Source organism: Elgaria multicarinata, chromosome 2, assembly GCF_023053635.1.
Source record: "Elgaria multicarinata webbii isolate HBS135686 ecotype San Diego chromosome 2, rElgMul1.1.pri, whole genome shotgun sequence".
Taxonomy (NCBI): Eukaryota; Metazoa; Chordata; class Lepidosauria; order Squamata; family Anguidae; genus Elgaria; species Elgaria multicarinata.
The window spans coordinates 166786711-166930889 of NC_086172.1; the positions used below are offsets into that span (position 1 = coordinate 166786711).

Here is a 144179-nt window from a genome sequence, read left to right on the forward strand (position 1 = left end):
GCGAAAGGTCTCATCATATGCTATTCCTTTAACCAGTGAAGAGAATTAAAGAAATATCGCCACCTGTTGGCAGTAAAAAACCCACCCAGTGGTCTTTTAGCGTTGCTCAATTCATGCTAAGTCACGAGTTTCATGAAGCTGTGGAGATTACGAGACAATGTCATTAGGACATTTGTTTGGCCCTTTTCTCTAAATGGTGTGAATTCTTACGTGTTTTACTGAGCGTCTCTGTTTGCAAAACGGAAGGAGGTCATTAAACGCTAAGGGGTGCCTCTAATTATTAGTGATCCTATTAATTTTAATTTAGTCATGATTAACTTTACGTGTGAATTAAATCATTTTTTCCTCTGTGGGAGAGAAAGACAAGAAGGAACATGTTGGGAATTAGCAAGCAGAGAATTACAAACTGAGATCAAAAGTTAGCGGCTTCTCACTCGCTCACTCGCTCTCTGCAAGCTAGCAAGAAAAGCTTTCAATGGTGCTAAATGTCCCATTCCTCAGAAGCAAGAGACAATCAAGATGTAAGCATGTTTTGAAAGTTGTGTAAGCTACTCTTTGCATTCCAGACTGGAATGTGCCTTATCTCCTTCTAGGCAATAATCTGTTTCATATCATAAACACACATCTATTCCATTTTTGTGGTGGGAAACCCAGATGATATTCTTCAGAATAGATTTTTTGTTGTTATTGCATGGAGTTAACACCCATTATTTGTCACTGGGAAAAAATGTGATTCTCATTCCCGGAGCTACCCAGTCCTCTAACAATGTGCTTGGGTTGGATCCTGATTTAGTAATTTGTTAAGATTGTAACATTATTATTAGATTGTAAGCCTATGCGGCAGGGTCTTGCTATTTACTGTGTTATCTGTACAGCACCATGTACATTGATGGTGCTATATAAATAAATAATAATAATAATTGTTAAGTCGCATTGATTTCAGTGGGTCTAAAATCCCATTGATTTCAATGGGTCTACTTTTAAGTATGTCTAAACTTGAACCCAGTGTTTTATGAGCTCCCAAAAGCCATTGTGTTGCATCGTGGACCTAAAGGTTCTAACACACACACGTACACACACACTCACCATGTAAGTCCTGTTTGCCTAATCCCTGGTTTAGAAGATACAGCAGCACATTGAACTCTCTGACAAGCATTTTGTTAGGATTGTATTAATACCTTATGAAAATAATTCCTTAATTAATTAATTAATTAATTACATTTATATACTGCCCCACAGCCGAAGCTCTCTGGGCAGTTCACAAAAGCTAAAAACAGTAAACATTAAAAATATACAAAATTTAAAAACCATCAGAGACATAAAAACAACAGTATAAAAACAGCAGCAGACCTTGTGTCAGACCTGGGTTTATTCTTAGTGCTGACCATATTCTGTTCTGTTCAAATCTTAATTCTTTCATCATTCTTCATTGCTGTCTTAAGATCTTCAACTAAATCTTCTCTTAGAAAAATATATAGGTATATAGTTAGATACTCTGATCCAAATTAAATTCAGGGTACATAGCTACTTAGTAGTAAGGAACACTCATCACTCCTACTCAGTGCATGGCAATTTAATATTTCCTCTTTGTCGAAGCAATAGAGGGTTGAATCATATTTGCTATCCCACCTACTCGAGCCTGAGGCTGTCTTTCTTAACAAGCTAGCTAGGACTCCTTTTCTATTAATGTGCAGTGATGGTTTATCTAAACCTTTTAAAAGAGCCATCCAAACCTTCCCCTCCAGATGTGTCAGAGTACAACTCCCATTACCCCCATCTGCCTTGGAGGAGGATGGGAGTTGTGGCACTCAACTGAGGAAGGATGAACTAGACAAACAGGGCATCAGATGGTAAAACTAGGGTGACCATATGAAAAGGAGGACAGGGCTCCTGTATCTTTAACAGTTGCATAGAAAAGGGAATTTCAGAAGGTGTCATTTGTATATATGGAGAACCTGGTGAAATTCCCTCTTCATCACAACAGTTAAAGTGCAGGAGCTATACTGGAGTGACCAGATTTTAAAGAGGGCAGGGCACCTGCAGCTTTAACTGTTGTGATGAAGAGGAAATTTCACCAGGTTCTCCATATATACAAATGACACCTGCTGAAATTCCCTTTTCAATACAACTGTAAAAGATACAGGAGCCCTGTCCTCCTTTTCATATGGTCACCCTAGGTAAAACAGTTCTTGATTACAACATTTCAGCAGATGAGGAACGGCATGACTGAGAGCTCTCACCCATGGAGAGAAAACCATCCTCCATTATCTCACTGACATCAACTTTTCTGTGTGGAGAGAGCATTGCTTTCCCACCACGCTAGGAGCAGTTTTTCCCCACCTAATGAGCTGTTTGAATGAAAAGACTCTTAAGGAAATGACCATCACAAAGTGACCAACTGAAACAGCAATTAAAATGAGCAAGGGGCTGGAGCAATTCCCCTATGAGGGAAGGTTACAGCAGCTGGGATTGTTTAGCTTGGGGAAAAGGGCAAGATATGATAGAGGTGAACAGAATTATGCATGGTGTGGAGAAGGTGGCTAGGGAGACATTTTTCTCCCTCTCTCATAATATACAACCAGGGGCCGTCCCCTGAAGCTGACTGATGAGCATTGATGGTGTGTGTAAGCGCTTTTCCTTTTCACACTCAGGTAGCTTCAAATGTTCTCAAAACAAAAGCCATTTAAGCTTTGAACATGGATGGAATGTTCAGGCAAGCTAATCGTCCTCAGCTCCTGCAAAAGCTGGGGGAAAGGCAGTACTATTAGCCTGCAGTTTCTTCATGGATTACGGGTTTTTATCGGTTACCAGGGCCAGCCCTACCATTTGGCAGAGTGAGGCACCTGCCTCAGGTAGCAGATGCTAGGGGATAGCAGTGGCAGCCTCCTGGTTGTTCTTCTTGAACTCTCCAGCTGTTTGCTTCTGCTGCAGAATAGAGTGATGGATGTTACAAAATGACCCTGTTCAGACAACACACTAAGCCATGGTTAGATGCTAATCCTTTTGCGGCAAGTGGTTAGTAAACATAGTTAAACCATGATTATGTAGCCACTATGGTTAGAAATGGTTCACATGACATGCTAAGCCATAATGGTTAGCTCAAAACACTTAACCATCATGGTTTAGTGTGTCATCTGAACAGGGTCAACCTGTCCTGGGCTCCCTAAACTAGCCTGTTGTTTCTGCTTTGGTGGAAGGCTTTATCCTGCTGCCAGTGAAGTAAGTTTCAATGATCAATCCAGTCAGCTTCTGTAAGAGGACTGTGGAGAGTCTACCTTTTTGTAATTTATCTCAGGCAGCAAAATGTCTTTACCTAACCTGTCTTTAACTGCTCATTTTAAAGAGGCTGCTTATTAAAACCCACTGATTAAAAACACCTTTACTCAAGAAGAAGGTAGACATGATAACCATCTGTTCCGGGACAGGGTGGGGTGGACAATGTAGCAGCAAGAATACACCCCATTAGCAGAGACTTGGATAGTTTTGCCAATTTCTCACTATCTGTTTTTTTAATCAAAGACCTAAATGATTTTCATCCAGAGATCAAATTGCCTAGTAACCAAGATTATTATTATTTTTTACCTTTGTCTATTTGCTTAATAGGCTCTTTGGTCCAGCATACTGCCTCTTTACACACATCATACCAAGTATAGCTGGACAGAGTAGAGACCACATAGCTGCATTCAGGCTGGACGAAAGGTCCCAGAAGCTCTGTGGAAACCAAAGTTGTAATTAAAAATAGCCCCAGAATCAAGCAATTGGCAGCAACAATTGAGATGCATTAGCCCCCACAAAGCCGCTGTGGTGAAAAGCTTATGATGTTGGACTAAGACAGGGAAGATTCATGTGCAACTTTCCATGTAACTTATTGGGTGGTTTGGGGCCTATCACAGCTGGGTTCATACAACACGCTGAGCCACACTTAGTGATTGAGTATGGGTTGATTTGAATGATAGCTTGATTGATTGTGTTGTCCATACTCAAGATATTTTCTGCAGGGTGGCTTGTTAACCATCCAGGGTGGCTTGTTAACAACCCTGAACAGTCCAACAGCAAACCATGGGTTCTCAAGGTGGCAAGTTTGAGAAAAATAAGCCACACTGCATGGTTAACAAGCCACCCTGCTGAAAATGTTGTGGGTTCAGATATCACGCTAACTCATGGTTCAACAAATAACCCACGATTCAAAACAACCCACACTCAACCACTGAGTGTTGGTTAGTGTGTTGTGTGAACCCAGCTGCCTAACCTAATTCACAAGGTTATTGTGGGGATAAAATAAGGAAAGCATGTAGGCCACCATGAAGTCCTTACCAAAAAAAAAAAGTGGAATAAAGATATAGTAAAACACCTTGGCTTTGTAATTGCTTGAGCTTCCTTAGTTCCACCACACTAGCTTTGTGATCCTAACTAGATGGAGGAGTGCTAGACTAAATAGATAAGTGGAGTGCTGTGTGTCAGGAAAACACAGGTTCATATTCACAGCCGTGAAGGCCCTTTCTACACCATATGGGTGTAGAGGGAGGAGGGGCGATCCTGGACTTACCTCCTTCTGGGATCGTCCCCCATGTCCACATGGCCAGTGCGATGTCTGGGATGGGAGGAGGGACGTTGCGCGAGTGAAGGCAGCCATTTTTTAAAAAAAGGTACAGAAAGGTAAGTGTGGGGGAAGCCCCAATCCCTCTCCCCCCCACCCCCAATTCCTCCCAACCCGGCTCCTTCCCTCTACTGCTTCCCACTTCTCGCGGGGAGGAGAGCAGAAACCGGAATGGGCGGCTGCACACCTCCCATGGACTCAGGATGATCCTGAGACTGCAAGAAGAATCAGACTTTCCCTGGGAGTACTTATCCCTGGGAAAACCCATTCTCATCCCTCTTTCCTCCCGGGAGTCCCTGTGCGTCATTTGGATGCACAGGGACTCGGCCGTGACCAGCCCGCATTTTCGGGCTGGTGTAGAAAGGCTGAAGTGTGGTGGGCACTTCCCTGATTGGAATGAGGAAAGCCCAGGACAGTGACTCACATAGGGAGACAATGGGATGGACTGTCACCATCTTAGCCTAACCTACCTTATAGATGCTGGGCAGAGGAGATGCAGAAAAATCTCAAGTAACACTGCATGAAGCTTCTCGGTGAACAAAAATATGTGAACCAAAATAAAATAAGGTTGCAACATGATCCTAGGTTGAAGTTGATGATGTCAATGGAGCTAGTAGTTAAAAGTAATCTTAGCTGTCCCCATGCCTTCTCCCATATGAACCAGGGATGGGGTGTGAATTTCAGGGCAGACCAGCTACAACACCCATAGCCCTACTCCTAGAGTGGTAGGAGTAGGGCACAAGAATTTGTTTTCCCCTCCCATTAACTCCAGTGGGAAGAAAATTACTACTCCAACCCTACTTTTGGGCAAATGGCACGAGTGTCAGGCAACTGAGGGCCCTTGGATTCTGTAGATACACAGCTTTCTTTGATACGCCCACAGAATGCCCCATCCAAACATAGCTAATTGTGGAATGTTCAACATAAATTAGCCACACATATTTTGTTAGAAAGTATCTCATGCTCAAGAATTTGGGCTGGCATTCCCCCCAGCCCCACTTTCAGGGCTCTTTTCATTCATGGTGATTTAATTCATTTCTTTTTCAAGAGCCACACTTTCATCAACGCTGTTTGAACACACAATTCTCTATGCATCCCACTGCGCCTAGCTTGACTACTGTTTTTTTTTAAAAAAAAAAATGCTGGTGATCTTTTAACCTTCTTACGGTAAATTGAGAAGATGAACCGTTTCTAAAGCATTTGGATTATGATTCCAATTCCCCCAGATGTCCATTTTTAATTCATTAACATAGGGATGGACAACTTGTGGCCTTCCAGATGTTTTGGCCTACACTGGTCAGGGATGATGGAAGTTGTGGCCTCCTACATGTTTTGGCCTACACACTGCACACCTCTGCTTTAGCAAAACAAATAATGTCTTTCAAGGACCCCTCTCTGTTGTCTCCAACTCCCTTCACTTTTGGGGTATCGGGCTTTCTTCTACACCCCAAGCTCAATACCAGACGACCCCTTTTATACGTGTGTTTGGTTTACACATACGTAATGTGTGCACATCCATGTAAATGGAAGTATACATCATGATGCTTAGTTCACCTCATCTTTCCTTCTCCCATATAATCCAGAAGGAACGTTACAGAGTAATCTTATCTTTGGGGAGCAGGGAGGAATTTCGTGGCAAAGGAGCACCCATAGCCCTGCTGGCTGCCAGAGTGGCCTGGGGCAGAGATACCAAGATTTTATTTTCCTTCCTCTTGAATTCAATAGGAAATTATTACCCAAAACCTAATTTCAGGCAATCTTTATGTGTTAGGGAAATGAAGAGCTTTAGATCCTCACACAGAGGAGGGCCAGGATCTCTTCTCGATCCTCCCAGAGTGCAGGACATGGAATAATGGGCTGAAGTTACAGGAAGCCAGATTCCGGCTGGACATCAGGAAAAACTTCCTGACTGTTAGAGCAGTATGACAATGGTACCAATTACCTAGGGAGGTCGTGGGCTCTCCCACACTAGAGACATCCAAGAGACATCTGGACAGCCATCTGTCAGATATGCTTTAAGGTAGGTTCCTGCAATGAGCAGGGGGTTGGACTCGATGGCTTTGTAGGCCCCTTCCAACTCTACTATTCCATGATTCCTGATGCACACACCCCCACCAGCTATTTGCACTAGCAAAGCTTCCCACAGGTGTACTGGAGGAGCAGAGGTGATGGGGACACCAGCAGTCCAGGGATCACCATGCCCATCAGGAGGGGCTTGGCTCTGTATTGCATGCAGAAGTTCCCAGGTTCAAACCCTCCAGGTAGGGCTAGGAAAGAATCCTACTCAAACCTCTGGAGAGCTGCTGCCAGTCAATGTTGACAATATAAGGCAGCATCTTGTTTCCACGACCTCCCTCTCCACTGACGGAGCTCTTGCACGCACCACCTCCTAAGGACATAAATGCCATGCTGGATTAGACCAAGAGTCCATCTCATCCAGCACCGTTCACACAGTGGCCAACCAGCTTTTGACCAGGAACCCATAAGCAGCACACAGGTGAACAGTACCATCCTGCCCATGTTCCCCAGCAACTGGCATCTCAGTGAGCTCTTGACCATTAGCGTGTGTGTGTGTGTGTGTGTGTGTGTGTGTGTGTGTATATATATATATATATATATATATATATATATATATATATAAATAAATATGCGAGATGGAAGATGACAATCAAGACATTTCTCAGGCCAAACAATGGTTTATTTCAGTTTCTCAGTGACATTTCAGCCATCAAAAAAATAAACTCTAACACATATGGATGGAAGACTTTCTACAAGTGTTACTAAGTGGGAATTTCTCTTTTGACTCCAGGTTTTCTTTTGATTGGAGCGCCTCCTTTTCATGTGTGTATTATATTCATCCAATAAGTTAGGAAGAAGCATGGGGTGAGGGCAGGGGAGGGGGCGCTGGGATGTTAAAGTGCTTTTCATTTCTGACTTGGGATGAGGTTGTCAATGCTCTGGCCCTTTTCAAGGCGTTTCTCCATTTCAATCAGCAGCTTCACTCCGTCAATGACCATCTGTACCAGCTCCACCTCAGAGAAGCCGAGGCGGTCAGCATTAGAGACGTCAAATACTCCTCCCACTGCAGCAGTGTCCACACCACCTAAAAACAAAACAAAATGGAAGGCAGGAGTCAAATTGAGAGGCAGGAGCCTCCACATCAGGCTTACTGGGACAGCTGTGTGGTAAAGTAGACAGACTGCTGGCCTGGATAAGGGAGGCCTGGGATCAAATCTTGGCTCAACCACAAGGGTTATTGGCCAAGTCATTTTCTCTTGAGATAATCCTCCTCACAGGTTTAGGGAGGCAGGACCATGTAAACTTCCCTCAGCTCCTTGGAGGAAGAAGGGAAGCATTCAAAAGGAACAAAACAAAAATATCTGATTTGCTCAAGTGTCACCTTAACTCAGGGGTGGGCAACCTAAGACTTCAGCCTACAGCTCCCTTCAGCCCTAGATCACATAGCCCAAACTTCCCCAATTCTGCACCCTCCAGATGTGTTGGGACTGCAACTCCCACAATTCCCCAGCCAGCCTGACCAATGACCAGGATGGCTGGAGGATTTATGGGAGCTATAGTCCAAAACATCGTGAGGACCACAACTTGTCCATCCCTGCCTTAACTGAAACATGAACCAAATTTGAGGTGGTGAGGGGAGGGCTCCCTGAAGACGAAATGTCCAAGAATCCCAAGTCAAAAAGTATTTCTGTTCAGACCATGCAGAAACTCTCCTGGGGTGGAAGACACAAATACGTGCTTTATTCCTCTGTGCTTAACAGCCTGACAATATTGGCTGTACTGCCTAAGTCAGTAGTTATACCACATTTGCCCACCGCCTGAATAAGAACTCCTCCCTATCTTGGGCGCTATCTGGAGCCAACAGCAAGAAGGTATATCTGGTCTGCTTTTCTTGAAACCTTTGTATAACTCTCCCCCACCTTTTTTTTTTTTTAAATGAACAATACACATGATGGAAAATTACGACAATCCTATATATGTAATGTATGGGGTTTTCTTTTCTTTTTCACGATGTATTTTCTGTTATGTTTTGTTGATATTCACAATAAAAAGAAAGAAGACCACCCAAAGCCTAGTTCAGATGAAAGGTGGAGGCTTGTGCTTGAATGTTTCTCCATTTAAAAGATCCCTGCCTATGGCAAGGTAGGTGTTGGAAGTCGCTCATTATGACAGCCCCCACAGCCCTAGTCTGAGATCTCTTGGAGCAGCCCTTCCCCGCATCCCACCACCGCAACATATACGCTATGATGGGACAAGGGAAAGGCCTTTCTCTGTTGTCGTACCCTGACTGTGGAATGTCCTCCCTTGGAGGCCCAACTGGCACCAACACTGATTTCATTTCAACGCCAAGTAAAAACATGGCTTTTTAACAAAGCTTTTGATGGTTAAATTCCCTAAGATGGCACATTGTTTTAACTGTTTTAATTGTTTTACTGCTTTTAAATTATATATTGTTTTAACTTGGTTTATGATTTAATTTGTTTTTAGCTGTGCATATTTATTGTTTTATACTGTATGCTTTTATCTGTACGCCGCTCTGAGATCTTAATGAGATAGGGCGGGATATAAATGTTTTAAATAAATAATAAATAAATAGTCCCAAGAAGAGTGTCCAAAAATGCAGGCATCATATCAACAAACCAGTTCCAGCACTTCTCATCTCCCCCAGGAGCAGGTTGTTTGAAAAGCTAATGCATCATAATTGCCCAATTAAAACATAAGAAGAGCCCTGCTGGATCAGACCAAGGGTCCATCTAGTCCAGCGTTCTGTTTACATGGTGGCCAACCAGCCATCTGTTGACCAGAAACCCACAAGCAAGACATGATGCAACAGCACCCTCCCACCCATTTCCCCAGCAACTGGTGTACATAGTCCTACTGCCTCTGATACTGGATTGAGATCATAGTCATCAGGGCTATTAGCCATTGATAACCTTCTCTTCCAATCCCCTTATAAAGCCATCCAAATTCAAGAATAAGCCATCCCAAAATACTTTGCATTCCAACAGAGAGAGCTACAACACTATACTGTTGGTGGGAAAACACGTTTGGGGAATAGATGGTTGCTGGAAAACAACTGTACAAACCAGCTATGGTGAGGATTGCAGCTAAGCTTGGAGGGAACTCGGAAGCCTGATGATGTGGCAGATGATGTCATCATCCCTGCCAATCAAAAAATCCTGGCACCTGTGAGCCTTGGTTCCATTACACCATTCGTCACAAAAGACGGATGTTCATTTTAACTTCTCCCCAATATCTTAAGAACATCAGAAGAGCCCTGCTGGATCAGACCAAGGGTCCATCTAGTCAGCACTCTGTGTTCACACAGTGGCCAACCAACTGTCGACCAGGGAACATTTTTTTGTGTATCATGGAACAACACTTTTAGGGAACAGATAAGGCCTTTTGCTTTTGTTTCTTTTTATGCTGGGTTTTTAAATGCCTGCTGAAATTGGTTTATTTTGAATGGTTCCCATTGTACTTCTACAATTCAGTCGGGAACTCCAAGCATCCCAGTTGAAGACTGGGGCTAGTCAATATTAAAAATGAAAAATAAAGAACAAACTGAAGACCCCACATTTCCATTTCTCACCTGTGCCACGTTTCTGCAGCCTCAGCCTCTTGAGGACTTCGCCGAATTTCTCGTGTTTGCCAAGGTTGGGCAGCTTAACGTGGACTCCTGCACGCAGACCCGTGCCCAAGTTGGATGGGCAGGTCAGGATATAGCCGAGGTGGGGGTTCCACATAAATTCATAGGATTTGGATTTGAAGAGTGTTTCGATCTACACAGAAAGACAAGCCACTGTGAAGACCCTATTCCTTTCTCAAGATGGAAGACCGTTGCAGTTATTAATTGTACAAAGGCAGTTTAGCCCCATCTCTGCCCAAAAGACGTTCAGTGGAGGAGCAGCTAATGCCCACATTGCAGGATCATAAGAGTAGCCAGGTTGAATCAGGCCAGAGGCCTGTGTAGTCCAGCATTCTGCCCCCACCGTGGCCAATCAGATGCCTGTGGGAAGCCCACAAGTAAGACATGAGCACAACAGCACCCTCCTGCCCATGTTCCCCAGCAACTGGTATTGAGGCATGCTGCCTCTGATACCGGATATAACATATAGCCATCATGACAAGCAGCCATCGACAGAGCAATCTTCCATAAATTTGTCTAACCCTCTTTTGAAACCACGCAAAGTTGGTGGCCATCACTACAACCTGTGGCTGCAAATGCCATAGTCCAACTATGCGCTGTGTGAAGAAGTCCTTCCTTTTATCTGAATCTCCCGCCCTTCAGCTTTGTGAGATGACCCCACTGGATTTTAGTATTATGGGAGATCAGGATGTCTGGCAAGGTTTTCCACTCAACGCAGTTTCCCACCTTGGAAAGCTCTTTACTCCCTTTAATGCAGTTTGATGGGGGAGCGGCAGCTATAAGAGGCCGGTGTGTGATTTTCACAATTTAACAGATGGGGTAAAAAGCTGCTGATTTTACCTCCAACGGAGGGCTATAGCTAACCCCCTTGCATCCTAAGTGAAAAAGGAGTCAGAACCTTGATTCTCCCCAGTCCTATCAGGAAGTCGTGCAGCAGGCGTGGCTTCCTCTGATACTTGACAGACCCTGTTATGTGGCGCAACTGCTAGAAGAGGCAGCAGCCAAATGCGGGTGTGCTTAATACAGGATCTAAAGGCATGGAAGGAATCTCTACACATGAATCCTTTTCAAAACTCCTTGTGGATGCCCCTTCGGGCCCTTGAGCAAATCACCCTCCACAGGTGCCTCTCCCAGCTCAACAGCATTGTGGTCTTCCTCATTCTTGCTACCCCCTGCTTGATTGACAGGAGAGAGCCAGTGAGCAAGCAGACAGGAGCATCTGCTGCCCCTCCTTCTCCCCACCACGATTGTCTGGGCCAGAGCGAGAGGCCGTTGAATGAGCAGGGTGCAAGCGGTCTTTATCAGCGGGGCCCTGCTACGGTGTAGGAAGGAGCCCAGCTAGGCTGCCCTGATGTCAGGTTACTGTAGACATGAATGCGACTTCTGAAGCCGCGCACAGCTGCCTGCAAGGGCGTTTTGCATCTGCAGCCCAACCAACAGGGTTAGAGGAATGTTGCTGAAGCAGGCAGAGCTGTTAGCATCCCGATTCCAATCAGGAACTTCAGAGACAAAAGTCTCCCTTAAAGGTGCGCACGAGCCACTGTCGCTGCTCCCCGGATCTCTGTTCCTCCAAATCCAAAGAGGGAGGAAGCTCCAGGGCTGGCAGATGGGACAGTGGCGTTGGGAGGGATCTGCAAACGCACTGCGCCACCACCTCTTGCCTGGAGTGGGAATTCAAAGCCACGCTGACACATTTATTTATTTTAGAGCCGACACTTAAGTCAGCACTTTGGGCTTGAGCATTGCGGAGAAGGCTGCACCAATTCAATCCCTTAAGGAGGACTGCATCCATTTGCCTCCGCCACCAGTCATATTTACCTGCGTTAGCCCAGTACAGAAGCGGGCAAAGACTTCCTTCATGTTTCCACCTTTCTGCATGGAGATAACTCTAAGGTGGTCTTCCTCATTGATCCACACAAGGAAGGTCTTGTTGTCATTATGCCTGGGAAGACAAGCCAGCAAAGCGGGTGAGCGCACGCCACAGTTCTTTCACCCAAGCCGCAGACCTAGTCAAAGCTAGCCCATACTTTGATCTAGATTATACGTGGGCACCAAACATTAGTTTCTGCTTTAGAAATGCCTTCCACAAGTACCGACTGAACTCGTACACAAGTTACTCAACTGTGGCCCCATTGAAGGTTACTCAACTGTGGCCCCATTGAAGGCAATCACAACTACCCCAAGCAGCTTGGAGCTTTCTGCTTTGAACGGAATATCGTGCATACCACAAGCGCACCAATTGGCCATAAACTGATTTGCAGCATGTTTTGATGGCTATAAAGAGACCAATGTGAGGAATGTCGTTATTCCCTCACCTAGGACAGTTAGTCAGTCCAGGGGCTGCTTGATCCCAAACTAAAACCAATTCCTTTCTCATGCCAGCTTCCTGGTTTTAAGATGCAAACCATTTTTATGCTGAAGCTGTTTTATGGACACTGGTTTTAGTGAACAGGCAGATGGAAAGGACAGGTTATGATAAAATGGGGGTGGGTAAATTCCTGGAGGAGAAGGCTATCCATGGCTACTAGCCCTGATGGTTATGTATCCGAGGCAGTAAGCCTGTATGCAGCAGTTGTTGGGGAACATGGGTGGGAGGGTGTTGTTGCACCATATCCTGCTTAGTTGCTCCCTGGCTGATGGCTAGTTGGCCACTGTGTGAACAGAGTGCTGGACTATATGGACCCTTGGTCTGATCCAGCATGGCACTTCATATGTTCTTATGATACAGTATGTACCATGCACTGCTACAAGCACACTGGAAAATTACAAGTACTGCATTTATAGCCCCCCTTTTCTCTCTCTCTGAACTCAAAGCACCATGCACAAGGTTCCCAGGAGGTCCCCCACCCTAGCACTAAACAGGACCAGATCTACGTAGCTGTATCTAAGGAGCTGCAGGGACAGGGGGTAGTGGTGGAGCACATGCTTGGCATGCTGAAGCGCCCAGGTGAAACCCACAGCATCTCCAGGTAGGGCTGGGAAGATCCTGGAGAGCCACTGCCCGCCAGCATCAACCATACTGGGCAAGATGGGCCAATGTTCTAAGGCAGGTTCTCATGTGCCCAGCTGCACCGTGGCCCCTCATGTGCTCTAGAACCCAAGTACTATTGAGTCCTCATTGGTTCAGGCTCTGGGAGAGCAGCACTACTTAAGAAGATGTCATTGCTAACGGGTATATTATGTGGCATGGCTGAAAATGTAGAGAACCTCCCCACCCCACCCCGACTTCCCATTCTCCATCAACTTCATTTTAAGCTAAGCACTTTGCAAGCTGCCCCTTTGCTTAGCTGTCCTGCAGGACCCCGGAGCAGACCTGCTGCTTTGTTGGCGACACAGGAGAGCCAATGTTTTAAGTCAAGAAGTTCATTTCTTGGGTCCTGCTGAAGCTGGGCCTTCCCATTTAGGTTCCTGATGCTCAGCTACCATGAACAGTACTATCCATTTTGTTGGTCCTTGATGGGGTCATGTGATTAACTGCCTTGCTAGAGATGTTGGTTTCAGAAGTGCATTGGAAGGTTACATCAGAAAACTAAAAGCTTCCAAGATAAATGGTTAGGGGTAGTTACGAATGTGCAGGACAGAGTCTGTTTTCTTAAGATACCTACATTTTAATAATAATAATAATAATAATAATAATAATAATAATAATAGTGAAATGTGCCACTTTCTGTGTCTTAATAAAAGTTCTGAAACATGGAGTGCATCTCTTTCGGCTCCAAAAATGGCTTTTTCGATTTTTAGCTGTAAGTGCTCAAAGCCAGGAGGGATAGTGGATAGCATGCTGGATCTGAACCTGGCATTTGCATTTGGTAGCTACCTGACTTGGTAGCCTTGGCAAGTGACCATTTCTCTGCCTAATCAACTTCAAAGTTATTTCACAGATAAAAATACTATAGGTGTGAAGATCAAATGAAATAGCCATTTGTATGCCACTTTTGAGGCCTTACACCCAACTAAATTCTCCAAGAGGTAGCACAGGGCTATTTACAGTTCAGTCCTCTTGCCCACGGCTGCCATAACTCATACTACTGATAGCCACCAGACACTGTATAGAACACAAAGGAAGACAGTCTGTGTCCATATAGGCCACCACAGGAGGAGAACGTCAATATCATAATCCAGGCTACTGGAAGAATTATGCAACTTGGGTTTAGTTTGCATAGCTGGAATTAATTTTAATCACAGAACTGGCATTCGATAGCACCAGATTTAGCTTTTTCCAATTCTCCCCAGAATGCACTCTGGTTGTGGTTTAGAGCTCTTGGTTGCTTCTCATTGCCTTGATTCCAGGGTAACTCATGGCCCTCCAGATGCTTTGCCCTCCAGCTCTAGCTAACATAACCACTGATGAGGTATGATGTGAGTTGTAGGCCAAAACATGTGAAGGGCCATGTGATGTCAAACCTTGCTTTATTCCTTTTGAGGCAAAACTCTGGAAGGTTCTGCCAATCTTACTAGAAGATATAGATCTTTGAGAAGGGGGAATGCCAGGGTTAATTGGGCAACTGCCATTTAATAGGCTGCAAGAATTGGGCTGTCAAATGAACTGTGGAGATACAACTAGGTTGAATCCTGTTTTTTTCCTGAGATAAAGGCAAACACCATCCTGGGAGCTATTATAACAATTCCAAGTCAGTTTAGTGGAATAGAGTTTTCCCACCACTGTTCTTCTGAGCCCACACCTAGTTACAGAAGGCCTGTTAGAATATGTTGATTAACTGAAACGGGTTTCCCAATGTGCCAGTACCTTATGTATCATATTAGATTGGTTAAGTGAAAGATCTTACTCTGAAGTATTTCAGAAGATCAGGAGATAACGGGCAGTATTCAATCGGCCCCTGAGCCCCTGCTGATGGTGTTGTGCCAGTGGGACCCGGTGCTTGATCAGTGGGGAGTTAGCGCTTCAAAAATGAACCCTGGAAACGCTCTTTTCTGAACTGGAACTGCTTCAAAAGAGGTCCATTCTGCAATCTCTGTTAGTCTGCCCTGTTTGGGAGACCAGCATTTCTGCTCATTTGGGGTGAATTTAACAACTGCTAGCTCCCCGTTGTGCTAGCAGTGGGCCCCACTGGTGCACAGACAGCATGGGATACAACCCTGGGTCTACAAGACAGCCCTTCTATCTTTGACAATGCTTTTGAGGGTGATTACTGAACTAGAGCAGCCATACCAAGATGTCCTGGTGCCTAAAGAGCATTTCTGTGCATACAGCATTTTCCCAGCTCAGGTATCAGTGTTGAATGGCAATCTTTAGAGGGGGATATTGTTTGGCAGCAGATGTCCTGAGACTCATAACTTCAAGTGTTAAGCGCATTTCAGCCAGAGCTTCATAGCTTCTCACATCTACTGAAGCTACTCTTCATCAAGACCAACATCTACCTATATTAGGGCGGTGTTTTAAGTCACACCTGCTGCTCGTCAAATCATCATTCAGGTCTCCCTGGAGGAAATGGAAACAACTTCACCATTTCTACTGGGCGTCACTCACCAGATACCGCGGCCATCGGGCCAGTCTCGTGCCATGCCAGAGGCCAAGAGGAGAGGAGAAACAGGCTTGTCAAACAGGAAGTGGTCATCAATGAGCTGCTGCTGTTCGTCATCTGTCATGTTCTTCAGGGCATAGTACTTTCCATTGAGGTCTCCTTCCAGGTTAGCCAAAGCTGGAAGAAAGAAGACAGAGAGGCTTGCAGGATGCGTGCGTCTGTGTTTGTTGTTGTTAAGAGTCAAATCAACCCACAGATCTTAACACGACTACAAGCAAGGTTCTTATTCTGACTTACAGTTCGGTAGGCCAAGACAGCAACAAAATTAAACTTAGCTAGGGAATCTGAGGGTGTTGAAAAACAAAACAAAATGCTGTGGGTTTTAAAAAAACAAAAAAACTATTCCAGCAGAGCAACTAGCTGGCCATTTTCCAAGAGGTCAAGAGATGGTGGAGGGGGGGAAGGCAAGCTTAACTCTGCTCATCAGCTCGCCCTTTGAGTTGCTCCATGCGTCAATGTGAAGTTGCTGGAACCTAATAAATAGTGCTTGTATTCTGCTGTCAGGTACGTGTTCCAGAACTGGGGGAGGCGAGTTGCTTCATACCAAGCCAAGGTTGATATACGGGCATGTGAAATTCCCACAGCCCAACTTCCTGTTCCAGGTGTGCCTTGGCAGGCCCTGTGTTTGCCTCTATTGTGAGGTAAACGTCCTCTTTCACACTGAAAAGTGGAGGTAAAAGCACGTGCCTTGGACTATGAGGTGTACCGATTCCCAGTTTTCTAGCTCATGCGAAGGATCTCAACTGGGTACATCATGAGAGAACCATATCAGTCACAAGCATCTCAGTTAAAATAAAATTGGTGTCATGGATTTAAGACCAGTGATTCACCCGTTTTACATTCTTCATTGCCTATTTGATTATCAGGGTATCGCAGGACTGGCTCAAAACATTCTGCTGCCTGAAATAAAGGACAAGATGACAACCCTCTCCCATTTTACGTATAGAAGTAAAACAGACTGACAGTTGAATCTTACTTCAACACTGGGATGGAAGAGCACCTTCCACTACACCTGGGTGTAGCAGGCTGGTTGAGGTAGCACAGAGCACCCCACCCACCCCATCTCCCAACATATTACTGCTGTTCCCTGACCCAAAACATCTTCCGCCTCAGGCAGTCACCACACTCTACTTCATAGTAGGGCTGGCCCCGGGTTAGTTTGAGCGCTGAGGCCAAGTTCGGCTTCTTTGCACCATGCACTTCTAAGCAGCAAGCTGTGTTGAACTTTACCTTCCACAGAAAGCTTTTCAATAGCACGTCTCTCTCCTCTGCTACAATGAGGGGGAAGGCAGAAGCCACGAACACTCCTGCCAGTTCGGACACGTGAACTTAGGACGTAGTTGGGGTCCAGATCATCACCGCCCTACAAGACAGGGAAAAAAAATACCTTAAATAGTTTCATCACAACAGCAGAAGACCTATCATCAAGTCCTGCCTAGAATTACATGCTCACTTAGTGCTCAGCAATTTAATGAGCACAGCCAAGCATTATTTGGTATGAATACAAGGCATCCTGTTAAGCTTTTGTAGTGAGGCTTTAATGGCTTCCCTCACAGCCTTTAATTATGAAATGCTGGGTGTACAATTCCCAGCCAGCAGAACACAAGTTCTCAGCTGCCTCCATCTGCTATGGTCATTTACAATAAAAAGAAAGAAAAGAATTCCTGGTAGCAGTTTAGTGCTGTTTTATACTTTCACTTCAGATGTGTGTGTTTTAAAAAAGTCCAACTCCTAAATAACAGTGCTGGTCCTGTGGAAGTCCTGCGGAAGGAAGAATCTTAGAGCAACTTTTGTTCCAAGCCTTATAGATAATAAAGGAAGAATGAAATGCCCCCAGAGACAGGAAGGTGCATTGTTATGGCTGATCTTCGTACTAGAGATGGGCCATGAGCAGCAAAGACAAGAGTTGCTCTAGGACCAAGAGACAGCTCCTGGGAATGTCTTGCTTCATGCTCATAGGATAAATTGTTCTGAGGTAGGGTGACCATATGAAAAGGACATGGCTCCTGTATCTTTAACAGCTGCATAGAAAAGGGCATTTCAGCAGGTGTCATTTGTATGCATGCAGCGCCTGATGAAATTCCCTCTTCATCACAACAGTTAAAGCTGCAGGAGCTATACTAGAGTGACCAGATTTAAAAGAGGGCAGGGCACCTGCAGCTTTAGCTGTTGTGACAAAGAGGAAATTTCACCAGGTTCTCCATATATACAAATAGCACCTGCTGAAATTTCTTTTTCGATACAACTGTTAAAGATACAGGAGCCCTGTCCTCCTTTTCATATGGTCACCCTATCTGAGGTGCGTTTTGTCCATCAGGTCAGGCCAGCTAGCCACCCTGGGGAGTCGCTGCCACTTCATTTATGCAGCTCTGACTTCAATGAAAAGCAGAGAAAGTGCCTTCCCCCCCCCCCCTCAACCCTGTCCAAATGCAGCTTGGAGTACTGGCCATAGCAGATGGAGGCAGCTGAGAATTTCTTTTGCAGCCATCAGCAATATGGCGCCCCATCAGTCTTGGCTCCTCAGGATGCTCTCTGTGTGTGTGTTAAGAGACTGGACAAGGTAACTCCCATACGTTCTTTGAGGCCCTATCTATTCTATGTGAATGCTCATTACTGGTTTATTATATTCCATTAAGGTGACCATATGAAAATAAGGACAGGGCTCCTGTATCTTTAACAGCTGCATAGAAAAGGGCATTTCAGCAGGTGTCATTTGTATGCATGCAGCGCCTGATGAAATTCCCTCTTCATCACAACAGTTAAAGCTGCAGGAGCTATACTAGAGTGACCAGATTTAAAAGAGGGCAGGGCACCTGCAGCTTTAGCTGTTGTGACAAAGAGGAAATTTCACCAGGTTCTCCATATATACAAATAGCACCTGCTGAAATTCCTTTTTCGATACAACTGTTAAAGATACAGGAGCCCTGTCCTCCTTTTCATATGGTCACCCTATCTGAGGTGCGTTTTGTCCATCAGGTCAGGCCAGCTAGCCACCCTGGGGAGTCGCTGCCACTTCATTTATGCAGCTCTGACTTCAATGAAAAGAAGAGAAAGTGCCTTCCCCCCCCCCCCCCTCAACCCTGTCCAAATGCAGCTTGGAGTACTGGCCATAGCAGATGGAGGCAGCTGAGAATTTCTTTTGCAACCATCAGCAATATGGCGCCCCATCAGTCTTGGCTCCTCAGGATGCTCTCTGTGTGTGTGTTAAGAGACTGGACAAGGTAACTCCCATACGTTCTTTGAGGCCCTATCTATTCTATGTGAATGCTCATTACTGGTTTATTATATTCCATTAAGGTGACCATATGAAAATAAGGACAGGGCTTCTGTATCTTTAACAGTTGCATAGAAAAGGGAATTTCAGCAGGTGTCATTTGTATATGTGGAGAACCTGGTGAAATTCCCTCTGCATCACAACAGTTAAAGCTGCAGGTGCCCTGCCCTCTTTTAAATCTGGTCACTCTAGTATAACTCCTGCACCTTTAACCGTTGTGATGAAGAGGGAATTTCACCAGGTTCTCCATATATACAAATGACACCTGCTGAAATTCCCTTTTCCGTGCAACTATTAAAGATACTGGAGCCCTGTCCTCCTTTTCATATGGTCACCCTAATTCCATTCTTCAAGAGAGTTCCTCATTACAAGCTTCACCTTTAGGAGTGGGGGTGCAGAGAGAAGAAAAGGACCTTATATTGCACTGGCAACTGTCCAGTAGAAGGAAGTGTGTAATATTGCATGAATACCATTCCACTGGTGCCATGTGCACATGTGAGAGGAAAATATCTAACCCAGAGTCCCCAATGTGGCATTCGTGGGCACCATATGACCCACAGGGACTTCCAATGGTGCCCAGCTCTCCCCTCCCTGCCTCCTTAAAAATAAATTTCTCTTTCTAGCCTTGCTCTTTCTCTCTCCCTACCCCATGCACCTCTTTAGTTCAATTTTGACTAGCCAGCCCCTCATGGCAGCCATTATGTGACTAACCACATCCACCATGGGAGCCATTTTGTGGAGGTGCGCACAGCAGTTTCTCAAATGTGTTCATGCAGCCAAAGATCCCTGATCTGAGCAGAACCATTTAAAGGAGCAATACTCCTGAGCATTCACATGAAGTGGCAATCTCCACATTGGGAATGAACCCTAAGAGCAAGGCCTTACCAAGGCTCAAGATTTATATCTGCACCCATGTCTAAGCAACCACTATTACAACATATTGTCCAGGATGGCCTCCTTTAAGAAGTTCAGTCTTCTTATCCTATGGCAGAGGAGATACAGAATCATGGGGTGTCAAGAGTGAAGGGGCCTCATAAAGCTGATGGCTATAGAACAGCTAACTTTGGCTAGTGATCCAACTTGTATTTTGAGGAAAGGAAGGCATTTACTGGCGATCCTGTTCCAGACCCAGGGGTGAGTGATGGGGAGAAACCTGCGGCTACCATAACAGCCTACAGCTGGCAGGCTATTTGGTGGGTAAAAGCATCACTTCAACATTCCCCTGCGGCAGCAGAACTAATCATCTTAGTCAACCGCAACCATGCTAAGGTCAATCTAGGGATGTCTTCAGGGCTGGGCAGAGGGGGGGCAGTGGGGGCCTGTTGGCATGGGCTTACGATTTTGAGGGGGCCTACTCTGAGTCCCCCTGGGCAAAGTTGCTTGATTTTTCTGTTGTTGATGATGAATTTGCCCAAAGAAAAGCACGTAAAGCATTTCTGGATGTGAAGAAGTGATGTCTTATATACATCTTGAATAAAAGTGCTTGCCACTACCTTTTTTTATATAAATCGTTCTTGTTCATATGTATTTAGAACTGATTAAAAATACTTAATGAGCAGTTTGAAATGGGGTCTACATTTCCTATCTGGCCCAGGCCTATTACCAGCTTTGCCCGGCCCTGAATGTCTTTAAGTAAGCAAAAACGATGCTAAATAGAAAGACCATCTGGCAGATACATCGGATATAAACCATGTTAAGAGAGATGGTGGGTGGGCACAGACCCGCGCACAACCAAGAGGGCAAGTTAACATATTATTCTGCTAAATATTGGCTTGTTTTAAGAGGTTTCACTACCTGCAAGTTTTCAGGATTCAAGTCCGTCTTGTGCAGGTCCGTAGGCTTGTACCCTCCATGTCGGTCCTCAATAATTTTGTCAAGGATGTCCTTAAACACTACATATGTGTCCTCGTCTCCAGCTGCGCATCCTACTGTCATAATGTAGGGGTGACCTATAGAGGTTAACAAGCCAGAAGAGCTGAGTTGGGATGGTGCTCCAGTAGAGTTGGGACGACCCTCAAGATTCCAGCCCCTTGCATTCCTGCTCCCAACTCCTCAGGAAGACGAACACCACCGAATTTTGCATCCCATTCGTTTTACGAGGTATAAACAAAGCATAACTGGCTGTGACATAAAAGGCCAATCCAATTAAGATTTTACACTTTGCATACAAGTTTGAGAAACCATCTGGTAGGCTGAGTTATTAAAAGGTATGTACTCTCGGTTTAGGAGAAGGGTCTAGATCTCTGTATGGATTACTTCAAACTGATGCAATCAGAAAAACTGAAGTTCTGTAGTTACAATTCATTGGTTTATTCATATTGCAAAGAGACCCAAGTGCTTGGCCGCTATTGCTTGCATACAGTGCAAACATTAAAATTCTGCACCCAAGCCGTCCAAATTTTGCAGTTAGTACACGTTAATGCAAATTAGAAAGGGAAAACTTTGTTTTTGCATAATTCATTCTGCAATATATACTTTTGCATAATTTAATCAGGCAAGCGCAAGGAGCTAAGGCAGGGTCCTGACCTCCACCCTCACACCACCTCCAGAAGCTTATTCAGGGATCTCTGGCTTCTAAGGTTTCAGCAGGCATTGCGATAAGGGCTAATTTATTCCTTTATTTCTTTAAGCTAGCCAAACTCTTAATTTGATACTACAACCTGTGCTTCACAGAGTCATGGCATACCCACGGCCCTACTGCTCTGGTTGTACCTTCTCTCCAAGGACTAACTTCCATCAGGGTTACACATGAGTTGCCCAGAACGGATTTAGAACCATAATGGCTCAACTGCATCTACTGGAAAATGAAAGTATTGACGGGCCACGGGTGCAGACGGGAGGTAGCCATGTTGATCATAAGAAAAATACCAAAATCCATATTGGTGTAATACCTTTCTTAGGCCAACAAAAAGATCCCCAAAATGTGCAAACTTCCAAGATCTCCAGATCTCTTCATCAGGCAAGTTGTTGATGGCTTCAACAAACTTTATTTATTTTTTACAGGATCTAAAATTGTCTCCAGTTTAGTTAACATAAAAGACTGCCCAGTTCTTCTCTGTCATCCACTGGTAAAAAGGGATCTGTGTACGTCACCCGGGATGGAAAGATGTCTGAGGAACAGCTGGATTTTATATTTCCAAAATAGAGGGTTCCATCAGGTTTCCCTTTCTTGCTCCCAGCGGCCTTAAGCTGTGGGTCCAACCTCGCAACCGCCACGTGACCTGCAGAACCTAATTTGAATGTCCGCAGACCTCCTGCTCCCCCACTTCAGCTTGCTAATCTGAACACACAGGCTGAAAGTGCAGACACTGCGGCTTAACCATCAAGCCAGGATCCTCACCCACCCACCCCACTCCCAAGCCTGCTTTTTGTAACATCTTGCCCAATGAAGAAATCTGAAGATATTGAAAGTTGGCACTTTTTCTTTCTTTTCTTTTTGGCGATCTTTTTGTTGACCTAATAAAAGGTATTTCACCAACATGTTTTTTGCAAGTTAGAAATCTCTAGAATGTGATGCAATCATTCTGGCTCCAGGTCAGAAGTCTGTCCCATCTGACCACAGATGAGTGGGGATTGGGATCCATCAGCTGTAGATTCCTATACAGGACCTTTGTTGTGCCAATAAAAGGCTATTTAGCCTAGCATCCAGTGGCTGGCCAGTTGTCGGAGAAACGTACATGCAGGGCATCAAGACAACAGCTTTCTCCAAAATGCCTGGTACTCAAAGGTATAATATATTTCATTTTCATTGGAATCCAGAAAGCAGGACACAAGAGCAATCGCCTTCTCCTGCCATTTCCCCCACAGCTAACTGATATTCAGAGGCATATTGGCTCCTAGCCTGGAGGTAGCCAACATGACATTGGTAATATCTTTCATCAATTCCCTTTTTAAAGTCAATAAAATGGTGTTCTTCACCAAATGTGGTTAGTAGTATTAGGGAGTGGTTTCCATGTTAGGAAGTGGAGAAAATCCAACAAGAATTAAGAAGTTCCATCATATGTTATGGTTAGATTCAACTAGCAGCCATTTCGTTTTGGTTTGGGTTTCTTATTCTAACCATCTTGCATTTCTGTAGCCACAAATGTGACATCTCTCTCTCTCTCTCTCTCTCTCTCTCTCACACACACACACACACACTGCACCAATATCAGCTGAAGCAAAAGCCACTGTTATTCTCAGCTGGTTCACAGAGAAGCATCTGAAGGCTTTTTTTCTTTTTACCAGGATTATCAACCCCAGTCTGAATGAGATCATCCACGGTGTAGCCACTCGAAGTGACTCTCCCTCTCAGTTTCTGGTACAATTCCAGGGTTAGAACCTTGGCCATGTGGTTGTTGTGGGCGCTCAGGTCTGGATATTCCTCATCAGGAGGCAGTTTCTGGTTATTAATGGGGGCCATTTTGATCTTGCTAGAGAGTGACAAAACACAAACACTGCAGGGTTAAGATAGACAGCAAAACATCACCAAGATCTGCTCCCCCTTTTATTTGCCAAAGAAGTGCTGCAGAAGATATATCCAAGTTTTAGAAAGGGAAATTAGAACCCCGCTTCAATTTTGGCTTTTTTTTTTTTAAGATGCTCGCATTGTGCATCAAATTGAATATTTAGCAGAGCAGTTACATAGGGGCTTTTGTGGCAACTGGCCATGCCATACATCAATCCAACCTTCCCCTCCAGATGTGTTGGACTACAATGCCTATCATTGCTGGGGATGATGGGCGTTGTAGTCAAACACCTCTGGGGAGCTGCATTTCAGGGAAGTCTTTGCTGGATTAAATGGTTTGCAATCCTCAACAAATAAAGCCGTCACTCTGGCTAAGACAAAGGGGTTTGCTTCCTTCTTCAGGGTTTTTTTTTGGGGGTGGTTGGCTTTTAAGTCGCTAGGCCTTCTGGAAGCCTCAAGGAGCTCTTTCTGATGCCATTTTCAAAGCAGCACTTCCTCGTTATCGAAGAGAGAACAGATCCGGATCAAAAAAGGCACCAAAGTCCTTTACCTGGGTTATCAACCCCCGTCTGAATCAAATCGTCCACAGAAAATCCGCTAGAAGTCAGTTTATCCCTCAACTTGGCATACAACTCCAAGGTCAGCACTTTAGCCATGTGATTGTTGTGGGTGCTCAAGTCGGGATACTCATCCTCTGCATCAAAGTTCTTCTTCAAGAGGTTGTGGCTGTTTGAGAATGGCATGGTGGGCAGCTGACTGTGGGCAGCTAAGGGAGAAGAAGAAAAAGAAGAAAGGGGAGCACCCCGTCACCTTGCCTCCTCTGGGGTTATTAACTCAGCAGCCGGCCTCCGGAAGGAAGATGGGCCCGCGGTGGAAGGTCACCTTGCCACTCGCCCTACCTGCCCATGCAAAGACTTTGCCTGCGCCGCACCTGCCCTTGTGGACTCTCGCCAGGCACGTGGCAAACATGGCTCAGCTCCTCCTCCCGGCGCAGGTGGCGGCCCCCTGCGCATCCAGCAGGAAGCCGCGCTAAGAGACTTGCCCAAGGTCAAGGCGAGCAGCAGTGGCAGCGCCAGGAATAGAAAGCCCGACAGCCGCCCGGCTTCCTCGACCAGAGCCTGGCCAAGGAGCGCCTGCCTCCCTTCCTTCCCTTGGTCCCCGGGGGGTCACCTTCAAGGCGAGCGAGCAGACATTTTGCTGCCAGGGAAAAGGGGAAGGGCTGGGGAGGGAGAGGCTGCTCGAGGCCTTCTTCGCGGCAAGCCGGGGGAGCCGTCGTGGGTCGTCCCCCGCCCCGCTTCCTCCGCTTGCGAGCTGCTCCGGCTGCCGCCGGGCTTGCAAAGCCGAGCGGGCTGCGACGCGAACCGGAGGAGCCGCCCCGCCCTTCGGCTCCAGCGCCGCCTCGCTCGCGCGCCCCAGGCACCGGCTCTCGGCTGCCTGTCGCAAGAGCAGAGGAGCCGGTTCGGAAGGCGGCTTCTTTGGCACGAACAGCCCGGGAGGAAGGGCAGGAGCGAGGGCGGGAAGCCGCTGCCTACGCCGCGTCGCTCCCGTGGCACCGGCGACCGAGAGCTTTCGCAGCCCAGCAGGTGGAGAGAGAGTGGCGGGGCGGACGGGCGGGCGCCGCGCCCTGGAGCGAGCAGGGGCGCTGGCGGGAGCGCACGGGGCGTTACGCGCCGAGGCTGGTGCCGCGGAAGCGGAGGCTGCAGCTCGCTCCTTCGGCCTCGCTCCAGCCAGGGGTCCGGGGGTGGGCGAGGAAAAGCCTGGCTTCGGGGGAGATGTCGGGACGGAGGAGGAAGAGGAAGGCGACCAGGGAAACGGCAGATTCCTACAGCTTCTGGTTCCTCGCCCTCCCGCTCCAGGACGGCGGCTTTTGCCCAGCAGCGCAGACCCACATCTTTGCGCACATCTTTGCCCCCCCCCTTCAAAAATTATCTATCTGTCTATGGATCTATCTCGCAGCCTAACCCATCCTACCACTAAAGGTGCTCCTGCTACTGATTCCTTCCCCACTGCCTTTCTTATCAGCCTGGCTGGAAGGGACGAATTGAAAACGAAAGAACCCCATTATATAACGAACTTCTGCGCTGGGGAGGAAAGGTATGCAAATACTCTGCTAAATATCAATTCAAGACCAGGTCATCTGGATGGAGGAGACCCAAAGCCGGGACAAAACCAAGGTACCCACGGGCAAAACAAAACAAAAATTCCCAAAAATAATAATAATAATAAAACGAGGAATAAAATTGAAGCATCTCCCTGGTATATTTGACGCATCCATGTTCTGTGCCGTATCCCTCTTCCTCCCGCAAGCAGAAACAAGCGAAAAACGGGATTTAGCGTAAAAATAAGCATCCCCGCCGCCGTAAAGTGCTTAAAAACGCACACACACACAAAAAGAAAGTTATCCTTCTCCCTCGATTTTTCGTTCCCACCCCCCTCCCCAAAAGATAGGGATAATCCCGACCCAAGTGTACGAGGCTAACTGGAGCCTCATTCCGGGGTAAGGAGAGCTACGGTGCAAAATGCCCCCCCCCGCTCCGCACCCCAGGACTTACCGCGGGTTGCGGAGAAGGCAAACGCACAAGGCAAACGCGATCTGCCTCTTTACAACCTCGCTGCTCGCCCAGAAAGACCTGCCAGGAATGGGACTCTAACCCCACCTTCACATCACTTTTATATACACCCATCCCAGGCTGCCTATTGGCTAGTATTTATATTCCATTCATTCCATTGGCGACTTGCTTCCACTGGAGGTGGTGGTGGAGGGTGGATGAGACGTCTTCGGGCCATTCTTTGCCCATTGTTGCTCCCCAGTTTGCTGCCGGGTGTCTTAGTCGAGGGCGCGGGGGGGGGGGGGTGACTGAGCCCCGGACTCGAATTCTCTGACCTGGATGAAAAGATATTCTGCAAAAGATCTTCTTCCTTTGTTTTAAACTGAACAATTTTAATTGGCTGTGTTTGATCTTCTTTCTTTTTTTGTTTCAATCCTATGTGCATGGTTCCGGAATCTATTTTAGATACGGAGCAGTATATTATTATTATTATTAATAATAATAATAATAATAATAATAATTAATAGAGAGTTATGGGGGAGGGGAGACTGGCTGGGGATATATGATGTTACATAGGATGCAACCCTATGCAGGCTTTTTCCTTGGGAGGCGAGGGGCACCCAAGCAAAGGCAACTAAAGAAAGTAGTAGCAAGTGAGTAAAAACCCCTTGGATGGCACAGGGCTCCTTTCTAAGTAAACATGTACAGGATCAAGCTACCCGCGCCTTCTAATGCCACAAATATAGGTTGGGTTCCTAACAGTGTATCTTGGATCACCAGGTATATGGCTATTTGTGTCCAGCTTTTCTTATTCATGGTGCCTGGCTTTTTTTGAGAACTTGAGGTGGATTGCGAAAAAGAAGCTGGAATAAAAAGAAAAGATTTAAGGAACTGCAGCTAGCAGGGCCAAAGAGTCATGTGAGTGATTAGCGGCCTTTTCTGGGTAAACGTCATAGAAGTTATCATCAAGAGAGCGTTGGGCTGCAATTTCTACAGCTTTGTCTAGGAATTGACCCTCTGCTAATAGAGGCTATTATTACTACTACTATTATTAATTACTATTAATAGAGGCTATACTCCAGTGCCAGTGAAGTGGTGAATCCGCTCCAGGTTCCAGTCAGAATTCTAAAGGAGCTATCCAAGGTGCTCCTTTAGAGTTCTGACTGCTTCTGACTAAAACCCGGAGCGGATTCACTGCCACACTGAAACCGGAGTTGCCAGCCTCTGCCCAGCATTTGCAGGCCAACCTTAGGCATGTTTACTTGGGAGTAAGTGCCGCTGATTCCAATGATTTCCCCCATATGTATAGGACAGCAGCTTTCATGCCACAAGGAATTTTCCCTGCAGGCTCCCCAATTTTGTGCCCTCTAGATGGTTGAACTCTATATCCTATCATCACCAGCCAGCATGGGAGTTGTAGTCCAATATATCTGTAAGGTACAAGGTTGGGGAAAGGCTGCAGGCCAGCCTTATAGTTTCGGGGAATAATGATGCTTTTATAAGTGGCAAAAGTACATTTTCTTGGGGTTCTCTTCCAGCTAATGACAACTCCTATGTCTTTAAGGGTTTGAACAGAAAGTGAAATACCACCAGATGCAGCAAGACAGAGTTTCCTGTATCTTTGGGTAGGGGTAGCTTTTTTCAGCAGGTGCAGCTGCAAAAGGCCTAGGCAGAGACTAATTTTTAACAGGGCCCATATTGTGAAGGACCTTGCAAGAGCGCCTACATCATTGACCCCCCCTCCCCAGCTGGAGATGCAAAAAAAGGATTCTTTTTAACTCCTTCCAAGCCATGTGAAAAGTAGACAAAATTGTGACAAGAGTTCTTCCTTTGCCTGCTACTCTGGTAGAATTCTTTTTGCTGTTCATGCCATGAAAGTGGAATCAAAGAACCCCTTTGCCTGGTCAATGCATGCAAGTGGAAAAGTAGACTGCACCTTCTCAGATTGCAGGTGGTAATGGGTGAGGGGAGCTAACATTTTTATTTTTGCTCTTGTGTGTAGAAAAATGTTCCTGTAAGTAGAAAAGTAGCACCTCAGAGAGCAGGCAAGAATAAACCCTTCTCACTGGTATGCTACATGTTTTAATGCAGGGAGATATGTTCAAGTTTCTGAAATGTGAAGGAGAGGGTTTTTTTCTTTCTTTGCTATTTCTTTCTACTGCTATTCAACCGCCTCATCCTATTGCATGTGTAAACCAAATCTCAGAATGAGTCGCCAGGGTGTACAATTTTTTTTATTTAAAGCATTTCTATTTTGCCTTTCTGAAATGTTCAAGGTGACAAGGGAAAAGAAATACGATAGGTTAAAAATACAAGCAGGATATGATATCACTAAGGCTGCAAGTCTGTACCCATTTACATGCGAGCAAGCTCCTTTGAACTCAGTGGGAGTTACTTCTGAATAGACATGTATACAATTGTGCAGTACATTATTATTTAAAAGAAGAAAGAGCAAACAGACCAGAAAGATATTTAAAAAAACCAAGAACAACAGCAATAGCCTATCAAACAAAGTTCACTTAAATCACCATCTTACTAAAAGAAAAGTCTTCATAATGTGGTGAAAACCAAAGAGTTTTTGCTGGTAGGAACAGGAAACAGGGCCTTTTCTGTGGCAGCACCCCAGTTAGGAATTGCACACACACACACACACACACACACACACACACAGGAGGTGAGACTAGCACTAGTCCTAATGATGCAGTGCAACCCTTTTTATTCCATTGGATTTTAACATATGACTGAAGTTTTTAACCCTGCTCCTTTTGATTTTAAGGATTTAGTTTATTTTTTTTGTTCCTTGGTGGTATGTTACTTTTGCTCTTTAATGCAAACAGTTATGGTGGGTGAAAAGCTGCATACATTTATAATTAAGTGCAAGGTGGATCTCTCTGGGTGCATCCACTGAAAAGACCCCGTCAAAATAATTTTTATGCCAGTCTGGCCTGGTGCCTTCCAGATGTTTGGGTCTTCAGCTTCCATCAGTCCCAGCCACCATGGCTATTAGTTAGGAATCCTGGGATTTGTAGTTCAAAACACCAGGTTGAGGGAAGGCTGCCTTATGCACAGGAGAACACAGCTGGGTTGCATTGGCATGAGATGGGGGGTTCTTGGGAGTAGGGGCCCCTTCCCCAACTTTATGGCCTCCAGGTGCTTCGGACTCCATCACCCATCATTTTTCACCACTGGCCATCTAGCTAGGGCTGATGGGACTTCAAGAGCACCAGAATGGGAAAGATTCTGCTGGGAGCCAGGGGGAAAACATCTGAAGCTGTGCCTTTAATAGCAGTTTGATCTGCAGGAACTAGAAGACCAAATTACCATGTTTATCTTGATGCTACAAAAAGCGTGGCCTGCTAAGTCCCGCAGATAATGCTGTTCTTAAGGCAGAGCTAGAGAGAGGCCCCTTTAAGAAAAGATGGCAGCCATGTTTTGCAGGCTAGATTGTGCCCCCAGCCACCCATTGCCAAGAGCCCAATGTGGTGTAGTGGCTAGAGTGTTGGACTGGGAGCTAGGAGATCTGGGTTCTAGCCCTCACGCAGCCAGGAAGCTCACAGGGGCCTTTGGGCCAGTCACTGACCCTCAGCCTAACCTACCTCACAGGACTGTTGTGAAGAAAAAAATGGAGGAGGAGGAGGAGGATCATATATGTCACTTTGGGTTTCACGGCAGAAAGGCAGGATGTAAATGTAAGAAATGCATAAATAAAATCCTTCCCCAGTCTGGTGCCTTCCAGCTAAATTGGACTGCAATGCCCATCATTTCTAGCCAGCATGGCTGAATGATGAGAGTTACAATCTAATGCTTCCAGAGGGCATCAGGTTGGGGAAGGCTGATATGGTGGGTAGAGTGCTGGACTCCTTTTTGAAAATTGTTTTACTATGTTTCATCAAGGTTAAAACAGACACAACGCTTTGACCCTCCTCCTTACTATTGCAACACGTAACCATTACATAATTGTTCATCCCAATTCATATAAATACGAGACACACACACACAAACAGGCCAGACAAAACAAAAAAAATGTGCCATTTCCCCTATCACCACCAAACAGGGACCTTTGATAGCTGCAGAAATTCAACAGGTTCAGCTTTGCTCCTCATTGCACTTCAATGCAGGGCGAAGTTGCATCTTGGTGAATTTTTAACAACATAGTAAGAGCCCTCCTGGATCAGACTAAGTGCCCATCTAGCCCAGTACTCTGGTTCACACAGTGGCCAACCAGCTGTTGACCAGGGAACTACAAGCAGGACACTTCCTGCCCATGTTCCCCAGCAACTGGTGTATGTAGTCTTACTGCCTCTGATTTTTGCCTGCCTTGTGGTCATGAAGGGCATATAAAGTTTGTTGGGGAAGTAGAAAAAGGTGGTAGCCCTATTTACTTTGAAGCCCAACTCTAGAGTAGTTTCATAGCTGAACTTAGGGTGACTATATGAAAAGGAGGACAGGGCTCCTGTATCTTTAACATTTGTATAGACAGGGGAATTTCAGCAGGTGTCATTTGTAGATATGGGGAACCTGGTGAAATTTCCTCTTCATCACGACAGTTAAAGCTGCAGGAGCTATACTAGAGTGACCAGATTTAAAAGAGGGCAGGGCACCTGCAGCTTTAACTGTTGTGATGAAGAGGGAATTTCACCAGGTTCTCCATATATACAAATGACACCTGCTGAAATTCCTTTTTCGATACAACTGTTAAAGATACAGGAGCCCTGTCCTCCTTTTCATATGGTTACCCTAGCAGAATCTTATGTTCTAAAACACTGTGCAGCTCTATTAATTTGAATAGGTACATGTTTGTAGAACTGGTTCTTTGTCCATGGTTTACACATGGCAAGATGCTTTTGTCAACTGTTCCAGTTAATTGCTTCCTCCTTCTAGTTGCACCTAATGTTACACCGAAACTCAAGCCTGATGAGATTGCAGATACGTTTTCTGTTGAACTAGGAACAACAGGATCCACTATCAAGCTCACTGCATGACCTTGGGCTCTTCACTATCATCTCTGCCTAGTCTACCTCAAAAGATCGTTGTGAGGCTAACATGGGAGGGAGACCTACATCTACCCACCCTGAGTTCCTTGGAGGGAGGATGAAATAAAAATGCCAAATAAATCTTTATGCCAGCCTTTCTCCAAAGTGGCACTCTCCAGATGTGCTAGACTACAGCTTCTATCATCCCCAGTCAATGCTGGTTTCGAATGATGGGGAGGGCACCAGATTGGGGAAAGTTGCTTTGAAATTGTATTTATTTGCCAGTTTTGCTCTCTACTAAATTATACTATTAAGAGTGCAATCCTATGCATGTTTAGACAGAAAAAAAGTCCTACAAATTGTAGGACTTTTTTTCTGTCTAAACACACATAGGATTGTATCCTAAGGGTCCTAACTGAAAGGTGTATTAAGGTCCAAACTAGAGAATAATTGCTGAATGCTCAAAGGCACTCAGTCTACACACAGTGAACAGAAGCCACCTTTTAAGAAAAAAGAGCAGAAACTAGCACTAAATGCAGCTGAATATATATGATCCCAAATAAAGATCCCCCAATTATAAGGATAGGCAGAACAGTGTTCCCCATTAGTGCAGCCCCATGCTGGAAAAAGACCCCATGGTTAAGTTTCACCCCATAGTGCAACAGCTAAGCTGTGTGTAATTTTCTGAATTATGCTGTGTGTGTGTTTGTGTGTGTGTATGTATTCTCCCAGGCATTTTAGCTTTTCAGTTTGTTTTTATCTGGCATTGTATTTTAAATTTTTGCATCACTGCTATCTTCTGTTTGGTTATTTGTATTTTTATATTGCACTTCCAAACTTTTGAACTTTTTTGTTGTATTTTATCGCCTGTGTTTTATTGTCTTGTATTTTATGGTTTTAATTGTTGTGAACCGCCCAGAGAGCTTCGGCTAGTGGGCCATATAAAAATGTAATAAATTTATTAAAAATGCATATGTGTCCACCACCCACCAATCCAACCCTGCATGCAGCCCTTGGGTAGGGTGACCATGTGAAAAGGAGTACAGGTCTCCTATACCTTTAACAGTTGTATTGAAAAGGGAATTTCAGCAGGTGTCATTTGTATGCATGCAGAACCCGGTGAAATTGAGTTGGAAGGGGCCTATAAGGCCATTGAGTCCAACCCCCTGCTCATTGCAGGAATCCACTTTAAAGCATCCCTGACAGATGGTTCTCCAGCTGCCTCTTGAAGGCCTCTAGTGTGGGAGAGCCCACGACCTCCCTAGGTCACTGGTTCTATTGTCGTACTGCTCTATGGTCAGGAAGTTTTTCCTGATGTCCAGCCAGAATTTGGCTTCCTGTAACTAGAGCCCATGATTCAGTGTCCTGCACTCTGGGATGATCAAGAAGAGATCTTGGCCCTCCTCTGTGTGACAACCTTTCAAGAGTGCAATTATCTCTTCCCTCAGTCTTCTCTTCTCCAGGCTAAACATGCCCAGTTGTTTCAGTCTCTCCTCATAGGGCTTTGTTTCCAGACCCCTGGTCATCCTCGTTGCCCTCCTCTGAACACACTCCAGTTTGTCTGCATCTTTCTAGAAGTGTGGTGCCCAGAACTGGACACAGTATTCAAGATGAAGCCGAACCAGTACCAAATAGAGAGGAACCAGTGCCTCTTGCGATTTGGAAGCAATACTTCTATTAATACAGCCCAAAATATCATTTGCTTTTTTTGCAGCCACATCACACTGTTGGCTCATATACAGCTTCTGATCAACAATTCCAAGGTGCTTCTCATTTGTAGTATTGCTGAGCCAAGTATCCCCCATCTTGTAACTGTGCATTTGGTTTCATAGAATCATAGAATCATAGAATAGCAGAGTTGGAAGGGGCCTACAAGGCCATCGAGTCCAACCCCCTGCTCAATGCAGGAATCCACCCTAAAGCATCCCTGACAGATGGTAGTCCAGCTGCCTCTTGAAGGCCTCTAGTGTGGGAGAGCCCACAACCTCCCTAGGGAACTGATTCCATTGTCGTACTGCTCTAACAGTCAGGAAGTTTTTCCTGATGTCCAGGTGGAATCTGGCTTCCTTTAACTTGAGCCTGTTTTTCCGTGTCCTGCACTCTGGGAGGATCGAGAAGAGATTCTGGCCCTCCTCTGTGTGACAACCTTTTAAGTATTTGAAGAGTGCTATCATGTCTCCCATCAATCTTCTCTTCTCCAGGCTAAACATGCCCAGTTCTTTCAGTCTCTCTTCATAGCGCTTTGTTTCCAGACCCCTGATCATCCTGGTTGCCCTCTTCTGAACATGCTCCAGCTTGTCTGCGTCCTTCTTGAATTGTGGAGCCCAGAACTGGACGCAATACTCTAGATGAGGCCTAACCAGGGACGAATAGAGAGGAACCAGTACCTCACATGATTTGGGAGCTATACTTCTATTAATACAGCCCAAAATAGCATTGGCCTTTCTTGCAGCCATATCGCACTTTTGCTCATATTCAGCTTGCAATCTACAACAATTCCAAGATCCTTCTCGTTTGTAGTATTGCTGAGCCAAGTATCCCCCATCTTGTAACTGTGCCTTTGGTTTCTATTTCCTAAATGTAGAACTTGGCATTTATCCCTATTAAATTTCATCCTGTTGTTTTCAGCCCAGCACTCCAGCCTATCAAGATCACTTTGAAGTTTGTTTCTGTCTTCCAGGGTATAAGCTATCCCACCCAATTTTGTGTCATCTGCAAATTTGATAAGTGTTCCCTGCACCTCCTCGTCCAAATCGTTAATAAATTTTTTGAAGAGCACTGGGCCCAGGTCCGAGACGTGCAGTACCCCACTTGTTACCTACCCCAGTTTGAAAAGGTACTGTTGATAAGCACTCTTTGAGTCCAATTCTGTAGCCAACTGTGGATCCACCTAATAGTTGTTCCATCTAACCCACTTTTAGCTAGTTTGTTAATCAGAATATCATGGGGCACTTTGTCAAAAGCTCTGCTGAAGTCTACATTGAGCTTTATTACACCAGCGTTATACTGTACAATCACTGCGAATTGCATGCAAAGGACTATGAAGTTTTCCAGTTTATAATCTGCTTTTACTGTGAAGTACCCCCATGCCTCCTGCTTTAATTGTGCTGTAAAAGCAAAAGACTCACCGTATTTTGATACTATTTTTCGAGCATATCATCCGAGTGGCCACTGGAGCACAGGAGCAGGATTTGAAGAAAAAATAAACAAATGCTTACATCTGTGTAAGCTTTAAAGATAAAGGCATCAAAATTGGCACAGTAATATATATTAAGGAGAGCTTTAAGCATACCAAATTTGAATTGGATTGGGTCATCCGTTGATTTTTTATGATTTTTTTTTACATTTCCCCCCCCTTAAACCCATTTCCTGGTATGCAAAGGATCTTGCCACCCGGTAGCAACAACAACAACAATGCCGACAGCTTAGCACTGTAGGGATAATTCAAGGGAAACAGGTACATGGGATGAAGCTATTATATCCACAGCATTCCTACAGTCCACAAGGGAGGTTACCCAATCAAAAAATGAGATCAGATTAGTCTGACAGGATTTGTTCTTGACAAATCGATGCCAGCTTCTAGTAATCACTGCATTGTTTTCAAGATGCTTACAGATTGACCTCTTTATAATCTGCTCCAGAATTTTCCCAGGGATGGATGTCACACTGACTGGTCTGTAGTTCCCAGATTCCTCCTTTTTGCCCTTTTTGAAGATAGGGACAACGTTAGCCTTCCTCCAGTCGTCCGGAACCTCACCTGTTTTCCACGATTTCACAAAGATAATAGACAATTGTTCTAAGAATTCTTCTGCTAGCTCCTTTATTACTTTAAGATACAGTTCATTGGGCCCTGGAGATTTGAACTCATTCAAAGAAATTAGGTATTCCTTGACTATTTGTTTATCAATCTCAAACTGCAATCCTGCCCCTTCAGCTTGTATTTCACTTTTTCCAGGGGAGTCATAGACCCGCTTTTGGGAGAAGACTGAGGAAAAGTAGGAATTGAGCACTTCGGCTTTTACTTTGCCACCTGTTATCAATTTGCCATCCTCATTAAGCAGCTGAACCACCATTTCTTTCTTCTATCTTTTACTATTCACGTATCTGAAGAAAGCCTTTTTATTGCTTTTAGCATCCCTTGCTAGTCTCAGCTCATTCTCAGCTTTAGCCTTCCTGATGCCATTTCGGCACTTCTGTGCTACCTGTCTGTATTCTTCTTTTGTGGCCTGGCATTCCTTCCACTTCCTATATGTATCCTTTTTTTGTTTACAGGTCACCTCTAAGCATTTTGTGGAGCCACGTTGGTTTCTTCTGTTGTCTTCTATCTTTTCTCCTTGTTGTAATTGTTTGTAATTGTGCCTTTAAAATTTCCTTTTTTAAAAAAAAAACTCCCACCCATCTTGGACTCCTTTTCTCATCAGGGGCACTTGCCATGGGACCTTACTTATTATTATTTATTTATTTATTTATTTATTTATTTATATAGCACCATCAATGTACATGGTGCTGTACAGAGTAAAACAGTAAATAGCAAGACCCTGCCGCATAGGCTTACATTCTAATAAAATCATAATAAAACAATAAGGAGGGGAAGAGAATGCATAGTTCTGAGTTTATTAAAATCAGCTTTCCCAAAATCCACACTACGTGTATGGCTACACTTAGCTTTTGCTTCCTTTAAATGCCTGTGGGAAGTCCACAAGCAGAACATGAGTGAAGTCGTGCTCTCAGGACAGGCGTCAAGGGTAGGCATGGTTGGGCCTGGCTCAACTCCAGCAGGGGCCCAGTGACAAGAGCCCCCTGGAGTTGCTGTTCCTCCTCACCATGGCAACCTGCTTGGTCACTTGCTTCTCGCTCTGGCCCAGACAATGGTGGTGGTGAGGAGGAGATGCCATGGCCTACTTGCTCCCTGGGCTCTGTGTTGGTCAATCAATCAAGCGGCAGCAATGATGAGAAAGAGGAGGAGGAGCAATACCATGGTGATGAGAAAGTAGACCCACAGAGGGAGGGGCCCACTGAGGATGTTTTACCCATTGGCTCTCCAAAACCTGGAGTTGGTAACTCCCAAGTCTCTGCTACTGGAAGCAATATGTAACCACCATGCCACTAGTACAGAGCAGGCTCTAATTTCTTCCTTCCGCTCTTACGTCATCCAAAGAGATGCAAACGTTCCCATTGCCTCATTAGCACTGCTCCAGCTGAGATAATTCCTTTTAATTCCAGCCTTAAATGTCCCACTGGGTTATCGTAGGTGATGTTCAGCTTATTCTCGAATAAAGCATCATGGTCAAAGCACCATTGCTCCACAATCTTTCCTTTTCTCTTTTTCATTATTACTAGCAGTTATCGTTAACGAAAACAAACACTTGTCCTTGCTTCTGTGTCTTTATGGGCAGAATTCTAGGCATGTTTAGACAGAAAAAATGTCCTATGAAGGAGCCAGAGGGGGAAAGTTACAGCGGCACCTCTGCATTTAAGATCTTAATCACAGCCAGACATTCAAAAGGTGAAGCTGTTCCTAGCAAGGAGATGAAACAACAGGAAAGCTGCCCTTGTTTGAATGTCAGCTCTTTAAGGTACAGGAGCTTTGCCAGGAAAAAACGTGGCAACCTTCAGGTTGCTAAGGCCCTGGGGTCATCAGATGCCTCACAGATAAGGCTGGTGTCTTGTTTAATTTATGCCTTACTTAGGGTGACCATATGAAAAGGAGGACAGGGCCCCAGTATCTTTAATAGCAGGAGCCCTGACCTCTTTTGTATCTGGTTACTCTACAAAAGAGGGCAGGGCTCTTGCAGCTTTAACTGTTGTGATGAAGAGGGAATTTCACCAAGTGCTGATACATACACATGACACCTGCTGAAATTCTCTTTTCAACACAACTGTTAAAGATACAGGAGCCCGGTCCTCCTTTTCATATGGTCACCCTACCTTACTGCTATTAAAGCGAAGGGATTCTGCCAGCTAAGGGCAGTAGCCCTATCATTCTAATACTTCGCACAGCATCTTAAAAACACTAGAGCTCTATCCACAGTCAGTAGTGCAGTTAGGTAATTTTAGATTCTGTATTTAATGAGAGGAGCGGTTATTTAGGTCAGGGATGGTGAACTTCCATTTCTTGGGCAAGAAGTTCCCTGTCCAGCCTGCAGAGGCGTTGGCTCCTGCCTAATTCTTCTCCAAGTCCCACTCACTAGATACTATCTAGGGAGAGGGGTCAGGGAAGGGAATCCCCCTGTTATCTCCTCTCATTGAATGGAGATAACGAAGGGATTTCCCTTACTCAGTGCACTGCTTCTCCTCCCAAATGTTTTGTCCACTGTGTATCCTCCCCAACAGTAATGTACAGTCTTATAGGGGAGCACTTTAGATGGTAAGGCATATTATGGGGGCCTCCCTGCACATTCTGCACCCCAGCTCTCTGCCCAAACTCCTGCTCAGACACCATCACTGTGACCCAAGCAAAAACTGGCGACTTTGCAACAGCATTATTGAGAACATGGGCATGAAGTTTTCCAGTTTATAATCTGCTTTTACTGTGAAGTACCCCCATGCCTCCTGCTTTAATTGTGCTGTAAAAGCAAAAGACTCACCGTATTTTGATACTATTTTAGTATCATTGTCGCACTGTTAGAGCAGTGCGACAATGGAATCAGTTACCTAGGGAGGTTGTGGGCTCTCCCACCCTAGAGGCCTTCAAGAGGCAGCTGGACAACCAACTGTCAGGGATGCTTTAGGGTGGATTCCTGCATTGAGCAGGGGGTTGGACTCGTTGGCCTTGTAGGCCCCTTCCAGCTCTGCTATTCTATGATTCTGTTCACACAGTGGCCAACTAGCCAACCACAGGAAATCCACAAACAGGACACAAAGTGGCCAATAGCATCCTCCCACCCATGTTCCCCAGCAAATGGTGCACATAGGCATACTGCCTCTGATACTGGAAGTGGCATATAGCCATCAGGACTAGTTCATTGCCTTATCCTCCAGGAATTTGTCTAGCCGTCTTTTAAAGCTATCCAAATTGGAGGCCATCACTACATCTTATGGAAAATGAGAGTATAGGTGTCCAGTTTGCTCTGCAACTCAGTTCTGTACAGTTAGGCATGCTTAACCTCATTGATTTCCAATATCATTTGGGCCATTAGATCCTCCTGGACCATTTCGGAAGCCTAAGAATTATTTCCATTAGCACTTATTTACTACACACCATTTATAATGAAGCCACTGGGGAAAGGAAGAGCAGGGGCCCCTGAGTAACTTTAGCGCTTCTTCCCCCATCTTTGTAGCAATTATCCGAAGTCTCCGTATTTGGTTGCAAACTTGTTTTCTGCTCTATAATTCAGGCCCATCTGCTGTATAATTCAACAGGACGCTTGCACAGTCTGCTGAGGCTGTATCTAATGCTACCTTCTCCTGCCCCAGACTTGTTACTAGCATACTGCAGGGGTGGGGGTGGAAGGGTCCCACCTCTGCAAAGGTCTGAGACAAAGTGGCCAAAATTTCCTTGTGTTTGAGACACAGAACTCTAATGCATAACAATTATAATTAATTCACAGGGGAAGCTGATGTAAGAGAGAGAGAGATAATAAAAATGTTGAAGAGCACTGGGCCCAGGACTGAGCCCTGCAGTACCCCACTCGTTGCCTCTCCCCAGTTTGAGAAGGTTCCATTGATAAGTACTCTTTGAGTCCGATTCTGTAGCCAACTGTGAATCCACCTAATAGTTGTTCCATCTAGCCCACTTTTAGCTAGTTTGTTAATCAGAATGTCATGTGGTACTTTGTCAAAAGCTTTGCTGAAGTCAAGATATATGACGTCTATAGCATTCCCACGGTCCACAAGGGAGGTTACCTTATCAAAAAATGAGATCAAATTTGTCTGACAGGACTTGTTCTTGACAAATCCATGTTGGCTTCTAGTGATCACCACATTGATTTCAAGGTGTTTACAGATTGACTTCTTTATAATCTGCTCCAGAATTTTCCCAGGGATGGATGTCAGACTGACTGGTCTGTAGTTCCCAGGTTCCTCCTTTTTGCCCTTTTTGAAGATAGGGACAACGTTAGCCCTCCTCCAGTCGTCCAGCACCTCACCCGTCTTCCATGATTTTGCAAAGATAATAGACAAAAGTTCTGAGAGTTCTCCGCTAGCTCCTTCATTACTCTAGGATGCAGTTCATCGGGCCCTGGAGATTTGAACTCATTCAAGGAAATTAGGTGTTCTTTGACCATTTGTTTATCAATCTCAAACTGTAATCCTGCCGGACGAGACGGCCTCTTGGTCTGATCTAGCATGGCTCTTATGTTTTTGAGTTCATTCATAGAATGGGGCCAACCTAAACATGACACACCAAATCCATGAACAGGAACAAATTCAGCTGTTTTCAAATTATTTATAGAAACATAGGAAGGTGCCTTTACCAAGTCGGACATCTAATTCAAAATTGACTACACTGACTGGCAGCAACTCTCTAGGCCTGAGAGAAGGGTAACTGCAACAAGAGAAAGTTGTTTGGTATTTTGGGCTTAGAGGTTGAGGGAGGAGTAGAGAATAGGATAGATATAATAAAAAAATAGAAACAAACGCCAGTGCTTTATTGAACACACACAAATACATCTCATCTATTGTTTTAAAGTGTTATTAATATTTTAATATTTTATTTTCATCAACATACAGAGTGGCATCTATCCTAGGATGACCTCATAGAAAGGAGGACTGGGCTCCTGTAACTTTAACAGTTGTGTAGAAAAGGGAATTTCAGTAGGTGTCATTTGTAGGCATGCAGCACCCGGTGAAATTCCCTCTTCATCACAACAGTTAAAAGCTGCAGGAGCCCTGCCCTCTTTTGTATCTGGTCACGCTAGTTATAGCTAGGGCAGGCTATTCCTGACAAGGTACAGGACTCGTGTGCAGCTGTACCACCTCAGATTCCATGTAGAGGGCCATTTATTTGAGAATGCCTCCACATCAAAAATTAAATCCCATCTGAAATGCATACATACCGCTCTATTTGTGCAAGCTAGTTTTACAGAGTCATCGTATTCATATCCACTCAGAAGCAATTCCCATTGTATTCAGTGGAACTTCATGCTAGGAAAAGTGAGCATAGAGACAAGGAAGTAAACCCCACTGAACACAAAGTGACTTACTTTAGAGTAAACTGCCTCTTTATTTCTAACCCTTGACCTAAAACCAGCTGCCCAAATCACACAGGGTTCTAAAACATGACAATAGGCATGTTAGCACAATTCCTCCAAATTCATGCATGTCTGAGTTTAAAAAAACCAGACACTTCCTAGTTGCAACTTAACAAGCCTGTCTTTCAAAAAGAAAAGAGATTTGAGAATCCCATTTTTGTTTAAATGTTAATTTTATTAAAACAAGCCTTACGGGTGCCCCTTTGTTTTTATCAATACTCAACCATCAGTGCCAGACTACAAAAGGATAAGAAAATAAAAAATGCAGACATATACAAACGGGAAAAGGTAGTCATGTTAGATACATGGAGAATAAACAGAGTGGTGTAGGTAACACGACAAGTTAAGACACAAGAATGGTGTGCAAGATTGCAGCTTACTCTTTTGCATATTGAAAGATTTCATAATATTCCTGTTGCAACATACTACTTTCTGAACTGAAGGGTTTGTTTGTATTCATGTTTTGCATTGACTCCTAAATTGTTTATGTATGATGGTAAGTGGAACAATGGCCCTTAAAAGAAGCCATGGATCATTGTAGTACTTGGGATCTTGCAATATTTAGACCCTGGAATGCTTGAGCAAGCCCTCAGTTGTCTCAACTAATCTTGCCCCTGATACGGTGTCCTCTCAGTGACCTTTACAACCAAATTCTTTCAGACAGATGATTGCTTTCCACTCACATGTGAACGAACAGAGGCTGTTTTCCTGAGTGTGGAGATTATGGTCTTAAACCACTAGGCTTAGAAAATAATATAATTAGAGAGACATCTTTGTTACTTGCATTTCCTGCAGGATATTATCATCATCATCACGCTGTTAAGTCCAGGGAAGTGGGCTGCATCTCCCTCAGTTTAAAAGCTACGAAATCGGAATGGGGACGCTGACATGTTTCATTGGCTGAACTCTTATTGGATTACGAAATTTTGGAGTCCAAGAAATACTATGAGGTTCCATGCAGGCCAAAATGGCGACTTGCAGTTGAACATTTTCCTCATTCTTCTAAAACTGCAAATGTTTATGTAACTAGTCTTGAACACAGCCAAGAGGATTAATTGTTCCTTCCCAAGCATAATCAGTATAGGGTTGCCAACTTCTTCTTTAACTGGCTCTCTTATGCTTTTAACAGCAATTTGACATGCTGGAATTTAGTAAGAGGTGCTTTTGCTAGCACAGAGGTAATTATTTACCTGAATAATTCCTGCATATCCAGGATGTTGTTAAAAGTGAAAGAAGCAGTTCTATTTACAACCAATCCAAAAACATGGCAACTGGAGTTGCCAGCTTTTCAGCTGTCCTCTGTAGATGTGCCTTTAGCAGTGGTTTGATATGTAGGAATGAACAGATACAAACAATGAAGACGTCATCACCTGTTAATTGTTGTGGAACAAGCCACTGCACAGTTATAAGGGCCAGTTGAAAAGCTGGCAACTGTTGGCAATCCTGTTGCATTTTAACTTTATGTGTCGCTGCCAGATCTTTTTAATTTTGGTTTGTACTTTTCTACTGTAGTTTTAAACTTTTTCATGTTATATTGTGTTTTAGGATGTACTTTGTGGTTTTAATTGTTGTGAACTGCCCAGAGAGCTATAGAAATATAAGAACATAAGGAGTGCCACGCTGGATCAGACCAAGGGTCCATCTAGTCCAGCACTCTGTTCACACAGTGGCCAAGCAGCCATCGTTGTGGAAAAAGAGGGAAAGAGCACCACAAAAAGGCAGTGAGAAAGAGAGGCGACTAGCTCCGGTGCTATGAAATGTCAAAAGAGGTTTCTTTATTTTTCTTATCCGAAATATAAAAAACTTTCATCCAAACTTGTACAACGCTCAACATTTCAGATCTGGAGATCCTTCGTCAGGAGCTATAAGACATTCAAGTAATATATATATAAAATCATATTACATTGTAAACAAGTTCATCCAACTTAAAATTAAATAAAAAGAAACAACACTCATAGTCTAATACAATATATGGACCTCTACACTAAGTTTTTACTGGACTAACCTACTCATGATATAATCAACTCGACCGTTTGTATTAGAGGAAACGCTCACAACTTATTGTGTTTGTAGTTATTTACATGCAAGAGTGGTTATTTATATTAACTCTGCACTCTCCTCCACTCCCTAAATCTGTTCCCGGCTACATAGTCATAAATAACTTCTTTTATTTATCTTTACTTCTCATCTTCATTATAGTCTGTTATGTTTTAGGATAACATCGGCCAGGGATGAAGAAGCAGGACCTAGTGCAACAGCACCCTCCCACCCATGTTCCCCAGCAACTAGTGCACACAGGCTTACTGCCTCGAATACTGGAGATAGCACACAACCATCAGGGCTAGTAGCCATGGATAGCCTTTGCCTCCAGGAATTTATCCAACCCTTTTAATTATATATAATTAAATTATTTATTTAATAATTTAATAAACAATAATTAAATTACATGCCTATAGCCTAATTAAATAAATAAATAATGAATAAAACGATGAGGCTATATGGCAGCGATGCAGCCACCCCGCTCATGCCTTCAGTAGGAAGAGGGAAGGAGAGGCGGGATGCGAAATTGCATCACCTCTTATGGAAGAAGCAGGAAGAGAAAACCGCGCTGCGTGAAAGCCGAGGCAGAGCCAAGCGCTGCTCTCTGGCTCAGAGCCGGCGGAGCAGCGAGGCCGGGGCGGCGTCAGCAGGCTGCGACGGGGGAGGAAGTAGCCGAGCCACGTGTCTGCACGAGCCAGAGAGGAGCTGTGCCCGGGCCCTGATCCTACGCGCCTTCCATGCAGGCACCCGGGAAGGTAAGGGAAAGGGGTGGGGTTAGACATCTCCTCCTTACTGATCAAGGGCGTTGGGCGGTGAAGCACACCCGGAGTAAACTGCACTGAAGTGAGTTTGCTGTCCTTTGCACGCTTCCTTGGGACTGGGAGCAGGCCCCATTGGGCAAAGTGGGCGTTTACTTCTGAGTAAAGACGCACAAGGATCATGACGATGACGCTTGAATAGAATGATATATTGCTTAGTATAATTAAGCGATTTACAAGAGAATTTAAATACATTAACGTGCATTGTATAATACATTAAATTACAATTAAAATATGTCATGATGGGGTGAAGGTGCCAGTGGAGGCTGGTGGCTCTGATGTCAGTGGGGCAGTGCAGCCACTCCGGGTTTTAGTCAGAACTCTAAAGGAGCTCTCTGGGGTGTTTTTCTTTGCACCTTGGATAGTTTTGACTGAAACCCGGTGCGGATGCACTGCCCCACTGACATCAGAGCCACCAGCCTCCACTGGTTGGTGAACTCTTCAATGGTGGCCAGGTGCAGAAGAGGGCAGGGTGCCTTCCCCTTTAAGAATGGCCTAGAAAAGGGGATTTTAGCGGGTGTTGCTTGTCATGCAAGCTACACCTACCGACGTTTTCTTGTCTACACAACTTTCTAAGGTGCACAAGCCTCCAGCTCCTTTGTACATGGCCTCCCTGAGCTGCTTTCTAAGTGTGTTGCTATCAGTTCCTTGATGTGGTGGACTTCAGGCCGTGAAAACTCATGCCATAATAAATCTGTAGGACTTCAAGGTGCCGCATTGCTTTTCCTACTCTAGACAGATCCGGTTATCCCTCTGCCAATCCTCCTTCCCTTGCTCCATGTAATTTCCATAACACAGAGGAATGCTCTTAACAATTTCTAGAGAGAGTAGCCATGATAGTCTTGCAAGACTTTTTGCTGTTCTCGTTATTTCACTCCACAGCTGGCATCTCCTTTTCTTTTTAACCGGCCCTTCTGTGTTTCTTTTTAACACTAGTCTGGTATCCAAAAATCTACCAGGTGATTTCCCCCCTCCCCTCCCACTTGTTTCTGTGCCAGGAAAAGCTTCAGGTGTTATATTTCTGTGATCCAGGTGCTCTTAATGGCACAGGAGCCAAGACATAAAAAAAAAAAGTTGGCAATGATGTCATATGCTAGCAGTCCATGGCAAAAACAAGCCTTTGTGCTACCTTCTAGGTGCTTTGTCCTCATATGTATTGTCTCACTCTGATTTTTAAATTCCTGTTGGCATGTAAATAGAGAATGAAAGTTAATCAGAGTGCAGGTTCACAGCACTCAATTGGCTTTTTGGAATTAACTGCACTTGGCCCTCAGTTACATTCTAATAGTGCATGTGACAGGGACATAAACGAGGGGGAGGGTCCTTGAGGACTTGCAGTGTGTGCAGTATAGATCCTGAGTAATGTTTTATTTCAGCATTCCTTTCAGAACAGTTCTTGAGATAAAAGATCTAATGATGGTAGTGCAGGAGAGTACAAAGGGCTTTTACTCAACACTTAATAGTGCATGTTTACTAAGATGTAAGCCCCACTGAGTTTATTTAATGTGGGTTTCTCCCAGGAAAATGCATATAGGTTTACAGCCTTGTTACTACTTAATATAGCCATCCCCAACTTGTGTTGGACTGCAAATCCCATAATTCCTAGCCTGCATGGCCAGTCTGCATGCTGGCTGGGAATTAATGGGAGAACCAGTGTGGTGTAGTGGCTAGAGTGTTGGGCTGGGAGTCGGGCAATCCGGGTTCTAGTCTCTACTGAGTCATGGAAGCTCACTGGGTGACTTTGGGCCAGTCACTGACTCTGAGCCCAACCTACCTCATAAGGTTGTCATTGTAAGAATAAAATGGAGAGGAAGGGGACTGTGTATGCCGATTTATTTATTTATTATTGCCTTTATATCCCGCCTTTTTTCCTGCAAGGAACCCAAGGCAGCATACATAATCCTCCTCCTCTCCACTTTATCCTCACAACAACAATCCTGTGAGGAGGGTTAGGCTGAGAGTCTGTGACTGACCCAAAGTCACCGAGTGGGTTTCCATGGCTGAGTGGGGACTAGAACTCGGATCTCCCGACTCCCAGTCTGACACTCTAGCCACTACACCACACTGGCTCTCGCCTTGGGTTCCCTGGAGGAAAAAAGGTGTATATATATGCAATAAATAAATAAATATATCTGATGAATGCCACGTTGGGTGAAGCCTGATTTAATATCTTGGTCAAAATTCAAGACTGCCCTTATTTGGAGTAGGTGTAAAAATTTCTAGGGCCCAACTTCCAGTTAGGCTCAATGGCCCTGTGTAAATAGCAACAACAACAATTCTAATTTCAATTTTTTAAGCACTAATATTTGGCTTAAGAAATGTTGTTGCCCTTTTGAGACATTCTACAGTGTGGTCTTTTGTCAAGCCTATGTAAGCTGCTAGTTTTATAACCCCTTTGGTGCTTAGAATGCTTTTCTGTCCAATTCTCGTTTGTGTGTGTGTATGCATGCTTCTCCTCAGCCCACCTGATCCAAGAGAGTAGTGGATGGTTTATGTATCCCCTCAGAGCATCATATCCCTGTAGGAGAAGTGGGCTTCAACAGCCCCTGTCTCATTAGGGTCTCTGCTCTTGCCACTTAGCAGATGTGTAGGATCAGAGATACCTTAGGAATCTTCTATTTCCTAGGGCACCATTTCCCTCCAGATTTTTGGACAACACTTTCCATCAGACCCAGCCAAAAAGGCCAGTGGTCAGGGATGTTGGGAACTGTAGTCCAAAACATCTGAAGGTCACTGAGTTGGGAAAAGTTGTCTGACAGTCCAATCCTATGCATGTTTAGACAGAAAAGAAGTCCTATAGTTCCCAACATGCTGGCTGGAAGGATGCTGGCAGCTGTAGGACTTCTTTTCTGTCTAAATATGCATAGGATTGCACCTTTAGAGTATTACCCTATTTCTTCGATTCTAAGACACACTTTTTTCCCCATATAAACATCTCTAAAAATGGGGTGCGTCTTAGAATCGCGGGTGTGTCCTAGGTTTTTTCCTGTTGGTGGTACTGAAATTAGTGTGTGTCTTACAATCAATGGCATCTTACAATCGAAGAAATACGGTATATTGGACCTATATGGCTTGGGTCCAGGTTATCTGAAAGGCCGTATTCTCCCATAGGAGCCTGCCCATGCTCTGAGATCTTCTGGAAGGCCTTCCTCTCAGTCCCACCAACATCCCAGGCACGCCTGATGGGTACGTGGGAGAGGGCCTTCTCAGTGGCTGCTCCAAGGCTCTGGAACTCCCTTCCCAGGGAGGTTAGACTGGCTCCCTCTTTGTTACACTTTTGATGGCAGGCAAAACCTTTTTTGTTCCGGTAGGCTTTTGGAAATACTCTGGACCTGCCATTGGATTTTTAAAAAAAATGTTACTGCTTTTTAATTTTTTTAAAAAAAATGTTTTTAATTTTACCGTGGATTTAATTCTATTTTAACTTTTGTAAGATTATTATTTATTTATTTATTTATTTATATAGCACCATCAGTATACATGGTGCTGTACAGAGTTTATAAATTTTAATTAAAATATTTATACATTTTAATTGTATATGTTTTAATCCTGTAAACTGCCTTGAGTCCCAGTACTGGGAAAAAGGCGGGATATAAATAAATAGATGTAATAATTATAATAATGATGATGATGAGTGATCATAAGGGATTGATTTTCCAAGGTTGGTACTTCTGGCAGTCCTGTGCATTTCCTCATATTGGAATTGCAAGGACAAAGAAGGAGAGCTAGGATTTAATGCGGTATGCATCCTGAAATAGCCTTTGGACTTTCCCAGATAATACAACCACATCCCCAGTGCTAGAGCCTACTGAATGCTGTTGGCCGGTTCACCCAATGACAAAATGTAGGTGAAGAACTGAGATTTGTGCAGCTCTGTGCCACCAAATAGCACTTGGAGCACTCAAGTTTTTGCGTCTAAACCCACAGGGAAACAGTCCCCCTGAGAGGCGTTCCAATGCCATCTTTGTAGTCAAAAGACTGGTTTGGCCTGTACGCTAATCACTCCCTCTGAACGCGAATTTAGGTGTTGAGTGCTGACAGAAATTCCTGGAACAATGACGTTTTCAGGAGGTGTTGGAAGGAGGAAAGAATATTAGGAGGAAAGAATATTTGATAACATTTTGCTCATTTTATGTTCCTATTGTTGTATCTTGTCTGACTTGGAGCCCTCCAGATGATTTGGGTTTTAACTCACATTGGCCATGCTGGAGTTGTAGTCCAAAAGATTTGGAGGGCACCCAGTTGGGGAAGACAAAAGGAGATTATAGTCTAAGGGGCACAGCAACAATCAAGGAAAAGGAGAATAACAAGGGTTCATAGAATCATAGAATAGTAGAGTTGGAAGGGGCCTATAAGGCCATTAAGTCCAAACCCCTGCTCAATGCAGGAATCTGCCTTAAAGCATCCCTGACAATTGGCTGTCCAGCTGCCTCTTGAAGGCCTCTAATGTGGGAGAGCCCACGACCTCCCTTGGTCATTGGTTCCATTGTCATACTACTCTAACAGTCAGGAAGTTTTTCCTGATGTCCAGCTGGAATCTGGCTTCCTGTAACTTGAATGTAAGCCAAAGTAATTGTTGATTTAAATCAGAGGTGGTCATCATCAGCCCCCTTGGAACCCACTGGGGCTGTCGCCTGCCCCCTTTGCTGGCATTGCTGCCAAGTTTAATATCACAGCGATTTTGCAAGGCATCCAGGGAATACAGCCTTTGTTTCCTTGAAAGATCGCTATGTGTTTTTGACACGGTGGTGGGAAATTCAGCAATGGCAGCACCTCCCCCACCCCTGCCAAAACAGCCGTGTGGAGCCACATGCAACCTGCGTTTCTATACTGCCACATGGCCGAAGCTCTCTGGGGAGTTCACAAAAATTAAACCATAAAGTGCAACTTAAATATAAAATTTAAACCACAATATAAGACTACAATATGATATATAAATGCAACCAGAATAAAACCGAGCAGCAATGCACAGATTTAAAATAAAGATTTAAAACAGCAAAGTTAAATGACTGGGATGTTAAAAAGTTAAAATGCTGGGAAAATAAAAAGGTTGTAAAGAGTATAACATAGGTGCTAGGCGAACCTTCCTAGCGAGCTTATTCCACAGCTAGGGTGCCACAGCAGAAAAGGCCCTCCTTTTAAGCTTCCTCTCAGTTGGGGATGAGGATTAAGGCGTTAAAGTCAAAGGTATGAGGACAGCTTAGAACAGAGGGAGGTGGCAAAAAGTAAGTGTTCTAGGCAGGAATAGCCGACCTAAGACGGGGTGGTCAGATTCTGACATGGGCTTTCTCTTCCCTTAGCTGTAACTGAGCTGCCAACTGCAAGCTTATCGTGATGAGTTTTCTTGAATATGGAGACACGATAAAAGAAGGGGACACGGCCATCGTCTTCTTAGGCCACGAGTCAATGTTTCCGGTGAAGGTCCAACATGGCGGCAAAACTCAGACTAAGTATGGCGTTATTCGACACTCCACTGACCTCATCGGCAAGCAGTATGGCTCCAAGGTGACCTGCAGCAAAGGCGGCTGGGTCTATGTTCTTCATCCAACCCCAGAGCTGTGGACTCTAAACCTCCCCCACCGGACACAGATCCTGTACTCAACTGACATCTCTCTAATCACCATGATGCTGGAGCTGAAGCCAGGATGCATTGTGTGTGAATCAGGTAATGGACTCTGAGGGTGGTTGTTGTTGTTATCAGTTTCCATGGCTTGTTCTTTAAAAGCAGGTCACCCCTGATCTAAAAGAAAGTAATGCATAAACATCATCTCCCCTTTGCCCCCCTCCCGCTTCACCAGGTAGATGATATTGGCTGCATTTCTATGTAATGCCAACCTATGGTTTATGTTAACCATGGTTCGTCGCTTTAGCCATGAATTGATGAGCAGACAAAATGAGGCTTGTTTTCCCTATTTCTGGTTTGTTTCTGGGGCATCTGTTTTGGCGGCCTTCAGAGTAGTTTCATTTTCATGCTGCTCCTGCAGGCAGCAGAACAAACAACCCAGGGATAAGCCATGGCTTGCAGTTCAGACATCATGACAAGCCATGGCCTGTAGTTTGGTTATTTTAGATTGTTTTCCCTTCTAACAAGCCATGCTGCCTGGGTTCGGATGACACGACAAGCCATGCCTGGGTGGGTAATTAGAGAAATGGCACACATCGCAGCTTAGACAAACCGGCCCATTGTGTCCAAACCCATCCTCACAAACAGACCATGGTTTGTTAGCTAGCTACAAACCACAAATAAAGTCTTACTTGAAGTCAGATTTCCACAAACCACATCATGGCTTAGCATTAGAAGCAAACCAGACCATATTTCCTTCTATTGGGTTGGAATCATTGACCATGATCGTGTGAATCCATGCATTGTGTTGCTGGCTTGTTTTCTGTGATCTGGGGCATATCCACAGGGGTGGACCCCCAACTCCTCCTCTTCCCCTTCCGACATTTCCTCTTCACTGCTGCAGTGCACAAATTGTCATTTTAAACGTCTAAATGTTTTAATATTGGAATATGTTTAATATACTTTTAACTTTTGTATATCTCTATAGGTTTTTAATGTATATGTTTTAAATTTTGTAATGCTGCTTTGAAGCCCAGCATTGGGCAAAAGGCAGGATGAATAATAATAATAATAATAATAATAATAATAATAATAATAATAATAATAATAATTCCATCTTCCACATAAGAAGATGGAAATTGCCATGGAGGATATCTCAGGACAGCCCTGTGAAAAATGGTCCAATACAGGCTGAGGTACCTTGCGTGGGGCTCAGATGTGCTGACATAGAAAAGGAGGGAGAGTTTGTGTATATAGAAAGCCTATTTTAATTCTTTCTTATTTAAAGTATTTATGTGCCATCCCATAATCACAGTCTTGGGGAGGCTTGCAACAAAAGTAAAATCAAATATATAAATATATAAAATATAGACTAAATCATTAAAATCCCATGAAAACTATAGCTCAGATAAAATCAATTTTAAGCACAATCCTATGCATGTTTAAGCAGAAAAAAGTCCTACAACTGGCTACAGCTTGCTGGGAATTATAGGGCTTTTTTTCTGTCTTAAGTGTGCGTGGGAATTCCAGCTTTAAAGCAGGGACTGTTTAAAAAAGGCCTGCCGAAATGACACCAAGGCATAGAATAAAGTGTGTTAGCTGGTGTGTGTGTGTTAGTTTTAATACCCTGTCTCATTTCCAAGACCCTTGGTGGGTAATTAAACAAAAAACACGTAAAAGCACCCCATAGAACAGAATAACATGTCAGCTAAATCCAAACTGTCGCTTCCCTTTCTCAACTTGATCCTGAATCCCAAATGCCAGCCCCAAAAGGTGCGCAAGCTTGATCTTTGGCAGGTCAGCTGTGGGAAGGAGTTCCCTAGTGGTGTGGGGAGCGGTGGCCACCGAGAACATCTCTCTCCATGCTCTTTCTGTCTGATGGGATGGTGTCCCTCCGTTGCCTCCTGCATGTTCTCACTGTAGCATAAGTGAATGCCTGTGACTCTCAAGTGAAAGCAATATTGTTATGATTGCATAAGTCTTGGCAGGCTCCTGGCATGACCGTGTCTTTCTTGGACTGCTGAAATGCCATCTGTCATCCTGTTTCCTTACTCGGCAGGATGTTTCTCCCCCTCTGTGTGGGAATACTTGTAGTGCTGGTATAACAGTTCAGGAACTGAATACTCTCTGATGTGCTGGATTCGGAAGCTAGAAAATGCCAGGCATGCTCCAATTTCCTTAGCCCCTTTGTGTAAGATTAGGATTGGAAATTCAAGATGGCAGCTTCAGACCCATGGGTTATAAAGAGGTGCTCATTTGGTGAGTAAGATTCCTGTTCAGTTGACCAAGCACGAAGCATTTGTGAATAGAGAGAAAACTGTTCCTCTTTCTTTCTTTCCTTCCTTCCTTCCTTCCTTCCTTCCTTCCTTCCTTCCAAGTTGTCTGTGTACCACAAAGGCCTAACAAAGGTATAGAATCATAGAATAGTGGAGTTGTAAGGGGCCAGTTAGGCCATCAAGTCCAATCCCCTGCTCAGTGCAGGAATCCACTTCAAAGCATACCTGACAGATGGTTGTTTAGCTGCATCTTGAATGCCTTTAGGGTGGGAGAGCCCACGACCTCCCTAAGTCATTGGTTCCATTGTGATACTGCTCTAACAGTCAGGAAGTTTTCCCTGATGTCCTGCCAGAATCTGGCTTCCTGTAACTTGAGCCCATTATTCTGTGTCCCGCACTCTGGGAGGATCGAGGAGAGATCCTGACCCTCCTCTGTGTAACAACCTTTCAAGCATTTGAAGAGTGCTATCATGTCTCCCCTCAGCTTTCTCTTCTCCAGGCTAAACATGCCCAGTTCTTTCTGTCTCTCCTCATAGGGCTTTGTTTCCAGACCCCTGATCATCCTCACTGCCCTCCTTTGAACCCCGTAGGCATTTTTTGCGTAGTGCCAGTATCTCTTGTAGACTTCTTTGCAAACAGGGTTGAGCATTTGACTGATCAAAAAAGGACTTGGCTAGTTGACCAGTCTGTAGTATCCTCTAGTCTGTAGTATCCTCTGAGGGATGTGTATTGTGCAACTCAGGTTTTTTTTTACCTTGAAAAAGAGTGAGTGGAGTCTGCAACAGTGCCCTTGAGAAAAGGTTTTTATAATCTGAGTTACGTCAGGCTTTGAATAAACAACATCATGATCTTCCAACTAGTAGTGCTTTTGTATTCAGGCACTGGGAGAGTTTCCTTCTTCAGTCCGTATGGCCTCTAGATTGACAACATGGAGGCAAAACCAGGATGTATAAGAAAGGGCAGCTGCAGCGTTTGAAATGGCTTGGACTTGGCCACTTTGGGAGCAGAGGTTGGAGGGGTGAACTTTCCTCCCTATCCTTCCAGCAAAAGTATTTACGGACCAAATATTTGCTAGACAAGAGATCTTCATATTTGTGTCAATCAGGTTAAGTCAGTATTTATTTATTGCATTTATATCCCGCCTTTTTTCCTCAAAGGAACCCAAGGCAGCGTACATACTCATCTTCTTGATTTTATCCTCACAACAGAAACTCCATGAGGTAGGTTGTGCTGGTAGTCAGTGACTGGCCAGGAGTCTCCCAGTGAACTTCCATGGCCGAGGGGGAACTAGAACCTGGATCTTCCAACTCCCAGTCCAACACTCTAACCACTAGACTATACTGGCTCTCATTGCAAGGGAGTTCCTGGTGAGCACAACAGAGAGGGCCTTTTCAGTGGTGCCGCCCGCCCCCCCAGCCACCCCTCTGCAATAAGATTCCAGTCTTCTTTGCAGCTCTTCAGGAAGGCTCTGAAGGCCCACTTGTTTTTGCTAGCCTTTTCAAAGTCTGTGGGCTGCAAGTTTTATCGGTGTTGCTTGTTTTTCTGGTGTTATTTCAGTATTTTATTGGATATCTATTTATTGTTTTTCTCTTTGTTTTTGGCATACATTATTTTTTACCTTGTAGGTTGCCTTGAGAGGTTTTTACCCTTAAAAGTGGACTAAAAACCTTTAAAAAAAAAGAGTAAATTTACTGACCAAGTATTTCCTAAGCCCATGGCAAAGGGGAAATGTTTGTATGTTTATCACTCAGGATAACTCAATATCACAAGTTTTCTGTGCATGGAACCCAGGGTTTGGCTTCATGATGAAATTTATTGGCCAACTTGACGGGCAGGATTTTTAATCATATGCCACTGAGCCTTGTCAATTTTGCATTTGTTTTAAAATGCTTTTTCTGTATTGCTCTAGCTTGTTTTACGTGTCTTGTATTGTGTTTGAAATCACTCAACTACATATTGTGAAGCGAAGGCAGGCAGTTTGCTCAGTGAAAAGAATCACATTGGAAATACGCACATGCCCTGTGGGAGGTAACTAATTAACATTTTCAGTAGGATGTAATATAATTCTGCTAACATTTTTTGCATACGTGGTGGATGCCAAGCCACAGCTGAAGGGACACATTGTCGTAGTTTCAGGTGGTCAGATTGTTAACCTTGAAAGTGCTGGATTTCGAAGGTGAAAAGCCTTGGGGAACTCTTGAGGTGGTCATGGAAATCTGGGGGTGGCATCTGGAGATGTGCCAGTGGGAGAAATTCGGGCAGTGGCAGCGTTCCATGAACAGTTGTGTAAGAGCTAGTGGAAGACCACGTATGAGCTTGTGCAACACCTTGAGCTAGCATGCATCCTGACACCTGGTTTAAGAGATTGTGCAATGCCTTACCCAGATTAAAGCACTCCTCAATTCCCTTCTCTTATGCAACCATCTTGCACTAAGTTGGAAAAACCCTTCTGCGTGGGAAAGATGCCTTCTTCTCATGGGAGGGCACCTGTGGGTCCAACCCTGTGCAATTTGAAGAACCTGATTTTTATGCGTCCTTTTACCCTGTTACTTTTGATCCTTGGACCTGTGCAGTGTGGGTGGCTTAACAGTGCCACCCTATGCAGGTATGATGGCTCAGGTAAGTCCCACAGAGGTCACTAGGGTGTACTCCCAGGTCAGCGTGTATGCTATATAGAAGTAAGTAAACCACATAAAGCATTTACAACGGGGTGATGGTGGTACCCAACGGGGCTGCTGCTCTGCCATGGATTGCGCTGCGTCAGCAGGATCCACTGCCTATGTAATGGCGAGTTAGTGCTTCGTAAAGGAACCCCGAAAACGAGGGGAAACAGGACAGGTCAGCAGAGCTCTGGCCCTTCAGGAACAGGTCTTTGTGGCTCTTCATACGGTCCAAGCAGGTTCATACTAGTGCAGATGGTCCTTCAAATAACCTGGTCCAAGTTAACTAGGGTTTTAAAGGTGATCAGCAATGGAAATTAGTCCGGAAAGCACACTTACGGCAACTGGTACATCTGGTAGAAAATCGGTGTTGTAGGTTCCGATCACTCACTCCCCAGCAAGCAACTAGGGAGCTGCATTCTGCACCAGCCAAAATTTCCGACCCATCTTTAAAGGCAGCCCTACATACAACTTATTATAGTAGTGAGGTCTGGATGTACCCAGGGCATGGATGACTGAAGCAAGGCCTGATTTCTCCAGATAGAGATGCAACCAGCAAATTAGCTGAAGCTGTTAAAAGGCTCTGCTGGTGTTGGATGCCACCTGTGATTCCATGGATGACACTGAATCAAGCAGAATCCTCAGGTTGTTTTCTTGGTCCGTCCGGAGGTGTGCAGTGCCATCCAACACTGCTCTCACTTCTGTCCAAGCTCCCAGGTTCCCCCCAACCACACCGGTCTTCCAACTTACCTGGGTTAAGCCTCCTCTTCCTTGCCCTCATCCATCCAAAAATTGCCTCCAGACACCTGATCAGCACAGTGGAAGCTGATGGCTCCAATGCCAATGACGTGGTGAATCCACGCCAAGTTTCAGTCGGAACCCTAAAGGAGCTTTCCAAGATGCTGCATCCTGTCCCCCAAAATAGCTTTGGCATCTTGGATATCTCCTTTAGAGTTCTGGCTGGAGTCTGAACATAAGAAGAGCCCTGCTGGATCAGACCAAGGGTCCATCTAGTCCAGCACACTGTTCACACAGTGGCCAACCAGCCGTCAGCCAGGGATCAACAAGCAGGACATGGTGCAACAGAATCTGGGGCAGATTCATTGCCCCACTGATATCGGAACCACTAACCTCCACTGGTTCAAGGTTTCCATAGCCTCTTTTGGACCACTTAGTGGACCTGAAAGATACATGCCATCTGTATATTTATTTATTTTATTTGAACGATGAAACTATTGAGGACATGTTAACCCCCATTCCTGGATGATATCTCTCAGTGGCTTCATAACTGTTTTATGGTAGAGGGCTGGATTTGACCCCCTTTTTCTCTTTCTCTCTCCATGCTGGAAGGATGTCTGGAGTTCCATGCCTCCTTCTGGCACGGAGAGAGACACGGCTGGGGCCCGGAGGAGAAGCTGCTCCTCTTGGTACCATGGAGTCCCTGGCTTTGCACAGCTCCCGGCGTCCCGCAAGGCTACTCGGCCCACACTAGGAAGAGCAGCTGCTCTTGCCCGCATGGGCAAGTCTGTCTGGGGCTTATACCCTGCCTCCTGGAAGAAGCCCAAGAGGCTCTACAAGCCAGATTGGGGTGCCCTGCAGGCTGAAGCTGGCCCAAGAATGGGAGTTTCTGCACCCCCTGATGTAGAAGTTAAAAAGCAAAGGGAACAAGATAGAGCCCGGAGGCACGCAAAGCCCAATGGGGCGGAACACTTACAAAAGGTCTCTTAATAGAAGGCAGGTAATGGATAAGATGGGGAAGAGTGAAAGAAAGGCACAAGGAAAGAGGAGACTGACGATCGTATATGTGTTTATGCAGAAGTAAGTCTCAGTATGTTCATGGGGTTTACCGTCATGTAGGTGCGTGTAGGATTGCAGCCTCCAAGATCAAGAACGGGACAGGAAGAGGTAATAATTCAAATCTGAAGAATGACCAGCAAGATGTTTAGGTCTGACCCCGAACACAGCGACGGAAAGAATCAAGCAGAGTAGTGAACCTCTGAGAAGGTGATAAGAGCGGCAAGATCAAGATCAATATGGACCTCAGGAAGTATTAGTATTGATAATAGCAACTGCCAGAAAGGAAGAAAGAGTTTGAGAGCACCAAAACAAGAAAAATAAGAATTAGGGTTAGAGAGGAATAAATCAGAGGTGAATATTAAAAGGAGAGAAGAGATGTAGGGAGAAGGGGAGAAACAAGGAAGGAAAGGAAGAGACTGAAAATGGCAGAGGAGGGGAAAAACCAGAAGATGAATGTTCTGGCCGGTAGAACGGTGTGTACGAAAAAGAAAAAAGGAATGTCTAAAAGAGAGGGCATAGTAAGAACTAAGTTGAAGAATCCATGTGAAGCTGCAAGATTGAGGAGAAAGGTGGATTTATTAATAGAAGGATGACAATTTATTTAACTGCCCAGAATGAGTAAAGGTAGAAATAAGATTTGGATGGGGTGAAATGAAAGCGGTAGAGTCAGAACTGGCAGGGAGGAGGCATTGCCAGTTCATAGAATCATAGAATAGGAGTGCTGGAAGGGGCATCTAAGGCCATCAAGTCCAACCCCCTGCTTAATGCGGGAATCCACCTTAAAGCATCTCTGACAGATGGTTGTCCAGCTGCCTCTTGAAGACCAGTAGGGTGGGAGAGCCCACGACCTCCTTAGGTCATTGGTTCCATTGTCGTACTGCTCTAACAGTCAGGAAGGTTTTCCTGATGTCCAGCCGTAATCTGGCTTCCTGTGACTTGAGCCCATTATTCCGTGTCCTGCACTCTGAGATGATCGAGAAGAGGTCCTGGCCCTCCTCTGTGTGACAACCTTTCAAGTTGAAAAGAATAGGAATAATAGGAATAAAAAGAAAAGGCAGAAAATACCCAAAATTGAAAAGGCAAAAGCCATTTGGGGAAAATACAAGAGGTGATGGGAGAGAAGGAAGAAACTGTTTCACTCACCCAAGGTCAGTCAGCACAGACAAAAGGAATAGAAATGCAAGGATGTTTATATTTGTCATGGAAGACCAGTGGGGAGAAGGACCAGAGCGCAGCAAAACGCCAAGTTAGCGGCAAAACTTTGGACAGAGCCCTTACAGCCCTCCCAAAAGAGATGTGTGTGTTGCTGAGCAGGTGGAATTGCTCCTGCCCATGATGGCTGATGCGTCACCCATTGCTCTTCCTGGAAAAAAAGCAACCAAGCCCAAGCTCTGGAAATAGGCCTCTAGAGGAAGACGGCAGCTGGGATTGTGCAGGTGTATTCCCTCCAGCTCGTGGTGGCAGATGAGTCACGATTGCCAGATGCGGTGGTTTTTATTTGCATGTGCAGAACGTTAGGGGGTTATTAAATATTTAGATCTGCCTGGCTGTAGCCGAGCTGCTTGCGAACAGGAACTATAAGGCGGATCCACGGCGTGTGGTCTGCGGACAGCATTTGTATGCAGAGCTGATTCCTGGAGTAGCAGCAGAGGCAGCTCAGGACAGTTTCTCATAACAACGGTGTAGAGCAACCTAGATTTTTCTCTCTCATTTGCACGCCGAGCACATGCATGATTAATGCGTCCTAGTTGAGCTAAAGGGCGGACGTCCTTTTCAAAGAGATTTTAATCAGGGCAACCCGAGTGAACAACCGCCGGGTTTCCTTGCCGTTTTAGGTAGCGCATCTGGCGTTGACAGGACTCTGGAATTTGAGCCAAACTTGCCCCCTAATCGACGGCATCCTATTGGGTCTCTGCGCCTTTCATTCTGGAGTTGGCTGGGCGCGCCAGGCGGCAATAGTCACAATCCAGCTATAATTCAGGAGGCCCCGTGAACTCAGTGTGCTGCAGAAATTGAGGAAGGAAAGGTTTTGTGCCTTCTTTTTGCTCTGCGTTGTGCTCAGTTGGAAGGGCAGTGGCTCAGTGGTAGAGATCGCCTGTTTTGCATGCAGGAGGTCTCAGATTCAATCCTTGACATCACTAGGTAACGGTTGGGAAAATTCCTGCCTGAAACCTTGGAGAGCCACTGCCAGTCAGTGTAGACAGTACTGGACGAGATGGACCAATGGTCCCAACTTGGTATAAGACAGCATCCTATGTTCTTGTCTGATACCTTTTGTTGGAAAAGGCTGGTGGGTAAAAGTTCCTGTATCCCCCCTTCCCTGAAAGAAATATTATTTACCTGTGCAGGGACTTAGGGATGCAAGGACCTGAACAGCTCCATGTCTCAGAGGTTGACTAAACAAGGGGTGCCAGAGGAAGCTGAGGAAAGTATAGTGGAAAATATTTTGCTGGACATTGTTAGCTTGAGCTGTTCTCTCCCTCCATCCTCCACCACAGGAACATAGGAAGGGAGCCTTATACCAGGTGAGACAATTTGTCCATCTAGCCCAGTTCTGTCAGGTTTGACTAGCAGTGACCCTGCAGGGTCTTGGGCAAACCTCTTTCACATTAGCAGCTACCTGATCCTTAAAAAACAAAACTGGAGCTGCCAACAGTGGGGGCTAATGGCTCTGATGTCAGTGGGGCAGTGAGTCCACTCCAGGTTTCAGTCAGTACCACTCCAGATTTCAGTTCAGCACCTTGGATAGCTCCTTTAGAGTTCTAACTGAAACCTGGAGCGGACTCACTACGTCACTGACATTGGAGCCACCAGACTCCACTGGATGCCAGGGATTGAACTTCGGCCCTTCTGTGTGAAGTGAGTGCTCTGGTAGTGAAACACGGCCCTTCTCAGAGTTCCCGAAAACTCTGGGCAGGGAGAAGATGCTGTGGGTGCTCTGTTCTCCAGATATGTTATCTCAATCATCATTACGTCATCTTGATGATATAGTTGAGTATTATTCATTGCAAAGAGGAGGAGGCTGAGATTGATTTGACTTGCCTGAGGCCCTCGGATGAGTTCCTGGCAGAGGTCAACTTTGAACCAGGGTTTTGCTGCTTCACGATATATTTGTTTCCTGTTCCTGCTTCACAATATATTTCCTCCATTTCCCTTCCATTCCTCAGTTGTCATAGAATCATAGAATAGTAGAATTGGAAGGGGCCTATAAGGCCATCAAGTCCAACCCCCAGCTCAATGCAGGAATCCACCTCAAAGCATACCTGACAGATGGTTGTCCAGCTGCCTCTTGAATGCCTCTAGCGTCTTTTGCACGTTGTATGCTAGACTATAAACTCCTTGGGGCAGGGACCTGCCCTCTCATGCCTAGTAAAGTGCTGTGCATATTTATTTATTTGTCCTACTTATATGCCACTTATTATAATACTATCTCCAAGTGGTTGTGTGGCTTCCAGACATAATGATGTGATGTGAAATATTTCCTTTTAGGTATTTATTTCGGAGGTAGTCAAAGCTATATTCAGGCAAGATCTGCTCCTGTATTCTGAATAAGGAACTCTGAATGAACTTGAGTGAGTCTCGTGCAGCCCAGGAAGGGATGGAGTCCAGTCACGTCCTTCTGATTTTTCAGAGCCTCTTGATTTGTGCACAAATAAATTGCAGTCTGAAATAAGTCGTAGCTGTGTCAAGAAGCCTAGTGTGGATTAGAACATGTAAGAACATTAGAAGCGTTCTGCTGGATCAGTCCAAGGGTCCATCTAGTCCAGCACTCTCTTCACACAGTGGCCAACCTGACATTGGCCAGAGACCAACAAAGCAGGACATGGTGCAACGGCACCCTCCCACCCATGTTCCCCAGCAACTGGTGCACCCAGGCTTACTGCCTTGAATTCTGGAGATAGCGCACGCAGGACAATATTAAGTTAGCTGATGGTGTGTGTCTGTGACAGACAGACAGCGCTCCTGCTAGGCCTCATTATCTCAGGTGTCTTTCAGGGAATATTAATATGTACAAAGTTGTGCACTTCAAATGTTTTGTTCTCGTTACAATGGGAGCATTGGCAAGAACAAGGGGAAGTCTTGGTCGGAGGCAGGGCTGCCTTAAAAACATCTGCCAAAAAAGAACATTAGTGGCATAAAAAGGATTATGGGTAAATTCTCAATTTTCCACATGGCAATCACAGGTTGGACAGTGTGGCATGAAGGCCGCATGTGCCTCTAAGGTTTTTGTGGTTTTCCAGCCTTTCTCCCTACTCCTCATAAATCTTGACAATTTCACTAGAGCTGTGCACTGTTTCGTTTCAGAGCCCATTTTGGACCACCACCCCTGGTTTCGTTTTGGATCCAAATCTGAAGAAAAATTTAGACCTCTGAAACGTTATTCGGACGCCATTTTTTTCCATTGACATGCATTGTCTGAAAGAAATGCCTGTAACTACTTTATTTTTAATGAAAGAACAATGAAATTTGGTGAGCTTACAGATACCTTGGCGATGCTTATGCGTGTCCAATTTTAGACAGATCTGTCCTTTGGTTTTCTTGCAATGAATTTTTAAAAATGTGAGTTCCAGTCATTTCAAAGTGCTATAACTTCCTCATTTTTCAAGAAACACACATCTAACTTTGCATCGTGATAGAACCTAAGCAGGGCTTGATGCATGACAATTTTGAAGCACAATTGCACAACTGCTGATTTTTAGGATTATTTTTAATATTTTACCCTCAAACCATCCCCCCATTTACAAAAATGCATTTATCTCCGTCACTTTTAAAGGTAAAGACACGTAACTTGGCAACGTGATTGATTCTAAATATCTTAGGCATGGCAATTTTGAAGTACATGGCTTCATCCACTGACTTTTAGGATTTTTTTTTTAAGTTTGAGGTTTTAAAGTTATTTTTAAATACGCTGTCATTTTTCAAGATACACACCTGCAACTTTGCAACGTGATAGAACCTAAATAGGGCTTGATGCTTGGCAATTTTGAAGCACATAGGTTCATCCGCTGATTTTTAGTGATTTTTTAAAGGTTTTACCATTCCCCCTTTACAAAAATGCATTCATCTCCGTCATTTTTAAAGGTAAAGACATTTAACTAGGCACCATGCTAGCCTCTAAATAGGGTCATAGGCACCCCAAGTTTGAAGCATATTGGTTCATCCCCTGATTTTTAGTGAATTTCCACAACTCAAACCTCATTGAGGACTTGTATCTTGAGAAGTAGTTCCCGCCCCCCAAAAATAAATAAAATTACAGATACAGACCTGAAAATTAGCACCATAGTAGGTCATCAGAAGGGCTTGATGCATGGGAATTTTGAAGCACATAGGTCCATCCGCTGATTTTTAGTGATTTTTAAGGGTTTTAGCCAAGCTGAGAAAGCTCCGTGTTTATTGGCAGCCATGATTGACAAGTTCTTACCTAAATTGGCAGGAGGAAGTACAGGCTGTCCTTACTATTGCCTGTGTTCCTTTGAAGTAGTTAACACTCCTGTTGAGACTCATCAGGAGTGTTAACCACTTCAAAGGAACGCAGGCAATACTAAAGGGCAGCACCCTTTTGTTGCGGTTGTTTTGTTATTTGTCCTTGTGTTCAGTTTCTAGTGCTCGTAAATACAAAGAACCTGAAAGGGTAGTGTGCCAAATACAGGGCAAGTTAAAGCAATTGAAATGCTTTCAAATCCCGCAGCATGGAAGACCACCTCGGGATTGGGTTCACACATGATTTTAAACCAGAGGTTCTGCCCCAAGAGCTATATCAGATGTCTGCTGGGGTGAAGTGGGCTGCACATACGCGCGCATGCGCACCCCTCAAGGACACCAGCAGCCACAGTGCTTAGTCTTGCAGCAACAGTATTTGCCCCTTTTTCACAGCATGAAGTTGTTGAAACCCCCTGCCCAGCTTACCCCCCCCCAACCTGATCGCCCAACAAAACCACTCTAGGAATGGGCTCTATGTTTCCTGACATAGAAGACTCATTCCTTGAGCATCCACAGAGCGTCCTAGAAAACCAGCAGGAACTTTCAAGCACTGCTTCCTAGGACACTCTACGAAGGAGTCTTCTATGGCAGGAACCATAGAGCCGGTTCCTAGAGCATTTTTTCCCCTCCTCACCCCCCACCCCTTTTTGTTTGGTGGTGGCAGATGCTGGGACTTAGGGGCTGCCTGCACCCCCATGGGCTGCACTTTCTGCATCCCTTTTTTAAACAGTGGGTGTTAACACTAGAAGAGAAGGTTTCACTCCAGGTGCACCTAAAGTAGTGGGTGAAAGATAGTCTCTGCAGTAGCTCTTCTCCAGGCTACTTTAATTTGTAGCATCCTGTATTAAGGGGCATTGATCTTGTTGGCTTGACCTTTTTAAGGGAAGGGCCCAGGCTCAGAGGTAGAGCCCTTGTTTTGCATGCAGACAATCCCAAATTCAATTTCCAGCATCCCCAGGAGGGACTCCAGCAACATAGAGGTCATTGTGCCTTTGCTGGGGCCATAGCTGAGTGGTAGAATAGCTGTTCCACATGCAAAAGGTCCCAAGTTCAATCCCCGGCTTCTCCAGGTAGGGCTAGGAAAGAATCCCGCCTAAAATCCTGGAGAGCAGCTGCCAGTCAGTGTCAACAATACTGGGCTAGATGGGCCCATGGTCTGAGTCAGTATAAGGCAGCTTCCTATGTTGCTATAATCCTAAGGGTACTCACCTGCTCTAAGCCCTTTTGGGGTGTGTGTGTCAAAATGTATAGATGGGGGTGGGTTTTTTTGTAATACCTTCTCTGTGTCTAATCCCCATCCACCGTTGCTTCCCCTCCATTGACACACACCTCATTCACATGCCTCACTTGCACATACATGCCTTTTCCACACGTGCTCAGATTCCAACTCAGGTTGCTCAGATTCTTGCTCTCATAGTTCTGCTCCAATTCTCTGCACCAGCCTGCTGCCTTTTTTCAAACTGTATACTGAGAAGTTGAGATGTTCTTAAACATTCCGTAATGCAGCAACTGAGGCAGTGGTCATGGTAGAGAGCTCATAACAATAAATGGCAGCCAGAGAGCTCTTTCAGCCAATAACTAGGGAGGTTTCAAAAACTACCACTTGTGTTTACCTATGTTCCCCCGTCTTCTTTTGAAGGTTCTCTGAAGATGTTTAGATTGTCGAGCCAATATTTTTCAGCAATCTGTGTGTTCTGTGCTTTAATTCGATACCTCTTGGTTGTTGTTTTCACTTTTAAGTGCCCTAACAGATGGTCAGAAATGGACTTTGTGCAATACATGTGAGACTGGTCAGCCCATCTGTTCTGAGACAGTAGGGCTGCTCAAATGAACGCAGCCCCAAACCTCCACAACGTTGAGAGGCAGACCTGGAACACACCTGCCAGCCGCACACCCCGCCAGGTCTGCATTTGGTGGGAACAGGAAGGGGACCCTATGCTCTTCCCCACTCAGTGTGGAATGGCTTTCATTGAACAGCCGTAATATCCAGTGTCACATGCATTCCCAGCAGAGGCCTATTTGTATCTTGCCTTGAAAATCTGTGAAGATGGAAGGTGTAACAGACTAGAGAAATGCTCCTGTCCATCCTTCGCTGGAGAGGCTGGGTGGCTGTCCCTCAAGGATGCTGCAGTTACATCCTGCAATCGAGGACTAAATGACCTCCAGTGTCCCTTCCAGCTCCATGATCTAACTGGCTTAGCATTCATCTCACTCTCTCATAATACTAGAGACACAGAATCATCCCATGAAACTGATTGGTGGGAGATTCAGAACAGATAAAAGGAAGGACTTCTTTATCATTATCATAAGATATAGTGATTCATTATCATTATAGTGATGGCCACCAATTTGGATGGCTTTAAAAGGGGGGTTGGATAAATCCCTGGAGGAGAAGGCTATCCATGGCTACTAGCCCTGATGGTGGTGTGCTATCTCCAGTATTCGAGGCAATAAGCTTGTGTGCACCAGTTGCTGGGGAACATGGGTGGGAGGGTGCTGTTGCACTATGTCCTGCTTGTTCATCCCTGGCCGGTGGCTGGTTGGCCACTGTTTGAACAGAGTGCTGGACTAGATGGACCCTTGGTCTGATCCAGCATTGCTCTTCTTCTGTTCTTATGCAGATTATTGTATTACACATAGTATTATTTATCTAGCCTTAGACAAATTCACAGAGGTTCTGTCTATCAATGGCTATTTGCCATTATAGCTAATGGAACCTCCATGTTCTTGAGCTGTATACCTCCAGATGCCAAACAGGGCAGGTCTGATCCCTTCTAGCTTGTGGGATTCCCAGAGGTTTGTGCCCTTCTTACTGTCTCAGATGCAACCCTATTTTCCCCTCTTCTTTTTTATAATCTATTTTCAAGGCAGCTTTTTGGTGGGGATTTAGCTAATCCCCTGCTGCTACCGCAGGGGTTTGTCCTGTTGGTAAGAACCACGAGTGCCTGGCATTAAAAGAAAGAAAGAAAGCATGGTCAGATTCCGGGCTTGGCATCAACAGGGTTTGTGATTAATCCCACCAGTCAGGCAATGCACCAGGGCCAATTTTAATGGGGGTTCCTAGAAAGGCAAGGAGAGCGGTGCCTTCCCCTGTGGTTTCGGAGCAGATTTTAAAAGGCAGGTGATTAAAAATGTAGAAGGAATAGAGAGTGGGAGGAAATTCAATATGTGTGCCAAGCTGCTGCCTTTGCTTCTCTCCACCCCCACTGTGTTGACATCTTTTCTGTTTGCTTCTGGAGATGAATGGGAAGAGACCCAGAGTGAGGCCAGTGTTCACCCTCTGGGAGGCAAAAGTCATTACACTCCCCGGGATGCTAAAAGTCCCCAGTCACACAATTGTGGCTTCTGGCAAGAGAGGCTTCTGCGCAGGGTCCTGGTCTCCTGAACTGTCAGTGCTGTTGTCACGCCATGCAATCGATAGGTAGTATTACCCTTCGCCGGTTGCGTGCCGGTGAAATTACAGAAGCCTTGCGGTTACCCTAGTAGAGCAGAAATGAGGCATGGAGGGTTGAAATTCATGTGTGCAACCCATGTGTGCGTCACACGATGCTGGAGCAGCAAGGTGCTTTGGGCTGTTGCAAAGAGGCACTGGGTTTTGGAGGTATGGAAAAGTGGGGGGGGTTGGAGGGGGAAGAGGTGACGCATTATCTCAGAGGCAAAGATGGAGGTATATCGGCTGCATATTTGATTCTGATTTTGCTTGTCAGTGGGAAGACAGGGGTGATATGAAATGTACTAAGCAGGGTTGGTGTCAAAGGTAGGCATGATTGGGCACCTGACAAGGGCCCACAATGCAGCAGGGGCCCACTGACAAGAGATCGTTGGAGATACTCCACCTCTTTGTTATTGCAACTTGCTTCTTCACTCTGCATCTCCCTTTGGCCCAGGCAATGGTGGTGATGAAAAGGAGGAGCAGTAGATGCTGCTGCCTGTTGGCTACCTGGTTCTCTGCCTATGAAGCAAGCGTTAGCAGTCACGAAAACAAGGATGAGGAGCAATAGCAGCTGATGACAATGGCGGAGTAGGTAGTGAGAGGGAAGGGCCATTGAGGGTGTCTTGCAAATCTTTTCTGCTGTTGTTTTTTAAGCTTGAGTGGCCATTGCCCACACACTTTCAAATGTATCTTTCTATCCATAAGGATAGAAACTTCCTCTCTCTTTTTTTAAAGGGTTATCAGGAAGCTGGATTCTGAATCCCAGACTTCCCCAACCTGATGTTCTCCAAATATTTCAAACTACAACTCCCAGGATTCTAAACCATTGGCTATGCTGGCAGGGGCTGATGGGAGATGAAATTTAAAACATTGTAAGGCATCAGATTGGGGAAGGCCGGTGCATCCTATGTCACAGTTTAGGCTTTCTTCTACGCCCCCATGAGATTGTTGCATGCATGCACGTGGTCCTTAGTTCGTTTTCTCAATAATATCTATGGGCCTTCCCGTTTAATGACAGCTATTCAAATCAAACTCAATCTGGCTTAATCCATAAGAACATAGGAAGCTGCCTTATGTTACATCATACTACTTATCTGTCTATCTCAGAAGTCTCTAGACTAACTGGCAGTAGCTTTCCAGGGACTTGGCCAGAGGTCTTTTTCGTCATCTATCACCTGAAACTTTTGATGGGAGGTGCCAAGGATTCATCCTGCTGCCTGCCAAGCTTGTGCTCTTTCATGGAGTTATTGGCTCTCTCCTACGAAGAAGGTTCACCTCTCCTTCTTTCCTTCCTTCCTTGATCCCATCTCAGGCTTCTAAACAAGTCTACAAAGGTCAGCAGTCTGTTCAATAAACATGTAGACAGGGGAGATCCGGTGGACATTATTTACTAGAACTTCCCAAAGGCTTTTGATAAAGTCCCCCACCAAAGACTCCTGAACAAACTTAGCAGTCATGGAATAAGAGGAGAGGTCCTCTTATGGATCAGTAACTGGTTAGAGAACAGAAAGCAGAGAGTAGGAATAAATGGTCAATTCTCCTGATGGAGGGAAGAAAATAGTGGGGTCCCGCAGGGATCAGTATTGAGACCAATTCTTTTCAGCTTGTTCATAAATGATCTGGAATTAGGAGTGAGCAGTGAAATACCCAAGTTTGCCGATGACACCAAATTATTTAGGGTTGTTAAAACACAAAGGGATTGTGAAGAGCTCCAAAGGGATCTCTCCAAGCTGGGAGAGTGGGCGTCCAAATGGCAGATGTGGTTCAGTGTAAGCCAGTGTAAGGTGATGAACGTTGGGGCAGAAAATCCCATCTTCAAGTATAACCTGATGGGATCTGAGCTGGCAGTGACTGAACAAGAGAGAGATCTTGGAGTTGTGGTGGAGAGCTCGATGAAAATGTTCACCCAGTGTGCAGCCGCTGTAAAGAAGGCAAACTCCATGTTAGGCATTATAAGAAAAGGATTTGAGAATAAAACTGCTAGTAACATACTGCCTTTATACAAATCTATGGTGCAACCACACTTAGACTACTGTGTACAGTTCTGGTCACCACACCTAAAAAAGGATATTATAGAGCTGGTAAAAGTGCAGAAAAGGGCAACGAAAATGATTAAGAGGCTAGAGCATCTCCCCTAAGAGGGAAGGTTACAACAGCTGGGATTGTTTAGCTTGGAAAAAAGGAGGCAAAGAAGAGACATGACAGACATGTACAAAATTATGCACGGTGTGGAGAATGTGGATAGGGAGACATTTTTCTCCCTCTCTCTCAAAATGCTAGAACCCAGTGGGGTCATCCCGTGAAGCTGATTGGTGTGAGGTTCAGGACCGATAAAAGGAAGAACTTCTTCACACAGCGCAGAATTAAATTGCAGAATTCCCTACCACAAGATGTAGTGATGGCCACCAATTTGGATGGCTTTAAAAGGGGGTTGGATAAATTCCTGGAGGAGAAGGCTATCCATGGCTACTAGCCCTGATGGTTATGTGCTACCTCCAGTATCTGAGGCAGTAAATCTATATACACCAGTTGCTGGGAACATGGGTGGGAGGGTGCTGTTGCACCATGTCCTGCTTTGTTGGTCCCTGGTCAGCAACTGGTTGCCCACTGTGTGAACAGAGTGCTGGACTAGATAGACCCTTGGTCTGATCCAGCATGGCTCTTCTTATGTTCTTAAAGGTCGACAGTCTGTTCTTACTACTCATTTTTTCCTAATGCATACCCATGTAAGCTATGATACACCAATGGCTGTGCCCCTTTTCATCATGAAACTCCTTTGCTGAGGGAACTGCATTGGCTGCCTATTGGTTACCAGGCCAAGTTTAAGGTTTTGACACTAGCGTACAAAGCCCTAAACAACTTGGGACCAGGATACCTGAGAGAGCACCTTCTTCCTTACCAACCTGCCCAATCACTGAGGTCATCCAAGGGCGTGCTCCTGGTGGTTCCAGATAAACCTATGGCCCAATTCAAGTCCACCATGAGAAGAGCCTTTAGTGTGGTGGCCCCTTCTCTTTGGAACTCACTGCCCCTGGAAGTCAGGCAGGTGTTAGCACTGTGCTGCTTCTGGCACCTCCTGAAAACTGCTCTTTTCCAGGAGGAAAAGTGACCAGCCACCATTTTTATTGGTATTCTGTTTTAAATTGAATTATTTTAATTTGCTGTTTTAATTTTTTTATCTTCTTACTGTTTTATTCCTATGTTACCACTCCTGAATCTATTTTAGATATGGAGCGATATATAAATATTGTAAATAAATAAGTAAAATGTGTCATTTTTCCATTATCATTTCTTCCACCCCTGGGATCAGTGTGTGTGTGTGTGTGTGTGTGTGTGTGTGTGTGTGTCAGTGTCATCCTTTCCCACATAAAAGAGATGGAAGAAAATGATGGAGAGAAGTCAGATGCGGGTGCTAGGGTGAGATAATAAGGTGACATGCCAAGACATGTTTTGGACTACAACTCCCATCAGCTCCAATCAGCATGGCCAGTTATCAGGGGTGATGGGAGCGGTAGTCCAAAACATCTGCAGGACACTATGTTGGGAAAGGCTGTGAGACCCATCCTGACCACTGGAAGTCTTTCCTATTCCTTTTTTTTTTAATTTTGTGGGTAGTCTTCACCTAACACTGATTACTTATTGATAGATTTTTCATAGTGTCCAAAAACCTGTTTCTTCAAATAAGAGAGTGAGTGAGAATGAACTAGAGTCTGTTAAGATATCTGCCAGATACCAGTTCCATCTTGAACATACATAGCCACTCTGTAAGCAACCAACCAATGGGTTGCCTGCATCTCTTCTGTAACCAAAGTCTTTCAGATACCTTCTTGTTCTAACATCTAGTACTGGAGATCAGTTATTTGCAATAGCAGCACAACTGTTGATTGCCAAGCAAATTGCTTCTATTGGCAGTGAACCAGGATGCTGGACAGTACACATTCCTCTGGACCAGGTCGTCACTTGGCTAGTTCGAGATCTGGCTGCAAACTCTCTTTTCATCCCTGTTCGGTTGGAACTTCACAACACACAAAGCACTGCAACCAAAAGCCTGGATAGCCGCTCTGTAACAGAAGGTGACCTCCCACGAGGCAGATGGTCCAAACAGCCTCTTGACTTAGTTCATTTCCCTATTAGTGAATTAAGGGATGAACAGATTCTACCAGTGCCGGTATGAAATTGGTCAGATCCCCAGTGATGATAGAGCCAGTGTGGTTGGTGGATGTGATCAGAATGTTTTGATTAAGACTCGGGAGACCCAAACTCACATCCCTGCTCAGTTCTGAAGCTTGCTGGGTAACCTTGGACCAGGCGCCATCTCTTACAGGGGTGTTGTGAGGGTAAAAGGAAGGAAGAGAGATGCTGTAGTGTAGTTGTTAGAGTGTTGAATTGTGACTGGAGAGACCCGGGTTCAAGTCCCTAATCGGCCAGAAGCTCACTGGGTGACTTTGGGCCAGGCACCAGACTCTCAGCCCAACCTACCTCACAGGGTTGTTGTGTGGGTAAAAGGAAGAGAAGGATCATATATGCCACCTTGGGCTCCTTCATGGAACAGTGGGATATAAATGTAATCGATATATAAGGAATCATCTATGCCATCTTGATGGAGGAAGGGTGGGATAAATAAAATCATAATCATATAATTCCAGTTTTGGGGGGAGAGTGCCCTTGCTTGCCTAGACAAAATGGCACCAGTCGCACACGAAAGAGGGAAGGTATTGGCACACTCCTCACCTTGGATAGCTCCTTTGGGGTTCTGACTGAAACCCATAGCGGATTCATCACCCCACTGACATCGGAACCATTAGGTTCCCCTGAGAGAAGACTGAGCATGCTCAGTGTCAATGGAATGTCAATTGACTGGGGAGGTGGAATAGAATGGGGTGTGTGGAATCCTGGACAGGAAGTACATCTTGATGCATGTCCCCCTTGTAATGATCAAGTTTATTTCAAAGTTGCCTACACCTACCAATAATAGAGGTCAGGTGTCAGTGTACTTGCCCATGCAATCTGCTCCAGCTGTGGCCGTGCAAATCCTGGAGGAGAAGGCTATTAACAGCTACTAGACCTGATGGCTGTGTGCTACTTCCAGTATCGGAGGCAGTAAATCTATATACAGCAGTTGCTGGGGAACATGGGCAGGAGGGTGCTGTTGCACACATGCCATACTTATGGATTCCTGGTCAAGAGCTGCTTGGCCACTGTGTGAAAAGAATGCTGTACTAGATGTACCCTTGGTCTGATCCAGCATGGCTCTTCTTATGTTCTTAAGAGATGGCTCTCTCAGTGGCTATTTCCCCACCCCTCCTTCTTCCTAGGTACTGGAAGTGGTTCCCTGTCTCATGCTATCATCAGGACAATCGCTCCAACAGGGCACCTGTATACAGTGGAATTCCACCAGCAGAGAGCTGAGAAAGCCATTGTGGAGTTCCAGGAACACAAGGTCGGTCACTTGGTGACGGTGAAGAACCAGGATGTCTGCAAAAACGGGTTTGGTGTCACCAACGTTGCAGACGCGGTGTTCCTGGACATTCCGTCGCCATGGGAAGCAATCGGGCATGCAGAGGTAGCGCTAAAACGTGAAGGTATGTGACCTGTTCCAAGATTTATCTGTAAACAGATGTGTTGGCCATGCTGGCTGGCAATGGTGGAAGGCGCCATTTTGAGGAAGGTTCATCTGGGGCCTCAGATTGGGGGAATGTGTACCAAAACAAGTTCTCAAAGTCTTCAGTCAGAAATTCTAAATAATGTGACTGGATTGGATTATACATTGGATAGTGTGAAATAGCCTTTTTATTCATCCAGCTATACTTTGTGAACTGGTGGGGGTGGGGGTGTTTTAAAAATTCCTACATTGAAAAATGATGCAAATGTGAAATCTCCTTTGGAGGTTTTGTAATCCTGGCAAAGACTGAAGTGATCAGGAGTGGGGAGAAGTACAGGGGTCCCCAAATGTTTTGGGTCAGTGACCACATTTGGAAATGTTAGAAATTAAGGGTGGCAACAGTTACAGCATCTCTCACATGACTGTAGCTTTCAGGTATTTAAAAATAACAAAGCAGAAAAAGAGCATATCCCAATGACTCGTGATTGTTGTTGTATACAGTGGAAATTTCTGCTCTAGCATACATATCACCAATTTAAAATTGGCAATTGGAGAATTACTACAAACTTTATTGCTTCTATCTGACGCCAACCATAACCTAGAGATACAAAATCAAAGCCTTCAATATTTACAGAGGTAAACAGACAAATGGTAACCATAACTTCAATATCCCAGAACTGTATAAAAATAAAATAAACTCATGCTGGATTTTATAAGGCTTATAACAAAGTATTTAAATCTCAGAGCTTCCATACAAATAATTAAAATATATATATTATCAGGTAAGAAGCTCGAAAGCACAAGTCGTATAAACTAATGGGATCTGAGCTGGCGGTGACTGAACAAGAAACAGATCTTGGGATTGTGGTAGACAGCTCGATGAAAATTATTTTTTAAAAAAAATCTGAAGAAATAAAATAAATATCAAGAAGAATAGGGAGCCTGACGGACGTCAAGAGAAGTGTCTATGGGCACGTCGGTGCCCACAGGCACCACATTGGGGACCCAGGGGTCAGGGAAATGTCTGGTAGGAGAGGCAACCATTTAACTTGGGGCAGGACAAGGAAGGCTGGCAGCCTGTGGGGTGGGCTTGTATTTATTTACTGCATTTTTATCCTGCAGCATGTATGGCTCTCTCCCTGATCAATGTATCCACTCAACAACCTTGTGGGGTTCTTAAATTGAAAGAGAGAGAGAGAGAGAGAGAGAGACTGGCTGAAGGCTAAGAGTAGGTTTTGTGACTAGAGCTCCGGCTATTGGGCGGTATAGAAATGTAATAAATGAATAAATAAATAAATAAATAGGGATTTAAACCTGGGTCTCCCTGATCCTTATTTATTTATTTATTTATTACATTTCTATATCGCCCAATAGCTGGAGCTCTAGTCACAAAACCTACTCTTAGCCTTCAGCCAGTCTAAATAGGGATTTAAACCTGGGTCTCCCTGATCCTAGAGCCTCCTGTGGCGCAGAGCGGTAAAGCAGCAGTTTCTGCAGCTGAAACTCTCCCCACAGCCTGAGTTCGATCCCAGCGGAAGCTGGTTTCAGGCAGCCGGCTCGGGTCGACTCAGCCTTCCATCCTTCCGAGGTCGGTAAAATGAGTACTCAGTTAGCTGGGGGAAAGATAATAACGGCCGGGGAAGGCAACGGCAAACCACCCCACTATAAGGCCTGCCAAGAAAACGACAGCGAAAGCTGGCGTCCCTCCAAGAGTCAGTAATGACTCAGTGCTTGCATGAGAGGTTCCTTTCCTTTCCTCCCTGATAGCAGCGTGACCTCTGCATCTTACAGATATAGTTGATTGTATTTGCAATTATAACAAAACACGCACGCGCACACATATACACACACACACACACACACACATACACACATACAGATGGAGGGAACTACAAACGGCAGCAGCAATAGCAGGAACGTCACAATGATAAAAAAACACCATCTATTTACAATAGTTTTCCGTTACAACATTGGTTAAAATAAAGCAAAAAAGGGCTGCACACTTCTGTTTCAACTATATGCATTAATTAAAAGCAGTCTATATTATCTATCTAAATAAGCCCCCAGACAAAATTACTGTAAAGCGTATGTTCAAATGCAGCAAGAGCAGTACGATAATAAGTGACGGATGTTTATAGTTTCAAGGTTGGAGTATAAGTCTCCAATGCTTCTGTGACTACAGCGGAAAGCTCCATTGCTTTACTTCTCATTTCAGCTCTGGACTCTTGGTATACGCTATGCAAAGGTCCATAATGGCATTGATCCTGCTCAGAGAGAATTGTGTGCATCTCACTTTATCCGGTTACGATCAAGGTGTATAAGGGTGGAAAAGAGGCCGCTTCCTGTTAAGCTGAAATGTATGTACTCGGCACAATATAATTTCCCCCAAAAGACAACCCAGATTCTGATGCAAGGAAAAAATGTACCACCTCTGAAATCATGCAAAATTGCATAATTCTGCTCAGAGTACTTAAGAAGAAGTCAGGGACTAAACAAGACAATGTAATTCTACCCCCTGCAGTAATCTACTCAGCCCTTCCCTCACCATCTCCTATTTCCCTAGACATTGCCCTCCATGTATTCAGCCTTTTAAAAAATAACTTTAAGGACTAGAATCTTGCTGAGTTATATTAAATGAAAGCTAAGAGTCTTGGAGTTCTTCACCAAATATTAAATTCCGCATTTGCAAAGTACACACAGCTCTACTTCAAGCACTCTGTAGCAACTAGTGAATGCTTACACACACACACACACACACACACACACACACACACACACGCACACGCCCTGCCCATACTGACGGGGGGGGGGGGGGGAAGGAATTGCTGATGGAGAAGAAGGGGGAAGGGAGAATCCTTCTCACTTCACATAATACTTTTGCTAGGCTGGGAGAAAAGAACTCTGCTTCCCCGCTCCGTCTCCATTCAGCTGTTGTCTGAGCACACACGAGAGCAAATGCCTGCCTGTGTGAGTAGGTGTACTTGGCTTTTTGTGTCGTGCATGTGCAGTGATCTGAAAGGCAGCTTGTTGACTTGCATTCTTTGGTGCAGTTTCCCAGACCAATGTATATAAATCACCCACAACATCGATTTCTTAGTAATATTTTACATCCCATTGCCAATACGGTTACATTAGAACCAAGCTAATTTTTTCTTCTTGGCTCAGCAATAGTGCAAGCGAGAAGGATCTTGGGATTGTTGTAAGTCACAAGCTGAGCATGAGCCAACAGTGATGTGGTGGCAAAAAAAGCAAATGCTATTTTGGGCTGAATTAATAGAAGTATTAATTCCAAATTGTGCAAGGTACTGGTTCCCCTCTATTCGGCACTGGTGAGGTCTCATCTTGAGTACCGTGACCAGTTCTGGGCACCACACTGTTCTGGATGAAGAGGAGGGCAACGAGGATAATCAAGGGTCTGGAAGCAAAGCCCTATGAGGAGAGACTGAAAGAACTGGACATATTTAGCCTTCAGAAGAGAAGACTGAGGGGAGAAATGATAGCACTCTTCAACTACTTGAATGGTTGTCACACAGAGGAGGGCCAGGATCTCTTCTCGATCCTCCCAGAGTGCAGGACACGGAATAATGGGCTCAAGTTAAAGGAAGCCAGATTCTGGCTGGACATCAGGAATAATACTATTAGAGCAGTACGACAATGGAACCTGTTACCTAGGGATGTTGTGGTCTCTCCCACACCAGAGGCATTCAAGAGGCAGCTGGACAACCATTTGTCAGGAATGCTTTAGGGTGGATTCCTGCATTGAGCAGGGGGTTGGACTCGATGGCCTTATAGGCCCCTTCCAACTCTACTATTCTATGATTCTATGATAGTGGGGAATGAGTTGCAGTGGAGGCTGGTGGCTCCAATTTTCAGTGGGGCAGTGCATCCGCTCCGGGTTTTACTCAGAACCAGGCAGAACTCTAAGGAATTGGCTGGCAGAGGAGGAGGGGAGAGAAAAGGGGGTTGCCTTCTGTGAAATTGGTTTCTATTGGAGCTAAAAATGGAGGATTCAAAGGAATTGTTTAGGGGCTCAGCGTGCACCTCTGCCTTAGACACAGTCTTTTGGGCGGTTACTTATCCTTTGTGTCTAGCCACTCCTGCCATGGCAGCCATTTCTTGGTGATAACTAGGGCAGTTTCTCAAATGGCCAAAAGTGTCCATGGGCACAGAAAGGTTTCCACCACTGATCTATATATTACAGTGGGGGTGGCACAATTTGCTTTGACTGCAAAGAAAATCCTGACATAATGAATAAAAGATCATGGGGCGACTTGTGCTTTTGATCCTCTTACCTGATAATATTTTTTTTCAATTATTTGTATGGAGGTTCTGAGATTTAAATATTTTGTTATAAGCCTCATAAAATAGAGCGTGAGTTTATTTTGTTTTTATACAGTTCTGGGATATTGAAGTTATGGTTACCATTTGTCTGTTTACCTCTGTAAATATTGAAGGCTTTGATTTTATATCTCTAGATTATGGTTGGCATCGGATAGAAGCAATAAAGTTTGTAGTAATTCTCCAATTGCCAATTTTAAATTGGTGATATGTATGCTAGAGCAGAAATTTCCACTGTATACAACAACAGTCACGAGTCCTTGGGATATGTTCTTTTCTGCTTTGTTGTTTTTAAATACGTGAAAACTGCAGTGATGTGAAAGATGCTGTAACTGTTGCCTAGACATAAATGGGAAGTGCTTCTGAGCAGATATGCGTACGATTGTGCTGAAAGAAATTGAGCTACAAACTGAGTTCCCAGTTCGAATCTCACTCTGCCATGATCCTACTAGATGGATTTAGGCACGCCAATCTCTCTCAGCCTCAGTTCCCCTTTCAGTGACATGGGAGGGGGGGATAATATTAACTTACCTTGCAAGCCTGTTATAAGGATCCTAAATGGATCGTGCATGTTTTATTATTTATAAAACAGTTCTGTACCACCTTACAGCTGTAAAAATAGCTCCCCAGGTTGGTTTACAATAATAAAAGATCAATGCAATTAAAAACAGCATTCACGATACAATAAAACAGATAAACAAAGCCATAACTAGATGAAATGAATACACATTAAAGCCAGACCAAACAAGAATATCTTAAACTGCCCACTTAAAAGACCGGAGCGAAAGAGCCAATCTAACCACCCTTGGGAAGGAATTCCACAATTGGGGTGCTCCCACCGAAAAGGCCCTGTCCGTCCTGTGTTCCCACCAATTACATCTACCTTGATGGCGGAATGCACAGCAGGGTCTCAGTAGATGACTGCAATTGGCAAGCAGGTTCATGTAGGAGGACTCACGTGTATAATTTTTGTTTTTGTTTTTATTGCCAAGTTGTGAACAGGGAAAGTGTCGTGCAGATTGATATTTTTTTTTACTCCTGCCTCCATCTGTATTTGTGTAGAATGGCTTTTCCCTAACCTGTTGCCCTCCAGATCTTTTGGACTACAACTTCTGGCATTTCTGACCATTGGCCATTCTGGGGCTGATGGGAGTTGAAGTCGAGAACATCTGGAGTTCTATGCATTAGGGAAGGTTGCTGTAGAGAGTAATGTTGCTGTATGTTTTGAGCTCTTAACGTTAAGTGGTGCAACTCTTGTATTCCAACGTTAAGCCCGTTGTTGCTAAGATCCATTAAGACTTAAAGAGGTGCGGTGGGTGGGGAGAGAAGAGAACTTCAGGTTTTGCAGCAAGAGACTAGAGATCAGAGAAGAGAAAAACAATTTTCTCCCACTGTTTTTTTCTTTGATTGCCACAGTAGCTGGCATGTGCAGAACATAAAAAGCTCTCAAACTTCTGTCAAGCATATTCTAGCTGAGCTACAATTGTGTGGGAAGACATAGTAACATAACTTGATGAGAGTAAATGCTCTCTGACATTTCGTCGAGAGGGTGTTTGCGTAAGAAATATACTTCTTTTTTTAAATAAAAGAAATCCTCCCTGTATCGGAAATTGAATGGAACACAGGAACTATCTCTTGGGGAGTTTTGGCTCTAGTCAAGAACAAACGCCTATTCATACCCACGGAGCATTCATCCCTTGACGACAATACCATCAAGTGATGGGTGATTTGCATGTGCAAATGGGCCAGTACAGATACAATACCACTGATAGATCTTTCACATCTTGCATTGCCTTAGATGTACTAGTTTGGATCCATATTGCTGTGTGTGGAAGGAAAATGGCCACTCAAGCTGTTCTGCAAATTTATTTATTTATTTAAAACATTTATATCCTGCCCTATATCATTAAGATCTCAGAGCAGCGTACAGATAAAAACATACAGTATAAAACAATAAATATGCACAGTTAAAAACAAATTAAACCATGATCCAAATGCACTAAGCAGGGATGTTCCACAAATGCCTTAAGCAGTTCCCTAAGCAAGGATGAGGGAGAAGTTAATTCGATTTGCATTTTAACCCAAACTTACCTAATTTATACTTCCTGACCCAATACGCCAGGTAGGACTCAATTATTCTTTGATGTTTGCACTTTTCTGCATTTTGTGATGTAGTTCTCTAAACAGAAAATGTAAACAAAAATATCTATATTGGGGGAGTCGTCTACCCAAAACATGTGTATGTTAGTGAGAACAAAGTACAAATACGCATAACGTGAAATTGTTTACAAAAATGTACTTTAATATATTAGTCAAAGTTGCACACAAAAATACATATATTTGAAGAAATGTGTAAAAAAAAAGAAAGCCAAATTGCAAAAACAAAACCCTGCAAACAGTTGCGGAAACTGGTTGAAATGAACTGAAGGTTGGAAAAATGAAAAGCATAAGTTAAAACTGAAATGTAGGGTGTGAATCCCTAGCTCTTAAGAGATATGGGGTTTTTTTGGTAGTCTTGTGTTTACGCTTGCTCAATAGATTCTATAACACATTGTGCAATAGATTGTGCTATATCATTTTTATCATGCTCCCCTCTAGCCTCAGGTATAAAATAACCCTTCTATGGAGTGGAAGTCATCATCTACATTCAGCAGGGCAGGGCACTTTTGGATCCCACCCAATTCTTCTCAGTACAGTTGATTCCCCACATTTAACTAACTTTAATCAAGTACAGACAAATTTAAAAAAGAATGCATAAGTTAGGAGCAATGGTTACATGACCTTTCCCTCCCACGTGATTTTTCCATGTCAAATTGGGAATGGGAATTTAATGCTATCAGATGCTCCTGATTCAAATCATGCTTACATAAAGCAGACACAGATAACCTGGTGCCCTCCCGATGTTTTGGACTACAACTCCCATCAGCCCAATCCAGAATAATCAGGAGTTATGGGAATTGTAGCATGAACGTCTGTAGGGCATTAGGTTGCCTTCCCTTGACAGGAAGCATTGCTTCCATCTCAACAGTCTCATAGGCTGCAATGCTGTACATCCCTTAGCTGGGGCTAAGTCCCATTGAACTTAACACAGCTTGCATTGGAGAAGACTTGTCAAGGGTTGTAACTCCTGTTTTGTTTTACTGATGAATGTATTTGGGAATCCTTGCTGTTCCCACGGCAAGGCAAGCTTTGACTCAGAAACTGGGAGGCTTGTTGACTTTTGATCTGGAATCATTTGGGCAAAAAGTCATGTTCCAAGATTCCCGAGTGATAGAAGAGCATTCCCATAGTCCCATGGGTGCTGCAACATTGGGTGTGTTCAAGCTTAGTCAGGGTTGCAGTTCAAGCGAAATTCCTATGTTTCCAGTAAAGCTCGCAGAAAGTGTTTGTAGAATCATGGTTGGCGTACTCTAATGAATAAACACCTCAGAGATTAGGACCTGTCCCCGACAGTTTAGGATCATGTGATTTCCCATCCCCATGCCTTTTTTTTTTCTTGGAAAGATAATGCTATCAGGATTTGGTTCTGCCACCACTGGCCAAAAGATACCAACGGAAGAGTTTCCAACACTTATCAGAACCCATAAATGCAGTTAGGGCCAAAGTACACGGAACAGACCATTAAAGGGGTAATTGCATGTAACATGAACATCTTTTAGTTTGATATGGCAACTGTGCCTTTATGTGCCTGAAATCTCAGAGCTGCTTCAAACATGGTGAAAATGCTTCGGAGATGTGGAAGCTTCCATTGTGGGTACGATTTCCACATGCCTTGGTTGTGTGTTTTGGACAAGATGGCGAAATGGGGGAAATGCAAAGCAACACTGTGGTTCTGAAGCGCTGAATAGAATACACCTTCTCCCCACACATGTCCAGTAGTGTGGGAATCGCATGCTACGATTCCCACGCTGCAGGGCAGTGCTCGAATTATCGTGTCTGTGTGTGTGTGTGTGTGTGTGTGTGTGAGAGAGAGAGAGAGAGAGGGAGAGGGCACATTCAGAAGGACCCAGTTACCTTACTTTTTAAGGTCACACGGGCCCTCCTGAATCTGATCAAGGGCTAACTAGTCTTCCTGTTTCCACAGTGGTTGATCACATCCAAAATGAAACCCACAAACTTGCACCAACCCCCATAGGTACTATTTTTAGATGTCAATGGCGAGGGTAGGGTCATAATTTGGCTCAAATTTGGGGTAGTCAGAGTGGGGCTTGTGGATTTCATTAAGAGTTCCCTTCCCCCTCTACCTAATGGTAGGACCAGCCCTGAGCATGGGAGGAGGGGGCACTCTACCTTGTAGAGTGACATTGAGAAGTCGGGGGCAAAGCTGCTTGCCCTGTGCCCCTAAGCTAGCTTTCTGCCTGTGGAGAACACTGAACCATTGCCTAGGGTAACCCTATGGACAGGAGGACAGGGCTCCCGTGTCTTTAACAGTTGTATAGAAAAGGGAATTTCAGCGGGTGTCACTTATATGCATGCAGCACCTGTTGAAATTCCCTCTTCATCACAACAGTTAAAGCTGCAGGAGTCCTGCCTAGCATGACCAGATACAAAAGAGGGCAGGGCTCCTACAGCTTTAACTGTTGTGATGAAGAGGGAATTTCTCCAGGTGCTGCATGCATACAAATGACACCTGCTGAAATGCCCTTTTCTATGCAACTGTTAAAGATATTGGAGCCCTGTCCTCCTTTCCATATGGTCGCTCTACCATTGCCAGTATTGAAGTAAGATTCAGCTCTCAGTTTAATAATAATAATAATTCTTACCTGCCTCTCTGTCTGGATCAAGGTGGGGAACATTAATAAGTATAAAATACATAAAATACTGATTACACTGTTAAAACATCCCTAAAAGCATACTAAAATTCCACAGGATAGTACATGGAATTGTGACTGGGAGGAGGGGGCATTCTTTGCCTGAGGTAGGAAAATGTCTTGGGCTGGCCCTGCCCCACCTCTTCCTTGGTAATTCAAACAATGCTTGAAGGAGGCAGTCATGTGGGTCAAGGGTGGCCCATGGTATTTTGCTGCCTGGGGTGTAGTAGCAAACAGCCTTTCCCCCACCCAAGTCAAAGTGCATACTCAAAGCCGGTCCAGTTATTTTTGTCACCTGAGGCAGGAAATCGCACAAATGTCTCCCTTTGGCAATTCAACCAAAAACTCAGAAATGCATTAAATGACATTACTTTCATGATACCCAAAATTCGCTGCCTGAAGCGGCCACCTCACTCTGCCTAATGGTAGGGCCGGCCCTGATGGGGGCATTTCCTGTTTGGAACTCCATCCCTCAGGAGGGTGCCAATCAGCTGGGAAAGATCCATGTGATTGGCTCTGCCCACATGGTCATATGAGTCATGCATGTGCCCCATGTGTCATGTGATCCCACCACACAAAAGCAGTCACTTCCCTATTGCACAGTGGGCAAACAATTAATTCACACAGTGCGGTGTGATGCCCTTCCCCTTACTTCAATGTTCCAGTCCAGTGGCTGTAATGCTTATCTGATTTCTCAGATGAATGAACCTGTACCGTGTTGCGTTATTATAGGCTGAATAATTCAGTAGCTCTAGCTGAGCATTTCCATGGCTAAATGCTTTCCTGGTGGTTCTCTGGAAAAACCCATTGCATGTTGGGGAATTTGAGATGTGTTGCATAAACATTGGCAACGTGCTCAGCAGTGAGGGCTGGATTGACAGTACCTTGTAGACTAGAAGGCCAAAGTTATCTTTTGTACATTTGATCTGCATAACATTTGTGTGTGTTTTTAAAAAATAACACGCAAGATGCTAAAGTATAGTCAGTGAGCATTTGTACTTATTCTACAATGTTCTTTGAGCCAAATTGGACTCCATTTGTGCAATTAGCAATTGCATGGGTGGCTGTTAAAGAGTAAATGCAAGGCATGCCCCCCCTCAGAGGGGGAGTAAAGGGTTAAAGCCCCTTACCCCCTCATCAGAGACCTAATCTAGGTCAGCCCTTGCTCAATGCCTGCTGTGTCCCTTAAAAAGCCAATTGATGCAATTGCCAGTTATATGAACGGCCTCTCATCGCGTTTGGACCCAATTCTGAAACTGCAGTTCCTCAAATGTTTAAATGCTGAGGCAGTCGCTCAGTAAACTTACTCTGGGGATTTAAGACGGGGTGGGCCACCTCCAGGGGTTGGGAGTCCGCAGTTGCCCTTCTTGCAACCCAACTGGGCCCTAAAATTGCTGCCAAAATTTAGCAGTGAGGCAGCGGCAAAAAGCAGCCATTTTACTTCAGAACAAGGTGTAAGTGAGAGCACATCAGGGAGGCTTCCAGAGCATTTGATGCCCCAGCCACGGCCCAGCTGCTGCTCATTGGGGCCACTTCCTCATGAGGAGAGTCTTACTCACAAATAACCCTTTTATTCATGAGGAATCTTGTTATTTTAGGTGGGCACTTATTCACCTGAGGCCAAGCTAAGCCTGCACTTTTAGGTGTCTCAGATTGGTCTAAGTGTCTCTGAATCAGAAGGGGGAGTTATGTGATGTTACACATCTGCCCATACGGAGTTTATACGTGTAACTGTGTACTCTTGTTATAGATCTAGGATTGGGTAAGTATAACTTGAGAGAAAATGGTGGATTTGCACGTATGAGCTGATTGGCTGAAAGAATGAGAAGGAGTGGGTGAAGTGTGTGGGTGTGCTATATAAACCAAGTGCTGTGCGTGTGTAAGGGAGACAGGAAAGAGATGAGCTGTTTGTTTTTAAAATTTTAAAAACTTTTTTTATTGTGAATATCAACACACAGAACAGAAAATACATCATGAAAACGGAAAACACACACACCATACATTGTGTATATAAAATTATCATTTCCATCGTATGTACCATTCCAAAAAAGAAAGAGAGAGAGTTATACAAAGGTTTCAAGAAAAGCAGACCAGATATCCATATATTTATCCACTTGCAAATTGATAATGTTATTAGGTCCTCGATCCATTGCATTATGGTAAGTGTGAATTTGTCCTTCCAATGTGATAATTATAAGTCTTTTAGCTGTCATAAGGGCTCTGAAGATCCATCTGCACTGACCACGTGTTCACTTCCAAGAAGCCGGTAGGTAATTTAGGAGGACATACACATTATTCCATCTTATAGATTGTTTCAGTACAAAGTTCATCCTTATTATAACCTCCTCTCAAAAAGGGGCAACTACGGGAATTGCCAAAACATATGAGTTAAAGAAGCATTAGATGCATTACATCTCCACCAATTGTGCAACTTAGACAAACCCTTATTGAAAAGACGTTATGGAGACCATTCACTTCAGAATCCAATATAAACTTCTCCTGTTGACCTACAAAGCTTTTCACTGTCTAGCTCCTTCCTATCTCTCCTCTCTCATCTCACACTATTGCCCCGCTTGTGCTCTTCGCTCCTCTGATGTCATGTTTCTCACCTGCCCAAGGGTCTCTACTTCCCTTGCTCGGCTTCGTCCATTTTCTTCTGCTGCCCCTTATGCCTGGAACGCTCTTCCAGAACATTTGAGAACTACAAGTTCAACCGCAGCTTTTAAAGCTCAGCTAAAAACTTTTCTTTTTCCTAAAGCTTTTAAAACTTGATTTTGTTCTGACTTTATATTGTTAGTTTTACCCTACCCAGTGCCTGTTTACCCTACCCTGTGCCTGTTTGCATTCTCTTCCCCTCCTTATTGTTTTATTATGATTTTATTAGAATGTAAGCCTATGCGGCAGGGTCTTGCTATTTACTGTTTTACTCTGTATAGCACCATGTACATTGATGGTGCTATATAAATAAATAAATAAATAAATAATTATAATAATAATAATCTGTGGTGATTTGGCAAGGATTGCTTGAGAGAGTGACTTTGGGGGGTATTAAGTATGAGAGAACCTATATTGATAGAGCCATTTACAAATTACTTGTTTATTATTCAGTAAGTTAATATTGTAATTAATAAAGCTTTTTCTGTTTATAAAATCCTACACCTCTGGCTCATGGCTGTGTAAGGGGGAGGTAATAAAGGGAGAATATAAAGTTAAAGCGTAAAGTCTGTGTGTCCTCACAGAGAGAGGACTGAGTAAAGGGTTAGGCCTGAGCCTTAAAGGTTTCGTAGCAGTGAAACCAAATGTTTGTGGTAGAACGTGGTTCCTGCTGGGGGTGAGAAAGGCCTTAGAAAATGGGAATTCTCACTCGCAAAGGGTCAGGAACGCCACAGGCACTTATTCACCTGGTGCCCAGCCGACCCTGTATCTTTAAGTATATCATACTGGGCAGGGGCTTGATACCTGCCTCTGAATTAGAATAGGGGAGTATTTCTCTCCATATCAAGGGAATGGTTTGAAAGATGTCTTCTCCCCCCCCCCCCCCGCCCCCGAGCTGCCCCCAGGCTGCTCAAAGCAGGCTGCTCCCCTGAGAGGTTCAGCTCAGAGAACTGTAGATCACTCTCCAACAAGGATTCCGGGGGGGGGGGGGCATGTCATTGAGTGTTAATTTTTAATTTACACATTCCATAAACCCTTAAGGGGGGGGGAAATGAGAGCTCCCTCCCTCCCTCCCTCCCTCCCACCATTGCATGACTCAGTCCTGATATCTGAATAGCTGCAATTCATTATTTTAATAGGCCCGAGGGTTAATGGTCTGTGAAGCATGCATTTTCCCCTGCTGTTCCTGCCCCAGATTTGCTTTGAACGCCCTCTTTAACAACCTGTTATATTGCAAAGACTTAAAAAAAAACCATTGGTTGGGTTTGTGCAGTTCGGAGGTCTTTTATTTACTGCTGGATAGGGTGCAAGGAATGGCTTGTGCCTCAGCACCATTCCGCCGGGGGCTTCTGAGCCAATGCCACTCTTGAGTTTCTGACAGCAGAGCTTCTCCGGTATCCGAAAGCTGCTGCACTGCAGACCTTGCTGCATCTTCTAAATCTGTACAAGCTCCCAACCCCCCTTTTTCCCTTTGCAGCATCTGCTGATACATTCTTTTCGCTGCAACGGTTGTTGTACCTGATGCCTGACCTTGATTTAAACTGAATATTTTAGAAACTCCTTTAGGCTATTTATTTTTAAGAGAGGAGGCTTCTTGCAGCTCAGCTGCAAGAACAAGGTTATTCTGAATTCCAACGACATCCAGAGGGCCACGGTGGCTTATTTACATCAGGGCACATGTGGGGTGGGAGTGGGGGATTTGAATAATCACCTTCTGGGTGAGCCTTGTTGTGTCGTCTGATTCTGGGCAGCATGACTTGTTGGAGGGGGAAACATCCCTCCAATAATCCTACAACAACCCATGGGTCACTGGGGGTTAGTTTCCCTCTCCAACAAGCCATGCTGCTGGAGTTTGGATGACATGTCAAGCCATGCCCAAGTGTTGATTATGGAAATCGTGCCCAGGTCATTATCTCAGTAAGCCCTACAAGAAAGCTATGAGGGAGATGAGTGTTATGACCCCGTTATTGTAAATCAGGGATGGGCAACATGTTGTATTTCAGCTCCCATCATCCTTCACCATTGGCTAGGGCTGATGGGAGTTGCAATCCAGCAAGCTCTGGAGGGCTACACATTGCCCATCCCTGTTGTAAATGGATAGCTGAGGCTGAGTGTTAAAAGCTTGCCCTAAGGTGCAGGCATCCTATGGTAGACGTGAGATTTCTTCAGAATGCAGGTTGGGGCTCTTACGACTGAATGTTCAGGCACATAAAAAAAAAAAACCAACACAAATCTTCCTTGCTGTGAAAGCTAGTAAGGAAAGGCTGAGTGATAGAGCACATGCTTTGCATGCAGAAAGCCCTGTGTTCATTTCCCAAAAACTCGGAAAGACTCTTGTCTTAATACACCAGAGAGCCATTGCCGGTCAGTATTGTGCGAGATGGACCAGTTCCTTGCACGGCCTATGCTCCTTGCACATCAAACTTCTAGCTTAGTCCTGAAATATGCTGTTTTTGCAGCATGGAGTAACCCTCTCCTCAGGCTTAAGCAGTGCACGTGAGGAGGGGGAGTAAAGTCAAGTGTGTTAGCTCTGCATCCCCCTCCTTATCACCTTTCTCATTGCCTTCTAAACCTGGAGGGGGGTTACCCGCAGAGGAGAGCTCCATCCCTCCGCGGACGTTCTCCCTGAGATTCTAGAACCTTGGAAAATTAGGATTCTAGGTTCTCTATGGGTAGTGCATGTGGGGCTATCAAAGAAATAAAAAATCGAGCCCCTCGGCCGCAATCTGTAGTGGAACAGTCTTTGCAGGAGGGCTGTACCATGTGCTGCTTCTGAGCCTGTGCATCAGCTCACAGTGTCCTATGAGTGACCTGTGCGACTCCCTAAGAGTGGGTGAAAAACCACCCTGGAATTCCTTCCTTATAACCAGTGGTTAATAGAGTGGATGAGCAAGGAGGTCAACAGCTAATGTAAACAGTGGGTGGTTGTCTCAGTATAACAGCCCTGAGGAGTTAGTCTCTGAACCCTGATTGTTTTACTAGACAGGCCTTGAATAGATTTCAACTCGTCCATACTTTTGGTTCATGGTGCTGTAGGTTGTCTAATGTTGCTAGGGTTGTATTCATGGAGAATTTTTATTTTCCTTGTTGGGAGGCTGCAGGGATAATGCAGATGGACTGTACTCTGACTCCCATTACCCCCAGCCAGCACAAATGGGGATGATGGGAGATGAAATACAGCTCATCTGGAGAAGGCTGGGATAATGAACTGTTGAACTGTTAGTTCTTTTTAATTCAAGTCTTGTATGTGATGATTCAAATCTTATCTCTGCTTGTATTGGACAGTTTAGGGGAGTTCCGGACTTGCAGAATCAACGTGCCTTCTCATTTTTTCCTCTTTCGGTGTTAACCAGCTAGACAGCTACGTGACTGCAGCGTCGCCACAGAACATCCGCTCTCACACTGTTATGTATTCAGGAAACACTTCCCACATCGACGAACTCAGGGCTGTCTGCTACAGAAACCCTGTGCATTGCAGGGAATTCTTGGGTGGTTCCAGGGACATTGATGGTGCTGTATAAATAAATAATAATAATAATAACTGGCAGGTCAATCTCCAGCTAATTCTCAGTACTTCAGCAGGGATTTCTGATTCCTAGTAGCAAAAACAAAAATACTTTTCTGCTGCCCCCTTCCCTCCCCTAAATTAGGCTTTTGAAATCAAGAAAGCTAAAGGAGAAACAAACAGATTTATCTGTGAGCTCCAGTTCTGGTCCTGAAAACGCATTACTAGGCTGAGTTTGTGCTCAGAGATGCTTCATTCTTTGATTCTTTGTCTGCCTTCCTGAGCCTCAATTTCGCACCTGGCTCCAGTTTGTGGACCTTAGGAACATAGGAAGCTGAGTCTGACTTATACTGAGTCAGACCACAGGTCCATCTAGCCCAGTATTGTTGACACTGACAGGCAGGGGCTCTCCAGAGTTTCAGGTACAAGTTTTTCCTTCCCTGCCTGGAGATGCTGGGAATCGAACCTGGGACCTTCTGCATTAAAAGCAGATGCATAGGAGCATAAGAAGTTGCTTATACTGAATCAGACCATTGGTCCATCTAGCCCAGTATTGTCAACACTGACTGGCAGTGTCTCTCTGGGATTTCAGGCAGGATTCCTTTCCTTGCGCTACCCAGAGAAGCCGGGGATAGAACCTGGGACCTTCTGCATGCAAAGCATTTGCTCTATCACACTGAGCTATGAGCCCTCCCAGTCCTATGCCCCCTTCCAGGTGCTTTACCACTGAGCTACAGTCCTGCACTTCAGAACTTGAGGTTCTAATGAAAAGCAAAGTTGATCCTGGAAGCCTAAGATCTGCTCAACCCTGCTGTAGAGGTAGAAAAAAGACTAGAATGTTTATTTTATTTTTATTGTGAATATTAACAAAATAGAACAGAAAATACATTGTGAAAATGGGGAAAAAAGCACCATACATTCCATATATAGGAGTATCGTCGATTTCCATCATGTGTACCATTCATTTAAAAAAAAGGGGGGGGGGAGAGTTATACAAAAGTTTCAAGAGGAGCAGACCAGATATCCGTGTATTTATCCACTTGCAAGTTGCGTCTATATAACACCCGTTCAAAAGTTGATAATGTTATTAAGTCCTCGATCCATTGCATTATGGGAGGTGTGGATTTGTCCTTCCAATGTGATAGTGTAAGTCTTTTGGCTGTCATAAGGGCTCTGAAGATCCATCTGCATTGACCATGTGTTCACTTCCAAGAAGCTGGTAAGACTAGAATGGCACTAACCCTGAATGACCGATTGAAAAATGAGAGCCATCAATGGCCATGGTTCTCTCTATGGGCTTAAAGTAGCGTTCCTCTGACTTGTCACAATTCTGTGGTGAAAATCCTATATAGCAGCCTTCCCCAACATATTGCCCTCCAAATGTGTTGCACTACAAGTCCCATCAGGCATGATGGGAGTTGCAGTACAACACATCTGGAGGGCAGCACGTTGGAGAAGGATGCTGTATATCTAGCACTGGAAGTTAGAATGGAAGGTGTTTGGGCTGGAAGTGTAATTAAGGGCTGTGATGGTGTGTGACTAGTCTTTTCCTGTTTCTGTGGGGCAGGGGCAGGCTACCTGGTGCCCTTCAGATGCTTGGGACTACAATTCCCATCAGCCCCAGCCAGCATGACCAACAGTTAATGATTATGGGACTTGTAGTCCAAAAACATCTGAAAGGCACCGAGTTACCCACTCCTTCTCTAGAGTACACATTCAGCATGTGACACTCACCATCCCTCTTCGGCTTCACCATCACCCCACAAGAATTGAGGGATGCATCGTCCAACGTATTCAATACTCACCTGTAGATCTGTGTTACAGGGAAAGCTGAGCAGGCAGCCTGTGCCTTCAGGGAAAACTTGGTTGCCCGTACACGTGTTGTTGTTAAAGAACCTTTGCTTAATTTGTTCATTTTACTATCCAGCACATTCTGCATCCTGGCTTTCTTCCATCATGGAACGTCAAGTGGTTTATATGAATTGGTCTCCCATCCAGGCATTAACGATGTCAGACCTACTTAGCTTCCACAAGTTGGCTGTATGATGTGCTTTCAGACCATCAGGGATAAATTCTGTATAGCCTGCTTTAGAGCATGCCACGTTGATATGATATCTCATGTGGAATTCAGCATCTGGCATAGAGTATTGGGAACTGCAGTGTGTGTAGCAATTTATGCGCGCACACACTCATGACATCTGTCTTCCATGCTAGGCTGGAGGCAAGTTGTAATGACCCTCAGTTGCGCTATCCCCTGCAGTGAACTATTTCCAGCCAGTACCCAGGGCAAATCTTTCTTCTCTCTTTTTCCTTTCATCTCACCTATGGAAAGCTGCAGTGTTTGAGGTTGTTGGGGGGGGGGGTTAGGCGCAAAACATCAGGCTTCTAATAGAATTCCTCTTTAATTCTATGCTGGAGAGGCTGAGGTGCTGTGCTTCAAATAAGCTGTGCAAAATTTAATTTGCATAATGTTCCGACTGCAGCATTTAAACTCTTGAATAATTAGGAATCACTCTGCACAGATGATGAAGGCAGAGTAGACAAAGAGAGGAAAAGATGTCCAAAGGATGAAGAGCCATAGAAAGTGAGGAGTTGTGCAGGGCTGAGAAACCATATCTTCTGAGCTAAGGGGCTGTAGCTGAGAGCTGAAACAGACACTACTTTAAATTCATACCTCGCAGCCACATCTTTTTCTAAAAAAAATACTCTTGAATAGATCCAGGGCTGCTGAAATGAAGAAAGGTTTATTTATTTATTTTTACGTCATTAAAGCAGCGAGACAATTTAAAAAGACAAATTCTGTGCTAGTTGGTTCCAGAGCGGACATGTAATCTTACATGCTTTCCTTTCACCCTGGTTGTGGAAAAAGGGGTGATGAAGGTATACTAATCACTGACTTCTTCCTATTCTTTAAGGCTTTAACCTGTCCATGGTGGCATAATACAGGAAATGGCATATGGAATCATGCTGTGATTTCTCGAAATCACATGTATCATTTACTTAATTAAAACAGGCAATAATTTAGAAAGGCAAATGCAGTGCCAGATATAGAGTAATGAATAAAAAGCAAACGCACACCCCGCCCCTGCCAGAGAAGTGAGCCCTCCAGTTTCCCTTGTCAGCGAAACGTCGCTTTTCCCACTTAAAAAAGGACGTTCTGTCCCCCTCTTTTCAAAGGCAATATTTTTAGTGTGCCTGTAAGCAATTGAGCACACGCCAAAAGGATGCTGTTGTCGGATGCCGCTGCCTCACTCCCACCACCCATCAGGGCCTCCCACCACCATCACCGCCACCGAGATACTAGTAATTTACTGCTGCTGTTGTGACGCTGCAGTGGCACCGCAGAACACCGTGAATGTTTTTTTCTAAAAATACGTAAAGCCAAATACTTTGCTTCTGCAGTTACTCTTTGGTCCCGTATATCCTTATGCAGATTGTAGAGGTGGGTGGGAGGATCCAATCTGATGTTTGAGGCTGGCATTAAGGATAAAGTATAGGAAGATGGGGAGCTGCTGAGTCAGATGGTTGGCCCGGTTAGCTCAGTATTGCCAGCACTGACTTGCAGCAGCTCTCTAGGGTTTCAAGTAGGATTTTTTCCAGCGCTACTTGGAGATACCAAGGATTGAATCTGGGAAAGGCTGGGTTCACACAATGTGCTAACTCACACTCAGTGGTTGAGTGTGGGTTGTTTTGAACCACGAGTTACAGTTGAACGGTAGGTTAACATCTGAACCCAGGCCATTTTCTGCGGGGTGCCTTGTTAACCACTCAGAGTGGTTTATTTTTCTTGAACAAGCCAACTTGAGAACCCATGGTTTGCTTGTGGGTTATTCAGGGTGTTTAATAAGCCAGTCTGCATAGATAACAAGCCACCCTATGGAAAATGGCCTGGGTTTGCGCAACACACTAACCCATGGTTCAACAAACAACCCAAGGTTCAAAACATCTCACACTCAACCACTAAGTGTGGGTTAGCATGTTATGTGAACCCAGCCAATATCTCCATGCAGAGCACTGTTCTTAGTGGCATGGGACACCTGTCCAGACAGGGGCATGTCCAGTTAGACACTTGTTGAGATATTGACATTTTTGGCATGTAATCCTTAGCGGATCTTACGCCTCTGGGGGCCTGCATACATTTCAGATTCTTGAAGCTGATTGTCCTCTGCTGGTCTCATAGGTCAGCTTTAGAAGCAGTGGCCCCACTCTTAGGAGAAGAACCTGCCCCTGGTATTGTAACTGGATGCTGGGTGAAAACAACATAGTAGGGCTTTTGCATCAAGCCCTGCCTGTGAGATGTCTAAGGCGTCTGGCTGACCACTGATAGAGACAGGATCACAGATCAGAGATAACACCAGGATCCGAACTATTCTCCAAGCACCTAGTAGCTGCCAGGAGGCGGGGCTTGGGGAGGGGCCCATGTAGGCAGCCCAGGCCTTCATGGGCCAGAGGTTCCCCATCTCTGGCTTAGACGGATGGTGGTCTCCTGCCACGCGGCAAATCCCATAGGGCCTAAGTTCCTGATGCAGACATCATACATTTCATCCAAAGAGCATTGGTTTCGCAGTCAATCTAGATGCAGGTTTACCTTTCCTCCTCGAGTGTTTGGTACAGCCTTGGGGAACATTGGCGCTGTACTTAGCACTGGTCCAAAAACTAACCGTTGTTCTTTTGTCTTGTTCCCACAAAATAATTTTGTAGCTCTCGTGATCTCCTTATGGGTCTGGATTTGTTAGAAAGCTGAAAAGATTAAAAATCAAACAACTCCTAAGAGGATCATAAAGGTGGAGGTAGAAAAAAAAGGGCTGCAGGATCGACTTCCCCTTTACAATCCGCCCTGCACACTCAGGTCCTCTGGGAAGAATTTATTCCAGTCAGCCAAAACTAGGCTGACAAACGTTACCCAGAGGACCTTCTCTTCTGCCACTCTCAGACTGTGGAATGGCCGGCCGGAGGAGATTCGTCTACTTAATAGACTTTCTGAGTTTAAGAAAGCAAAAAGACTGATCTCTTCTGGCAGGCCAATCCAAATGAATTTTAAGGTGTCTGATTGTTAATATTATATCAGTTTTAAATGTTTTAATCAGTTTTATGCGTTTTATGGAATTTTTGTATTTAATGTTGTTCCCTGCCTCAATCCAGAGGGAGAGGCAGGATGGATGGATGGATGGATGGATGGATAGATAGATAGATAGATAGATAGATAGATAGATAGATAGATAGATAGATAATTAAATATTTACTTCCTTCGGGTAAATGATCCCTACATGGCAAGGATGTTCAAAGGGCTTACACATCCTTTGCGCTTAACAATTTTGGAATGAGGCTGTTAACAGTACAGTAAGGGCCAGCAGAACATCCGCATCAGTTGAAAAACATTGAGTTTTCTGAAAGCGATATTCAAATTATGAGAATGCATGAATTATCCATCCCCTTTGTCTCCTGAGAGATTTCTAATGTGGCTTTATTACAAAGCAGGCCACCCAAACCACCTGCCACGTTTTAAATATATAAAAACAGTGCCTGGGAAGTTTCAGCACTGCGTTTTATTTCTCCTGTGCCCTTCCCTGCCTCCCACCTCTCATTTCTAATCTCCCCACCCTGAGCTGTGCTTTGACCTGTAGAAACTCTGAACCCTACTGCCACTAATGGCGTCTGTCGGCCTTCCGTGTAACCTCTCCCCCCAGCCTATGGAGCGGGGAGATTTGACCTCTTAGTGAAGATTTGACCTCTTAGTGAAACCGTTTCCGCAAAGCTCTTTTTGCCCCCTGCGTTGAATGAATGTGGGGTGGGAGAGTTTCCACAGACCCTCATATTGTTCCCGCCCTGCCCCGCCCCCCGGTCGCCTCCACATCAGCAGTTTTCAGATGCATTATACATGAGCGCATTCATTTTTTAAGACAACTCCCTCCAGATCAAAAGCCTCACACAGCTTCCCAATGTGAGCAGGACTAATCTGGGATAATTACTGTATCAACTCGGGCTAGCGCACAGATCTCATTAAACAAATTGAGCAGTAGCAGTTCCCCTCAAAGAGAAAAAAGAAGGAATGTTTGAAGGAGCCATCTTGGGGGTGGGAGCGGAGTGGTGTTTACACCACACATCTTTCTCATTAGGGGGTTGTTCCTCTGATAGGATTCCCTTGGGAAACCAGTTTGTGGAAATCATAGGTTGGCAGGAATTGCAGACCAGCATTCCCAAGGGCAGAAATGTTCCTCTTTTAGTTTTGCCTTCTTGAAAATGCAGGGAGTTCTCTACAACTGCATCACATTCACGACACTCATTTGTGGGGAATCCTGTTCCGTGAGCAATCTTACCTTGAGGTCTATATGCATATTCTCTCATTTTGAAAATACCATGTATATATTCTCTCCACTTGCTGGATTCTATTCATTTTTCATTGTTTTTTGTTATATAGAATGATAGCAGGAGCAGGAGCATCACTGGTGAACAGACCTGGATTTGGATGGGTTAGAATGGCCCTTAGTTTGATACAGTGAAGCCTTCGAGCGAATTTACACAGCAGTCAGAGCTGGCACAATGTGCTTGCCCCATTAGCCCCTATAGGCACAGCTCCTGTCATGGTGAACCTCTCTACCCTTGAGGGAGAGGTTTGTCCACTCCATTCTCCTCAGAGGGTCCAGCCCAACAGCAGGGGAATGGAGATAGACTTGTAACTCTGTCCCCCGGCCTACTAATTTCCCTGGCTCCAACCTGAGGAATGCAAAGCTATGTGCTGGTTATGAACGTCTGTCCCTACTGGGTGAAGATGTTACTGTAGGCAACCACATAGACACATTTCAATTAATTTAAACCAATGCGTTTAAAAAACAAAATAACCTGAGGTGCACATCCCTAGGGTCTGCTTAGCATGCATGCCTTGTTTAAGGCGTCTGTGTTTCATAGTCTTGGAACTATGGTGCTGATGGACGGACGGACAGACAGACAGACACTCATCCTCTTTCTCATTATAGATTTCTCTCTAGCATGGCGTATCACCATCAGGCGCCATTTTGACTGTCAATGTAACACTTTCATCGCTCACAACATTCCAGCGTAAACCGCCACACAAGAACTCTTTAAAACCCTGACATGAACAATAGCAAGTGGCTCTGGTGTCTCCCCAGCGCCTTCTCCGAGCACAAAGCATTTATTGTGAGCTGACATTTCACTGAGATGAGATGTTCCACTCCCCATTTGCTAAACGCTGAGAACTAGAACATCTCCCCCCTTTTTTTATTTTAAACAGTCTCGACTTAAAAAATAATAATCCTTACATTGGTGGCCCAACTCTGGAATACGTTGTCCGGCCTAGAAAGAAAACTCTGTTCCAGATGTTCAGTGGTTTTGATGACTATACTGAGTGACACACACATACAGAGGATCTCATCTTGCTTTTCGGATGTTCAAATTTAAACAGCATGCTTTTCAGGCAGTGTATTGAAGCAAATGGCGGTAGGTGACTGGGATTTCTGACTTTTTAATATTTGAGAGAGAGAGAGAGAGATGCATCTTGAATTTCAAAGGTGTGTGATAAAAGATTCATCATCAGCAAGGCTGCCGTGTTCGTGTGTGTGAGAGAGAGTTTAGATGGAGCTAAAAATCCAGCCTGCGGAACCAGGATTAGCAGTCAATTAGTTGCTTGGTGATGATTACTTTGAGTCTGCCTCCATACAGGCTTGAACTCACAACCTTCCTGCAACGTCCATCAGGTATTCCCAGGGGACCCCAATTTACTGGTGACTACAGTTATCGGCTACTTCTTCCACCATAAGGTGCAATTTAATGCAAGGCCTGCTGAGTCCTGTGCTGCAGCTGTTGAAGTTTGAGGTTTGTTCTGAACTGGAGTATTACTTACGTATTTATTACATTTCTGTACTGCCCAATAGCTGAAGCTCTCTGGTCACTTCGCAAAACCATAAAATACAGCATGATAAAATACAATATAAAAGTTTATAACTATAGTATCAAATAACAATAAAGTCTAGCGGCAATGCAAAGATTTAAAATACAGTAACGTATTTTAAAAAGCAGAAACGAAAAGACCACAGAGTATCATTTTTGTTCTAGTACGTCTTCCTTTAAAATGCGTTTAGAGGTAGTGCGGTATAATGGTTAGGGGAGCCTTCCCCAACCTGGTGCTCTCCACATGTTTCAGACCAATGGAGTGGAGGCTGGTGGCTCCGATGTCTGTAGGGGTGGTGAATCCACTCCGGGTTTCAGTCAGAACAGTAAAGAAGCTATCCAAGGCACTTCCGCAACTTGAATAGAGTTCTGACTGGTTCTGACTGAAACTGGAGTGGATTTACCACCCCTGCTGACATTGGAGCCTCCAGTGGACCAATGCCCATCAGCCCAAGCCAGCATGCCTAGTGGTCAAAATGCTGGCAGTCATTCAAAATATCTGGAAGGCATCAGGCTGAATAAGGCTGGGTTAGAGTGTTGGACTTTATTTATTTATTTATTGCATTTCTATACCCCACCCCACCCAATAGCCGAAGCTCTCTTTATACCGGACTACTACTGGAGAGTGTTGGGTTAAGGGCTTGAGTGACCTGGGTTCAAATCTCCACTTGGCCATTAAGTTCACTTCATGAACTATTCGCCTATCTTTGAGCCAAACATATCTCACAGAGTTGTTGTGAGAATAAAATAGGGAGGGTGATGTAAACCGTCTGGAACTTCTTTGAGGAAGAGTAGAAATAATAATAATAAATAATAATAATAATAATTATATGCTGCTGCAAAGTAAAGTATTGCAGGACAATCTACCATAGAGCAAAGGGGTACAGTGTACAACGGGCAGAAAAGAATTGTGCACGTTTTTGTGGATCATGACCCTTGATGTGAGAGTAGCTGTGTATAAAGTGCTATTTTTCTCCCGGGAATATCAGAGTGTTTATATTCAGAGCTGTTCCATAAGACCCTGTTCCACATAAACAGAAGAATGAGTTGGTGGAATCTGGGGGCAGTGGAGTGGATATAGGATGAGGGCTGCCTTTTCTTCTCTTTTTTAAAAGCTCTCCCACATTAATAGTAACACTTTGGACCTGCTCAGACAACACACTAAGCCATGGTTAGGCCACTAACCCTTTTGAAAAAAAAGGTTAGTGAGTGTGTTTAAACTGTGGTTATGTAGCCACCATGGTTAGGAATGGTTCACATGACACACTAAGTCATTGTTCACACAACATGCTAAGCCATAAATTTAGCTCAATATATTTAACCCATCATGGTTTAATGTGTTGTCTGAACAGGGACACACACACACACACACACACACTATTTCTCCTTGCACTTTGTGAATTCCCTGCCTTTGCTCTGGAGTAGTATACATCCAAGTTCTACCACCATCTCATTTGCTTAACTTGTGAAACATCTTGCAGGAATGATGCTTTCTTTTTCTAGATGCAATGCGTTTCTCTCTCTCCCTCCCCTCTCATTTTTAAGAAGAGAGAATTAGATATAAACCACTGTCCCCTTTAGCCTCTATTTTTAGCTGACAGGTTGCCTTGTTATCAGCTTGCACGGATTACATAACAGGCTTTTGTGGGGGGGGGGGGTAGCTTCATTAGAGGACCCAGCAGCAAACGAAAGAGGTTGGAAGAAATGCAGAGCAGTTCAGCAAAATAATGCCAATTCAGTTATTATTTTTTCTTTCCCATCTCCCCCCTCCCCCCCATTAAAACCCCATTTTGTGCCAGGAAGCCTGCATTTATGGGGACATTATTACATCATGACCAAGATCACATGGTGGCGCCTGGATTTCTGGCAGACAACATCCTTTTTAATTCCTTGAGCTGATTTGGCTGGGTGGCTTTTCAGAGTACATCTGAAAGCAATCTATTCTCAGCTGCAAAGGTGACATTGTGTTCAAAAGAGACAGGGGGGGCATGGTGCCCCATAAGATGCTCACTGTCTTAAAAGCTCTGGGGTGGAAACTGCTTTGAAGGGCAGAGTCTTGCTAAAATGATACTGGCACTACGATATTGAGGTCTACCCATTAGTTCTGTCAGACTGATCAGTTCACCTTCGGGGGATTTTCCGTTGTCATCTGCTGTCAACTTGATATGTTCAGGAGACGGGAGACCTCTTGGCTAAAAAGCTAAAGTCCCCAGAGTTTGCCATCTAAGGACTGGAGATTATTCTGTATACACATACCATCCCTCTTAAATAAACACAGCCAGTTCCTCCTTGTTCTCTCTCTCTCTCTCTCTCTCTCTCTCTCTGTATGTTTAATGCAAGCAATTTAACTGTAGAGGCATGCAGCCAAATGACAACTCAGAAAAATTCAGTGAATAGAGCAGGGTGCTAAGATACTTGAAGGAAATATTGACCCTGCAAATATTGTATCGCTTTAAATGGCTTTGGCCCAAAGAATCCTGGGAAGTGTAGTTTGGTGAGGTGCCAAACATTCCTACCTTTGTGTTAACAGAAATAAAAAAAATCATGGGAAAAGAAGAGTGATTATTCAACCAGCTTATAGTCTATTCTAGGGTGACCATATGAAAAGGAGGACAGGGCTCCTGTATCTTTAACAGTTGTATAGAAAAAGGAATTTCAGCAGGTGTCATTGGTAGGCATACAGCACCTGGTGAAATTCCCTCTTTATCACAATAATTAAAGCTGCAGGAGACCTGCCTTCTTGACCAGATACAAAAGAGGGCAGGACTCCTGCATCTTTAACTGTTGTGATGGAGGGAATTTCACCAGGTGTTGCGTGCATACAAATGACACCTGCTGAAATTCCCATTTCTATACAACTGTTAAAGATGCAAGAGTCCTGTCCTTCTTTCCATAGGGCCACCTAAGAGTCTATACCAAACTCTGTGCCTAGCTGAAGATAAAAGTTATTTTGTTTATGAAACCTCCATAAACTGAAACTCAGGAAATGAATAAAACCTATGAACACTGATCCACATTTTTCTACACCCCCACTCCACCAACTTCTATGTTCTACTTCAGTTTGCCTTTTTGTTGTTATGGTTGTGTTTGTTAATTGGTGTAAACTAAAGACAAAACCCAGAATGGTGCAAAGAGGTTCTAGTTATTTTCATTTGCTATTCAGCTCTTTTGTTCACATGCTATGATGCAGTGGGATCTCATTTTACCTCACTAGAAAAAAATCATTCTCTGTCTGTCTGTCTGTCTGTCTGTCTGTCTGTCTCTCTCTCTCTCTCTGTATGTATGAGTCAACTTTTTGCCCAAACAGAACGCTCAAGACGAATTACAATTAAAAGTTTAAAAGAAGTTAAAAACTGTAAAAGTAATTTTAAAATGTTAAGACATCACAGCCCAATTAAGAGCAGGAGAAAAACTTAAAAAAAAACAAGAATGCGGAGCTAATACATTTAAGCACGCTCCTATATGTGGCTACTCAGAAGTAAATCCCATTTGAATTCAATAGGGGTTACTCCCAGGATAGGATCACAGACTTAAAAAACTAAAAAGTCTCAGTCCCCCCCCCCCCATCCCAGTGCTGCCCTCAACACGGAGTCCAAGTCAGAAGGAATACAATGGGCAATTTCCAATAGTAGTCCTACAAAGATTAGGCCCATTCACTTCAATGGGTCTACTCTTTGTATGGAGTGCAATTGGATTCTACCCAATGGTTTGCAAATACATCATCACAGCCTGCTGAAAATTCCCCCTTGCTACACTGGGCCCCAGAACGTAACAGCCCCATTACAACTCAAAACAGCTCCATTGGATGACAGTGGTGGCAGAAAAAACCCAACTTCTTTGTTGCCATCCCTGCCATAGAACAGGCCTTAAAATGGGCTCTTCCCTGTGGGTTTGCCCCCAACCCCAACATGTACCTTTTTATTTTTAAAAAAAGTTCCACCTGTATTTGTCCAGAGCGACAAAGAGCAATTCCAAAAATATTTTCAGCAGCCTCATGATGAAAAATTCTGCAACTGCCTGAGATGTGTCCCAGCCAAGCTAAACATCCTAAAATTAATTTAGTAGGATAATTTGAGTTTGTAAAGATGGAGGATGCAGCTCATAAATTCATCAGCACGACTTTGCTGAAAATTTCCTGAGCCATGCTCATCTTAGACTGTTGCAGCAAAAACAATGAAGAGTCTTATGGCAGCTTAAAGACTAACAGGTTTATTATGGCATAAACTTGCTTGGACTAGAAATGCATCTGGTACTGTGGACTTTGGTTCATGAAAGCTTATGCCATAATAAATTAGTTAATCCTTAAGGCAGGGGTGCAGAATTACTTTTAGGTTGGGGGCTGGAAGACACACACACACACACACACACACACACACACAGGCCTCCGAAGGCCATGTGACACCAAGTAGGCATGGCCACGTTCACCTGACGTCATTTGCTCCCTGGTCCAAGCGCCAGGTGGATCTTCCACTCAGGGCTTGGGTCAGGGACTTCCCTGTTAGGGAAGCCCCACACGTCATGAAGATAAGGCAGCGAGTCCCTGTCATTCTTCCAATGGGGAGTGACACAGACTAGCTCCACTCTACTCCATCTTTGTGTGCCCGCCTCCTTCCTGCAATGGGAGATGAAGGTGTGGTGTGCAGAGGAAAAGCAGCTAAATCCCCTTTGCCTCTCCTATAGTATAAGGTGTCACAATAACTACTGTATTTCTTCGATTCTAAGACACACTTTTTTCCCCATATAAACATCTCTAAAAACTGGGTGCGTCTTAGAATCGTGGGTGCGTTTATTATTTCTTAGAATCAAAGCTTTTTTTCTGTTGGTGGTACTGAAATTAGTGTGCGTCTTACAATCGATGGCATCTTACAATCGAAGAAATACAGTATTTTCTGTCCCCTGCTGATGAGGCTTAAATGCAAAGTTGTAGTGTTAAGCAGGGTTGTTCACAGCACCAATTATATAAAACAGAAACGAAATCGTGCTAATAAAACACAAATGTTAAGGTCAAAATCTACAGTGCTTTCAACTGTTTGCCATAACTTTGTTCCATCTGCATGCTTCATTTCATGCTTTATTTTAGCCTCTCTCTACAGCAGCTCAAAAAATAGGGCCATTATAGCAAGGATTATATACTGCTCCCAATTCAAAATTTCGGAGCAGTGAACAAGATAAAATAGAATAAAAACACATTAAAAGTAGATTTTAAAAAGAAACGAAGTGCAAAATAAACCACAGCTGGTCATTAAGGGAAGGCTTCCTGGAACAACAAGGTTTTCAGGAGGCGCCAGAAAGATTATAAAGTTGGCGCCTGCCTGACCTAGAGAAGCAGGGAATTCTATACGAAGGGGGCCACCACATTGAAGGCTCTTCCCCTGGTGAACTCCAGTTGGATAATAGATCTATGTGGAACCACCAGGAGCATGCCCTCTGATGATAGGGGAGAAGGTGCTCTCTCAGGTATCCTGATCCCAAGTTGTTTAGGGCTTTGTAAGGGGAAAGCAAGTCATGCTATGGATAAAAGGAAAAAAGACCTCTACCTATTATTACTTACAGGTAATGCATGTCCCTTATTCTCATTGAAAGCTAGATGGATGAAGTTCCTAGACAAGATGTAATATAATGTTGATATAAACACCCTGGGGCACACGTTGGCAATCACCAGTGTGTGATTTCCAAAACGTGCTTTGGAATCCGGACGAGCACCAAGAAAGACTGGCATTGGGAATTAAGGTGGCCTCAACTGTTATGCTATCTGGGAAGAGGTGCTAAGGGAACAAGACAATCTGACAGTTTTGTTGCCCAAGTCTGATGGTTTTGTTGACAAAGAAAAGACTGGGTAAAAGTTTGTGCTTCTTTCTAGTAATTTCCACTGGAACGTGAACAGAGGGCTGAAGAATGAAATAATTATAGTGAAATTAGATTTGGCTTCTGATTAATCGTTCAGTTGCATTTGTGGATAGATGCAGTTGCTATAAAGCAGAGGTGGGAAACCTGTGCCCCTCCATATGTTGATGGATTCCAAGTCCCATCAGGCCTAGCTATCATGGGATGATGGGAGGCAAGTGATGTGTTTAATAATGCTGTATTAAGCGTGGCCTACTGTATTATTATTATTATTATTATTATTATTATTATTATTTACATTTTTATACTGCTGCATAGCCGAAGCTCTCTGGGCGGTTTACATTAAAAACAAATATACAAAATTTAAAACCATAAAAAGCATAAAAACAGACAATATTCATTAAAAACAACTATTCCAGGGTCAGTTAAAAATAATAATCTCAGCATATGCTGTTAAATACCTGGGAGAAGAGAAAAGTCTTGACCTGGCGCCGAAAAGAAAACAATGTTGGTGCCAGGCGAGCCTCGTCAGGGAGATCATTCCATAACTGGGGGGGGGGCACCATTGAAAACGCCCTCTCTCTTGTTGCAGAGAACGCCTTTGATAGCATGGAGTGATCCCATCTCTTTGAAGTCATGGAGATTGTGGTCTAGATAGGATTTTATGTAGATAGATCCAGCTGTTTTATCAATCTCCAGTAGCTAAAATAATGATCAGTGAAAATCTATTGCTCAGTTTGTTACAAGGTGTTTGATTTGTTGTGAGCCATTCGCCAGGGCTGTCTCCTCTCTTCTTCACATTAATAACAGAATTCTTTGCAGAACTGATCTCAGGGGGGATGTGGTAAAACTCTTATTATCTATGGATGAAGTTGTGCTATTCTTGTAAGATTGCCTGAGGACTGCTGAAGCTTTGATAGGTATTATTTGTGAGTTTTCTATCATATCTATCATAGCTGTGTACAACTTAAATACAGATGAATCAGAATGATTGTGGATCAAAACTGCAAAATGTAGTGAAGAGAAAATAATCTCTAAAATTTGTATTGAAATTTTAATAATTCTCCAAAATATTGTGGAGAATTAGTCCCAGATCTGAATGAATTGCGAATATTATGAATAATAATAATAATAATAATAAGAAGAAGAAGAAGAAGAAGAAGAAGAAGAAGAAGAAGAAGAAGAAGAAGAAGATTGAACAAGTCATATTTGAGACGGGTAGCTATGTTAGCTTGTGAAATGACACTATTAGATACCACCCATTGATTCTATAATATACACCATCCACAAATATTCTGAAGATGGTAATCTATTCTGCTAATCCTATCATTGTTGTTAGTCTTCAGCTCCCAACAACCCTGATTACTGGCAATGCTGGCAGGAGTTGATGGGAGTTCCAGTCCAAAATATCTGAAGGCTACTAGGTTAGCTAAGCCTGGTGTAGTATGTAGACCACAAGAACATAAGAAGAGCCCTGCTGGATCAGACCAAGGGTCCATCTAGTCCAGCACTATGTTCACACACTGGCCATCCAGTCGTCGACCAGGGACCAACAAAGCAGGACATGGTGCAACTGCACCCTCCCACCCATGTTCCCCAGCAACTGGTGCACACAGGCTTACCGCCTCAGATACTGGACGTAGTACATAACCATCAGAGCTATTAGCCATGGATAGCCTTCTTCTCCAGGAATTTATCCAACCCCCCTTTAAAACCATCCAAATTGGTGGACATCACTACATCTTGTGGTAGTGAATTCCATAATTTAACTATGCACTGTGTGAAGAGGTACTTCCTTTCATTTGTCCTGAATCTCCCACCAATCAGTTTCATGGGATGACCCCAGGTCCTAGTATTTTGAGAGAGGGAGAAAAATGTCTCCCTAACCACGTTCTCCACACCATGCATAATTTTGTACACCTCTATCATGTTTCCCCTTAGCTTCCTTTTTTCCAAGCTAAACAATCCTAGCTGTTGTAATCTTCCCTCATAGGGGAGATGCTCCAGCCCCTTGATCATTTTAGTTGTTCTTTTCTGCACTTTTTCCAGCTCTATAATATCTTTTTTTAGGTGTGGTGACCAGAACTGTACACAGTATTCTAAGTAATATACAACATGCCACTGTAGGGAGCAACAGTGAGAGAGGGTTTTTTCCGTCATGCCGTGCTTGCACTCTTGCTTGCTCCTGCCCGCTCTGGGGAGTAGGATACTGGACTAGAATGACCCTTTGCTTTCACCCCAGCAAGTTGCTTTTACTTTTTTATTGTGAAATGTCAACAATAACATCAACAACAACAAAACAAATAAAGTAAAATCTAGCTACATACATTTGAATATATCAGTTTCAAAGTATGCCTATTATTATTATTATTATTATTATTATTATTATTATTATTATATTTATTTGTATCCAGCCTTTTGCCCAATACTAGGCCTCAAGGCGGCCTTACAAAGTTTAAAACATACATTGTAAAACCTAGGAAAAGAAATGTACAATAATAATAATAATAATAAAAACATAAACATTTTAAATACACAACAAAGTTATAAGTCATTTACATATATGGAGGACCAGATTATTCTCCAAAGGCCTGCTGGAACAACAAGTTTTAGCTTGCTTCCGAAAGCCCATCAAGGAGGGAGCCAGTCTAGCTTCCTTAGGAAGAGAATTTCAAAGCACTGGAGCAGCCACCAAGAAGGCCCTCTCCCATGTTCCCACCAAGAGCGCCTGTGAAGATGGTGGGACTGAAAGAAGGGCTTCTCCAGAAGATCTCAAAGCATGCGCAAGACTCATAAGGGAGAATGTGGTTTTTCAAATAACCTGGACCCGAGCCTATGAAGTGTGTGTGTGTGTGTGTGTGTGTGTGTGTGTGTGTGTGTGTGTAGGATATATTTATTTCTAAGATTTATACATTTAACTTCAACAAAAGCAGACCAGTTATCCAAATAAGTATCCATTTGCAGGTGGCAGCTATACCCCACCAATTCAAATGTTGAAGGCATTGTAAGGTCTTTAATCCGTTGCATTATAGAAGGGGAGCATTTATCCTTCCAATGTTGTAATATCAGTCCTTTAGCTGTCTGAAAATCCATTTGCATTTACCATGTGTTTAACTTCCAGAAAGCAGGCAGATAATTTAAAAGGATGTGTGCATCGGTAAATATTAAAGAGTGCTCCAATATGACGTTTATCCATATAATAACCTCCTTCCAAAAAGAGGCAACTGTTGAACATTGCCAGAACATATAGTTAAAAGAAGCATTAGCTGTGTTACACCTCCAACAATTAGCCAACTTAGACAAACCCTATTTTCTTTATAGATTCTAAGGCACAGTTTTTACCTGCTAATCCCATCTCCCTATTCCACTTTGGGATTATTTTATAATAAAAAGTGGGTAAGAAAGATAAATAAATAAAATAAAGACACACAGTTTGAGATTAACAGTCAGCTATGTGAGAACCATGAATCCACAGTCCTTATCTAATATGCTGTTGGTGTTCATATGAATACTAAAAAGTTAACGGAAGCACTGGTATCTCTGTGGTCCATGAGGCAAGCCAACCCCTTGACAAGGTTCAATTAGAGCCTTGCAGCCCCAGAAATGATATTTGTGTGTTTCCTGTAACAACATGCTTCCTTCCCTTGGGATTGCCTGCTCCTGTTTGGGTTTGATTAATGTCTGGTTGATTGTTTTTAAGCACCAGAACGAAAAAGGGGCAACTTTGTGACATTCATAAAAGAAAGTGAAGTAGCCAAAGATATCCAAAATTAGGAGAGGTTGCACGGTGTCCTTCCTGCAAAGAAAAAGAAACAAAACAGGATTATTAGATGTGTGTGCATTCACCATTTAAAATGTTGTTGTTTGTATTTTTAGTGGGGTGTGTATTGAGTTATGGCATAAAAGCTGATTAGTTATGGCACAGACTGGGACTCTGGCACATAACCTTTTTGTATTAAGTCTCTGTCTGGGCCTCCAGAGACTAGCAGAGGATGCAGCGGTTCTCAGCCAAGAGACAGCAAAGAAATGAATTAAGGCAAAGATTCTTGTAGGTTAAAACAAACCTTTTTACTGGCAAATACATATAATTTAGTTATGGCAGTACAGATACAAATACTTACAAATGGTCAGTCAATACAGCACACATCAAGTTGTATAGTGGGACCTCAATAGCAGCAGCATGCAAAACACATTTACTTTTATAGACAAGCTGTACAATGATGCAACTCCTTGCAACCCTTAATTGAAGACAATCACTTAGACAATTATTCAATTATTACACTCAATGTCCAGGTGTAGAGTTGACCTTTAAATTTCTGCTGAGTCCTTTGTTCTTCCAGATCCTCAGAAATTAACAAAGCAATGGAAAACATAACCAAGATCCATTCCAGGATCCAACAGTGTGCACATCGACGAGGTGTCTTGGAAGACTGGCTAGCTGTTTGCCTACAATGCAAAATGTAAAATCTTTTCCCTGGCCCAAGATAACTTGTGCAGCAGCAAGCATGTTAGAGTCAAAATGCATTATCCTAAGATAACATTTTTTTAAAAAAAAAAATGTGTATGCAAATCTGACATTAATAGCGGTTCGGAAAAACGTGAAGGGCATTGTGAGAAACTCAGTGCCTCTTTAATTAGGTGCTAACATCTGTGCGAAGAATCTAGGAAGTGGTACACTAATCAGGAACAAGAATAAAGTACAGACTGTTCTAGCTGCTTCTCTCTTCAGTGACAAAGTACAGGGGGTGAAATAGAGCTGATGCAGAAATGCTTTGATGGAGCAATCCTACACAGGTCTAGGAAGTGACATTAAGTTTAATGGGGCTTCCTCCCAGACTACTGGGTATAGGATTGCAACCTAAGATACCCATTTAAATTCTGCACTTCTTAGATTCTGTACAGAACTTTGCAAGCATGGAATTCTAGGATACGTCCTCCTCATTGCTATGTATGGGATTCAAGGGCCCCTCCACCCTCTTTACATAAACCAGGTGTAGCTGTCATGCAATTTATTTCAGAGGAGCAGTCCCACCGACTTCCGTGAAGCGGCTTTGGAAAGAAATGATTCACAGAATTGCAGATTCACAGAATTGCTAGGGAACTGAGTTTGGATGAGATTATTTACACCGCTGGTCCTCATTCATTCATTCACTGATTCATATTCTCTCTCTCTCTCTCTCTCTCTCTCTCTCTCTCTCTCTCTCTCATTCTCCCTCTCTGTGTGTAGGTGGACGCATCTGTTCCTTTTCCCCTTGCATTGAACAAGTTCAAAGGACCTGCCTGGCTTTGGAGGAACACGGCTTTACCGAAATTAGTACTTTTGAGATCCTGCTCAGAGTGTACAACGTTAGGACAATTAGCTTGCAAATCCCTGACCTTGGAAAAGCAGCCGAGGATAGTTCGAGCGGCTCGTTTGACGGAGGCAACCCATCAAATCGAGAGGCCTCATGTGCAAGCCTTCAGCAGGGAACTGTGCAATTTAAAAGCGGTGTACAGCCCAGGGAAATGGTGGGTCACACTGGGTATTTGACCTTTGCTACCAAAAGTCTATTTTAGCTACGCACACGTAGGGAGGCTTTCTCCTGCCCTCCCTCCCAATTCAGCATCCCAAGCTTTTCGCTCGGCAGGCAATTCCATATATAGTCAGATTGAGTAAGATTATGCTTTGTTTAAATAGCATGCAGGAGCACTAACCATATCAGCCGTGCCAGTAACACTGTCGTTCTGGAACAGAACTTGGCTAGCTGTCTGGTAGAAAGATGGATTAGCAGCTAATAGTTGTGGGTTGGAATTTATAAAATAAAAGCCACTTGCAGGGGGTAAGAAGAAAAACCTCAACGAGGTGGCCTTGTGCTTCCTGCTATGGGGCCAAGGCTTTTGTTCTTGCTGCTTTTAAAAATATATATTTACTATTAGGATTTAAAAGAAAGAAAGCAAAACAAAAACCAACCAAATATTCAATAAATGTTTTTGAAAGAGGTCCAGAGTTGGTTTTGAGATAACGTGATTAGAAACCATATAGCAGCAAGGCAAAAATGGTCTTTGTTCATACCATAAATCAAGGGTGCTGAACTTTAGTCCAAGTCCGGCCCGCTTGGGGCCCCAATCCAGCGCTCCAATGTTCCCCAGATGGTTCTGCTCCCTTTCCTCCAGCAGCTGAATATTTTATGCTTTTCTGGTTTGTGATTGTTCCCCCACGCCACCCCCCCCCCCAATTCTAAATGCCTCTCCTAAGGCTTAGTTAATGACAGTAAGAGCTTTAGGCCTCAGCTAGATCTACCGTTTATCCCACGACGGAGGAAGGAAGATCCCGCGATGTGATTATCGCGAGATCCCTCCTCCGTTTACACGTATGGCGCAACAACTTCAGAAGGAGAGGCGTCGCACCCGCCATTTTTTTATTTTTAAAGAAGACGGAGCGCACGAATGCTTGTGTGCTAAAGGTAGGTTTTTTTTAAAAAAATTAACTTAATTTCCCTACTCCTCCCACCCTACCCCCGATGGGCACAGTGCTCCTGGCGAGGAATCAAGCGGAGCTGGGTCAACCCGCGGCAACAGCCCACATGTTCTTCGGTCTCGGGCTCAGCCAGGACTGTAGAAAAACTGGGGCCAAAGGGGAGGGCGAGATCCTGGAACAAGGGAGGGATCATTCCTCCATGATCCCGGGATCCCCTGTGCGTCATGTGGACACACAGGGACGATCCCGGGGTTCGCCCCGGGATTTCGCCTGGTCTAGCTAAGGCCTTAAACTAAAATATACTGGTATTTTGGGCCATACCCACTGCTAGAACACAGCTCTCCCCCAACCCACTAGGTTCTCTGAAATGGAATTCAGTCCTCAGGCTAAAGAAGATTCAACATCCCTCAATTTTCTGCGGAAAAAGCTATCAATGGCTACTAGTCCTGATGGTAGGGGTGTGCAGAGCAGAGCAGCTCCTGTTGCTCCGCTCTGTTGGATAATCTGACAGAGTTCCGTCCCGTTTTTGGATAACTGCTTCATTATAGGCTCTGGCACTTAACCAAAATGCTTACAGCTCTGTCATTTTCAAAAAAAGAGATGAAACTTGGCACCGTGATATTTCTTCATTATGGATTTAGTCATGCCAAGTTTGAATGCAGGTTCATTGGAATTAGTGGAGAAACTGTTGAGGGTGAAGGAACACCACGCATGCCTTGAGTTCCTGACCCATAAGCAACCTCTGGGCCAGGTTGTCTGTCTGCAGCTGGTTAGAATGAAGAATCCAGTTGACATAGTAATTCATAGTGGTTTGGGGAACTGTGGCCTTTGCTTGCCATTCTCAAATCGTGCAGTCTAGAGTAGTTTTGAGGCATCTCTTGACATCATTCCAAAGTGATTTTAAAGATGAGATTTTGAGGCCATGATCTGCCAAATACTTGCTCTGGAACAGTCAAGTGTAAGTAATAAATAATTACTTGGAATAAATAATTTGGGAGTAGTTGCTTCACACATAATACAATTCAGCAATGGGGGGGGGGAAGCACAGTCAGGATTTTTTCCCCTCTTTATCAATGGCATTCAGCAAAGTCGCAACAGGTAAGGTGGTAAAACAGTTTTCGGACTGTACCGTCTGAGACTTGCACGATTGAATGGGTTTCCCTATATTTTATTTTCATGCACAAAACTAGCTTTTGTCAGGGAAGGTTAAGCAATCCTTCCCCAACCTGGTGGCATCCATATGTTGTAGGCATCAACTCCCACAAGCTCCAACCAGCATAGCTGTGTGGTTGGGAGTGCTAGAAGTTATGCTCCAGATGTTTTGGACTACACCAGGTTGGGGAAGGCTGGATTCTCTGTGGTAGGTGTGGGAAACTTGTGGACCTCCAGTTGTTTTGTCCTACAACTCCTATGATCCATCACCATGCTGGAGAATCATTCAGTTATGCTTTTCCCTCTAAGACAGCGGTTCTCAACCTGTGGGTCGGGACCCCTTTTGGGGTCGAATCACCCTTTCACAGGGGTCGCCTAAGACCATCGGAAAACACATATTTCCGATGGTTTAGGAAACTGTATTGACTGAACTATGTCATGTATCATCTTTTGTATTATTAAAGCTATTGTTATGTATTATTTTCATTAGCAAACCATCCCATGACAATGGATCGTGTAGAGAAGAACGAAAATAATTTTTTGGTTGGGGGTCACCACAACATGAGGAACTGTATTAAAGGGTCGCGGCATTAGGAAGGTTGAGAACCACTGCTCTAAGATAATGTTTGGGAACAGTTTTACCACCTCATCTACTCTTTTGTGAACAAGTCCATAGTTCAGTCATACATCTTGGGCATAAATAAATGGCTGGATTTGCATCCTGCCTCATCTCTTAAAGAAGAAGGGGAAAAAGCTCCCTTGGTTTGGATCTATCTTTTATGTAAAGCTGAACTTGTATTTACAGATGTCATTGCTGTAAATATTTAAATAAATTCCCTCCAGTGTTCTTAGCAGCGTCTGTGCACTACTTAGCAATCTTATCTGCTTGGTGCGTGGATAAAACACAGCCCACGAGGTATACCTTTTTATCCCCTCCAGGCACAGGCTGTTCAGCATATCTGCCTGAAAATGTGAACCAGGTTTTGCCCTTTTCTTGACGAAAATAAACACTGCTGAGCTTTTAACGGGTTACAGCCCCCGTGCTAATCCGTAACAGTTTAACACAAGCTCCACCAATCATGGCACACAAAGATAGGACGCCTGAGCAGATTAAAAATCAGGAAAGCAAATCATCTGAGCTGAGGCAGTTACGTAAGTGTTCTAAGGCTCCAGCTTTCCTCCTCGGAAGGATGTGAAAGTCTGTATTAGGAGCTGTTCTAAAATGCTTTTGAGGGAAAGCAGGATAGAAGCTGTTGCATCGTTAAAAGGGTAACTATAAGTGCATTTCTGGTAGGGAAGAGAAAGCGCTCACATATGTAAACATAAGATCAACAGAACTGGAAGGAGGAGCTGGACCAAAACCTGCAAAGCACTGAGCTAACGGCTGTCCTTAGGATACCTTGCACTTAGATCAGCACTCTATTATGTGCTGAACTGGGTTAGAACGAGGTGCCTCCAGGGCATAGTTCATCCGATCATAAACACAACAGGGGTGGGGTGTAGGGACAGTGGGTGTGTAATATGTTAGGGTTTTATTTAAAATCTGTTCTGTACCACCCTTCAGCGAAGCTTCCAAGGCCGTTTGCAGAAAAAGAAGATAAAATACAAAAATAAAAGTAACAGCATGTTAAATAGGGTGAGCATATGGAAAGGAGGACAGGGCTCCTGTATCTTTAATAGTTGTATAGAAAAGGGAATTTCAGCAGGTGTCATTTGTATGCAAGTAGCACCTGGTGGAATTCCCTCATCACAACAGTTAAAGCTGCAGGAGTATAGCTAGAGTGACCAGATACAAAAGAGGGCAGGGCTCCTGCAGCTTTTAACTGTTGTGATGAAGAGGGAATTTCAGCAGGTGCCCTGCTCTCTTTTGTATCTGGTCACTCTAGCTATACTCCTGCAGCTTTAATTGTTGTGATGAAGAGGGAATTCCACCAGGTGCAGCATGCATACAAATGACACCTGCTGAAATTCCCTTTTCTATAGAACGGTTAGAGCTACAGGAGTCCTGTCCTCCTTCTCATATGGTCACCTCAATGTTAAATAACCAGCAGATAGTCTTGAGTGTGAATGGAGTATCTCTTTTCGTGGTTGTTTGTTGCTTCTTTTCAGCCTTTTACTTCCAGGCCTGTTGTGTTTTTACCTGTCTTTCCATAGTCCTTGGCTGCTTCAAATAAATATTAAAATAGATAAAAGTCAAAATTTCTTTTTTTAAAAAGCTAACAAGGAACTGCAATCCAAGACAAACACCCTCTCCCCCCACCCAGTACACACAATCTAACCAGGTTAAAATTAAGGTAAAACGAGTCTTACAGCCTCTCCTAAACACCATACCTGAGGAAGCTTATCTGCAGTTGTACTTTTCACATGGTGTTGGAGGTACTTGAAATGAGACCTTATAGGAGGACTGAAGCTGCACGGTCGGGGTGTGTGTGTGTGTGTGTGAGAGAGAGAGAGAGAGAGAGAGAGAGAGAGAATGGAGAGGCAGCCTCTCTGTTAGGTATGACCGCTTTTGTCCCATTCCTTAGTTGAAAGTGGGTTGGTTGCTAGGCAAGCAAATGGGTATGAGATGACATTGGGGATTGCTGTAATTCTTGGTGATGTGACAGAAACACTGATAGCTCGAGAACACAGCGATAGTCTGTTATGCAGTTCCTAGGAGGAAGGGACGTATTTGTGTGTGGGGTGGGGGTAGGGGGTTAGTTCTGCCATATGAAAAGTTGCCTGCTCTCCAAACACAGCTGTCTTGTCTTCCCCTAGCTTTCAGGTGACGGTTTTCCTTCCCTGTCAGGAAAGCAGCTTATGAGGGAGCGGCTTGACAGCCTGAGCATCCTAAACTGCAGGTTTAGAAGGCTTAATTATTTCCTGCCCTCAGAGAGGCTAAAACAGGGAGCATGGTCTCTTCTACCCAGGTGCAGATCAGCCTTTAGCTTTGACAGTGTTGTGGTAATAGATTGGTTGGCTGCCGTGTGAACAGAGTGTGGGACTAGGTGGACCCTTGGTCTGATCCAGCAGTGCTCTTCTTATGTTCCCAGACCATTGACTGGACCCAAAAAACAGCAACCATTGACTGGACCCAAAAAACAGCAACCATTGACTGGACCCAAGCGCACTTCCGCAGTGTACTTGACCCACCCCACTCCCAACAAGACACATGGCATCCCTGTGCCTCTCCGAAGGCCTAGTTACTGGCAGTAAGAGCTTTAAACTAAAATATGCTGGTATTTATGGTGTTTTGGCTCCACCCCTCTTGCCTTCGGTCCCACCCACCGTTAGAGTGCGGCCCCTGAGAAGTTCAACATCCTCGATTTAACCCATTCTCTGGCCTGGAGCCCACCTGGTCACCCTCCTCCCCACGTTTAAGAAATTAAGAAGCGTCACATTTCCAATCCAGTGATTTAGAAACTCCCAAATCACCGGCTCGACAAAGGGCAAACTAAAATGAGACGTCGTAAGGGGCAGCAGTGCAGACAGGGCTTAATTTGAGTTTCTTTGGTGTGGCATTACTCAGAGGTAAGTCCTACTGAGCTCAATCATACTGACTCCGAGGTCCCATTGAGCCTCATCATGGCTCCCTCCATTGCTTCTGCATTCACTGCGCTGCGGTGAACTGAGAAGCGGTGTTCTACTCAGAAACATGATTTGCTTTCCCTTTTACCAGAGCACAAAAAATCAAACACAGTGGTATGTAACCTCAAGCAGTTTTCATCTCCAGTACTGAAAAATAATAAGAAACATAGTCCTGCCCATCACAGAAATATTAGCTCCACGCTCCCCCTAGAATCCAGGTATACATCTTGCTTTTCATCTTGCTTTCCCAGCCAGGCAATCTGTCACCTTTTGATTTCGTGCTGATTAGAGAGAACTCCATGTACCTTTGGTCATGTTGGTATCAGGAGTGCGGGGGTGCAGGGAGACAACTTCAGTTTGATTTGAATTTGTGTGAGAGCGATGAAACAATTTTCAAGGAAATTTCCTAGTAGCTTAGATTGCCAGAGCGCCTGTGATGGACTACCTAGTGGGAAACCATCTGACCATGGACCAACTTCTTGTTTGGATTATGATTCTCACCTGGTGGAGGAGCAGACACCCACCCACTTCCACAATCCACCTAAAGTAATGTGTGATATGGGTCCATTGTGTGGAGACCGACAGTACGACAATGGAACCAGTTACCCGGGGAGGTTGTGGGTTCTCCCACACTAGAGACATTCAAGAGGCAGCTGGACAGCCATCTGTCAAGTATGCTTTAAGGTGGATTCCTGCATTGAGCAGGGGGTTAGATTCGATGGCCTTAGAGGCCTCTTCCAACTCTATTTTATGGTTCTATGATTTGATTTGATTTGGTGTGGCAGGGAGAAACCGCACATAAGATGTGGCTATAGTTATCTATCAAGATGTCTTTAGAAGGGGATTCAACAAGTTCATGGAAGATAGGACTGTCTTGTTATGGCTGGATCAAGCTAAGCATTAGGGCAAGTAAATAAAGACACAAAGGTCAAATGCTGTTGAATCAGTCCAGCACAAGGGCACTTCAAGCAAGAATAATCAGTAAACAGACAAGTGTCAGAGCACAGCATCACCAGTCAAGAAGAAGCATTCCAAGAGAAAGGCCTGAGACATGGCCAAGGTCAAAGCAGAGGTAAGCAGTCCATTACAAATACGGTCCCATGAGCAGAGTCAAACAGGGATCTAGAGACCAGCTGCCTAGAGGATCAGTCACAAAGCAAGCTCCAGAAAACACAGATACAAGGAACTAAAGCTGGTAGAACAATGATGTTCTAGCACTGGCTAGACTGGAGCTGAAGTCTTATTTATTTATTTATTTATTTATTTATTTATTTATTTATTATTAATTACATTTCTATACTGCCCAATAGCCAGAGCTCTCTGGGCGGTTCACAGAAATTAAAAACATTCAAAGTATAAAACAATAGTATAAAATCATAATATAAAATACAATGTGAAAGCTCAACCAGAGAAAAACAGCAGCAATGCAAAATTACAAATTTAAAACAAGTTAAAATTTATAGACTGTTAAAATGCTGGGAGAATAAAAAGGTCTTCACCTGGCGTCTAAAAGCATATAATGTAGGTGCCAAGCGAACCTCCTTAGGGAGCTCATTCCACAGGCGGGGTGCCACAGCAGAGAAGGCCCTCCTCCTGGTAGCCACCTGCCTCACTTCCTTTGGCAGGGGCTCGCAGAGAAAGACCCCCGAGGATGACCTTAGGGTCCAGGCAGGTACATATGGGAGGAGGCGTTCCTTCAAATAACCTGGCCCAAAGCCATTTAGGGATTTAAATGTTCATGCCAGCACTTTGAATCCAGCCCAAACCTGGACTGGCAGCCAATGAAGCTGGAAAAGGACTGGCGTAATGTGGTCTCATCAGCCCTGTTAGTAAACGTGCTGCCCTGTTTTGTACCAGATGAAGTTTCTGGACCGTTTTCAAAGGCAGCCCCACATATAACGCATTGCAGTAATCCAAACAAGAGAGCATGGATAACTGTAGCTAGGCTATTTCTGTCCAGATAAGGGTGCAGTTGGTCTATCAGCCTAAGCTGATAAAAGGTGCTCTTTGCCACTGAGTTCACCTGTGCCTCAAGTGACAGTTCTGGATCCAAGAGAACCCCCAAACTACGGACCCGATCCTTTAGGGGGAGTGCAACCCCATCCAGGACAGGGCAAACATCACCTCACCGGACAGATGAACCACCCGCTAACAGTACCTCCGTCTTGTTTAGATTGAGTTTCAGTTTATTAGCCCTCATCCAGTCCATTACCGTGCCCAGGCACTGGTTCAGAACAGCCACTGCCTCACCTGGGTTTGATGAAAAGGAAAGGTAGAGCTGGGTATCATCCGCATATTGCTGACACCTCAGTCCATATCTCTGGATAACCTCCCCCAGCGGCTTCATGTATATGTTAAACAGCATAGAGGATAAGATAGAGCCCTGTCGAATCCCATGGCTTAGGAACCACAGCACAGAGCAATAATCCCCCAGCACCACCTTCTGGAATCGGCCATCCAAGTAGGAGCGGAACCACTGCAACACAATACCTCCCACTCCCAGCTCAGACAACCTATCCAGAAGGATACCATAGTCGATGGTATCGAAAGCCACTGAGAGGTCCAGGAGAACCAACAGGGTCGCACTCCCCCTGTCTCTCTCCCGACAGAGGTCATCCCACAGGGCAACCAAGGCACTACATAGTCGCCCTATGTAGCCTCAGCTCCCAGAACTCCACCTCAGGTTCAGCTGGAGCTAATCACACGTCCTTTGGCAAAAGTTGTACTCATGATGTTGGCCTTGCTCATGAGGAGTCCTTTACTCATGAGGAACCCTCCTTGGTAAGCAGGCACTCCTCACTAAGATTGTTCTGGTCAGCACGACAGTGGAACCAATGACCTAGGGAGGTCGTGGGCTCTCCCACACTAGAGGCCTTCAAGAGGCAGCTGGACAACCATCTGTCAGGGATGCTTTAAGGTGGATTCCTGCATTGAGCAGGGGGTTGGATTCAATGGCCTTATAGGCCCCTTCCAACTCTACTGTTCTATGATTCTTGGAGTCACTAGTGGGAGTCACTTAGCCCCTTCTTCAGGGGCGGAGTTCCCTATCTTTTGTAAGGATAGGAGTGTGACCATCTTCCCATAGGGCCCAGGCTCCTCCTGGTCTTCTGATATAGGCATTTCTGTGATGGTCTCAGTTCTGAGAGCTTTAGCTCCTCTGAGGAGGATTCCTCCAATGGAGGTGTGACGCTATCAATGGCTATTAGGTATGTTGGCTATAGATGATATCCAGGATCAGAGGCAATATGCCTCTGAATACAAGTTGCTGGAGAACACAAGAGGGAAGGGGCCATTATGCTCATGACCTGCTTGTGGGCATCTTATTGGTCACTTTAGAAACAGAATGCTGAACTAGATAGGGATCATCTTATGTAATTACAAAATAAACATAGCAGTTCCAGTCTGTACTGGCGGGGGTGGGGGTGGGGGTGGGGGTGGGGGGACGGTTCCTGGCCAGTTGGCAACACCAGAGCCTTAAGCCTGTGAACATGCTTGGGTGATGATTTTACCTAAAAAATAGGAAGCAGGTTCATTTTCCCATAGGAATTGAGTTTGCCAATAAAAAGAATGGGGGTTCGCTCTAATCGATTGTATCTCCGCCTCCAGAAACATCACAGGAAACCCTCCGCTCTCTTGTGCAGAACCAAGCAGGGAGACTGTTTTTCACTGGCTGTAATATCAGCCAGATTGTCATTTAAAAGAAAAGGTGGCAACAAAATGTTGTGGTGTGGAGTACTCCCTGTGCAGGATTCCATCCCCACCACCCAGTTTTCCGTATCCATGCCCACGCACCACCAGTCAACTTTCCATGGCCACTGAGCCCATTCAGTCCTCAGCTGGCTCTTTTGGGGGTTCTCCCCTTAGGATTTTTTTCCTAATGATTTTTTGTAAATTCTGCAAACATATATATATATATATGTTTGCAGAATTAGAATATATATATATATATATATATATATATATATATATATATATTAGTTTTTATTCTTTTCAATACTTAAACACATCAATACAATAACAAACAAAAAAACCAACATAATACATGAAAGTTGAGTAACCTTAATAGCATATTTTCTAATTAAATGTTGACATAATCATACTTAACATAAAAAGCATATTTTCTAATTAAATGTTGACATAATCATACTTAACATAAAAAGTGCACACACACACACCCCGGGATCTATTCCTGTTTCCAAAATCTCATTGTTTCTTCTGGAGGTGGTTTCCCACTCCCCTTAGATAAAACATATTCCAGGAACTGTCTCCATATTCCCTCAAAATCATTCGTTTTTGTTATTCCTCTTCTCACTTTTATATTACATGTTAATTTATCATTAATAGCAATGTCCCATATCTCTTTACACCAATCTTCTATATGGTAATCCCCTTGAGCCTTCCAGTTCCTGGATATCATTAACCTTGCTGCCGTCAGCAAATTCGTTATCAATTCTTTTGTCTCTTTATTACATTTTAATTCGCCATATAATGATAACAATGCTACTATAGGTGTCTCTTCAATCTCCATTCCTACAAATTCTGCAAACTTCGAGGTCCCCTCAAGTCTGCTAAAACCTCCCTTTCGTGCATGCGTGGCACTGTTTTGGCTACATAAACAACGGCACACACAGCCTGGACATCGGTCTTGGAGGGAATAATTTGACATGGGTAACCTTTATATTCTGGGTCCCCTGAGGGTCCAGTCTTCTTCAGCCATTTTCAAACCCAAGTGAAGGCATTAAGGGCTCCCATTTCTTGCCTGGCCTGGTGTAGGTTTGCCAACGGAATAAGCAGAGGGACGGAGGGAGGGTTACACAGCATGGCCTGTTTAATAGCAGCTTGATCTTTTTCAACCGCTTTGGGAAATGGTCTGGCGGAAAGGCACTCTATAATGTCTGACATCATTGCCTGCTGATGTCAGCACCTCAAGCCTCTGTTTAAAGTCGCAGGAGCAGGGACAGGTTTCAAAAGCTGGCAACTCTGAACTTCTAGGGTGACCATATTTGGGAAACCAAAAAAGAGGACACCTAGTGTGTGTGTGTGTGGCGGGGGGGAAGCAGCTTTCTGAGTCCTGCAGAAAGTACGTTATTCCCCCGCCACCTTAAAGAACCCGATTGGAGTGGAGGAGGGGAAAGGATTTCATTCTGCACCACCACCATCCACTCCAATTGGGGCCTTTTCTATAATGTGCACGAATGACCCACTTTCCCCTTTAAGACCTCAATTGGAGCTCGGGTTGGGGAAATGATGTGCCTCAAGAAAGCATGTCATTCCCTCCTGCCATGCTAATGGCAGACTTAAAGAGGAAGGTGTGTCATTCCAGGACATTATTGAAAATTATAGAAAATCCCCCCTGACACCATGGAAAGAACAAAAACCAGGACAAATCCGGGGAAATCCTGACAGTTGGTCACCCTACGCTGAACCCACATTCACTTTCACAGCTGCCTTCAGCACCAGCTGGGCGGCTGAAGTCATACATGCACAGCTTATGGCACACACGCCCCTCTTCGGTGTCCCTCGCAACCTGCTCTAATGACACTGCTAAGCTGATGGTTGACAGGTTTGACATCTTCGCAAGTATGAATGCCAGAGGTCCAGCTCCGCTCCTGGATTTTCACAGGAGAGCAACAGAGTGTGCAACCCGTTCTGTTTGGGAGAGGCCTTCTGCCTTTAATCTGCCGTCCACAGGCAGGGGGTGGCGCGGCTGTCGTGCCCCACACAAGTCTCCACATGCCCACTGAAAAGCCTCCCCCAGCATTCCTGGTTCCCAGGAAAAGCTCCTGCTGGTGACAACCAACCGGTTCTCTGTGGCTTTTGGTTAATCAGTGACTGCCCTGAAGGCACCGTTATCCTGCTACTGAAGCACAGCCTGTCTAAACCTGACAAGTGCAGGGATGGAAGACATCTTTGAGCTGCTCCCTGCTCTTCATAAGAAGAAATATAATTAATACATTTAGGGCACAATCCTATGCATGTTTATTAGGGTGACCCTATGAAAAGGAGGACAGGGCTCCTGTGTCTTTAACAGTTGTATAGAAAAGGGAATTTCAGCAGGTGTCATTTATATGCATGCAGCACCTGGAGAAATTCCCTTTTCGCCGCAATGCTTAAAGCTGCAGGAGCCTTGCCCTCTTTTGTATCTGGTCAAGAGGGAATTTCACCAGGTGCTGTATGTATACAAATGACACTTGGTGAGAAAATCCCTTTTCTATACAACAGTTAAAGCTGCAGGAGCCCTGCTCTCTTTTGTATCTAGTAACACTAGGCAGGGCTCCTGCAGCTTTAACTGTTGTGGTGAAGAGGGAATTTCACCAGGTGCTGCATGTATAGAAACTTTTGTAAACTGCCGAGAGAGCTTCCGCTATGGGGTAGTATATAAATGTAAATAATAATAATAATAATAATAATAATAATAATAATAATACAACATCCGCTGAAATTCCCTTTTCTATACAACTGTTAAAAGACACAGGAGCCCTGTCCTTCCTTTCTTTATGGTCAGCCCTACCATTCCCAGCATGCCCTAGCCAGCATGACAGGCCTGTTGCCAAAGTGTGTGTGTGGGGGGGGTGTTAATTGGCCAGGTGATGTTTATTTCCTTTATTTTTATATTGTTTATTTATTTATTTATTTATTGCATTTCTATACCGCCCAATAGCCGGAGCTCTCTGGGCGGTTCACAAAAATTAAAAACATTCAAAGTATAAAAACAACAGTATAAAACCATTCTATAAAATACAATATAAAAGCTCAACCAGATAAAAACAGCAGCAATGCAAAATTACAAATTTAAAACACCAGTTAAAATTTATTTATAGACTGTTAAAATGCTGGGAGAATACAATTGTTAATTGTATTTTTTAATTTATTTCTCTTAATGTTATGTTTTAATTAAGTTTTTGCTTTTAATCTGTATTTTATTGTTAGCCCCCTCGGGCACCATTTTTGGTGGGCTATAAAATCAGGAATGCCACTTTCAATTCAAAACTGAATCTGTGGGGCATTAGTAAATCTATTTTTCCTCCTGTTTTTAGGATGTTTTTAGGATGTTTTAATAATGTATACTATGTTTTTAATTCAGTTTTATGTATTTTATGCTTATTGTTCCCCGCCTCGATCCAAACAGAGAGGTGGGTAAGAAATAAATTTATTATTAGTATTAAATATTTATTTATTCATTTATTTATTACATTTTTATACCGCCCAATAGCCGAAGCTCTCTGGGCGGTTCACAAAAATTAAAACCATAATAAAACAACCAACAATCTAAAAACACAAATACAAAATACAGTATAAAAAGCACAACCAGGATAAAACCACACAGCAGAAATTGATATAAGATTAAAATACAGAATTAGAACAGTATTTTAAGTGTTAAAATACTGAGAAAATAAAAAGGTTCAATTGTATACTGATGGGAACACGGGATCTATCATCCATCTCACTATGTGTCTCATTCTTGCTAGATCAAAGCTTCTTTCATACTATCGCATCTTTGGCTAATTTATTTTTTCTTTATAGCGACTTTTCCCCTTCTTGTCTACAGAGAGTGAAACTTAAACTGGTTAAGTAGTCATCTGAGAATGTCACCATGGGCTCAGTTTCCAATATATCATGTTACATCATTGTCCTGCCCTTCCTCCAAGGACCTCAAGGTGCCATGTAGGCCTCCGCCCCAATTTTATCCTCACTACAGCCCTGTGAATAGGTAAGGCTGACAGGTGGCCACTGGCTCAAAGTCACCAGCATAAAGCAGGTGACTTTATGGGAAATTGCGTTGTTTCCCTGTGGTTGCTGTGCTTCCTGGTTCTTTGGCATGATTGATACAGACTGCACAGGGTGAAATGAATGAAAACATGCAGGAAATGATTGGTAATGGACAAACTGTCTTTCAGGGAGGGACATTTACCAGGTTCGAGGGGTTTAAAGGCTGCTTAGACAAATTCATGAAAAATTAAGCATCAATGACTACTCGTCAGGATAGCTATATGCTAGGGTGACCATATGGAAAGGGAATCAGGGCACCCGTATCTTTAACAGTTGTATAAAAAAGAGAATTTCAGCAGGTGTTATTTGTATGCATGCAGCACCTGGTGAAATTCCCTGAACATCACAGCAGTTAAAGCCACAGGAGCCCTGCCCTTTGACCAGATACAAAAGAGGCTGGGAGCTGGAAAAACACACCTTCTGTTCCTACTTTTCTTTCTTTCATTCTTTTTCTTTCTTTCCTGCTAAACAATGCTTCTGCCTGAAAAGTGATTCCTGAATAAGAAAACATATTGATTGCTTTCAGGTCTGCCACTGCTAGTGAAGTGAGGGGCGGGGGGGGGGGGGGAGAGAGAAGATTCATCTTTTAATTTAGCAAAATTGATTAATAGAGGGACAGCAGCAGCTGACAATCTGTGATTAAGCACCTCTAGGATCTGAAGGATGCACAGCCATTTGTTGTAAGCTATGAATGATTTATGCAAGAAGACAACTAATTTCTCCAGACTGCACACAGATGAGTATTGGCATCACCATTTAAGGACTTCATCGGTACAGAACACGGGCATTTGGATGGTACTAAAACGTCTATGGAAGGATGCTGGTAGGAGATCAAGAGTAAACCCGTGGCCTTTTTGAAGGATCCCTGCTAGAGGCAGATTCATAGGAGGTTGCTTTATACTGGCTCAGACCATTGATCCGTTTAGCTCAACATTTGTCTACACTAGGGTGGGCACACTTCAGGCTTTTTATTAGAACCCTAAGATCCACCAACTGCAAAGAAGGGATGAAAGAATTTTGAATCCAAGAATTTGTTTCCCGCACTAGAAGTGAACTGAACTGGAGGCTGTCTTCAAATTAGTGCACTCTTGCTGATGCAGGGTGGCAGCAAGGAATCTAATAAAGGGAGGCACCGTGGGCTTTCCGGTGCCCATTAGACTCACTGGGTCCGCTTCCTTCCCGGGCAGATGGCGGTGACCACTAATGGGTCATCATCTGCCCAGCCACACCTCCGCTGCAACTCCAGAGTGAGGATAGACAATGGATACGCTGTACTTGACTTGCTCCAGAGAAAAAAGTCAGTGTAAGTCCACAACTTTTTTACTCCGCAGCTTCACCGGAAAGCCCTGGAGTGGGTGCACAGTGGGGCTGCTGTGTCGTATAATCGACACATCACCACCGTGCAACCACCCCAGGTCTTTCCGTGAATTTAGGCAGTCCAGAGTTCACAGTCTTTTCACACAAAAATCCATTCCTGGTTTTCCCAAGCTTTTTTCTTCTTCTTTTCAGAAGTATATTTGGGGCATGGGGGCAATAGGGGTTGGAAAGGTAGTGGTGTCATTTTGTTGGCAATATTGTTAAACAATTGGGAGTCAGAAACCCTTGTTGTTCTATTGCAAATCACCCAGAGTAGATTCAGAACCTTCTGTCCACCCGTGGTCTACATGACCCTGTTCAGATGACACGCTAAGCCACAGTGGTTAAGCAATTTGCACTAAACATCCTGGCTTAGTGTGTCATGTGAACCATTCCTAACCATGGAGGCTACATAACCACATTTTAAACATGCTTACTATTTGCTGCAAAAGGCTTAGCGGCCTAACCATGGCTTAGCATGTTGTCTAAACAGGCCCACTGCTAGGCCATATTTTTCCAGGGTTTCAGACAGGAGTGCCATACCCCTTCCTGGAGAAGCTAGGAACTGATTTGTGTAGTCTGCATGCAAAGCATGTGTTCTACCACTGAGCTACAATCTTACTGGTACTTTGCCATTCCAGAATGCACAAGATAACAATGCTGAAAAATCACAAGTGATGGAGGGGACTTAAATCACTCCATTATTTCGCTTTCTTGAGGGCTGTTTTGCCATTTTAGGAATATGCAGTTTTATTGGTCATTCCATAATTTTGCAAGCTCCCTAGAAATGTTGGAGGGAGGAAGGATTTTGATATGAGTTAAATAAATGAACTGAGTAGATCCTTATTTAATTGGCAACATTGCAAGTGTCCCCCAATTCTACATGAAATTATCTTAAGAATATGTGACAGGAGGAACAGAGTTTTGAAATCTAGACAGACAATGGAGAGAACTGGGCAAGGGGAGAGAATTAATTTACTGGGGTTAAATTGGATGAGGTTAATTTACTGAGAACACAAGCATAGTTTTTACAAATACCTCTTTAAATATAACTAATGGCACAGGAAGTTCTTTTCTGAGGACAAGTTGCTTTGTTGGGCAGGAATTCCCAGATTTAACTAAGAACAGAAGAAGATCTATGATGGATCAGATCAAAGGCCTATCTAGTTTAGCATTCTGTTCCCTCAGTGGTAAGATGGCCATGTGTCCTTCTTTACAGAGACCTGTCCAGCCCAAATCTTGCTCAAAGAACCATCAGAAGGGAGGGCAGAGACCTTGAATCAACCATTGGTACCTGGACAGCTGACTGAGCAGGCACAGAAGTCAGCTGGTCATGGTCTTCTTCATTATGGTTAGATTGGATGTACTGCATTACTATTTAAATTATAGTCATCATTTATAAATTTGCATGTATACATAAGAACTTAAGAAGTGCCCTGCTGGATCAGACCATGAGTCCATCTAGTTCAGCACTCTGTTCACATAGTGGCCCACCACCTGTCGACCAGGGACCAACAAAGCAGGACATGGTGCAACCGCACCCTCCCACCCATGTTCCCCAGCAACTGGTGCACACAGGCTTACTGCCTCAAATACTGGAGATAGCACACAGCCCTCAGGGCTAGTAGCCTTCTCCTCCAGGAATTTATCTAACCCCCTTTTAAAGCCATCCAAATTGGTGGCCATCACTACAAATTGTGGTAGTGTGAATTCCATAATTTACCTATGTACAGTGTGAAGAAGTCCTTCCTTTTATTTGTCCTGAATCTCCCACCAATCAGCTTCATGGGAATGACCCCTTGGGTTCTAGTATTTTGATAGAAGGAGAAAAATGTCTCCTATCCATATTCTCTAAATTAGCATATGTAAATTTAATGCAAATCTGCACCCACTTTTGTCCCTTTTCTTCATGATGCATTTTCTCTTTTCTGGTGATGCGTAGGTAGCCACCGTATACAGTGGCCAATGAGATGTCTGTGCAAACAACCATGCATGATGGGATGAATGTGACAAGGATCTGGAAAACTGACCCAAATTGCTATCATGGAGTGTGCTTGTGAGCGTACCACTGCCAGGTGGAATATTATTTGCTGAACAAATTCAGTGCAAAAATGTTCATGTAAGGGAGAAAGTAGCCAAGAGGTGACCTGGAAAATTAATAAAGCACAGGGAATATACATCTGAAGGTTATAGCTTTAAGGTGCTGTAGGTCAAGCCAAGTACAATAAAGGCAAGGCATTTGTTTAGCCTTGGCTTGGATACACCCACATGCAAAAGAAGTCTGAAGGTCAATTAATTTGCTTTAGAGTGTACAAAGGACTGAATGCAATTTTTTTAAAAAAAAACTCACCTGGATTATGTTACAATAGAGGCAAAGTTCACTTTAATGCAGGGAACAGATCGGAAAAGATCTTATCAGCACTGCAACACAACGTCATTGTTTGACTCTTGCATATCATGTGTAGACTGGGTGCAAAGGGGAACCAGAAATGCTTTACCTTAATGAAGTCAGGCTTGGTTGGACTGACTATTTGCCCCATATATCATTCCTATGGTAAGTTCTACTGACCAGTTTGCTTGCTGGGTACAGGAATCATAGAAATCATTGAATTGGAAGGGACCCAAGACCATCGAGTCCAACCCACTGCTCAGTGCAGGAATCCACATTAAAACATAGCTGGCAGATGGCTGTCCAGCTGCATCTTGAATGCCTCTAGTGTGGGAGAACCCACAACCTCCCTAGGTAATTGGTTCCATTGTTGTAATGCTTTGATAGTCAGGAAGTTTTTCCTGATGTCCAGCCAGAATCTGGCTTCCTGTAACTTGAGCCCATGATTCCGTGTCCTGGACTCTGGGATGATGGAGAAGAATCATGGAATAATAGAGTTGGAAGGGGCCTATGAGGCCATTGAGTCCAACCCCCTGCTCAATGCAGGAATCCACTTTAATGCATCCCTGACTACGGTGGCCATAGAGGTACTATAGTGGCGATGGCGGAAGGAGCAATGCAGTGGCGATGATGGCAGGTGCGATTCAGCAGCAGCAGCGATGGCAGCAGGTGAGCAGGGAGAACGGCCCAGTGCTGCTCTGAAGTGGCCCGAGTCGCCCTGAAGCTTCAGTGCTGATCGGCTTCAGCTTCGGGGTGCCTCGGGCTGACCTGGAACCAACTCTTAACCAAGGCAAGGTGGGCCAAATCAGCCCGCCTCGCCTCAGTTTCGGGGTTTCGGCCTGAGGTGGTGCACAGCCCTAATTTTCAGCAGTAGATCTGTGTTGAGTGTAACCTGTAGTTCCTCCCTAAGAAACCAGCTTTGATGTGTGACAGTTTTCCAGATTTGAACGGGAGTATTATTATTATTATTTTACTTCATGTACTTATAATTTCCAGAGGGGAAAAGGGGATTTGAAGCTGTGTCACTGGTGGTGTCTCATTATGTCCCAGGAACAAGAAAGCAATAAATGAGATCTCAACAGTTCAGAAAGCATGAATTGTGATCTTTCCTGGCTGTCTGAGTAAGGGAGGGAAACAGGGTGCAAGAAGGGATTCATCACAGAGATACTAATTGTCACACTTGTCAGTCACCTTAATAAGCAAGCATTGTTTCTGCAGGGCCCCTGTAGTTCATGATAAATTTCCATTATGGTCCTGGGTTGAAAAACTTCTCCCCGTCAGTAATGGAAATATAAAGAAAAGAAGGCCATGATCCAATTTCAGAAAAGAAGGCTTGTAAATCTCTAGACGTAGTGCGATAATAAATTAGCCATATATGAATAATGTTACCCTGTGTGGTGCAGGCAAGACATGATGTGATAGATAACTTGGGAGCTTATAAAATGGAACAGAGGAATTAGAACTCTCTGGAGAATTTTGGAATATTTGATCCTCATGACCCAAAACATATAACTACTCAACCAGTGTCTAAACTGGCTCTTCACCTGTCCTTATGGCTGACATGGCCAAAACGTCAGTCTAGCATGAGTCACGCAGGCCAAATGTCCCAAGAAGGAATAGTGTTAGGGTCTCCCCACATCTTAGCATGCCTTAGCTGTAAAGGACAATCTAGCATGGTGCAAAGATGTTATATAGTCATTGGTCAGAGGGAAAAAGGATTGCTGGAAAACTGGTCTCCTGATATCAGGGGAAGATCAGCCAGTGAACAAAATGCTGGTTCAAGGAACCTGCTCCTTCTTCCCTTCCAGAAAAAACTCTGTTGCCATAGACAAGCAAGCTGAACTCGGAATTGCTGTAGCAGGAGCATAGCGGTTTTGGTCTCGAGGGAATATTTAGGAAAATCCCATTCCATAGTTGCTTTTACATTCCTTTCCCCTTTTAAAATATCTTAACAATTGCATCAACTGCTCAGAGCCTTTGGTCTGGAGCGGGAGATAAATCAAATGCAGAACCAAACTGAGGATGCTTCCGGATGAAGGGCTGTTCGTACTAGCAACTAGAAGGGATTGTGCAGCTCTTCTGTCTTGTTGTCCTTAACAGATTTTCTGTGCTAAGAGAAAAGATAGAAGAAGAAGCAAGAAAAATGTTCATTCTCCCGCTATTGTGGTCACTGCGCCTAGCCTCCTTTCCCCTCTGGGGTTGTGATGGACTTGGGCACAGTCTCAAACACACACACGCACACACACCTATCGCTTTGGTTTTGTGGTTTTGTGGTTTGTCGGTTTACAGTGCTCCTCTCAGCTGCTCTTGGTTTCTGCCAGTGAAGGTGTAGAGGTGCTCGTTCCCTCCCGTGGCGGGGGACGGACGGACACACACACTCACAAAACCCCAGTTGAGTGGTTCTCCGGACCTCTGTGCATCCGTATCAGTGTTCCTTTCGAGTGTCGGTAGGTGGCACAACTGGGGTCATGCTTCCCTGCTGTCTACCATGACAGGTTCTAGCGTCCTTCCGTTCTTTCACTCTTCTGTCCTGTCTTTTCAGCAGTCACCAGCTATGGAGCGCCGTGGCACCTACTGGCGGCAAGAAGAGGTGGAGTTGTTGCTTAAATTGGTCCGGGAGAGTAGGGCTGTGAGGGTGCTTATACAGAGCACCCCTCTACCCGGTGCTGCTGTGTTCAGCCAGAGGGCACCAATCTGCAAATTTAGAAATTTTTATTACTATTTAAATATCATTGTAAAGAAGACTGACCAGGTCACTGTGTGCTTGCTCAGTCCTGGTACCGTTGATGGGCAACTTCAAGGCCCTTTAGCTATTCTTTCTGATGGTTCTTTACCTTCTAAAGCAGTTGTGGACTAGACAGCTCTTCAAATAGAGGACACCTTCAAGATAGAGGACTAGCATCCCTTTGAATAGAAGACTGACCTCTATAAACCCTTCAAATAGAGGACATATTCAAAATAGAGGACAGTCCTTCAAACAGGAGCAGACCCATGGCCACCCTAGGATACATGGCCACTCTGGAACCTGTACTCCAACAACATCTGGAGGGCCACACATTCCCCATGCCAGGTCTACACTGAATGGCAGTGGCTGCCCAGTGGCTGCCTTGGCACTACTTGGGAGTTGCCAGGGATTGAACCTGGGACCTTCTGCATACAAGGCATGCGCTCTACCACTGAGCTATGGTTCTTTTTCCTGTTAGAGTAACCGGAGGAAACATTCATTTCTTCCACAATGGGTGCTGCTGCGTGTTGCACTCTGGTAAAATTCAGAAGCAAGAGTGACAGGTCATCAGTCAGAATGTAAAATACATGTCACGAAGCACAAACATTTGGATCTTGCCTCCTGACAAGGGGGGAAATTGTATATGAACTCGGGGGAAATTGGTGCTGAGCACAGATGATGCCTGTGTGCATCCAGAGGGCTCCATTAACAGTAATGGGAGAGCAGTGATGTAATAGGAGTCAGGCAGTAGGCTGGTTCTGGATCAGGTGCTTTTGCAGCGAGGCAAGCTAGGAAGGCGATAATCACGCAAGAGCTTCTTGCAAGAGCTCATTAATGAGCACGGCAACGTCTCTGCTCCTGTTTCCGCAGCAGCTTGTGCGTGTTGCACATGTCTCTTCTTTTTCTTTATTTCCTGATTAGGAATAAACAAGAAGCAGCATCAAGGTGATGTGTAAACACTGTTTCTGCCCTGCCTCCATACCACGTCCCATAGGGATTACAGTTGTCTCTTCAGTTCTCTACTTCTTCTAATACTCTCCCTTGTCCCCTTTAGATACCATCTGACCCTCCCTCTGGGGCTGTTATTCTCATTGCCTTTACGAAGTAGCGATAAATATTCTTTGCCACCTGTCTCACATTAATGGAAAAGCTAGAAGGATGGGATTGGATGTGGGTGGGTGTTTTAAAGGTAAGCCATTTGTCATTTGCTGCAATTATACAGTTGCATCTGGTTTCTTTCGAAGTCTTAACACAATAGGTTTTTCTCATTTATGCCTGTATTCTGTGGGGATTATCTGGGAAAAAAATTAAAAACATACTTCCCTATGCATTGAAATACAGTAGTAGAGTCTTGCCTTGGTAATGAGCCAGAAAAAAAACACATGAACAGTCATTATTCCTAATGGAATATGAGCCATAAAGATGGAATTTTAGTTTTGACATCTAGTCAAAACCACAAAGAATTGAATTCTTGCTGGGCAACTAGAGATGTGTCAATGACAGAGAAGGTTGTTCCATTTGTCCTTGTAGCAGGGCAATGGAGGAGACAGATCTATCTACACATTCCTGTGAATTACCATTTTAAGGATAGTTAAATTGTTTTATTATCTGTGTTTTGTATATAAGTTGATGTCTTTATGACCCATGGTAAAAGCAATCAATTTGCTGATTAGATGTGGCAGTTTGTTGCAGAAAAAACAACAACAAAGAACCTTGTGGCATCTCATAGACCATTGGCCAAGCTGCCTGGGTTTGATGGGAGTTGTAGTCAAACACCTCTGGAGGAAGCCAAGTTGGGGAACACTGTTATAGACTAACAAATGTATCATGTCAGTTCACAAAAGCTTACGCTTTAGAATTCCACAAGACTCCTTGCTGATTCATATGAACATTTTTAAAAATATAGATAGGGCTGGCTCCAGGCTTGAGAGGGCCTTCAGCACAAGGGCCCCTGCCTACACCAGTGGTGCCATGTGGCTACCATTTTAATTTCCCCACAATGCTCCAGAGTGATGCTACATCAGGGGCTGCAGGGAAATTAAAATGGTGGCCATCTGGCCATCCAGTAGTGGGATTAAAGGAGACAATGCAAGTATCAGCAGAGGGCCTTGCCAGGGGCTGTGCCCAAGGATGACACATGGTAATGCCAGGCCTGGTGATAGAGGAATATATTTCTGAAGTGAATGTCTTTATCTAGGTCCGGGCCCAATTCAAAGTGCTAGTATTGACATTCAAAGCCCTAAACGGTTTGGGGCCAGGTTATTTGAAGGAACGCCTCCTCCCATATGTATCTGCCTGGACCTTAAGATCATCCACAGGGGCCCTTCTCTGTGAGCCCCTGCCAAAGGAAGTGAGGCAGGTGGCTACTAGGAGGAGGGCTTTCTCCGCTGTGGCACCCCGGTTCTGGAATGAGCTACCCAGAGAGGTCCGCCTGGCGCCTACACTGTATTCCTTTCATCACCAGCTGAAGACCTTTTTATTCTCTCAGTATTTTAACACTTAATTTTAACTTAAATTTAATTTTTACTGTTCTAACTCTGTATTTTAATCTTATATCAATTTTTGCTGCGTGGTTTTATCCTGGTTGTGCTTTTCATACTGTATTTTGTATTTGTGTTTTTAGACTGTTGTTTTATTATGATTTAAATTTTTGTGAACCGCCCAGAGAGCTTCGGCTATTGGGCGGTATAAAAATGTAATAAATAAATAAAAATGTCTCCAACAGTGTTTGCTGGAATGCTGCTTTACCAGAAATGGGCAGCCTATAGCCTGTGTGGTCCTTGGTCTAATTTCATGAGTCCCTCCACCTAATTTCAAAAGCCCTCTGCAGGTGATCAGTTCTGACCTCCTGCAAGACCAACCAATCTGTCTCTTCCTTATATATTTATGTGTGAATTTGATTTGTACCTGCCTTTCTACCAAAACGGCACTAAAAATGGCCCTCTGTGTGGAAACAGAGACAGAGAAAAGGTAGCGTGATCATATGAAAAGGAGGACAGGGCTCCTGTATCTTTAATAGTTGTGTAGAAAAGATAATTTCAGCAGGTGCCATTTGTATACATACAGCACCTAGTGAAGTTCCCTCTTCATCACAACTGTTAAAGCTGCAGAAGCCCTGCCCTCTTATGTATCTGGTCACTCTAGCTATACTCCTGCAACTTTAATGGTTGTGATGAAGACGGAACTTCACTAGGTGCTGCATGCATACAAATGGCTCCTGCTGAAATTCCCTTTTCTATACAACTGTTAAAGATACAGGAGCCCTGTCCTCCTTTTCATATGGTCACCCTAGAAAAGGGGGTTGCAGACAGAAAGAGAAAGGGGCAAATGGGCCCTGCCTCTGTCACAGCGAATGTGTAATGCCTGCCTGATTACCCATGCGGGAATGTGGCCATCAACAGGGGGGGGGGGGAAGGCCTCTTACCCCTGTCATAGGCCACAGATCTCCCAAATGGCTTGTTTACATTGCAAGCCAAGCTAGGGTGACCATATGAAAAGGAGGACAGGGCTCCTGTAGCTTTAACAGTTGTAGAGAAAAAGGATTTTCAGCAGCTGTCATTTGTATGCAGACTGCATCTGGTGAAATTCCCTTTTCATAGCAATAGTTAAAGGTGCAGGTGCCCTCCTCTCTTTTGTATCTGGTCAAGAGGGCAGGACTCCTGCAGCTTTAACTCTTAGGATGAAGACAAAATTTCACCAGCTGCTACATGCATTCAAACGACACTTGCTGAAATTCCCTTTTCTATACAACTTTAAAGATACAGGAGCCCTGTCCTCCTTTTCATATGGTCACCCTAAGCCAAGCTAGCATCTGCCAATTTCACAGAGTCTAGCATGTCTGTGGAGGAGACTGTGACCTCATTTTTGCCCCCAACTGCTTGTCATGACAAAAAAATCATATTTCACCACCATTATCTCTGCAGGTAATGCCAGGGACACAAGGAGATTGCTCAACGAGTAGCTGAAAACATTGTTACAGGCTGCCATCGTTCCACAAATTGAATCCCCGGAGTGGAACATTTCTGTTTGCACAAGTGCTTTAACTCCCATTCTCTGGTATCTTCCTATGATCTGTAGGCAACAAGCACTTAGTTTGCCTCAGGGGTTCATCCCACATACAGATTAGGAGCTGTCCTGTGTCAATGTCTCTCAACTCCTCAGCTGGATGTCTGTGGCTCTAGGGTTACTATGGCAACCAGGTGTCTAGAGCAACAAAAGACAGCCATATTCTCTCCTCCCCCATACCTCACCGCCCATCCTGGGGCCCTCCAGATATTTTGGACCACAGCTCCTAGCATTCTAACCAATGATCACATTGGCTGGGACTCATGGGTGTTGAAGTCAAAACAACTGGAGGACATGAGGTTGGACAAAGCGGCCTCAAGTTGTGGGGAGGGTGAGGGACATGGCTGCCTTTTGCTGCTCTAGACGCCTGGCTGCCATAGTAACCATAGCGCCACAGAAGTTTCTGTTGAGCTGGGAGACATTACAAGTTGTATACATCTCAGAATGCAATGCGGTGCTAAGCCTTTCTCTCATCTCATCTCATCTCATCTCATCTCATCTTTACAGTTAAGAAATAAGAATGTTGTCTAATGCTAACACTATTTATTACTCTGCCCCACAAATTCTGAATTTCTGGCCTTTCCAGCAAGTTGCAGTGTTCCTATTGACAGAGGAAGAAGCCACAATCATGCACGAATTCTACAAACTTCTCTGGGCAGTGTACAAACTAAAAACATGAAATACAAAGTAGCAATGAAATAATAGCATATTAAGCAATATAAAACAAGCAGCTGCACATCATAAAATCAAGAGTAAAACTAGCAACAAATATAGAACAGTGTATAGATCTAAAAGCACTAAAAACCATTCCTAAAATGTCTGGGAAAATAAAAAAGTCACTTTTTAGGGAGGGCATTCCATAGGTGGGGTGCCACCAATAAATGCTTCACCTCTTTTCACAGGGTCACCTGGAGAAGGGCCTCAGGTTACATTAGGGTCCAAAGCTAGCACCTTGAATTATTTCCAGAAATGGTCTTGAAGCCAGTGCAGATGGCAAAGTACTGATATAATACCATCGTGCCAGTCACTCCATATTAACAAACTAGCTGTCTATTTGGGATCATTTCAAACACAGCCCAATGTGTAGCACATTACACTAATCCTAAAAGGAGGTTTCCAGGACATAAATAATAGCTGGCAAGGCTATCTCTGTCCAGGTAGGGTCCTAGTTGGTATATTAGCCTACATTTATCAATTTAGTTCACCTCTGATTCTACTGACAGTGATAGATGCAAAAGCATTCCGAAATTATGCACCTGATTATTTGGGGGGGGGAGAATTCAACCTCCTCCAAAACAGGGTGAACTTCATTCAGTCTGTCTGATGCTCACAGACACAAGAAAAGAGCAGTTATGGGGGAAAGTGACATGGTTTATAGGGCTACTGTGACATCTACACCAGTTTCCTGCATGCTTTACAACTACCCTGGTTATCATCCTCAAAGAAAAAGTGGAAGGCTGAACTCAGTGGAAGTTCATGGCTCCAATGTCAGTGAGCAGTGAACCCGCTCTGAGTTTCAGTAAGAACTAGTCTGGACTCTAAAGGGTCTACCCAAGATCCAAAGGTTCTAACTGAAACCTGGAGCAGATTCAGCACCTCACTGAGAATGGAGCCTCCAGCCTACACTGGCTGAACTTTACTTTGAACTAGTAAAGCAGAGTGACTATAGCAGTTTTCCCCAACCAGATCCCCTCCAGATGTGTTGGACAACAACTCCCATCATCCTGGGAGTTGTAGTCTGACACACCTAAAAGACATCCAGGTGGGGAAAGTTGGACTAGAGCTTTGGGCTAGATCTACACTACTGCTTTATAGTGGTATTGAAGTGCACTGATAACTGTTGGGGCACATTACATATTCCATATACCATTTTCATACTGTTATTTCCTGCCCTTTATTCCACATTCGTAATGATTTCACACAGGTGTAGATCTGGCCCTGGATGAACAGGGACATGTTAGGCTAGGTTCAAGACCCGGCTTGGCCAAGAAGCTCTCCAAATAACTTGCCTAGTCTAGTACAGGCTTCTTTAACATGGTGTCCTCCAGATGTTTTGGACTGAAACTCACATCAGTCCCAGCCAACATGGACAATGGTCAGGGATGTTTGGAGTATTAGTCAAAAATATCTAGAAGGAATCAGGTAGTGGAAGACTGGTCTAATCACTGAAAGGAGGTTATATGGAGCCCCTCATCTGATACTGAAGGTAGCAACCAACCTCCTTTTAAAGCCATCCAAATTGGTAGTCATTTCTACATCTTGTACAGGGCCGGTGCTACCATAGAGGCCACTCAGGCGGCCGCCTACAGCGCCAAGCTAAGAGGGGAGCCAGGCACAGCACAGCACTCACACGCGTTGGCTGTGAGCTGGCCCAGCCCGAGAATTCAGCTGGGCCTGGGCGGGCGAGATGGCGCCCCGCGCCAGCCCAGCCAAAGCAAAGCCAGGGACACTGGGCTGGGGGTGGGGCAGCTCCACGTTCGGACTTCCGGAACGTGCCCGGAAGAGAGAGAGAGAATGTATGGGTGAATGGGATGCATGGGATCTTTGAGTGAATGCATGTGTTCATGCGTGTGTTTGTTTGGAGTGAGTGATGCTGAGTGTGTGTGTGCACCCACGTGTGAGTTTGGGGGGTGATTTGGAAGTGATATTCCTATTAAATAATGCATTTTAGACCCATAGACGTTCCTTTCCAATTTGTTTGCTATAATTGGCATGATGTATTTCTTGCACTTTAAAATAAATTTAGCAGTTTCAAGTTTTGTGCTTCTTATTTTTTCCAGGAAACATGTTCTTAAAAATCAAAGTTGGCATTTGGTGTGTGTGAAATTGGCTCACCTTGCCTAGGGCGCAAAATAGTCTGGCACCGGCCCTGATCTTGTAGTAGCAAATGCCATCGTTTTACTATGTGCTGTGTGAAGAAGTCCTTCCGTTCATCTGTCCTGAACCTCCCACCAAACGTCTTCATGGGATGACTGAGGGTTCTAGTATTCTGGGAGAGAGAGAAAAATGTCTCCCTACCCACATTCTCCATACCATGCATAACTTTGTACACCTCTATCTCATCTCCCTTTAGACGTCATGCCAGCCACACACTCCAGCATGTTTGGCAGCCATGCGAGGAGGTGTCTTGAGCCAATCAGGTTTCCCACTCATGCAGAAGAAACATATGTGTGGCCTTCAGTTCATACACACCTGGGGAAATGGAAATGTCCAGTTTCCATGTTCTCTGGGAAGAGGAAGAGTGGATCAAGGACTGTGTGAACTCACTGCAGTCGCTTCACTTAGTTGAGGGGTGCAGGACCTCAGGACCTCTTGGCATCCCAATCTGGCCCTGTGGGATTCCTCTTTCCCTGACCATTTGGTGGTTTCACAGCTGTTGTGCTGTTCACCCTCTCCACCATTCTAAAAGGCTGTCATGCCTCTCCTGAGGCTTAGTTACAGGCAGTGCAATGTAGTCTGGCCCTCACTCGCTTTTGCCCACGCCCACCATTGGAATGTGCCCCACCCCACCCCGAGACCTTCAGAATTCAGCCCTCGGGCAGTAAAAGGTTCGACACCACTGATTTAGTGAGAAACCACTATTTCTTACGATATTTGAATAAGGCCCCATAGCTCCGTGAGTGTGGATATTGTCCTCTGAATCATGAAATGCAAAAAATCCTGCTGTTTGTTTATTTTTTACTTCCAGTTACTGGTTTTTGACTGATTCTATAGATTTAGTCCTAGATTTTTTCAAGATATCACTCCGAGGATCAGTAAACAGCTGAATACACACGGCAAGACACCGGTGGCAAGGCAATGATTGATGGGGTTGATTTTTCTTTCTCTTTCTTCAGTTTATTATCTTGCATTTAAAATGGCCCTTAATGAAATAAGCCATTAAAAATGTGGTGCCGGCAGTGCTGGCGGAAAAGAATATGCTGACTGCAAGAGGTTTCAGGACATAACAATTTATTTAGTGTGTCTGCTTCATTAAATCTTAACTTTAAGAAATTAAGTCTCAGGCGCACACTTAATAAACATGAATTACACCCCTAGCACCCATGGTTTGTGTTATTATACTGGATTGATAGAGAGCAGCATCTGAAATTGGAATCCAATCAGTGGAATAGCACCATTTACTTGCTATTTCCTCTGGCTTCTGAAGAATGTTGTTTTTGCTATGATGGTAGAAATAGCTTTGGAGACTCGGAGACTCGAACTAGGAACCTCAAAGTTTAAAGTAGGTAACTGATCAGCTACTGACCAAGAAAAAGGGGAAATTGAGGTTGGTCATAATTAGAAAAGGAATTGAAAATAAAACTGCCGGTATCATAGTTACTTTATACAAATCTATGGTGCAGCCACATTTGGAACACTGTGTACAGTTCTGATCACTGCAACACCAAAAAGATAGTGGCCCTGTTCAGACAACACGCTAAGCCATGGTTGGGTCATTAACCCATTTGCAGCAAATGGTTAGTGAGCGTAATTAAACCATAGTTATGTAGCCTCCATGGTTAGGAATGGTTCACACGACTTCAGACAACATGCTAAGCCATGGTTAGGTTACTAACCCTTTTGCAGCAAAAGGTTAGTAAGCATGTATAAACCATAGTTATGTAGCTTCCATGGTTAGGAATGGTTCACATGACACGCTGTTCAGATGACACACTTAGCCATAATGTTTAGCTCAAACTGCTTAACCAACATGGCTTAGCGTGTTATCTGAACAGCGTCAATGTTTAGCTCAAAATGCTTAACCATCATGGCTTAGCATGTTATCTGAACAGCGTCAATGTTTAGCTCAAATTGCTTCTAGGGTGACCATATGAAAAGGAGGACAGGGATCCTGCATCTTTAACAGTTGTATTGAACAGGGAATTTCAGCAGGTGTCATTTGTATATATGGAGAACCCGGTGAAATTTCCTCTTCATCACAACAGTTAAAGCTGCAGCTGCCCTGCTGTCTTCTAAATCTGGTCACTCTAGCATAGCCCCTGCAGCTTTAACTGTTGTGATAAAGAGGGAATTTCACCAGGTGCTACTTGCATACAAATGACACCTGCTGAAATTCCCCTTTCCATGCAACTGTTAAAGATACACGAGCCCTGTCCCCCTTTTCATATGGTCACCCTACTTAACCATCATGGCTTAGCATGTCGTCTTAACAGAGTCGTTGTTGGAAAAGGTGCAGAAAACGGCACATAAAATGTTCAAAGGCATCCAAAATGAACAACTGCCCTATCAAGAAAGGCTGGCAATTTTATTTTCAATTCCTTTCCTGACAGCAGGTGAATGTGGAGGTTCACATCTATAGATTATTATTTTTAAAAAAAGGTGTGAGGAGACGAATGGGACAGCCAGAGGGAGGTCAGAGGGAAGAGAGCCGGTGGGCACGTTCCTCTCTTCCTCCCCCTCCTGCTGCCCCATTCCTCCCGCTCCCTGGTGCTCGACCCAGCGCTGGAGGCAACTCCTCACTGGCGCTCCTTCTCATGCAGATGCCGGAGCACCAGTGCGGTGCCACCGCCCCACCACCGTCAAGACGGCCCCCTGGTGAAATTCCTTCTTCATCTCAAGAGGTTCAGCTGCAGGAGCTATACTAGAATGACCAGATACAAAAGAGGGCAGGGCTCCTGCAGCACCAACTGTTGTGAAGAAGAGGGGATTTCACCAGTGGCTGCTTGAGTGCAAATGACACCTGATGAAATCCCCTTTTGTCTACAACTGTTAAAGAAACAGGAGCCCTGTCCTCCTTTTCATACAGTCACCCTAGGCAGTGCTGCCGGAGGCGGGCAATTGAATGGGGCATTTAGAATGGAGAGGAGGAGGAGGAGGAGGAGGAGGATTTCGTATTCCACCTTGGGTTCCTTGGATGGATATTAATAAATAAATAAATTTTACATGCTGATCCTGCCCTGCTTAAATCTACTCACTCCCATAAGCTACAGCTGACCCGAGTTGATATGAATATAAAGCCAGCTACAGATGGTATCTACAGCTGCAACCTGAGATCTCTGTAATTGTCACTGTTAGTGGATCAATGCTGCATCTAACTGCCTGGGTATCATCTCCCTAGCAGATGCTTTGGGGGGGCGGAGTTTGCACTCTCAAACATGTGTAATTGCATTGTCCTCTGGGAGGTGGGCCTAGTTTCCTGGCTCCAGCTGGCAAGAGGCCTATATTCCCCTGAGGCCTGAGGATCAATAACTTTTGTCATTTCTATCCTGACTAAGATGACACAAGTTCTGTTTGTGTCTAATCCTATCCAATCCTTTCTCAGTTCTTATTTCATAGTATTTGTGGAAGCTTAAGTATGTTATTCTCTTCCTTGCCCTATAGGCCTGGATGGTGCCTTTAAAGGAATACTTTCCAACGCCAATGCAAAATCGAAACAAAATGGGTGTTATTTATTTTTAATTAATTAATTAATTTTTAAAAAGACGGGATTAACTCCCTCCAGCAATGAAATTTTCATGTAGTCTTGTCAATCGTCAGCGTTTTACTAGAGAGCAGCCCTTGACCTTATGCAAGCCTGGAGATAAATTCTCATTAATGTAAATGACGTTAGGACTGCAATTTCAAGAGAGGTTCAGGATGGAGGTGAAAGCGAGGGGGGGTTGAATTAAAGTGGTGCAAAGCAAAGATGTGATGATTGGAAAAACAGAGAGGCTGGCAGGTGGTGGAAGTAGTGAAAGAACCCTGAAAGTAGCTGTCAGGTGGGAAATCATTTTACATGGTCCTGGCTGCAACACAGATTATTAAAATTCAGGGACACATAGAGAAAATTCACCTTACAGACAGGCTGATATTGGACCCAAGAGCAATTGAAATGGGAATTCATTTGTGTCCATATATTCATTAGCAATATTTATATGCCTGCCACAGGGGATGATGATGATGATGATGATGATGATGATGATGATGATGATGATGATTTACATTTATATACTGCCCCATAGCTGAAGCTCTCTGGGTGGTTTACATAAATTAAAACACTGAACGCTAAAAATGGATAAACAAAAAGTAAAACTATAAAAAACATAAAACAGATTACATACAATATCATTTAAAACAAGTATTCTGGGTTAGTTCAAAACTCAACATATGGCCTAGGGTGACCATATGAAAAGGAGGACAGGGCTCCTGTATCTTTAACAGTTGTATTGAAAAGGGGATTTCAGCAGCTGCTATTTGTATATATGGAGAACCTGGTGAAATTTCCTCTTCATCCTCAACAGTTAAAGCTGCAGGTGCCCTGCCCTCTTCTAAATCTGGTCACTCTAGTATAGCTTTTAAATATTGAGTTTGTTCTGACTCTATACTGTTAGCCTCACCCTACACGGTGCCTGTTTACACTTCCCTGTGCCTGTTTGCATTCTCTTTCCCTCCTTATTGTTTACTACAACTTTATTAGATTGTAAGCCTATGTGGCAGGGTCTTGCTATTTACTGTGTAATCTGTACAGCACCATGTACATTGATGGTGCTATATAAATAAATAAATAAATAAATAAATAAATAATAAGAGGGAATTTCACCAGGTTCTCCATATATACAAATGACAACTGCTGAAACTCCTTTTCTATGCAACTGTTAAAGATACAGGAGCCCTGTCCTCCTTTTCATATGGTCACCCTAACATATGCTGTTAAATGCCTGGGAGAAGAGAAAAGATTTGACCTGGCACTGAAAAGATAAGAATGTTGGCGCCAGGCGAGCCTCATTGGGAAGATCGTTCCATAATTGGAGAGCCACCACTGAAAAGGCCCTCTATCTTGTTGCCATCCTCCAAGCTTCTCTCGGCGTAGGCACCAAGAGGAGGGCCTTAGATGTTGAGCATAGTGTGCGGGTAGGTTCATGTCAATGACAACATTGTTTTAATAACAAACTGATAAAAAACATTAAAATATAACTATATCATAAAGAAGAAGAATATTGCAGCATAAGAGATCCAACAGCAGAAAACAAACTCAGTATAACAAAACTCTCAAGCGATATCAAAAAATGGCTTAAAACCATTTTAAAACATGAAAGTTTAAAAGGAATATGGAAATAAAATAATCTTCATCTGGTGCCCAAAGGCAAGCATCTTTTGGGAGAACGTTCCACAGCTCAGGTGCCATCACCAAAAAGGCCCTTTCCCCAGTAGGGGAAAACAGTATAAAACAGTTTAAAAACATGAAAGCTTAAAAGGAATGTGGAAATGAAATAGTCTTCATCTGGTGCCCAAAGGCAAGCATCTTTGGGGTTAACATTCCACAGCTCAGGAGCCATCACCAAAAAGGCCCTTTCCACCACCCCACACTTGGCAAGGGCCTCCTCCCCGCAAGCCCCAGAAGTTGCCCAACCCTGAAATAGAGGATGCCTTCATACAAAGAACTGTCCTCTGCAAAGTGCCACTCTAGTGAAAGTTTACTATAGGCCGAAAGATTGTTTCATTACAAGGGAAGGTGCTTTCAAGTAACAGTCTAGAATGCTACAGTTCAAAATTCTGCCTCCTACGTTTACCACCTAATTCTGCATAATTTGTAAATCACCTCTTAGAAACAATTGATCAATTGGAATGGGAAAAGAATGCTTCCTGTCAACTCCACTATCAGGTGACAATAAATATCCCTGGAATCTTGAAGGAATCAACTGGAGAGCACAATTAATATCAGGGAGGATAATGAAAGAGATAAGATACATGGAGCAGCACACCTAGGAATACTGTCACCCTTTAATTACCACAGTCACTGACAACATGATGGATTTATGGTGTCAGGATGAGACAAAGGGCTGGGAGATGAGCAGTGTCCCCTCACTGTCATTCCTTTAAGAGAGCTCATACTCAGTACAGAAAAAGAGCTACCAGGAATCCAGGATTGATGGGTGGTTTTTGTACAGCAAAGAATGAAATACTATATAGTGATTATGTTAGGCCATTGGGATTTCAGAACCATGTCCAATTCAGAAACTTTAGGGGAGGGTTATTTCTCAAAATAACTTGTCTGGGGACAAACCATAGCAAGTGACACCTTGTCTTCATGTCCTGCTTATGATCTTCCCAGAAGCTTCTGATGGGCCATTGTGAGGCCATTGTGTTCGTGGACTAGATGGACCGTTGGTCTGATCCAACAGAACTCATATGTTCTAATATTCTCTGTACAAAAGGACAATATCGGTTGTCCCGGCTCTACCACCAGTTCATCACAACAGCTAAAGCTGCAGGAGCCCTGCTCTCTTTTGAATGTGGTCACTCTAGTACAGCTCTTGCAGCTGTACCTCTTGTGATGAAGAGGGAATTTCACCAGGTGCTGCATGCATACAAAGGACACCTGCTGAAATTCCCTTTTCTATCCAACTGTTAAAGATACAGGAGCCCTGTCCTCTTCCCCATATGGTCACCCTACATTAGTGAAAGAACCAATACCTAACCTAAAATGGCAGCCCCTAGATTAATTTTAAACCGAGGAATAATCTACATGAGCAACCAGAGATCACATTGATGCAAAATGGATACAAATATTTGCTTCAGCTCCTTATTAAAAGCATGAGAAATATTTGGTGCACAGCAAGGGAATCATACCTACGTCCCTTGCCCCTACTCAGGCCGCTTTTGTGTGCCCTCAGTTCATCCTCTCTAGGGACTGAAGAGGAGATTGATTCACATCATGATTCAGCCCTCCCTCCCTGATCAAGGCTATTTCAGATTTCAAGTCAGTATCTCCTGACATGTGTGGGAAGAACTGATTCAAAACCTGATTCACGCTCTTTTGAGATGAGAAGGAGGGAAAATGAAACCTGATTGTGTTTGTCAATTGTGCACATGATGCACATGATTTGGGAAAGACTGACTCAGGATGTTAGCTATGGCTAGGATGCTTGGCCAAACCAAAATAATAATAATATTTCTGCTAGGTTATCGATATCCTTTAGCGTTTTCAGATGTAAAGCTTACATTTCCTTTGGGTTTCTGAGTGCTTTATGGTAGCAGCTGGACATACTGAACTGACTTTTACTAAGCGGGATCACTGGTCCATCTATTGCATTTGTCTGCTCCAGTTTCCCTGGACCTGGTGTCCTCCAGATGTGTTGGGACTGCAACTCCCATAATTCCCAGTCAGCATGCTGACTGGGAATTATGGGAGTTGCGGTCCTAACACATCTGGAAGGTGCCATTTGGAGGAAGGTTGGTCTACTCTAGGGTGACCATATGAAAAGGAGGACAGGGTTCCTGTATCTTTAACAGCTGTATCGAAAAAGGAATTTCAGCAGGTGTCAATTGTATGCATGTCACACCTGGTGAAATTTCCTCTTCATCACAACAGTTAAAGCTGCAGGTGCCCTGCCCTCTTTTAAATCTGGTCACTCTAGTATAGCTCCTGCAGCTTTAACTGTTTTGATGAAGAGGGAATTTCATAAGCTTGTCCATATATACAAATGACACTTGCTGAAATTCTCTTGTCTATACAAATGTTAAAGATACAGGAGCCTTGTCCTCCTTTTCATATGGTCACCCTCGTCTACTCTGACTACCAACTGTTCCCCTGGTTCTTTCCCAGTTCTTCTACCTGGGATATATGCATGGGAGGTGACAGGGGTTGAACGGGCCTTTTGGCATGCCACACATGTCCTCTTTGGCCCCTCCCCAGCACTTCTAGTGTGGAGGAATTTGTAATGCAAATGAGCAGCCTGGTCTGTGTAGTTTTACATTCACGTTACCAAATGACTTCAGCGAGAGATACGCATGTTGCGTATCTCTTTCTCACACGCACAGAGAAAAAACTGGACATTAACAGAAGTTGCTGCAATTTACTGACTCTGGTGCTCATATCAAGACTACACTACACATTCAGAGCCATGTGAGGGGAGAGAAAGAATAATTTTTGCTTTCATTCATTCATTAGATTGATTGATTGATTACATTGATTATATTTATACTCTACCCACAAGGTGCGCCCCAGATGTCTTGGCCTACAACTCTCAGAATCCCTGACTATTGGCCATGCTAGCTAGGGCTTATGGGAGTTGTAGTCCAACCCATCTGGAAGACACCAAGTTGCCTAGCCCTGCCCTACCATTCGGGTGACCATATGAAAAGGAGGACAGGGCTCCTGTATCTTTAACAGTTGTATTGAAAAGGGAATTTCAGCAGGTGCCATTTGTATATATGGAGAACCTGGTGAAATTCCATCTTCATCACAACAGTTAAAGCTGCAGGAGCCCTGCCCTCTTTTAAATCTGGTCACTCTAGTATAGCTCCTGCACTTTAACTGTTGTGACGAAGAGGGAATTTCACCAGGTTCTCCATATATACAAATGGCACCTGCTGAAACTCCTTTTCTATGCAACTGTTAAAGATACAGGAGCCCTGTCCTCTTTTTCATATGGTCACCCTACCTACCATATTCTGTGACCGCCATGATTTTTAAGAATGGAAGTGTCAGGAACTGCTAACAACTGCCCAATGTGGCTAATCATATAACTGCTAGCCTCTTAGGAAAGAACCTTCCAGACCCAGTCTGGCCATTAGCTCCTCCTGGACAGGAAGGAGTATGAAGGACTTCCTTTTCCAGCTGAGCCTTGCTTGAGAAACAAGCTCTATCTGAGCTCTGCTGGCTCCAATGTGTCTGTGAGGCAGTGAACCCGCTCCAGGTTTCCGTCAGAACTCTAAAGGAGTTTCCGCACCTTGGATCGCCCCTTTAGAATTCTGACAGGTTCTGACTGAAACCCCGAGTGGATTCACTGCTCCACTGACATTGGAACCACCAGCCTCTACTGGCTCTAGCATGTTGTGCAGTTCTGTTTTTCTCTGACTCCTGCCTTGTTCTCCATTTCTGCTTCCTGGAACTCAGATAATAGAATCATAGATTGCCCTTGAGTCCTCGCTCTCAGTTCCGATCTCCTGACAGTTTCCAGACCGCTGTCCGCAGCTCAGGGCTGCAGGGCTGACTCCAGGTTCTGCAGGGCCCTTGGGAAAGAGAGCTTCCATGGGGGGCCCTCCCTCAGTGAGTGTCTGCCACCACAAGCTGCTGCTGCTGCCCGTCTTCATTATGGCTGCCACCTGCTTGCTTGCCCAGCAAGGATGGAGGCAGGGTGATTGCACCACAAGAGCTACTGTATGTAGAAAATCGCTTCCCCTTTCCAGTGAAGTGCTCCTTCCTGTGCCCCAGCGATGGCCCTGACTTAAGGTGGTCAGCTTTGTAGACAAGACACAGCCGCCGGGTTTGCTTTTTGCACTCATGCGCACGCGCACACACACACACACGCACACACACCAGTTTACATGCCTTTCCTACCTTCAGGCACTTTGCTAAACACTCCAATGGACAAAAGCCACTTAGCATCGCTGATGATTACATTTCTGGGATGTAATTATTTTTATTTTATTTTTATTTATTACATTTTTATACTGCTCAATAGCCGAGGTTATCTGGGCAGATCACAATCAGAACATAATAAAAAAAACTTTAAAGGTTTTGCCCTTCCTCTTGTGAAAGGCAGATCCTGGATCCAACCCATTAATGGAAGAGCTCTCCTGTTCAAATGAACTGGACTTCAATGTTCTTAATGTCAGCTGGATCAGAGATTTTATTCCAGCAATTGCGTCTGTTCATTTTTGCTCCCATGCTGTGCCTGAGTACACTGTAAACGGCATTTCAGAAAAGGACAGAGTATACCGGACTTGCAGAAACAGATCCCCCTCGCGTAGAAAATCTAATCCTCATGGGAAAAAGCAGCAATTTTGCCAAGTATTATAGACCTTCTTTTTGTCTTTTCTTCTTTCTTTTTTTAAGGGACGTGCTTCTGTGTCTTAATCCTAGAAAGGGTAGCATTTTTCTCACTGCAAATCAAATCAAGGGTCTGCAGGTATCACTGTCAGAGACCAACATGCGCATTTAAGAAGCACAGGATGAGTTGGGATTAAAATGCCATTCCTTAAATCTAGCTGCCGTAAAAATGGACTTTGAGATTGACCTTTGGAGGAGCAACGGCTGCTCAGCAACGCCGTCTGCTCAGAGACTTTTGGTTACAGAGCGATACTTAGGTATTCATTAATTAAATAATTAATTAATTAAAAATAGGGTGACGAATGCCGCTTTCCCTGGGTTGGCTTAGCCTGGGAATTGATGGAGGAAAATATGCTAATCTATTGGCTGCCCCCTCCACTACAAAACTCAAGGGTTTTGTAGAAGGAATTTACTGAAACCCTCATTAAATCCTTGCCAATACCCAAACATTCTTCCCGACTGACAACTCCTAGCACTACCAACTAACAGACATTGGACAGCTATTTTACTTCCCCCCCCCTCCGGCCTCCTTAATGGTATTTTTGTGGGAAACAAAAGGATGGAAGAAAACACAGGAGGGTCACAAATGGAAGATGATCATGTCTGGACCACCTGTAAAATTCCATGAATGAGGCAGGGAGGTTGCACAAGAAAAGCAGCTACACTGTGACCAGATTTAAAAGAGGGCAGAGCACCTGCAGCTTTAACTGTTGTGATGAAGAGGGAATTTCACCAGGTTCTCCATATATACAAATGACACCTGCTGAAATTCCCTTTTCAATACAACTGTTAAAGATACAGGAGCCCTGTCCTCCTTTTCATATGGTCACCCTAGTTAAAGCTTCAGGTGCCCTGCCCTCTTTTAAATCTGGTCACTCTAGTATAGCTCCTGCAGCTTTAACTGCTGTGATGAAGAGGGAATTTCACCAGGTTCTCCATATATACAAAGGACACCTGCTGAAATTCCCTTTTCTATGCAACTATTAAAGATACAGGAGCCTTGTCCTCCTTTTCATATGGTCACCCTATTAAACACAAATAAAATGGAGACAAACCATGCACAAGACATATAATATAAACCAGACAGACACAGAAGGGAGTGGAACCAATTGTCAGTTTAATCTTTTGATTACATTACATGTTTATGTGCAATCTTTTTTTTTAAAGCCCATTACGCACTGTGGGCTCTTGTGAACTATAAATGAGAATGAAATAAAATTGATCAATTTAGAAATGCAGTTTCTATAGCACGTTAAAAAAAAAAACCAAGATAAAGTAAAGACGTGTTTTAGTCAAAACAGGGTGGGTCTGAGTGATAAATGACTCGTCAGCTGCGACCTAAACTTTCCCCACCCACCTCGAAGCTGACCCACAGTCTTGTATTGCATCATCGCTGCCTTGACTGTCTATAATAAATTCTACTGCTTCACTTCACTTATTTTGTTCCTCACTTATAGCTGTGGCAAAAAGTAATATGAATGGGCCCTGCTGCTATGTCTTCCCTTCCACTGCAGTGAAATGTTCTACTTGTAGCAAATCAATAGCAAAGCTCAATGAGAAAGATACCAGGAAATGTAACCTATGGGGAGCAGAACTTAAAGAAAGGTGGTTGGAAGACCTGCAATACACCTGTGCCGTCCAGTCACCTTGAGGGATTTCAGCACTTAAAGCGATGCCCTTCTTTTATCAGAACAGCATATTTGCCCAGTGTAGGTCTGTGTACAGTAAGCAGTGCCCCCATGGTACTTAGCGAGAGCTTTGCAACTCAGCGTTCTGGTTTCATCCAAAAATACTTCCTGTTATCCTGCCCTTCCTCCCAGCTTTTGGTCTTGTTTGATCTGGGAGGATCAAGATAGAGAGCCGGACCAAAGTCAGACAAAGGTTTCTTGTACAGCCTGATCCTATAATTCAACTTCATCTGCTGAAGCACAAACTCCCTTAATATTCTTTGAAAAATAAGTACAACGTGGTTACTTGAAGAAACACCTGGCTCAACTGGGATTGTTTAGCTTGGAAAAAAGGAGGCTGACATGATAGAGGTGTACAAAATGATGCATGGTATGGAGAATGTGGACAGGGAGACATTTTTCTCCCTCTCTCAAAATACTAGAACCCGGGGTCATCCCATGAAACTGATTGGTGGGAGATTCAGGACAAATAAAAGGAAGGACTTCTTCACACAGCACATAGTTAAATTATGGAAGTCACTACTACAAGATGTAGTGATGCCCACCACTCTGGCTGGCTTCAAAAGGGGGTTGGATAAATTCCTGGAGGCAAAGACTATCAATGGCTACTAGCCCTGATGGTTGTGTGCTATCTCCAGTATTCGAGGCGGTGAGCCTGTGTGCACCAGTTGCTGGGGAACATGGATGGGAGGGTGCTGTTGCACCATGTCCTGCCTTGTTGGTCCCCTGCTGACGGCTGGCTGGCCACTGTGTGAACAGAGTGCTGGACTAGATGGACCCTTGGTCTGATCCAGCAGGGCACTTCTGATGTTCCTATGTTCTCCGGGGTTCTCCAAAGGGCCCCAATGCCTTCCCTCCAATGACCTGTTATGGGCTGTATTCCTGGCTTTTGTGCAGGAGCCCTGTCTTCCTTTCCATATGGTCATTCTACACATGTGCACATACATTTACCACCTATCTCCTCACCTTCCAACTTTTGGGGGCTTGCACAGTTGCCGTATAAAGAATTCCTAAATACCCTTGGTACTTAAATGTTTTTACAACACGTCTCTCTGCAAATGATTTAACGTCTTTTCAGCAGCAGTGTCCTTCACTGGGTGTCTGTTGATTACTGCCATTTGGTAGTAGTAATTAACTTTTGAGAGATTGCACGTGGCCTTTGTTAATTTCATTACCTTTGTCGATTTCATTCCAACTGCCTCTTGCCTTGATAGTTTCAATCTAAGAGATGCAACAAAGATTTAAAAATATTCTGCGGTGTCAGCATTTTAATGTGCTAATACAGT

The 144179-nt window shown here is 44.2% G+C and overlaps 2 protein-coding genes across 3 annotated transcripts; one reads left to right on the forward strand and one right to left on the reverse strand.

Moving 5' to 3' along the window:
- Positions 1-7273: 7273 nt before the first annotated feature.
- On the reverse strand, positions 7274-26191 carry CKB (creatine kinase B). Of its 2 annotated transcripts, none has more exons than XM_063118099.1 (8): positions 26082-26191; positions 23307-23494; positions 20877-21031; positions 17039-17171; positions 15754-15925; positions 12084-12207; positions 10209-10398; positions 7274-7700 (listed from the first exon to the last, which is right to left on the reverse strand). In XM_063118099.1, exons 2-8 carry the CDS (start codon positions 23482-23484, stop codon positions 7522-7524), a joined length of 1131 nt encoding a protein of 376 aa, XP_062974169.1. In that variant the 5' UTR covers positions 23485-23494; positions 26082-26191; the 3' UTR covers positions 7274-7521. The 2 variants fall into 2 exon arrangements, with proteins under 2 accessions (XP_062974169.1, XP_062974168.1); XM_063118098.1 differs by lacking the exon at positions 23307-23494 and adding an exon at positions 24080-24295.
- Positions 26192-42948: 16757 nt separating this feature from the next.
- On the forward strand, positions 42949-105607 carry TRMT61A (tRNA methyltransferase 61A). Its single transcript, XM_063118116.1, has 4 exons — positions 42949-43037; positions 48401-48765; positions 69626-69892; positions 104198-105607. The coding sequence occupies exons 2-4, from the start codon at positions 48435-48437 to the stop codon at positions 104524-104526; spliced, it is 927 nt and encodes a 308-aa protein (XP_062974186.1). The 5' UTR covers positions 42949-43037; positions 48401-48434; the 3' UTR covers positions 104527-105607.
- Positions 105608-144179: the final 38572 nt, after the last annotated feature.

Bases quoted from the DNA above. Each gene is read 5' to 3' on its own strand.
- CKB (XM_063118098.1), bottom strand. From the start codon at position 24,272: ATGCCATTCTCAAACAGCCACAACCTCTTGAAGAAGAACTTTGATGCA. The intron at 17,172-20,876 runs GTAGTGAAACCT...CCTGTCTTGTAG, and splicing joins TGAATCCTGAAAACTTGCAG to GGCGGTGATGATCTGGACCC. The intron at 12,208-15,753 runs GTGAGTGACGCC...TTGTCTTCCCAG, and splicing joins CCCGATGGCCGCGGTATCTG to GCATAATGACAACAAGACCT.
- TRMT61A (XM_063118116.1), top strand. From the start codon at position 48,435: ATGAGTTTTCTTGAATATGGAGACACGATAAAAGAAGGGGACACGGCC. The intron at 48,766-69,625 runs GTAATGGACTCT...CCTTCTTCCTAG, and splicing joins ATGCATTGTGTGTGAATCAG to GTACTGGAAGTGGTTCCCTG. The intron at 69,893-104,197 runs GTATGTGACCTG...CTCTGTGTGTAG, and splicing joins GGTAGCGCTAAAACGTGAAG to GTGGACGCATCTGTTCCTTT.